The sequence below is a fragment of the Anoplopoma fimbria genome, chromosome 13, assembly GCF_027596085.1.
Source record: "Anoplopoma fimbria isolate UVic2021 breed Golden Eagle Sablefish chromosome 13, Afim_UVic_2022, whole genome shotgun sequence".
NCBI lineage: Eukaryota > Metazoa > Chordata > Actinopteri > Perciformes > Anoplopomatidae > Anoplopoma > Anoplopoma fimbria.
In genome coordinates this window covers 14,245,185-14,389,363 of record NC_072461.1, presented here as the reverse complement: position 1 = coordinate 14,389,363, position 144,179 = coordinate 14,245,185, and the positions used below count along the sequence as shown (strand labels likewise).

The window sequence follows — 144,179 nt, the reverse complement described above, 5'->3', positions numbered from 1 at the left end:
GCTGTTTTGTTTTTTGATTCTATTGAATTAGACACTTTTTGCACACACAACTGCTGCATTCTGTAGACCAATGATCCAGTGGAAACTGGAATCCCCTCTTCCTGAGGGGTCCTCCAAGTGAAAAGAGAGTGAATATGGAAATGTTCCACCACAGTGCTGTCCTTGTCTAAAGGATCTTCATGCTATGTCCCTCTCAACATAAGTTGGGGGGTTTCCTGGTTGGACCCATGATATCATTGTGCTTTTCTCAGACTCAGCATGTCGGGTGTGTTTTCTCTGTGGGTGGGGGGTAATTCTCCCACCCATTCCTCTTGGATCTTAACAACGCTGATGAGGTGTTTCATTACATCTCTTGTGAGCTTGTATGACTTCAGCTCGGAGAAACGTTGTCATGGTTTCACCCTGTCTGCTGCAGGTTTGGGGTAATGAAGCAGCAGCATCTGCTGTGAGCAGTGTTGGTGATGAGAGTGTTTAAACATGGCTGGAAGCAGCACAGGGCACACCGCTGTAGGCATGGCAGACTTCACTTTGGGCCAAGCAGTGAAGTAAAAAATTGGGCAGCATTATTTTGTAAGTGCTTTACATAACATACTACAAGGAATTTTCTTTTGTGTTGATTTTGGTGGAGCTGGTGGATAAAAGTTGTAGTGTTTCTGAGTCATTTCGCTGCAGTTGGAGTGATTCTGGTTCTCCCCATGTCTCCCTTCTCTCCAGTGGGCACAGCAATACGGCCTGGGCCTCCAGCAGAGGGATGTTGGTGTCCTGGCTCTCAACCCCCCACCGGAGCTCCGACTGCAGGTCAAAGGCACGATAGCAGCTGGATCTGCGTCTGGAGTCTTATTCAACAGAATTGCGTTGCTACAGCATATAGTAAGTTCACAGTACTTAGACCTGCTTTATAATAAAAAAGACTTGAAAATCTCACTTTTTAACTATAACTATACAGAAATATCTTCTCACTGATGCTCCTGTTTACTTATGTAAGTCATATAGAAGTGTCAGTATTACATTTGAGACAGTTCATGCAGTTAAAAGTCCCTCACAGTAAACTTTATGTACAATACACAACACATTATTATTAAGGTCATTATTGCCAGATTATATACAGCTAATTACATTTAGTAATATTACTCCTCAACTCTTCTCATTACACAATGTGTATGACGTTTAATAAGATGTATGTGGCAAGAAAAGTTTATTGAGCATACTAATTCCTCTGATAGACTTGAACTACTTGTTTGGTTTTCAGAATCAGCGTCTTACATGACATGACTGTGTGTTTTGGCTGTGTGACTTGGCTGGAGAGCTCTAAGCACTGTCCAGGAGGCATGTTGATAGAAGTTGTGGGCCTCTTGGTGTTACCTGCATACACTGAGGACAGAGTGAAGCTTTATCAGTGGAGAAAGACATCTCTCTTGGGAGGAGCACAAAAAGTATGTCCACACATTCTTACCAGTGTGTAGAGTGTGTGTGTGTGTTATAAAAACCCCTGATGTGCTCTGATCCCAGATGAATTTTACATTTAAAAAAACGTGTTACCATGACATGCCTTTCAAAGAGGAAGCAAGGCTTTTGCAATGAGGGGCTAGCTCTGAGAAAACCTTCTGCATAGTGCACTCTTGTTATTTCTTATCATATTCCTCAGTCTTCATTATTTTTTTATTGTGAGCTAAGTTCTGCTGGGAGAACAGGTGTCCTGATTCCTGACAATGAGCCAAGTGAGAGTTAGTAATCGCCACAGCAGAGGGATGTGTGGTTGTGTCTGAACTCCACTGGAATCCCACTAAACCACTGCTGTGGTCTCAAACATGACCATTTTATTTAAAAATCTGTAACGATTTGAAGAGAAATTAGTAAATTAGTTAGTAATTATTAAATCTGTGTGCTCTAAGCCGAAGCACACGGGTCACCACCAACCACTTCTAACCGGTTCTCCCTACTCAGCGACACACCCGCTGAGAAACCAACTCTGGTTATCGGCAGCTCCATTCTGAGAAACGTGAAGTTAGCGAAGACAGGGGCCATAGTTACTTGCATCCCCAGGGCCGGAGCGGGCGACATTGAATCCCATTTAAAACTGCTGGCTAACGTAAATACAGTAAGATTGTTATTCACGTCGGCGGTAATGACACCCGATTACGTCGCTCGGAGGTCACTAAATGTAATGTGGAATCGGTGTGTTCATACGCAAAGACAATGTCGGACTCCGTAGTTTTCTCTGGCCCTCTCCCTAACCTGATCAATGATGAGATGTATAGCCGCATGATGATGGGAGAAGCGCAGTAAGCATGGCGAGACAGTCTTAAAATATATAAGAAGGCCCTCCGTAATCACAGAGCAGCCTATTATTCAGCATTAATAGAGAAAAATAAGAACAACCCCAGGGTTCTCTTCAGCACTGTAGCCAGGCTGACAGTGAGTAACAGCTCTGCTGAGCCATGTATTCCTATGAACCTCAGTAGTTGTGACTTCATGAACTTCTTTAATGATAGGATTCTAAATATTAGAGTCAAAATTAATAATCTCCTGCCCTCAACCAGTACCGATCGATCCTCAAATACAGTAACCTTAGAAACAACTGTAGAACTTGATAAATATTGAGATGGATTTTCTCCCATCGACCTTCAACATTCTACCTGTCTCTTAAAAACCGATTCTGACTAGGCTGTTTAAGGAAGTTTTACCTTTAGTTAGCAATTCTTTATTAGAAATTATCAATCTGTCTTTACTAACGGGCCATGTACCACAGGCCTTCAAACTAGCTGTAATTAAACCTCTTCTTAAGAAACCCACTCTTGATCCAGAGATGTTGGCTAACTATAGACCTATATCTAACCTTCCCTTCCTCTCTAAGATCCTCGAGAAAGCAGTAGCAAATCAGCTGTGTGACTTTCTGCATAACAATAGTTTATTTGAGGATTTTCAGTCAGGATTTAGAGTGAATCATAACACAAAGACAGCACTGGTAAAAATGACCAATGACCTTCTTATTGCATCAGACAAAGGACTTGTCTCTGTACTTGTATTGTTAGACCTTAGTGCTGCGTTCGACACCATTGACCATCAAATCTTATTACAGAGACTGGAGCATCTTATAGGCATTAAAGGAACCGCACTTAGCTGGTTTAAGTCGTATTTATCAGACCGATCTCAGATTGTATATGTAAACGATGAAACCTCTATGAAAACCAAGGTCAGTCATGGAGTTCCACAAGGGTCTGTTCTTGGACCAATTTTATTCACCTTATATATGCTTCCTCCAAAAAACACTCAATAAACTTTCATTGTTATGCAGATGATACCCAGTTATATCTATAGATTAAGCCAGACGAAACTAACCAGTTCTCTAAACTTCAAGCATGTCTTAAGGACATAAAAACCTGGATGACCTGCAACTTCTTGATGTTATTCTACTAGGTCCAGATCACCTTCGAAATCAATTATCTAACGATATAGTTTCTCTAGACGGCATTGCTCTGGCATCCAGCACTACCGTCAAGAACCTCAGAGTTATCTTTGATCAGCATCTGTTTTTTAACTCTCATATAAAACAAATCTCAAGGACAGCCTTTTTTCATTTACGTACCATTTCGAAAATCAGGCAAATCCTGTCTCAAAGCGATGCAGAAAAACTACTTCATGCATTTTTTACCTGTAGACTAGATTACTGCAAGTCGTTATTATCAGGCTGCTCTAACAAGTCTCTTAAATCTCTACAGTTGATCCAGAATGCTGCAGCACGTGTTCTAACAAAAACTAAGAAAATAGATCATATTACTCCTGTATTAGCTTCTCTGCACTGGCTCCCTGTTAAATCAAGGATATCATTTAAAATTCTTGCACTCACCTACAAAGCTCTGACTGGCCAGGCACCGTCTTATCTTAAGGAACTTATAGTTCCATATTACCCAACTAGAGAGCTGCGCTCCATCAATGCAGGGTTACTTGTGGTTCCTAGAGTATATAAAAGTAGGATGGGAGCCAGAGCCTTCAGTTATCAGGCTCCTCTTCTGTGGAACCAGGTTCCAGTTTCAGTCCGGGAGGCAGACACACTCACCACTTTTAAGAGCAGGCTTAAGACCTTCCTTTTTGATAGCGCCTATAGTTAGGGCTGGTTCAGGTTCAGGTTTGCCTTAGTCCAGCCCCTAGATATGCTGCTATATGCCTAGACAGCCGCGGGACTACCTAGGATACACTGAGCTCCTCTCTCCTCTTCTCTCCCTCCATCTTTATGTATTAATCTCCTATTTATGCACATTACTGATTTTGCTTCTTCCCCATCCTTGTGCTTTCTCGCCTCGCAGGTTTCAATGAATCGGGATTATATCTGGACTGTGATCGTGCCTCCTGCTGTGGCCCTGCTGACACCCACTGCTACTACCACTATTATTATTAGTCACATTAGTATTATTATTCCCTGTACTATTACGCTTATTGGCTTTGCTACTACTCTGGAGTGTTTGTGCTTTCTCGCCTCGCAGGTTTCCATAAATCGTGGCTGTAGCTGAACTGTGGTCGTGCCTCCTGCTGTGGCCCTGCTGACACCCACTGCTACTACTATTATTATTATTATTATTAATCACATTAGTATTACCATTCCCTGTACCATTACACTTATTGGCTTTGCTTCTACTCTGAAACCCTTTTTGCTTTCTCGCCTCGCAGGTTTCCATGAATCGTTGTGGTACCTGGACCGTGGTCGTGCCTCCTGCTGTGACCCGGCTGACACCCACTGCCACTTCGATTATTATTATTATTATTAGTCACATTACTATTACTATTCCCTATATCATTATTTTATTTCTACTATAGTCATTGCTGCTTTTATTATAAGTAGTCTTAATTTTTTCCTTCGTTACTCTGCTTACTACTGCAATTATATGAATAATTTATGTCATATACGTTGAATGTGTTGTAACTCTGTTATGTTGTTCATTCTGTACACATGACATCTATTGCATTCTGTCCATCCTGGGAGAAGGATCCCTCCTCTGTCGCTCTCCCATAGGTTTCTTCCTTTTTTCTTCCTGTTAAAGGTTTCTTTAGGGGAGTTTTTCCTGTGCCAATGTGAGGGTTCCGGGACAGAGGATGTCACATGTGTACAGATTCTAAAGCCCTCTGAGGCAAATTTGTAATTTGTGATTTTGGGCTATACAAAATAAACTGAATTGAATTGAATAGTAATGTAGCCAGGATAACCTGTGGCTTTACATCCCTGTTAACAAAGAAGGGGCAGTTAACTGTTATACCATTCCATAAAATCACAGGTAGCATACATTAATAGTTCACTATATTATTAATCAGTATGACGTTTACTTTCGGAATATTTGATAGAATTCCTTCAAACCATAACGTTACCATTTGGATGATGATTTTATGCTAGATGATTTGCTTAACTGTGCTTTACACTGCTGGTATTGCAGTCAATATAACACTGATTAGGAAAATGATTAGTGTTTTGGTATTTATCACAGATAATATTCAATCAAAAAAATTAGTATCACTTTGATTTCTCCAAAAATGTAAATTATTTCCATGTATCCATCATGGGACAGTGTCCGACCTAAATGCAGTTCTTTAGTATAACGTTTAAATCTGCAGCATGAAGTGAAAAGTTTAAGAGCTGTTGAATGTGAAGCTGTCACATTAGAGATAAACGGTTTGCAATGAGTGTTAAAACAAACATGATAACGAACATAATTACATACAATATTATTAACACATTAGTTATTTTCTCAAAGCGTTGCACACAGACCCTGAGGAAGAAACCGTGGGTTTATAAAGACAGTTTATAATGACCGTCATGGTCACTGTTGACTTTGATGCAGCTTTATTTTTGTAGAGGCAGCTACTGGAAATAGCTGCATGTGGTGTAATGTAACCAATGAAAACGAACAAACACAACTAGTGTTTACAAACTTGGCCGACCCAGTGGCTGACAGCTGCCCCAACCAGCTAAACATGAAATGTCACATGACCTTTCACATTCACCAGAAACACAAGTTTAGTTGCTTAAATGAGGTAAGTCAGCTGATCAAATGACTTGGGGTAACTGTTTCACTGCATTTCCAGTGTAACAGTTACTCCAGAGTGTAACAGTTCCAAAGTCCAAACACTACAACACTCTCTAAACTTTAGGGTCTCAAGCACGTCTGAAGTTATCTGAGAAAAGCACAGCGTATGTGTGTGTAGTGTGTGTGTGTGTGTGTGTGTGTGTGTGTGTGTGTGTGTGTGTGTGTGTGTGTGTATGTTTGTATTGTTACTCTTGAAGCAGATAGAGCAATCAAGCATTGATTTCAACACCATGTCAAGAAAAGGTTCCATAGAACTTTGAAATACAAACAAAGTTGCCTTAATTCCCTGCAGTAAAAAATCATTCAGAAAACAATTGGAGAAGCATGGAGGTCATCCAGCAGCCATCCAACGAACATTGTCCAGCAGGATCCCTGGCGTATGTTTAAATTATACTTAACTTAACGCCTTCATATAATTAAAAATGGCAAGTTATAAAATAAATCACGTTATCAGTTGTCATGAACAGGGATATTGGATGTAGAGGCCAAAACAGTTTTTTTAACCAGGCTTTAAACATGTTTACAGCTACATTATTGATCAGAGCTGTTTTACTTTTTATACCCTGGGCCTCATGCAAGGAACACTTGAACGAACATATTCTTTCTAAAGTGAACCTTCCAAGTAGAACCATTTATACATTTTCTCGTATTTTGAAAATTTTGAGCACAATTTTTGATTGATCCAGACTTGTCTAGCCATGTACCATTAGTCTGCTGTTATCCAAGACTATATATGTTTTTCACTAATGGATTGTTTGTTTCATTACTTTGAAGTATATGCTTATAAATGACACATAAGTATGTTGACAATATCCTGTTTGACAGGTTAAAATAATACTAATAGAGCCAAACGATATCACCTTTAAGTTAAATTGGCTATTATTATTATATTCCTTTATTGATCCCCATGGGGGAAATTCAAGTGTTGCAGCAGCTCAACTACACAGACACAGACAATAAATACACATACTATACTATACAACTACACAGACAATAAATACACATACTATACAACTACACAGACAATAAATACACATACTATACAACTACACAGACAATAAATACACATACTATACAACTACACAGACACAGACAATAAATACACATACTATACAGCTACAGACTGTCAGACTGTGGTCTCTGCTGTTGTTATACAGTCTGATGGCAGTGGGCACAAATGAGCGTCTGAAGCGCTCTGTCCTGCTCTTTGGCAGAATGAGCTGCCCAGCTGCCACAGTTCCTCATGGAGAGGGTGAGAGGGATTGTCCAGGATGGCTCCGAGTTTGGCCTTCATCCTCCTCTCACCCACTGACTCCAGACTGTCCAGCTCCAGACCCACCACAGAGCTGGCTTTCCTCACCAGCTTGTTGAGTTTGTTGGCATCTCCAGTCCTGATGCCACCACCCCAGCACACCACAGCAAAGAAGAGGGTGCTGGCTACCACAGACTGGTAGAATGCCTTGAGCAGTTTATTGCACACATTGAAGGACCTCAGCCTCCTCAGGAAGAACAGCCTGCTCTGTCCTTTCCTGTAGAGGGCATCAGTGTTGTGTGTCCAGTCCAGTTTATTGTTTATCTGCACCCCAAGGTACTTGTAGGACTCAATCCTCTCCACTTCCCCTCCCTGAATGAAAACAGGGACAGGGGGGCTTCTGTTCCTCTGGTAGTCCACCACAAGCTCCTTGGTCTTGCTGATGTTGAGCTTCAGGTGGTTGTTGCTGCACCATGTGATGAAGCTCTCAATCAGTCCTCTGTACTCCTCCTCGTTGTCCCTGGTGATACATCCAACAATGGAGGAGTCATCGGAAAACTTTTGGAGGTGGCAGGAACCAGAGTTGAAGCGGAAGTCCGAGGTGTAGAGAGTGAAGAGGAACGGTGCCAGTACAGTTCCTTGGGGTGCGCCGGTGTTGCTGATCACAGACTCAGAGACACAGCCATCCACCCTGGCGTACTGTGGCCGGCCTGTGAGGTAGTCTGTGATCCAGGAAGTGGTGTCGGGGTGCAGGTTCATCTCCAGCAGCTTCTCTCTCAGTAGGGAGGGCTGGATGGTGTTGAAAGCACTGGAGAAGTCAAAGAACATGACTCTCACAGTGCTTCCCGGCTTCTCCAGGTGGGAGAGGGCCTTGTGTGTCAGGTAGATGATGGAGTCCTCCACCCCGATGTGTGGCAGATAGGCGAACTGTAGTGGGTCCAGGAAAGCTGTAAGCTGGGTCCTCAGGTGCCGCAGAACCAGTCTCTCCAGGGTCTTCATGACATGTGATGTCAGGGCCACAGGTCTGTAGTCGTTAAGACCGCTGGGACGACTCTTCTTCGGCACCGGGACAATGCAGGACGTCTTCCAGATTGTGGGCACCTTCTTCAACCTCAGGGAGAGATTGAAGAGGTGCCTGAGAGGAGCTGCCAGCTGTCCAGCACACACTTTTAGCAACCTAGGGCTGATGTCATCAGGTCCACTGGCTTTGCTTATCTGAAGCCTGGAGAGCTGATGCTGTACCTGGATGGTGGTGAAGGTGGGGCTGGGTGGTGAGGGGTTTGAAGGGAGCTGTGAGCTCCTGGCCGTGGGTGAACAGTTGTAGGGGGGGATGGGGGGAGTGATGGGCTGTCCTGGTCCACATCTGTGGAGATGTTGGTCTGAAGAGGGCTAGTGGGTGAGGGGGGGCATCCTCTGGTCCTAACAGTCTGCTGAGAGAGGGGGAGGTGGCAGAGGTGTAGATGGGAGGGGGAGCAGAGACCCCAGCAGAGGTGTGAATGGGGGAAGAGGTGTTAGGTGGAGACCTAGCCTCACTATCGGAGCACACCGGGGTGGGGGTAGTGTCGAACCTATTGAAGAATAGGTTGAGCTCCGATGCGAGTGCTAGGTCACCCTGTATTCCAGATGAAGGCAGACTGCAGCCTGTCATGATTTTCATCCCATTCCACACCTCTTTAGTGTTGTTCTGTCCCATCTTAGCCTCGATCTTCTCCCTGTAGCTGTTCTTAGCCTCTCTCAGCTTTCTCTTCAGCTCCTTCTGAACAGCCCGAAGTTCCCCTCTGTCCTTAGCCATGAAGGCCCTCTTCTTCCTGTTGAGAAGGCCCTTCAACTCTTTGCTGATCCACGGCTTGTTGTTGTGGTAGCAGCGGACCTTCTTTGTTGGCACAATGGTGTCCTCACAGAAGTGGATGTAGTCTGTGATGCAACGAGAGAGGCCCTCGATGTCCTCCCCGTAGTCCTCCTGGAACAGTTCCCAGTTTGTGACCTGAAAACACTCCTGGAGGGTCTCCTCAGCGTCCTCCGACCAAACCTTCACAGTCCTTGTGCTGGCCGCCTGTTGCATAGCCAGTGGCTTGTAGGTGGCCACAAGTTTTATTAGGTTATGGTCAGATTCACCAAGGGGGGGGAGGGCAGAGGAGCTGTAGGCCCCCTTTACATTCACGTAAAAGAGGTCCAGGATCTTGTTCTCTCTCGTTGCAACACTGACATACTGTTTAAAGTTGGTCAGGACAGGAGATAGGGAGACATGGTTGAAGTCCCCGCTGATCATTATGAGTGAGTTGGGATGTTTAGTCTGAAGCCCCGCTGTAACAGAGTGGATGACGTCACTCGCGCTCCTCGCTGCAGCTGATGGTGGGATGTAAACAATAACAACAATGGCGTGCGAGTACTCCCGCGGTAGATAGTAGGGTCTCAGACCCACCGCCAGGAGTTCAATGTCGGGAGTGCAGATACACTCCTTCACAGTGACATGGCCGGGATTACACCATTTAGAGTTGACAAAGACGGCAAGACCTCCTCCTCTCTTCTTACCGCTCTGTTTCCCTCTGTCCGCCCGAACCAGTGTGAAGCCGGCTAGTTTGAGCAGACTGTCCGGTATCTTCCCGTGCAGCCATGTCTCCGTGAAGCAGAGCAGACTACACTCCCTGTAGGCCCGCTGGTTGCTCACCAATGCTGACAGTTCATCCACTTTGTTAGCGAGGGACCTCACATTCCCCATAATGACCGTGGGGAGAAAAGGTTTAACTCTCCTGTCCCCCTCCATCCTCTCCCGGACCTTCACTCCGGCTCTTTTTCCTCGACGGGGTTGTCTCCATATCGCGTCGGGTATGCGGGCGGAGGGAACGCCGGCTCCGCTCCGGTAGCGCAGAAGCTGGTCGCGGGTGTAGGTCAGCATGATTAAAAGTTCCGGTTGTGTGCAGAGAAGGTGGAAAAAACGCTACAACTAAAACGCTGAAGCAGGAACATACAATTACCAAAAAAAAGAAAACAACAACGAATAAAAATAGCAGAAAAAATACAAAAGTAGCAAAGCTGGTAGAGAGCTGCTGCGACAGGCTGCCGACCTCTGGCGCCATTTTATAACTATTGATGCTTTTGTGCTACAATATCAATATGAACTTCTTAAATGATTTGACCCCCTCCTATTACAGTCATTCATCACCTTCCTGTAGTGAAATGTTTTTCATATGGAACCATTTCTTCTTTATTTCCGTGACATTTGACCTTCAGGTGACGCAGCATTAACAGCTGTTATTTTCACCATTCTTTGTCTTTAGCGGGTCCCTTAATTCTACGCATAGCCTTACACAGACAGATTCAGAAATGTATTTTGTGATTTAAATATAAATTACTCTCCACAGAAATACTGTTCAATACACACAAATAGTTATCATTATAATATAAAATATATAAAAAGTAAAAAGAGACAATTGGTTAAGGTTAGGCATCGTCCTTGTGTAGTAAGGGTCAGGATTTGCATATTAGTCAAGGCATAGGACCTGAATAAACCAGGTTACCAGTACCTCGGCGAGCATGGCCAATCATAGCGCTTGAATGCTTCTCAGGCCGAGTCTTGCCAAGAAAAGCAAGACGAGGCCTGCGCAAAGATCCCGAAAGATCTCGAAAATGGTAAAAGGACTGTACTTGTACAGTGTTTTTCTAGTCTTCTACCCACTCAAAGTGCTTTAACACTACATGTCATCATTCACCCATTCAAACCCATTCATACACTGATGACACGGGCTACCATGCAAGGTGCCACCTGCCCATCAGGACCAGCTAACCATTCAAACCCATTCATACACCAAAGGCAGGCCTTTGGGAGCAATTTGGGGTTAAGTGTATTGCTCAAGGAAACAGTGACATTGACTACTGGAGCTGGGGAGCGAACTCTCGATCCTTTGATTGGAGGTGGTCCCTGCTCTACCACTAAGCCATAGTCGCCCCCACAGTTGGAAAAAAATCCAAACAAAGGGATAGTACGGCTGTATCGACGGTTACTCCACCATGTTGAAGGAATAAACCAGCGCCCGCCATGTTGACGTCACTATTTGACTTTAACTAAGTTAAGTTGGCAAGTAGCTGACATACTTACTTAAAGTGGTCATAAGGAATTAATGCCTTGGCTTTCAGTGTCAATGTTAGAATAAAGTATTTTGTCAGAGAAGACATGACCAACCTGTATTAGTTAGATATGTTAGTAATAAGACAGCTAGCTAACGCTAGCTTAGCTATGTGTTTATTTGCCAGTGATATTTGTGACTTTGACATGAGTGCTTTAGTGCTGCTACCCTCAACTTTGACTGAAACCAAACTTAATATGTTATACACAGTATGCCAGAATTTCAGCTGAAAAACTAAAATGTTACCTGGCAAACAAACAGTTTGTTCACAGATGAAAACCAGTTTTACAGATGAAAACCAGTTTGTAAATGCATGTTCAGCAGTTTGTATATAAAAATAACAAAATCCAAATGGTTTAATGACATTTTAAAATAATTTTAAAAACATATATTTGTGGATTTCTTTTAAATGTATTTAAAACAAGAAATACTCTTGTGTGCATCAGAAATATATTTGTGAATCTTATTTTTCTATATATGGATTTTGTTTGAATTTATATATACCGTATTTTCCGCACTATAGGGCGCACTGGATTATAAGGCGCACTATCAATGAATGGTCTATTTTCGATCTTTTTTCATATATAAGGCGCACCGGACTATAAGGCGCATTAAGCGAAACAAAACAGTCAGTCAGTCAAACTTCCTCCACTTCCGTACCATTGCTTCATTAATGTTGAATTCTCTCGCAGCTGCTCTATTCCCATGTTCTACTGCGTGACTGATAGCCTTGAGTGTTCAGTCCGCGTCGTCAGCGTGTCTCTTGACAGGAGCCATGTGGGGTCCTTATACACACACACTGTAATATTATGGTGAAGCACAGTATGTATTACTCCGCGACGCTCCTGACTACGGTAGCCGTAATGCTGCAAGCGGTGCGGCTTTGTAGTTTACCAAAGTCGTACTAAAACATTTTGACATCTGAGCGCCGTGTACCACACAAAATCGCTTCGAGGTCAGTAAGCACAACCAGAATTAATCCATATATAAAGTGCTCCGGATTATAAGGCGCACTGTCGGTTTTTGAGAAAATTAAAGGCTTTTAAGTGCGCCTTATAGTGCGGAAAATACGGTAATCACTATTTTTGTGGGCATGGAAAAACATTTCTTCGGACAGAGTCATTTACATATAAATCACAAAATACATTTGTGAATCCCTCTGTGTATTAATTAATATTGCGAGTGACATGTTTACGCTGGTCATCTACACAGTTACCTGACGTAAGGAGCGTTTGCAGAATCTGACATGGCTCTACCATACAAGCCCACTGTGCGACAGAAAGGAAAACAAAGTGAAGTAAGGATACCCAAATGTTCATGCGTGAGGTCCAATATTCTTGAAAAAAATGCTATTTTTAAGTACTATTTTATTAGTATTATTAAGTTCCAAGGCAAATATATAAGACATATACTGTTTTACTGATGTCCATAGCAAATGAGACAGGATGTGCAAAAAGCTGCAAGGGGTCTAACCCTAACCACTAACCCTAACCCTAACCCAACCCCAACCAAAGACACACACCTAACCCTAACCAAAACCAAAAAACATTGCATTCTGCTCCTCGGATAGCCTTCTTTTGGATTACGTCACTTTCCATCTACACAACTACTTCTTTTCAGTAGTTGTTACCTATAATGGACAGTGAATCTGAACACACCAATAACAATGGATATTCCGGATGAACTTTTTGATGTGGGCATTGAAAACACAACAAATGTTCTCGATGCATTTGAAGAGTTCAGCAGTGTGAAAGACTTCATCCATGCTGATTTGTATGTGGGACTACACTCTACAACGGTGTCCTATCCCCATCATTTTCCGCGATACATGTTTGATGTGGATGGACTTGTCATAGAGTTTGACAAACTGCAAGGGCTGCTAGGCGGGCTGCACCACATCTTTCTCCCACGTTTCAAATCGACTTTACTGAAGCCACATTACCACATGCTGAAGAAACATGAGGACTTGACCAAATACAGTCCAGATGACATCTGTGCCCTCAAAAATGCTGTGGGACACACACTTGGATATGTAGATGGTGGGTACTACCTACTGTTGACCGTTGTCCCTTCTGACAGAACAGCACCATACACAAGGCTGTTCCGAAAAGACCTCTACAACATTGTGGCCACAGAGTTGCTTAATGAAGTGACTGGAATCTTCAAACAGTTACTCGCCAACCTGTCCCCAAAGGATATGAGCAGACCCACTATCCAAAAGCAGGTCTCTAATGACACGAGAAATTACCACGTGTTATTGCAGGATTCCCTCTTCATCCTGAACCTGCTTGACCAGGCAATTGAGAAGGCCAACAGCTGCTCCATGAAGGTGAAGGTCTTTCTTAATCAGTTTGGCCAAAAAGATCCCGACATCCTGGAACTTTCAGACCTGGCTGACCCATCATCTGTTAGGTCAGTGTCTGTCCACATGGCGTGCAAGGTTGTGGCCAAGGACCCTGACCTCCATGTCCATTTTTCTCAGTTTGGGTTGCAAGACATTGTGGGTCTCAGAGGCATCTTATTTTCCACATTGGGGATGCATGAGGCCGCAAACTTCCAAACAAATCTTGACCACACTGGGCTGGATGTCAGTGATGACCTGATGGGTGTCCTTGGAAAAGAAGGCATGGTCACATTTCTCCAGCTGTATGTGGACTCCCCACATGCGTACGTTCAGATGCCATTCAAGCATCCTGTGAGTGGTGCAATTGTTACATGTGGGTTGTCACACCCTCAATGTCAAACTTCCCTCCTTTCAAGGGCCACCAGCTACTTGAATCACATGAGGGACCTGCAGGGCAGACTTGTCTGTCAACTGGGATGCTGCATTGAGCAGGTTGTGAGGTTTGAAGATGAAATCCCAATGTGCATTGACCTTTCAGCCCACTTTGACCTCAAGTCACTACACTTTCTCATTGCGGAGCGTTCTATCCTTCTGCCATTCAAGGACACAGTTCATGGTGAGGGTCTGCTCCCAGTTCTCCGCAAGGTGATGGGGTACCTGACTGACAATCTCAGACAGGAGTACTACACCAGTGAAGGAGTGGCAAGATTTGATGCCATTTGGAAGGCATTCCAGTCTGAATTAGCACTGGAAGAGCTCTTCTATGGCCGGCCTCTTTGACCACTGGACTTTCAGCTCAGTGCGAGCCTGGGCACAAACACAGTGAGTGACAAAAGTTTGACCAATCACAGGGGGTTCCTGGGCCTAGCACCTCACTCAAATGCCACTTCTAAGGAAACAACTCCCCCACTCGATCATTGGACACGAAATGCGTTTCAGAAGATGCGCATAGAGCGCATTTTCCCTCTTGATGCAGCACCATCGGTGACTGGTGCAGCTCTCATCAGAGTGCTGCTAGGCGATCTTTACAAAAGAAACACAGAGCTACCCCTCTCAAATCTCTGTGGTGATTCACCACCAGGTAGACTCATCGGTGCATTGTCCCTGGAAGACTTTTGTAAAGATCTGGCTACCCATGACAGCTTTCCTGCGCCAAACACATTTGCAAGGGCTCGCATCCTGGTGGAGAGAGCTGGCAAAGATGTGGAGTCTTGTCTGCTGCAAGGCTTTGTGGAGGACAAGGTTTCTTTTTTCCCAGCTATAAAGTTCAGGGACATCAGGGGCACCAAGAAGGTGTGGTGGAATGGAAAGGACTTTGTCCAGGTCCACCTAGGAGACCAACAACCTTCTCCTCTTACCAAAGTGGCAGCCATGACCCTGCAGGCCTGCATGGAAATCGAAAGGTGTTCCCTTGCCTATTCCAGGACTGTAGAGAAATACAGGGACCATGGAAGGCCATGGATGGAGAAGGTCCTCTCTTGACTGCCAACAGCACTTCGTAGGGACATACTTTTGCAAGTGGTGACCTTTATCAGCTGTGTCGGCTTAATCATGAATGGTGATTTTGTGGACTACGACCACCTCAGGGATCTGCTAACACACATGAGCCATGTCATGTCGCAGGCACAGCTGCAGAAGCTCCAGATCCTTTCCAGGTTCAACCTGCCAAAAGTCTACAATGTCCTAATCTGGAAGATCCACGAGAGTATCCCGGTCCATGGCCTCCCACTTGGGCCAAAGTGGCACAAACCACCAGCACCTGACAAGCCAGAGGAAGAAACCGTCCAGCCTGAGAAGGATGTGCAGGCTGCTGAGGAACAAGATGGCATCAGGCCAATGGTGCAGTCTCCTGCCATGTGCCTGCCTGCAAACAGCTCCAAACGCTGGACAGTGTTGGAGGAATTGCTCATAAACCTGGACCGTCTGGTGAAGCTGGACGAGGCCTACAAGCTCTATGTTTGCAGCTGCAGGGAGCACACCATTCCAGCAAGGACACGTTACTCCTTCCAGCTAAGGAGATGAAGGATGTCAAAGAAGTAGACGGTATTGCTTTTCTTTTCTTTTTTTTTACACTTTCATTTGAACAGGTTTGAGTGTTCCCCAGCTAGAAGCGGGATGACTTTTATTAGAGCTGCATTTTGTTTTAGGTTCTGATTGATGTATCCCAGCCAGAAGCTGGAAGCTACACTGAATCAACTTTATTGTATTATCTTTAGATGTTTTAGTAGTAAGTTTAAGTTGTAAAACAATAAAACTAATAAAAGACAAAAAAATGGGAGGGCTTGCCTTGATTTTAACTAACCCCAACCACTTTGGAGATATGTCGTCACTCAGAACTAACACTTCCCAAGGTCCTAGACACTCGTGGATAGTCGGATTCGAACCGCAAACCACTGATTAGTGGGGTTAGAGACCACTTACAAGTCTCTAGCACCCAACATTAGTCTGCTGCACTTTCAATGACATTAAACAATTCCCAAACATCAAGAAACATAGTGGGGTTAGAGACAATTAGTGGGGTTAGAGACCACTTACAAGTCTCTAGCACCTTCAGAACAGAAGATACACACACGCAAGCACCTGATCACACATGTTAGCATACATGGATTACACATACGAACGCACACCCACTTCCGAAGGTCCTAGAGACTCTGGGATGGTCGGATTCGAACCGCAAACCACTGATTAGTGGGGTTAGAGACCACTTACAAGCCTCTAGCACCCAACATTAGTCTGCTGCACTTTCAATGACATTAAACAATTCCCAAACATCAAGAAACATAAATAAAACAGTACCAACATTGTGTTTATGATTTCTATTATATACCAAACAACACATCAGTTCATATGCAGCACTACCATTTTGCACCAGTGAACCACACAGTAGACCAAAACACGTAACTCTCAAGGGTCTGAAAGTCCCTGAAAACTTGATTTGAAGTAGTTCTCTATGACATTGAAGTAGTGACTAATGTTCAACAATCAAAGTTAAAATTTGAAAAAAGTGAGATATTATATACTATAGTATATTATAATAATGGATTGTAATCACTGGTGTATTAATGTGTACTTTACTTTAATGTTGCAGCTGGTAAATGTGGGGATCATTTTAATAACTGTATACACTGCTGGGTAGCTTAAATATACATCAAATGTAATCTGCAAAGTAACTTAGATGTAGTGCAGTAGAAAGTACTATATTTGCATCTGCAGTGTGGTGAAATTGAAGTATGAAGTAGCAGGAAAGGTTTAAGTCCAAGTACCTCAAACTTGTACTTGTAATTGTACTACAGTACTTGAGTAAAGTTACTGTCCAACACTGCGCTTTGGTTATTTTCAAAATATTTTCAGGAGAAACAAATGACACTTAACAAAACCACATAATTTATTGTGAACCTTCCTTCCTGTGGGATTTGAATGACTAACATAAGCTGACAGCAGGTTGAAGAATTGTATGTTCTCCTGTATGGCTTGTATAGGAAAAAGTCACAGATTTTTTCTTTAATTGAGTGTCTGTGCACGCTCATTTTTATGGTGTTCAGAACTCTGTCCACTGCAGAAACCTCAGTATACACTCCTGCTGCCATTTTCTCCACGAGGCAACTCAGACAATTCCCCAGAAAGAATGTCCTGGAATTATTCAGGCTCACTCTGTTTTCCTCTCTGTTTTACAAGTGAAATGAAGCATACTCTGCCAACATCTGGCAGTAAATCTACTTTCATATTTGACTCTTTATCATTCAGCGTGCTGGGATCCGCCACATGATTCTTGTCTCAAGGGACAGCAGCATACAGAAACCGGATTCCTCTCACTGATATGCTTGGCATGGCCAACGTAATGGGTGAAATCACTGCCGCACCGGAAGTCTCTGTTCCCGTCCCTTGTCTCTAGAAGTAGATTTACTGTTCACTTTTTATCCAAAGAACTGGAGCTCTGCATATGGGGAATATTTGCTGTGGTGTGTAAGTTGTGAGGACACTTTAAGGCCTCTATATGAAGATGACCCCAGGCTGCTTTCTTTTGTTCCAAATGCTTGTTCTCTTAGGTCAGTGCACAGGGCCACCTGTGGGCAAAGATATGATTCCCTTTTGTTTCTCATAACGATCCATATGTGTTTGCAGGGTGTCAAATACATTCCATACTTATTAGATTAACCACATCTTGAGCACAGATGATGATAGATGTAAACAGTGTTTCATTTTGAAACATTATGCAAGAGCAGCTATGCTCCTACCCTCAGACAGACATTCTTTTGTTTGCATAACGATCCATATGAGTTTGAGATATCAGCCACAATTAAACAAAGCACGAGTCATCATAAAGCTGTAATGTACCTCACCTAATGTTTCAAACCATGGTCACTTCCCTGAGCTGTCTTTTGTCAGCTTCACAGTTTGAGTGTTGGTAATTTGACATCTGTGAGAGGCAAAATTAGGTGTTGAATATTTGATACATCCCTATGGATGTGGAAGCATTAAAAATGCCAAACCTCATACAGTGGTGAAACTGATCTGACTGCTGGATGGATGTCAGTGTGAACCAGTCAGAGGGGATTACACAGGGTTTTCCCCCTCTGACATCAGGGTGAAATTGATTTAAGCAACAGTTGGCTTCAATGCATCACATTTGCAGTCAAGGGAGCTCTGAGCAGGGTCACTCTTCAAATGTGGGTCATTTCAAACACACAGTGGCTAGGTCCTTTACCTTGCTAAGCTACGCCAGCCAGCTGCCACATTATTTCAGTTTTCGTTGTTCCTTGACCATTGTGGTGCTTTCAAAGTAAGTCAAAGCAACAAATTGAAACAGGACGTATTACAAAAGTTCAGCTCAAAAACCACCAGTTAGGAAATTTCAATATAAAAAAAATGCAATCAAACAGTCGCTGAAGCTCCTATGGCATTCAGTTAGGATACTGAGACTTGCGGTCTCATTCTCAAGAGAGTCCTGATAAAACTTTGAGAGACCTGATAAAGCATTGTGGCCACACTGGGCCACCCACAGGATACATTTGGTGGCCACTGTGAGCCAGCCAAAAATGGTTATATTATTCCAATTCTCACTCTTTCACCTCATTAGTCTGCTACCTCCACAGGTTGCTGTGGTGTTACAGTTTTGTTGTATTGACTGCTTTTATGAGGCAACTGTGGCTCAGAAGTGGGTTGTTTGAACCCTGGTTCCGCATAAATTGTTCTAAATTTCCGAAAGCTGTCCCAATCATGCATACTGCTGTGTGTGCATGATTGTGTGTGTATGTGTCTGCATCTATGTGCCTGTCCATGGCTAATTTGGCATTCTACTGGACCCAAAGCCTTATCATTTTTTTGCTAATTCTTGACTGTATGCTGAAGGTCTTCTCGTAGTTAAACATATTTTTTTGACAACATATTTTTTTGACTGCTTGATGCTATAATTGACTGCTGACATCTCTTACAACATTATAGCCTCGGTCATTGCAGACACACAGTTCTTCACTCTGAGTGCACTTTTCTAGTTTTGAATATGTTTGGTTGTTTGAATGTTTGTAAGATTTGTAATGGACTGGCTCCTGGAACCCTGAACAAGCCTGTAAGGATGGCGTTTCAACACTTCACTAATGTGAATGTTGTTTTAAGAGATCACATTCACCCTAAAACGCATTAAAACCTTTTTTCAAAAACATGATATGTATCACTATATAAAGAACATTTTTACTGGAGAGCAAAGCAGCAGTCTGTTTTCCCACTATAAAGAATATGTAATGTAATGCTGAGGGGGGCAGTAGCTCAGTCTGTGGGGACTTGGCTTGAAACCAAGGGGTCCAAGCATGGACCAAAGTATGGAGGGTGGACTGTTTCCTGGAGAGGCAACAAGGCATGAACCCTCCAACTGCTCCCTGGCCGATGTATAGTTGCAGCCCACTGGTCAAGAAACTAGGATGGCTTAAATGCAGAGACTATATTTCACTGTGTGCTGTTTTATGTTTTATGTACCATGGTGAGACAATAAAAGTTAATAAAAAAGACAATAAATAAATAAAAAGAAAATAAAAGACATTAAAATAGGATGAAACTCTGATAATCTATCAGGGTGACATTGGCTCCATAATGATGAGATAGAATTCAAGTCGATTATCTGGTTAAACTACAACCTACTGCATCATTTCTTGGTTGGTTGAATCATGGCAAGCTTTGGACTTTGTGTTTTGATTCTGCTGGAATTGACTCAGAGAACACGGGACGACTGTCATGCTGCTCTCTCTCTGTGATGGCAGACAGGCTCATAACTTCCTTCTGCCCTAATGTTGAACTGTGGCACAGGATCACCAGTCCATACTCACACTAGAACAAAGCAGGTACAGGTCAAAAGACAAATTGACAGAACACCTAACTGATCATTTGCCCCAGTAAGAATGCTGGTGTAGACAGAACGCTCTCTAATCACTAAACACTTTGAAAGAAGACTCTTTTATCTTCCAAGATTTCTTGTCATCTTAATGATTAAAATGCTGCTCAGATCCCTTCCAGAAGTCCCCTCTGGTGTTGTGCGATGAATAAAGCCTGTGTGTGCATGTGTGAATGCAGGAGAAATATGTGTCACAGCCTTTAGTCTCCAAACAACAGCTGTCTGTGGTGCATGTAGTGACGGAGGAAGATCTGACTGTCACTACAATGGTCACATTCTTTATTAGCCCAGATTCAGGCTGTTGTCACCCAGCCAGCATTCCTCAAGGCCAGGGGAGAAACTGGCTTTGTGCTGAATGTCAAGTATGTCTGGGATTGCATGCAACCATCAACAGAAGCCTAGATCAAAGCCTTTGCAAAATGACATTCACTTTCTGCACAGTTAAAACTACAAAATTCAGAGGAAACAGTTTTCCTAAAGTAGTAGTAACATAACAGTCATAAAATAGTGAACGCATACAAAAGTAACTTCAGTAGTTGTAGCACTACTAGTAGCTTTAGGTTATATTTTAGGGATTTTTTTGTTTTGTTGCAAGCAGCAGTAGTTGTAGTGATAGAAGTAGCAGTAGTATAGTTGTAATTGTAGCTGTAGTGCTTACAGCTGTAACAACTACAAGGCTGCGACTGCAGCTTTTTTTTTTACTGTTGTTGCTCCACACCAGACTGAAACCAGGCCCTTTCCCCCCAGCAGTCATTCACCTCACTAAACTATGGTCATAAGTAGGAGTATATCAACAATCACTCTGAATTGAGTACAATTCAACAAAAATGAAAACAGTTCCCACAGGTTGCTGTGGGTTGTTTCACTCACCCTGTGGAAGCTCGAATGACGCAGAGCACCATCACAGCTGATGTGACTAGAGGTGTCCACCACCCCACTGGAGACAGGCTTCAGCTGATCGTGTTAGGACTGAGTTGTTTTTGTGGAACTGCTTGAACCTAAACCAGCTGTTAATGTTAAGTGATGTAAGGCTTCCCACAATAAGGCCAGCTATAACTGCTGTGCCCTGTTTCTGGGATACAACCCCCCTGTTGAGTCAGTTCTTTGACAGCTGGGAAGAATTTTCTGACATTTAGAACAAATTAATCCTGCTTCTGATGAGGCGACACCTCAACACTCCATCCCCCCCCCAACAGCTGCAAAGTGGTATTGATATTTGGCCTCCTTGGAGCTGGCGCCTGGTATTGGGTGGGGCAGTATGACGGATGGCAAAGTTGATTGAGGCTGTAGTCCCTCTGGTGCTAAAGTTCCAGCTAAGGGCAGCTGTTGGGATGGACTGTAGTGTGAATTGCATTAGGCCTACTGGTGGGAACTGTGTCTCTGACCCTGCAGTACATTGTTGATGGCCTTAAAGCAAGACTAGGACAGCCTTGCCCGCATCAACGATGGTTTCCCGTCCTGACACATGGCACTGCTCTCTCCCCTCTCATGCTGAGCCCAGAAAGATATATATTTATAGCTTTCAATATATTTGTTTCTTTTTTGTCTCAAAAAAATGGACAGGCAATGTTGCCAGTATGAATGTGATCTGGAAGTAATTTGTAGGCTTTTTTCAAGGGGATCTCTCTGGTGAACTCCATGGTTCTGTCTGGGCCTGCCTTGTAAAAGAGTCATCGCTGTTGCTTTAGTCCTGGAGGAGTCTGATGATGTGACTACTGTACAATAACGGAGACTGATATTTTTCAGTCGGATCAAAATGTGTGGGTGTGTAAGACAGTCACTAGTGATGGTGGGATGTGTACAATGAACTTGAGTCCTTGGTGTGTGGACAGCCATGTGTTGCTAGAGCACTACGGTGGTCTGTGTTCTGTTGTTGCTGCTGGTTGCTGGTTGGTACTGATGCTAACATATGAATGAAACAATACTAACATTAGAATTTCACTCATCAAACAAATTATATAAAGTATATAAAGCAGCACACATCGCTGTCTGCCATGCTTTTTCTCTTCAGACAATGGCAATTTGACCACCTTCTGCAGAGACTATCCTCTTGCCAAACCTACAGTAGTAGGATTGCAGTTTTGGTTTTAACGTGGTCATGCTCGGTTTTCCCATTAATTTATGCTTCTATTAATTTAATCTTTATAAGATAAAGCCCTATAACATATAAATCCAGCTGCAGTGGCTCTATGGGTCCTGTTTGATGACAGATTTATTTTACTGTCACCATAGTGAACACATGGAGCCCAACATTTAAAGTATATCTTGTATCTATTTTGGAAAGACATATCAGATTCCATTTGGTTGTGTGTTCAACACCTCATCAAGATGACTTATGGATGTATTTGGAAGAATAATTCACCTACATAGATACTATTTGTCGAGATTTGTTTATGCCCTTCCGTGTTTTGCCTCAATCACATGTGAAAATCTGTTTCTGTTTTGTGGCATCTTTGTATGCGCCTCTGATACAAAATGTTGATGTGAGGTCCTGACACAACCACTCCTCCCCCATAATTTCCAAAGGCCTCCATTGTATCTTATACAATGGCCTTCTTTGGTGTGCTCCTTGGTTGCTAGCCCAAACCTTAGGAAAGCCCCTCTGCAAAGAACATAGACAAGCTCAGAGAAAAGCACTTAATAATTGGATTGTTATTGAGTATTGGACCCCCAGGCTTTATTTAACACATGAGATTCCATGAAGATTAGGGGATTGACAGAAGGTTGACCAAGCATAAGTTTCCATGCAGCTTTGAAAAGGATGATGCCTCATGTTCGCTGTCCTTGCTCTGTTCTTACATCCTGTTGAGCCAACTCTTTCTCTTAAGGGACTGCTACAGGAAATAGCACAAAGGATCTTAATTAAAGTCACATTGAAGTTGTCTGGATTCCGTTCAGCACAATACTTGGGCTGTCATGAGTCCCATTTCCGTTTACACTTACTTCAATGTGAACAATAATGTGTTTGCAGTATATTATTGAGGCAAGCTCAAAATTGTAATCTTACAGGGTTAATTTCTATAAGAAATAAATCGTATCACACTGAAGTGCTTTACACATTTTCTTTAAGTTGAACGGGGTTTAAGTAGCACATGAAAGTTAACTGTAACATTTTTGTCATCTCTTTTTATGACATTTAGCCTTTATTGGATAGTTAAGGTCAGGAAAGAGGGAGAGAGAATTGTAAATGGACTGTACTTGTATAGTGCATTTTTAGTTTTCCAACCACTCAAAGCACTTTAACACTACATATCATCATTCACCCATTCACACTCATTCATACACTGATGGTAGGGGCTACGATGCAAGGTGCCACCTGACCATCAGGACTATCTTTGTCTTTTGAGTCCTCAAAAAGTCCCCAAATGTAATGCCATTGTAAATTATTTAAACAGTGCACCAGTCAGTAGATTTACAGAGATAATTAAGTTTTTTTTTTTTTAATTAGCATTCATTGCTTTAAAATATCCCTGTGAATAAGGTTTGAATTTAGGTTTGAATCCCCAAATGAGTCTACAAAAGTTGTGGTGCTTTTTTTACCTCACACATGATTTTTGAGCAGAACAGACACTAGCTGCAGAAGACAGCATTAAAAAAAAAAACATTGGTTTGTGGACTGCTGATTTGAAGCCTCGAGTTTGGGGATTTAGCCATCGCTATCTTGGATTATGGCCGTCGCCATGTGGTTTTTTCGCAACCAATGAGCAGAAGTTACCATATTTAGAAACCGGAGGGGTGACGTAGAGACGTTGTTTACTGCGTCCTTTCAATCACAGTAAGCCCACCCTAAAGCATACCCTGCTTTATGGTCTATTTGACCATAATTTAATAAATGAAAATCATGCTGTATTGAAGAAGACTTGAAACTAGAGATTAAGACCATAAACTCATGTTTACAATGTTTACTGAGGTAATAAATCAAGTCATTTTCTCATAGACCTCCATACAATCGGACTTCTCTTTGCATCTGGAGGAGTCGCTCCCTGCTTGTCAGTATAGAGAATGCAAGTTTTAAGACACTTCCGCATTGGCTTCATTCAGCAGAACCGGAAGTTGCAGCCTGCTTCTGGCAAGTGACTTTCACAATTAATATGATTAAACCACAGCTGATATAATCTACTGTTGGATAAATTTTGACATTTTAACTGTGGAAAGATACAAAGTAGTAGTCCACTTAGGTGTTTTATTGTCTGAATGTGATAATTAGCTGTATTACGTTAACCTGACCCACCTGATGGTTTATTACACAGAGCCTTCCCGTTATTTTGAACAAACAGTTGCCTCTCCTGTTCGGTCACACACACCTAAGCCACGCTCATAGCTGCCTGTAGCTCCTCACAGGACGCTGATTACTAGCATAAACTGCCTAAGATGCCATGCAATGTAAGACCTGTAGTGACAGACAGACCTTTTCTTTCCTCTTGTGCTTGTTGATTGGCTGCTGTCAGATTGATTGCATCTGATTCATATTATCTGTACCCAGTGGTTGAATTGCAATAAAATCACTTTTTGATTCACATTTTTGTGTTTTGCTTGGATATCAAGTCATTCCAAGTCAAAAAGCAGAAGTCAGAAGTCATTGTGAACAAGTCAAAGTCGAGCTGCAAGTCTTTTAGGATGTTGTCGAGTCTAAAGTCATTAGATTCATGTGTCATCTCACATGATTCCACAACTTTAGACTCTGGCTCATTGTTGGCTATATGTAGGCTTTTCATTATGTTTAGAATGAGACTTATACTCAGAGGTCCTAATGAATTGTTGCAGTGCTGGGTGTGTATCTGTAAATGTGGGTTGATCATGCAACAGAAGGTCCCTTTACAGGGAGAAAAGTCCTCAGTATATCAAAGGCCTCTCTGTATGTGTGTGTGTGTGTGTGTGTGTGTGTGTGTGTGTGTGGTGTGTGTGTGTGTGTGTGTGTGTGTGTGTGTGTGGGTGAGTGTGTCTGTGGGAGAGAGGGGGGGTCAAGGAGAGCCTTTTCTTACATCAACCCAATTACTTCTTGAACATGAATGATGCAGCTCAATAGTGCAGTTTCGGCTTCACGATGGCACAAACATGCTTACAAAGGCTTTACATCCAGGCCACTGTGAGTTTATGATGGTACATGATGAGTATGTGATGGGGATGAACAAGAGGCCCTGCTGATGTGAACAGGATCATGTTGAGTCCTGATTTAGCAACAGGAGAGCCTTTGTGTTTGCCATGAGGTGCAGGGACTGAAGAAGCATAGGTCATGTGAGTTGTCACTGTTCATCACCTCGGCTAGCTTGGACATCATTGTTCCATTACAACAACATGTCAACATTTCGTGACAGAGTTCATGATTGGACACACCATTAGTGCTGAGCTCAACAAACCTATGGCCTTGCCTTGCACTCATTAATGCACCTCATTATGTGGGTGCAAAAAAAGAACACAGTGCACTGAGATCTTAAATGAGGACCACATGCACGGAGCTACCACACCCACTACTCAGCTTTTGGTATATTTCAATGTCTCCCTCAACAACGGCATGACTTGGAGCTGAGGTTCAAGATTTTAAAATTCCCAGCCAAGAAATCAGGCAACCGTGCCCTTATTACCATGACCCAGTGCTGCTCCTTCAACTGTATTTTGGGATCGAGATCTAGCAGAGAATAGCGACCTTTACCCCAGAGTTTTGTAATCCAGAAGTCAGAAGATCTGAGTCATCATCCCTTCAACACGAAGTGGGCAAGGCAAGTCCTGCTATCCCATGGCATTTACTGGGTCACTGCGGATTGGCTTACTGTAAGGCTCACAACAGGCTTTATAATATAACTTTCTTCTCATAGCACAGACACACACACAGCTAATTTCAAGTGTTGTATTACATTTCATGACAATAATATTTATGCATAAAGACCTTTATTGGAATCAGCATGCCTTTTTACTTACAAAACACTCCTGATAGTTCAAAAACAAGCTCAATAATGTGGTTGTGAATCATTAATGCTGTACGACTCCAAAACAACACTACAAAGTGCTGGAAAAGTTAGCTCATGTGTTTTAAAGCTTACCATTCCAATTATGTGCCTCACCAACCCGTTTCACCACCAACTCGTCAAAAAAACTGCAGCTTGGTCAGTGGCCTTTTGCGTCAAACTAAGGCACTCTACCTGGACATAGGCTGCTTAGTTATCCAACAAACCTACTTATTTTAAACCAAACAACCCTCTTTTCATATGCCTAACTAGGTTGTTTTGTTGCCTAAAGCTAACCAAGGTTTGTATGTTTATTTGAGAAAATAGTGTATGAATGTGACAATCAGAAATTGACAAATGACGAGGTTGAGAGGGAGAACGTTTTGGCCTTACACAGTACTGTCAGTCATTGTCCAAAACAAAAACATTTAAGATTTATATCCATTATTGAAACTGCACAGCAGTGCAGTGCACCTTTTGTATTAACAACATGTTCAAATACTTACGACAAATGTAGTGGTAATGCTAATGATATTAACAATGGTGAAAACTGCATATTTTAATACAACATAGAAATTAAAGAATGCATTGAAATAAGAAAGAAAAGGTTGTATCATTTTGTCAAATGAATTCATGTAAATATATTTAAAAAAACAGACATTTGTGTTTATGTTTTGTTTTTTGAGTTCATGCTATATTTAAAACATTCCCTTAAAAACGTCAATGGTAAAGAGACAGAAATCATTATGAGGCCGGAATAACAATAGAAGCAGATTCACCATCAAAGTGCTTGGAGATAGGATGGAGTATATAGGAAAGTGAAACAACAGCTGATAGTTTAGCTTTAAAAACATTTCCCAGAAGGAGAACTACTGTGGAGGCAGAACATATCTCATTGGTTCAGTTAAATGTTTGCAGGTGGAGCCAAATAACACAAGCTGTGTAGAAATATTTTATGCCCACTTAAAAGGCAAAAAGAAAACACAGGGTATCGCACTTTAGGAATCCTGATGATGGTTGGTAAATCTAGCCGTGTTATATTAGCTAATAGGTTAGCTAGTTAATTGTGTTATCTTAACTGAGAACTCATTCTCAAACCAAGTGACAGCAAATGTGGCTGAAGATAATACTGAAGGTAAATGCACATTTATTATGCTGCACTTCCTCCAACTAGAGGATAGTTTAAAGAAAACTATTGAGAAGTAGAGCGCAGCACTAAGGTAGGGCACTGAAGTCACACTTGCATTAGCTGATCAGCATCAGCTTTTTTTATTAATGCTACTCCATCACTGGCTCATTCATCAGCTCCTTATCTACCAGCTGACTGGGAACGTCCAATCACATTCATGCAGATTATTATGGCTATGCCATTTTAATCTGACACTTTCCCTATTAGAGCCCAATTACACCTGAAAATGGCATCTCAAATATTGTAAATAAGTAATTAGTTAGTAGTTGTTACATTAGTTCTGACATGTTGATGTCTTTTTCATTACATCACTCAGGTGCCCAAATTAAGTTAAACAGTTATTGGATACAAAATCCACCATAATGTGTTAATATGATATGCCTATTTTAAACAATCCTTGTATAGCTATCTATACGTCTGCTAGTTAGCCAGCCAGCTGACAAGTCATAAATGAACATATAAAGAAGTCTCTATGATTTTCCAAGACCTGCCCAATGAGCCGTAACTCAACCTTTGAGATTATTTTCACTGTAGGTTGTCCATTCTATTGATATATTGTACAGCCACATCTCGAGGCATGATGTATGTTTGGTACACTGTGAGGTCAGCTGTTTGAATAGCGTGCATTGGTATTGGAAGGCTTGCGTAGGTTCATCCTTTCTCCTGAGTCCAATATGGCTGCATCTTTCTGTTTAGGTGCCACACTGGCAGGCCTACAGTGAGCTGCAGCACAAACTAGCTGAGCTCACTGGTCGACAAAGTTTACCCGATAAGTGAGCTGATGGCCATTGTCCCAGGCATACAAAACCTTCTCCTTGGGGTTGTAGTCAATCTGGGTCGTGTAGGAGTACTCGTTGGTGAAGGGCAGGCGTGGAATGGCTTCAGTGTTGGTGTGGGTGTCATAAGCAAAGTTCACCTCCCCTTCCTTTTGGTTGTATACATTAACAGCGTACAAGACACCACAGATGATGAAGCAGTTTCCGTAGGAGTTCCGCTTGAGACCCGTCCTCCAGGTTGTTTCCTTTTTCAACGACAGGTCTCCAGGATCCAGTTTACTGATGACAATCACCTCTTGTTGGCTGTAGTCGTAGTCCATGGAAGGGTAGATCACCCACAGGCCGCTTTCGTCCACTGCAAAGTCAATGTCCGAGTGGCCCCTCCATTTCCAGGGGGTGGTGTCCTCGTAAACCACGTCATGCAGCAGTGTCCAGGATGCCACATATCGCATCCTCAGATCATACTTGATGATGTTCTTGGTGAAGGCTCTGTTGTAGTAGAAAGCTCCATTATAAACCACATGGCCTGTGCCTATCCAGTTGTAAGGCAGTTTGAAGAGGTTGCTCCATCGGCCTATGATAAACAAGAATATAACATTAGCTTTACTTATCTATTATTATTTGCCAATGAACACATTCTGTTGCACAAAACAGACCACTGTTTCACCCCTGATGCAATTGCCCATGTGGAAGTATCTGTGATCACCAGTGGCTGCAACATTGTGGCTCCAAGAAATGTCACACTGTATTTACCTTATTTCGCCAACTTTTGGAGTGCAGCAGGAACAAGTTGACATTTTTGCACCTCCCCTAATATTCCTTCATAAACATATGGCAGACATCGCACCATGTCCATGCTATTCCACAGTCCATGACCAGATTACTCCACAGTTAAGAAGTCCTGCTGGTTTTGCTGATTGACACCTTGTATCAAAAATAACTTATTTAGCTAAGCTGTAGATTCAAAATTTGGACTGAGGACTCACTGTTTACCCATGATGTAACTTGCCTGAATTGCCGTAATTTATCCGTATTCACTTTGTTAGCATATTTATGGTTTGGAGGGGCAGTCATTTGTTTGATTTGCCCTAACTGATTAGTTGTGAGCAATATATTCATCCCACCAATACCATTTTTCAGTCAGCATGGAAGGTACACTAGCAGTTACTAGAAAGAGCTAACTAAACGCTTTCCATTTCTGTAAATCGACTCACAACAACCTGTACTGCTGCATCATGCTAATCCACACTTTTTAAATGTGGATATTTGAATATTCAATTATTAGACCCATGAATGGAAAGAGCATTGTTTTAGCTAACACTAAAACTATTAATGCAACTATGAAAGGAAAATGCTCAAATGCTATTCAAAAGTTCAGGTCTGCAAGACGTGCAGCTGATATGCAAATTGCTTGGGATTCCTTGAGCAATGACTTGGAAAAAACAACTCTTTCAGACAGTGCTGGGGCCGAATTGTGTAAATTAGGCTTGGAATAAAATAATTTAAAAACATTTAAAATTATAAATGTGTTTGGTCGACAGCCAGCCATGCAGTTAGCATGATCATATCTAGCATGCTGGTCATTGTTGCAAAATAAAGAAAGCCAACTTCAGGATGTTCAACACCCCTCTGCTGTCCTGTTGTGCATATATATATATACAATATCCATTACTTATTGTGAGTTGGAAACATTCAGCAGTGTGTGTACAAGCTGATATGATGCACTTCATAGCACCAATGACAATGTTTTTACAATACCAGACTGTGTACACTTGCTTCATGTGACAGTGACACAGTTTGTTCAGGGACGAACTCCTGAACAAACTGTACTATAGGTGTCATTTCCTAATCACATCCTATCTGCTATCATAACCTTCCAACCTCAGGAAGTCTGATTTAGATAATGATAATAAATGGAAAGCCCAGTGAAGGACAAAAACAACGTGCAGTAGAAGCCGACCTCCCATCCCCACCCATAAGGCCAGCCCACACTCTTAATCCCTCTCTGCTGTGCCTAGTTCAAAGGAAAGGCCAGAGCACATGTCAGGGAACAGCAGGCATCACCGCCACTCCAAATACCTAGTCATCCGCACACAGCTGTGAGCTCACCACACTGCAGGACCTTTCGTATGTAAGTGCATTTAGAAAGCCCATTGTCCAAACACATCTAGATCAACAAGCCAAGTCCTACGAGGGGTGATCATCTTAACTCTCTTAGAGAGCGTAATCCAATTCCTCAGTTGATTTGGATGTGGAAGAAGTTGATTTTCCCACCCACTGGAGCCATGAAACAACTAAGACCTACATTCCAGAGATCTCATCAGTCTCACAGAGCTCATTGGACAATCAACATGAATCAATGTCATCATGTTATTAAAGAAAACACAGCTATACATTCTAACCGGGTGATTCTCTAGTTAGATCAATGTATTGGGTCGATAATGGTGTTTGAGTTAGATGATGAAAAATATGTAAAAATCAAGCTTTGTGTCAGTCGGTAAACACTAAATTAAAACCTCTTAGGTAGTTGCTAACCCACCCAAAACCACAAAATATAATGTAAAAATGATGTTTAATCCAAATATATTGGTGTTCAACAATTTACAATGCTTCATCTATTATTACGGCATCCCTTAGCCCTACATCTTGGGCTAGCTAAACCAGAGTTTGCTTCCTGTAGTGTCACTTTATCTTTATTAACACAGGCTTTCAGTAAGTCTTCAGTTAAGGACAGATATGGTTATTTTTGATCAGAGAGCAAATGTTCTATTGCTTTGGTCTGCTGGTGTTGTTCTAAATGGATTAGATGGGGTAACAAATAGTGTTTAAGTTTGATCAGTATTATGAGTACAAATTTGTGAGCGAGCAAAAAGGAGTCAGTCAAAAGGGCTCCCACTAGGTCTCTGTAAATGTTCGAGCCATAGTTAAGGGTAGACGAGGATCATTTTGGCTCCTTAACTATAGCTATTCATTTGATTATTCTTGTCTTTTGACCATGGAAATGTATGTTTACTAAGTAGGTATATTGCATTTTCAAAAGGCTCTGATGAACATCAAATAGGAAGGGAATGCAGACAGCAAATGCACATGCAACCTGGCTCCTCGTGGCTTTTTGAATGGGGGGAAAAGTTAATGTGCGTTTCAGACTATAAAGGTTCATGATTTTAGGACTCAGAGTCAAAACCTAAATCTTATCTATGTCGTAAGTACTGTTAATCCCTGGGATCAAACACAAATATGGATTATGGTGGGTAAATGGGACATTGGAAAAAGACGTATTTGAAGCACACCTTGCTTGAAGTTATCCAGGTTGCGGAACTCCACCAAGTTGTTACCATAGTAATAGTTAGTGACATAGATTTTGGAATCTTTAGCCAGGGGATCCTTCATCCAGGCTCCCTCATTGCGCCCATAACTGTGCTGCTTCTCTGGCTGGTCAATGGATGCTAGAGTCCCTTCACAGTTTAGGATCTTCCCTGGAAGAAACAAGCAGAACATTCAACGTGTACACATGTAAGATAATTACTTGTATTACCATGGGCTTAAATTGATTTCACACTTGTACATTTCTTGGCAGAGTGAACCTACAGGCTGTTCTGCTGCTAAATTGGCCTATGTCACTGCAGTCACAGCCTGTGACACAATACTGAGCTTTGGCAAAATCCACACTACGTTTTTCGTTTTAATACACATATCTTTAGGTGTTAGTTTTCTAACTAACAGGGTAGTTTGAGAACTCCTGGGTTGCACAACCGCATTCTTTGCATGATTGGGTCTTAGCAGTCACAAAGTGTCCTTGCCTGATTCGTGAAGCTACCGGAAGAAAACAAACAACAACAGTGTTGGTCATTGATTGACTATTAGTGGTTAAATTCAATATGGATAACGGATTACAGGCGTTGCTGACCTTGTAGTCTATACAAGCAGCTGTTGTGCAATCAAATTCTCCATTTTCATTATGCTACTACTGCCTACATGCGAAGGAAACAAGCTATTATTGGATCGATTGACGAGCTGCATGTCCAGCGATGACGTTTGAAATCCCAGTATATGGCTATGAGGAGAGCGATGGACATAAAACAGAGGACTTTCCTTTTCCTTATCAATGTTTATTTTTGTTCTGCACAACTATTTTGAAGTTCACAATGAAACTGAAACTGTAACGGAAACAAAAAAACCCATAAATACTCTCCAGTACGGCAGGGATTTTGGCCACCCAGCAGAGCTACGAGTGTGAGGACAAACAGCAACAAAGCCAAGTAAACAAGTGAGAAACGTGTGTTGACCTAATTGCTTGACCCATAATCTAGTACAACTTTGATTTGTAAGTGTACATTTTTAAAGTAAATTGATGTGTGTGTGAGACAGAGGTAGAGTAAGACCTGCAGCCTTGTAACTAAGTATATGTAAGTGGATGTAGCCTTAATCACAGAGGGGCATTTAGCACATACCTGCTCTGTGGAGACTGGGCCGACTGTTGTTGTTGGAGTTGTCCAGTACCAGCACAATGGTCGGAGCTGGTCTTTCAGATGCTGGTGAATTTTGTGTGGTGGTAGTGGTGGGTGCAGTAGTGGTGCTAGTTGTAGTGGCAGTAGTCGTGGTGGTGGTAGTAGTAGTTGTAGTGGTGGGAAGAGCAATGGTGGCAGTGGGTTCAGCAACGGTGGCCTCCATGGTTTCTAGAACCATTTCAGCTCCTCCATCCTCTGACTGGTTTTCCGTGATATGATGGACTGTGAACGTTCTGACATTGTCTTGGGGGGGCGGAGCAGGGGATAGATAGAGAAGATATTAGAGATTATAAAACGTTTGAATTCATTCAAATCACAACAGATGGCTTTTCTCAGATTCCAAGATGGATCTTTTCCCATAACTAACCATGGAGTTTTGTTGATTAAGTAAACCTAAAATGTAAGGCTAAACTGGGGTACCCTATAGCATCAAGTTTGAAGCTAAGGGCCACTGACAAAAGCTTTGTGGAAATGTTGTGAGAATGATGGGATGTTTTGCCTGAGTCTGATTAGTGATAGAAGACAGTAATACTGGACAAGCCACTTCTTGTTCTTTGTAGCTGATGGTTACATTGGGGCAGTGTGATCCAGTAGTGTTCAGGGAAATTGTCTCCAACTTGTCTTTCAAATGTCTTTTAAAACAGGTTTTTAAACCTTTCATTCACTGTACAGTACATACAGTATATTTCGTCAACAGCAGGAGACATGGTGTGCTGTGTACAGGACATAGAAAACACTAACTTCCTTCCTCTTCCCTGAACGCCTTTCTCATCTTTCTTTCCTAACCCGGCCTGTTCTGCTATCTATTAGCTTAAACTGGTGTATTGATTGAGAATACTGAGGTCTTTCAACAGAAATGGGAGTTAGATGCTTTAGAATGTTATTACAGCTGCAACCTAAATTGATTGCATTATATCTAAGGCTTTCAAATGGAAAGTTACAGGTGTATAGACTAAGAGTTGTGAATGCCAAATCGCAATTGATGGACTTTCATCATTTCCTGATATAATATTTATTTCTGATACTTTTTACAGATGTCCACCTCTTATATGGCAGACCATCAGAAACCGGCTCCAGGGTGACTTTGACAAAATATTTGAGGAAGGAAAAGGAGATTTTGTTATCATTTGCACCGTCAACCAAAAATGTATTTTTTTATTTAATTGCAATTAAATTGAAAGAAAATTGTTCATGCTATGTATAAATTGTAGCTCAATAAATACTTGTAACCTGTGTCACATGGTTTTGTTTGTCCTGTAAGTGGAAACTGTTGATGTGTTAGAATGACTAACTTTGTAAATTACTACTACTTTTACAGTGAGCACTTTTATATTTAAATGGTGTTTAAAAAACATTTATGGTAAAAAGATGTTCAAAACTGGGTCAAACTTGAACATTTTTTCACCAACTATTTTAATACTTATTGAATGTTCTATTTAGACCATATTTATCTGGGATTTGCAATTCTGTCTTTGTACTGTGAAATTTGGATGTGGTTTCTAAGTTAGGGTCTAAAATTACGACTTGTTATTAAAATAATTTTGAACAAAGTTGAACGTTATATGAACATCTTGGAATAGTCTGTGAAAAGCTTTCCACTTTTGAACCAATTTTGAACCTTTTCAGCGGTGACCATAGACATCTTTTACACATCTTTAAACAGAAACATGCTCACTGGGGTTAATCCCAGTGAAGCCTTTAGTGTCCTGGATGGTGTTAACACTGTTGTAGATGCCTGGGATAAAACACTGAATACTGTCATCTTTAAGAAAAGTGGCATTCTTTTTAAATCAAAACCCATATTTGTCAAACACCACCTTCTTTGTTTTTTGTTTCAGCCTTCTATAGTCACGTGTGTTCTGCTGTAAAAAAGACAGCAGGCTCATTTAAATACAATCTTAGCAAAGGAAAAGTCTGCTCTCCTTATGGTCTTCAGACTCTGATGTCCTGTGCTGCCAGACAGATGTTAATAGATCACAGCAGTGCATCTGACCGAGAAGCGTACTGACTGAACACGTGGACCTGATCACGGAGTAGAAACGATAATCTTTTTTTTATAACAAGAGCCATTAAGTCTTTTAAGATAATCAAAGAGTTTTGAATTGTACCGGTAATTAAATGTAATTCTCATTGCCAGACCAAACTAAAGAAACACATCTGTTAAAACCGTGGTACTTCTGGTTGAGTGTAGCTAATGGCTCTATGTGGAGACTACGTGAAAGAGGACAGAGCAGATAATTGTAACGGCAGGTCATCCATCTGTAAAGCAGAGGGGACACACACTGTTCTACTTTTGTTACCAATATCAGACCGATCAAAGACCCCTTTAATCGGTCTAATATTGGCGAAGGAAATAATGGTAGGAAAAAATGGTATCGGAATAGCTCTGAATTACTACGCAGTGGTTGGGCAACGTTGTCAGACTTTGCAAGGACCTTTGCAAGATCCTCATTTGCTACAAATGCCTCCATCTTAATCTTACAGTTCTTGTTGAAAACAGTTAGTTGTCTAGATACATTTATTGTTACTGATAAAAGGTTTGTGATAGAAAACGAGTGTAGGCAGGTTAAGTGAGTGTTTAGAATTTCCTTCACTGAACTTCAACCCAGTTGCTCAGTGGCCATTAGTAGAGAACTAACGTTATACTGGGAAACTCCCAGTACGATGTGTGTCACTAGATTTGAAGAGAGGCATTACAGAAAAAAGCATTAAGGTGTATCAACATGGCCTGGATGATTAAAAGTTCCTGCATCCTGCTCTTTGCCAGATTATGGAAATGCAGCCGACTGGTTTCAGTGATTTGAAAAGGGCGGCTGGGCTGGCTGAGGTTCAGATAGGTGGCAGAACACACGGTCTGACAGCATTATGTGCGTGTGCCCTGTGCAAACGCAGCATACCTATTCACTCAACTAGACTAAAAGAGGATTGGAAGGAAATGTTTTTTCTGCCTTGGTGAGGGTCCCCACACATTGTTGTGAGGAGTGAAGCTGAGGCATGTCATGAACATGGCAGCGCTCCATTGAGACAGCATTCCATCAGCTCCATCTATTTTGTCAATAAAAGATTTGGATTTCCTGCCTGCTGAAAGCGCACCGGCAATCCATCCTGCGCTGACTACATCAGCTTTGCTTAAAACAACAGTGAAATAAATCTTGAGGGGATCTTGTTTGCCACGTAGCGATGGATTCCCTGTTTTGTTGCCTTTCAAGTAAGTGTCAAATCTGCAACACAATTAGAGCCTTATCTCACTGTAAAACAACATTCTTAGGAAAGCTTTATATTGTCCTCAATTGAAAACTAAATCCAGCTAATAAAGATCTACCCTCTGGCTCTATGACACCGCTGGCTGCTGGCTGATCCTGATCCAGCAAAATGTCATGTGGGGTTAGATTAGATTGCTGAAGAAACAAATTTGGATCATTTTCAAAGCCCACAGTGGATTTCTCACAGATGATCACACACAGATGGGAGCGCAGACTCAGCTAAAGTACGAATACAATGTTTGCTTTAGCTCAGAGTGCGTGACTCTCTATGAACACACCACTAGAGTATACAGTGTCCCGGCCCAGCTGTAAACGCTCACCTCCTCTGTGCTCATCCTCATCGGTCTTGGCAGCCTTGTAGTATGTGATGCCCCTCACCACGCCAGGCTGGTGGCCAACCACCTTGGCTCTGGCTGTAGGGTCAGGCTTGGCCGGCTTCCCAGGTTTGATGACCTCCTTCTTGGGCTTTACAACCTTTTCTTTGGGCGGTTTGGGTGAAAGTTTGGCTGCAGGGTTCTTTTTGTTGGGTGTTTTCACAGCCTCTTTTGTTTTATCACCATTAGTGCCCTGTAAACATGACACTCTGGTAAACATGACACTTGGTAATATTGGCATTACAAGTAGTGCTAATAATGGTGCCATTATTATTATTTCTAGTACTGCTACTTAGAATATTACTACTTGACCAAATGCATCACTGTTGCAGCCGTACTAACAGAACCCGTTCTCACTATCAACTCGTCAGATACTGATGCTTGGTCAGTGCCTCTCGGTGTTCCATACCAACGCAGTGAGCCACAACGTAGTGTCTGTACGAGACGAACCGGCCCATGTAAACCGGACCTCAACATTTTTTTCTAGGGACAACTGACATGCTTTAACGAGCCTTAAAGTCCACAAAGGATGTTATGTTACTAACATGCTTAATATAGATTATTAATACTTAATTTGCTTTTGCTGCCGAAACCTAACAAAGTCATATACCTAAACTTTCTAAACCTACATTTTCACACGTCCAAAAGTGGCACTAGAGGGGACAGCATTGGTATTTCAGTTTGGAGTGAGAACAGGTTGCAACCAACCAACAAAGTCCAAACTGTTGGGAGATTGAGCTGCGTTGCAACTGTGATCCCTCAGTGCGTTTTTTTGGATTAAGCTTTTCATTTGGTTTAACAGCTTAATTGTCTCTAAATGTTCCTTTATTTGCTAAAGTTGTGATAACAACTTTTAAAAAAAAGATATTATATATAATCATATTATTGTATATACAAGCTAAGACTTACAACTGTAATAGTTGAGGCCAGGGGCAAAAAGCAAGACAGGTGAATCAAGACACCCACTACACAGAGACATGTCTGCGATAATAGAAAACATCTGAGTACTACAGCAATGCCTGTAATGCACTGTGTATCTTAAAACTACTAATACTACACGTACTTCTAGTAGTGCTACTACTAAAAGTACTACAATGTCATAGTTGCTCTAATGCTACCATGTGTATACAAGAGTGCAGAAAGTGTTTTTTGGAACCTGTGCTTTGCTCTCAGAGGAGTCTTTCTGTAGCAGCTGTAGGCTGAGGCTGGAGATCTCCTTCTTGATGCTCATCATAACGTTGGAGTAGTTCTCATATCGCTTAAACTGGTTGGTGAGGCTCATCATGCTGTCTCGAACAAATTCATTCTCTCGCGTAAGGTTCGTCTTGATTGTCTGCAAGATAACGTCATTATTTACAGCAATCATGATATAATCATGAAAAAGGCTTGTACTCACACAAACAGCCTTAAAAAACCTGTCTCTGGGAAACCCTATGATTATAATTAAGGATGCACCAATTGACTTAAATAGCTGGATCGGGTATCGTTATCATTATATAATGGAATTGTATTTCCTGTTAATTTCTGCATTAAAAAGGAATTGTAATTCCTGTTACCTTTGAAGATTTTATACCATCCATCCATTATTTGTAAACTTAAGTAAGGGACACGGGGGGCTCGAGCCAATCTCAGCTGACATTGGGCGAAAGGCAGCCAACACCCTGATACAGAAAGCCGGAGAACCCAAAGGGAACCTACGCTCACAGAGAGAGAGAACATGCAAACTCCACACAGCTGATTGTATTTTTTTATGATATATAACAATTCGATATATTTATATAAATATATTCAATTTACTTTTGTTTCACAAAGTTAGTAAAGCAATGTTTAATTTCGGGTTGGTGCATCCAAAATTATAATGATATGAGGAAATGCATAAGTTTAGGTGCTTTCCTACCTCTTCCAGGGTGCTCATTTGAGACACCACCTTGTTGATGTAGGAGTGGACCTTCATTAGATCCATGCTGTAAAGTGTTCCCTCCAGGAGGTCCACCATAGATTGGAGCTGGTCATTCATGCCATAAAAGGAGAAGAACTAGCGTTACTCACCAACTCCTGAGCACAAACCTGACAGCTTTATGTGCCTCTATTCAACGGCAGTAATAGCTTAAAGTGCCCTCGCAAAACATTTCTCTGATTAACACTATTGACATCCACACTGAATGCTTTCAGTCTGGGGTTCATTCAGAGTCTGTCTTAATGATTTTAGACCTTTCCTTTTAAATGTAATCATTTCCTTCAGAGATGTATTGGCTTAGCTTAAAGTTTAAAGTGGAGTCAGACATCTGGAGCTGCCTTTTGTTTCATATGGTACATAGCGTGCTTCTCCTGCCTGTGAAAAATGAAAGTGTGCTCTAGGTATGTGCAGAGGTGTGCTGGCGTGCTCACAAAAGATGTCTGATGACATACAACTATGGCCAGGTCACACAGAGTTGAAGAATTACCTTCTAGACTGGAGGAACGTTTCCTTTCATTGCTTTTCTTTAAGTTCTATTTTACAAGCACACTGAGTGAAATGAAAGTGGACTTCTTTTATCCTTTGTGGGGCTGCAGCCATTCATTATTTTCATACTTGAATAATTACAATTTCTGATGTCTTCAAATTGCTTGTACTGTACAACCAACAAAATACAAGTGATCATAATGCGTTATAAACAGGGTTATAATGCATTATAGACAGGGACATCAGAGAGATTGCTACCAAAAATTCTGACAATGAGTACTTAAAAGCTGAAAGTAACTAACAGACTATGCAAATGAATATAATATATATATATATATATATATATATATAACATTTATAATATTGTGTAATATTGTCCAAACAAAAACTGATCCATCAGAATCCTTTGAAAGTTGCTATGATCACATCAATATTCATCTCCTCACCTTTAGTAGCTCTGGGGCCTGTTTCTTCAGCTTCTCCATCTTCCACTCATTCTCACAAGGGTTGAGGGAGGACGGAGGGGCCGTGCATGAGCACTTACAGTCGGACCCGGAGCTGACTGTCTCCACCGTGTAGAAGTCCTCCACGCGTACGCTGCCGCTCCGCAGACGCTGGCAAGCATCCTTGCTCAGAGGTCGCATGATGCACTTACAGCGGCAGTCTGAGCCCTCTGACGTCATTCTGACCGGCTCAGTCTCCCCAAAGATCTGGAAGACAGAATTGTGAATTTTCACACTTTCAAATCAAAAGAAAAAAGGTATTTTGAGACTTATTTGTGTTTTCGCCATTCTCTTCTTTTCATTTTTGCACATAATTAACTCTTAAATGTAGAGGAAAAGTGTCTTTATTGTCTTTTACTATTTAGGGCTGAGGAAGAATGTAAAACATCAGACTTGGATATCAAAGACCTGGATAGTACTGTATATTTATCCAAACCCATAAAATGTCATCTATTCCATTAGTCTAACCCCCGTTGGTCTTCCATGGGACATGAACCTGTTTTTTTTTACAGGCAAACAATAGAAAGGGAAGGAAAGTGATCTTGAAAAATAGCCACAAGCTTCCCCTACTTTGAACGTTAGCAGGTGTGACTCAGCTGAAAGCCTCAAAGACAAACATAAGTCATTGGGCTTTTGGCTGCCATGTATGATGACAGAGCTCTGACAGGCTTACTTAATAAACAGGAAGCAATGCATGGCAGCCTGAGCTGACATTCCACACTTACCCTACATGAAACAAATGCAAACTAGCAAACACTGGAGATAGCTTCCATACTTAAATGAACTGCACAGATTTACTGCACATTTGTTCATGTTAATAATGTCAGATGTTCAGGTGGTTATGGTGAGTTCAATCAGGAGAGACCATTCAAATGAGGAAAGATAATCGTTTATTATTAACAGATGATATGTGATGATAAAGTCTTGACAGAGTCTTTGGCGTTTGGACTCTACAGGGAGATTTGTTATCGAGGGTTGTCTGCCCTGAGCACCAGCAAGATAAACCCCCCTGTGCAGTCCAGATGGTGGTGGTGGTGGTGGTGGCTGATGAGGCTGGTAGAATGATGAGTTGATGAAGCTGATGAATCTGCAAAGATTGGGAGGAGACGGGGAGGTGGAGGGGTGCGTAGCAGCAGCATGAACATACTGAAGGTAAAGAGACAGTCATATTTAAAAGAGACAGCAGCAAGATGATAGGCTAACCATGTAATGATGTCGCTGTGCTATTGGATGGAGGAGACCAGCTGATCTAAACAGCTGATATCGTGATTGACACCCCTGAACAATGACAGCGAGGAAAACATGAGTGAGCATGTGTGAGGAGAGAATGGCAGATGTATGAGAAATAAACTACAAGACTAAGCATACGAGAGTATTGTCTTCCTGTCTGAACTTGCGCTAGAGCTTCATTTGGCAGAGTGAGGTCTGCTGGGAACTCTGTGAATTTCTCCACTTTGTCCATTACAAGATAAGATAAGATAAGATAAGATAAGATAAGATAAGATAAGATAAGATAAGATAATCCTTTATTAGTCCCGCAGCGGGGAAATTTGCAGGCTTACAGCAGCATAGAGTTAAAGTGCACACAAGAGACATAGTAAAGAAAGACAAGATAAAAATAAAAAATGAAAAATAAAAAATAAAAATAAAAAAACAAGTATTATAAATAAGCAATAAAAACAGTAGAAAAACACAATAACTGAAATATAATATTTACAGACAGAAAAAAAACTATTTTAACTATTATTGCACAGTGTTTTTATTGTCATGTGTCATGTGGTCTGCTGGGAGCAGAGTTGGTCAATCCATCTCCCCTAATTTCAGAGTGGAGGGTGGGCTAGTTCAGGAGACCGAACCCTTGTAGGTTACATGTGTAGCAACAGTTCCATATAATGCCAATGGCAAAGACACAATGGGACGCAAATTTGTCCTGGGCAGTGTGCATGGAAGAGAAGATGTAGATGTGGGTGATGAGAGGATGCAAAAGCATTTCAACTTCAACTAATCTATCAAGAAGCGACCTCTGGTTCTGAAAAGTGAAGTAAATGTAGAAGTGCCTTTAAGCAGAATTATTTCTACTGACCAATAGGGGTCGACTCCTCTGGTTAAAAAAGAAATCTGACTGTATGGAGGTCTATGAGAAAATTCTTCTTCTCTCTGACCCGTCTATCCTCAAGCACAGACTTTCTCAGGCTTTATGAGAAAGTCAGTTGCCCTGAACGTCTAATAATGGCATGTGTTTACATTTGAGTTATTTGAAAGCCCCATGTGTCTCATACAGACGCCAAAGAGGGCCTCTGCGTGGGTATCAGACGCCGAGGGACACTGACCAAGTCGGTAGTGATGAGTTGGGAGTGCACAGGTTGGTATGGGTCAAGTGCATATCAATGCAGCTTTTCGTAGTAGCATTGTTCTGTTCATTGCACTAGGTTGGTATCATTCATTCCGTTCAGTGTGTGTGCGCATTTGGAGTTGGACCATGTGGTGGAGGAGGTCTGGACCGTCATCTCTCATGGTGAGATTTAGGATGGGCGCACATGTGGTATCACTTTGATCAGAGATGGAGTTCTGCAAAACAGAGATTACTCATTAATGTGCTTTAATCCTGTCCTCATATGACTGAAGGCAGGAGGTAGTCCTCTCAAATATGAAGAATACATTTGTAGAAACCTTGAGTCAAAGATTTAAAGAGGTTTAACTGAAATAGAAAATCCTCCTGGTTGTGTCAGAACAGCGTATTTCAAACAAAAAAGCCCCAAAAGCTTTTGTTATAGTGTCTCATTGGTCATTGTCATTGTTAACTAGATATATGTGGGTATTGGGACTGTTTGTCATTTGAATACATCACTGACACTGATACGGAATAAACATTTGTCACTATCCTCTGACATTTTACAGACTTTTTGTGTTAGGAAAAGCATAATGGTTTGGTATAGAATATGTACATGAACTACATCAAATTCTTGTGTAAATGACATAACATACGAACGGGAAATCGGTCACAAACGTCTCTAAAGTAACATCAAGTCAGAAGACTTTTTGTTTCACACAGGGTTCGATCATCCCTCATTATTCTATGTCACTCTCTCTGAGCGTAGCATATCCATGGAGATGGGTTTTCAGTGCAGTCAGTACAGACTAACTGCTGTGATGACACCCCAAAGACAAGAATGGCATTGTGAAAGCAAGTGAAATGACTGGTGTGTTATTCATACGCCATTTAGTGAGACCAGGCTGAATGGTACAGCAGTTGATGTTGTGTACATTAATTGAGCAACATGTTGATTGAAAGACCCCTTCTACAATAAAGGCAATCCCCATTTTACAAATGTAGGTCTAATTACTAGTTATGTCGAGTACTACTCAGTCTTTGAAGCATATCATTTGTGGCTCAGGAGGAGCATTGTTAAGCCTGAAAAAAACCTATCATGATGACCTGTTGCATTATGGGAGATGTAGGATCCAGCATTTTTTGAGCTTGACACATACTCCGGGCTAAAAGTCAGGATACCTCGGCCACGACTGCATCCATTCTGACCATTATATTTAAAATCTGTCTCTCAGGAGTCATTCAAAACTCTAGACGTGAAATGTTCAATTCCTATTGTATCCCTTTAAAGATGATGGACAAAATAACAATAAACAATACATGACAGGGAATATTATGAACATGTGCAGCAACTCCCCGTCCATGGCTGTGAAAGAAACAAAGGGTGAAGTAGGCAGTAAGAATGTTTGCTTTGAGATTAGGTCCCGTTTTTTATTTAACAACATACCGTAGTTAGAACTTTAACAGTTTAGGAAGTCTTTTGAATGTAAAGTGGGGGAGTGGACGAGGTGGAGGTGGTGGGGGCTCATTAGTGATGGAATGCAGGCTAAGTGATGGGGGGGCTTTCCCCTCCATTACTGCAGACGTACTGGGAGGGGGTCTGGTATAGGGCAGGACTCCTGTGTGCAGAGCCGGGCCAATCTTGACCCATGTCAAGCGAAAAGGCAGCAGGTTGACAAATCCTCCAGCCACATGAAAACAGAGTGGATTAGCAGATTAAACGTCTTCAGCAGAGGCTCTTCCTACAGCCCTGCTGAGCTGCATTGTTCAAGCCCAGCCATAGCAACATCAGCTTAAGTTGCTTTAAGTTGGAGAAGTCAGAAAAATTCCAGCCAGATTTACTTTGGTGCTTCACGTTTTGTCTCGTCAAGAAGGACTAAATCATTATCTCGCAGGATTTACTGCATTTTATCAAAATACATCTAAATCATTTTGCCAATCGGAGCAGCTGCCTCCTCCTCCTGTCAAATCACATGTGCTGGTTTGACTAACTGACCGTCCGGCATCTCATGCCAAGCTGACCTACCAGCATGAGAACAGGCAACACAATTAAGAGTGCTAATAATTAAGAGTAAGAGTATTTAACGCATGCTTACAGCTTTGAGTCTTTGGCTTTGACCTCTCAAGTGCAGTCAAGTTTCAGGTCAAAAAGAACACAGCTCAAACATGAACTCATGTCTGCACAATGGGAAGAAAGGAGCTCTATTAGATCAGCCGCTGCAGCCTTTAACAGCTAACTCTCCCTGACAGTGATGAAGTGAAACCCCTATTGTGCTCAGGATTGCTAAATACACAAGATATGTTACACAATGGCTACTGCATTTGTTAGTTAAAGTCATTGGCCTTCAAGCATCAACATTTTGATATTCTTATCTTAACTCTCTCTTTCTTTTTTTGTACAGTGGGCTCATACTAGTGAGCCATGTCAGATTCAGTATGAGCAGTTTTTGCATGAGGGTCAGTGTTTCAGTAGCACTGTATCTGCAGCCTTGTTCATGAAAACAAGCATATCCTCCCCTTTTAGTGCTTAGCCAGCTGGGCTAATCACTGGGACAACTGTGTGGTGAGAAAGGCAAGCGGTGCATGTATCCTGATCCAACCTTCAAACACAACACACACACTCTTTGCTTTTTGATCTATTTTTCCACAAATGCACAAAAAAGCAGCTCTAATCAAACTTAAATCCATTCAGCTTGTGATTTTAAAGGATGGACTAGGATGAAAATCCACATCATCTCCTGTCAAGGGTACTCAGGACCAAAACCAGGGTCCACATTCCAGTCCAAAGAGTCTCTAATTAGCGACGCTCATGATAAAAAGTCTTACTTTGCCGCTGTAAAGATTAACTTGGTACAAAGGGGGGGATTCTATGACAGCCTTCAGTCTGGAGATGAACCATGAGGTCAGTGGCTCAGACTATAAACAACAACACAGGCATTAGCACAGGGATGTTAATAGGGTGAACACAAAGGGTATCAAGCACTTGCTGCTTTTGCGGGTACATATCTACATTCTTGCTGAGTCTGTTTATGTCCCGACACATGAGCCTTCCAGTCTTCACAGCACATCATCACCAAAAACGACCAAAAGGCTAATACATATTGACCTTTATGAAATTCCTATGATCAAATGAATAAATGGATTAGTTGTGTGAAAGTTCCTGTCTAGTCACAGTAAGATGACAGAACTTTGGAAAATGATTAAACAGTATTAACTGCCATTCGCTTTATTTCCCAACAATACAATCATCGGTCTGCTTTGAGGGTGAAAATCCTCTGAAAACAAATACAAATCAAGCTGCCAATACAACTCCTTAATGGAATCCACATGCTATAAGAATCCATTCACAAGCACAAAGAAACACTAATTGTTGGTGTGTCTGGTGACCTCAACGACGTGTGGAATGATAGATATTGCCAATGTGTTTTCTCCAGATGATTTTGTACAGCAGATGTTACCAAGCTGCAGAGGTTATCAATGATCAGTGAAAGATGCTCTGCTCCATTTATTAAGAAAACAACGACAAAAAAATAATTACATTATATAACATTAAATAACATTTCATTTCAAAGACTTCCAACGGTTGAAAAATATAATAGTTTAAATTTGTGTCTGAGTGAGGGGACTTTGGTCCAATATATTCATATTAAAAAATTTGCACATATTTTGTTTTCACTGCAGCTACAGTACATTATCTGATCTGCATCTATATCACAACTTTTAAGCCTGTTTGTAAGATAGTCCTCCACTTCTCTAAAGGACCTGTGTGGAGAAGTGGCTGGTCTGGGTGCTGCTATCAACAACCGAGAACATTCATCAACTGTTCTTAAAATAACATTTCTTCTTAAACCTGATTTATGCAATTTTCACGAAGATTCTAAGATTTCGGTTATTGCATTTTCTCCAATTCTCCTGTCATAATTTTTAAACTACAATAACTTAGAATTCTTATATTTTTAAATAATTATTTAAAATAATTATTTCACAAAACATCATTGTATTATAAACAATTATTTTAGCAAGGTGCAGTTTGAAGGCAACCAGCAGGCCTGATAAGAAAGACCTGATAATATGTTGTTTTCATTTCGAAACGTTAGAGCTGCTACTCTCTTACACTGCTTTTGGGGATTGAAGAGAACATTCTTTTTGCATGAGTTTATAGTTGCTCACTTGATGTGCACAAAGGGTATTTGAGGGTTTAATGTTGTCATTTTAATCGAATGACCTTATGTATGACATTCATTTTCTCATACATGTTTGTAAGTGGACTACAACAGAACTCAAGGGCCCAGGTCTGTGAAAGGTTAAGGTCCCCATGGAGATGGTGCCTTTGAGACTTTACAAAGACCATACAAGAATTAGGACACACACTGCAGATAAGAGACAAACTAAATTTGAAACATATCTGTGATCATAAATCCAGGATTAAGGGATCTGCATAGACAGAAAACGTCTGGAACTATGTGAACCCATATAAGCCAGAGAAAAAGATGTGCTAAGTAGAAATAGCTCATGAGCTAACTCTGGCACATTTGCATAGAGATGGACACTGAAATGTTGATTAAAGGGGACATATCATGCTCATATTCAGGTTCTCTCAGGTCCTCACGCTCCGTTAATTTTAATGTGCACTGTCCTTGGTAATTAACTAAATAAATAAATAAACAGTCTGTAATAAAAACAACGCTGTGTTGTAATGGCTTGAGATCAGATTTTTGGGAGAAAAGAACCCTTAATTACACGGATCAAAATAAATTGAATTTTTGCACAGCACACTCACTGTGATTTTGGTATCCAAGTGGATTAACTGCGTAACTTTAATTTAGTTCATGTAATGTTTTTGATCAAGACCAGTCAAAATCATGTGTGAGGGAGATCAAAGTCATCCCCACAATCTATTCAGGAGTACAGCCTAAAATACAACATCCTTATGTTCATCTTGTACCAAAGCCAAGCAAAGTCAGACCCGTGTAAGGCCCGGTCATAGGCAAGCCGTGCACCTGGGTCTTATGGTGAATGTTGACCTATTCACACTGACACCGAAAGCGGGTTTTTCACGGGTCATTGGCCAGTGTGAATGAGGTATAAGTCTCTCTCATGTCCAACAGCTTGCAGCTTTGTTTCAACCACAAACAGAGCGACTTGACTCTCAGCAGACTGATAATGTTGACTCTTCATCAAGATGAGACATCCCCGATGTTGGCATAACATGGCATGACAAAATGTTGGTTCATGAACACCGAGGCAATCATCTACGGCTACAAGCCACCTTCCAGCACCTGTAGGTGACCCTAATCATCGAGCCCTGTCTCTGCTGCTGTAGGCTCTTTCAGTCAGGCCAACTGAGCATCCCCAGGCTGCAGTTTCCTCCTGACCAGCCCCCAGTTGACCCTGCACCGATTGTCCTCGGGGTTGTTTACAACCAGAAACCGGAGCAGGTGAATGCACTGCTTCCCACGCCACCCTCTGGTGCCCTCCATGCCCTAATTAATGTCAGTGCCACTAGTTTGAGGACACAGACTTTGACTGGGCGTCTCCATTGGCCACAAGACTGGAGCTGTGCCACTGCTGCATGATGGTGTTGTGAGGAGAAATATGTAGTGATTTCAAACAAAAACAAACAAACAAAGGATTTACTATAAAACCTTAAGATGCCTTTAACTCTTCACCTGAACTGATGCTTATGTAACTTAATTATTGAATCAACCATTAATATGAATATTTTTTATTTTTGTTGCATAACAATTTTTTTTTTTTTATCTTAGGTCCGATCGGGCAGGTGCAGGCAGAGAATATAACATTAGCGGGAGTTAGTAAAATGTCAGCAATCTGACATCGGAACCTCTCTAGGTGACACGCAATAAAGGTGCCTGGATGGACTGTAACAGGGCACGCTGAGCTTTAGATTTCACATTATGTACCAGATGTTGAAACCCCTCTGCAGGAGTTTGCCCCCATTCAGACACATCATCAGTGAGATCCAACACTGATGTTTGGTGATCACGTCAGGCTCACAGTCCGTGTTCCAGTTCATCCCAAAGGTGTTGGAAAGGGGTTGAGTCAGGTTCTTAACTATTTCTTTGAGGAGCTGTGTTTTTTTGCTCAGTATCATCGTCATGTAGAAACCAAATAGGGGCAAACTTAAACTGTTGCCACACAGTTGGAAGAACAGGGTTGTCTAAATGATCATTGTAAGCATTAAGATGTCCTTCATTGCATCAACCAAACCAGACACATAGTATAAATACTTTTACTACTACTAACACTAACTACTATCACTGTTGTAATTAGTTGTACTGCTGCTACTCCTACTAAAAATACAACTATCCCTATCACAACTACTACTATGGGGCGTTTACTCTGCACTCACTCACTTATTTGGATTGTATCCAGAGCAGACAGTTGTTTAGTCACACACCATACTTGGCCATACATGTACAACAAAGCCTCTGGTCTTATAATATGTACTGTACATGCATGTTATCTTCTGGCAGTGTGTGTGTGAGTGTGTAGAGTGGGATTAGGTTGAGGGAGAGTGAGGGGTTACCGGAGTCCAGCAGCTGTACAAACAAGGGCAGCCACATATTACTGTTACCCCACTGGGTGCCATCCCTCCCACACTCTGCTGGTCACACACAGGAGGTATCATCACATAAACCCATTGTGACTGGTGTCACACAAAAGCCCTCATTGGGAGGATTACCTTGAATCGGAAAAAAAAATAATACATAGCCTGAACCATCAGTCTGCTTTAGACAGAAACTTGAAATGTCTGGCTTTTGGGAAATGTTGGTCAAGTCTCTTATTTGTCAGAGGCAGAGGCACCATGACACAAATGAGGGGACGTTGAGCACAATAAGAGTGGGATACTGTAATGATGGAATATACAGTGATGAACTATTCCCCAGTAGTGACTCTAAACAGCAATGCAATATGTAAATCTTGAAACACGAAATAAAACTTACACTTGTTGTGTCTCTTTGCTTACCTTGTTCTGTGAAGACGCATCCTTACACAAAACCAGCAGGCAGGCGAACAAGTTGGTGTATCTCCACATTTTCTCTCCTGAGTGTGTTTCTGGTCGTGAAGTTCAGAATCTGAAGCGACAGTCACTGCATCCAGTCCAGTAGTGAAGTAACGCACTTATTTCAACTCCATTTCCTTTTCACACAGGGAGGGTGATATAGTATGGTTCCGTCCGCCTGTCTGTATGACTGTATGGATGTTAGTGTGTGCTGAGGAGTGCGCACTCTCTGCACCGCGCGCTCCGTTTTCAGCAGAGACGCACAGCGCGCGCTCCATCTGTCATCATCTGTCCTCCACTGATGGGAGTGGTTTACACAGCAACACAGTAGTACCGTATTCTGTCCGTACGGGATAATAATAATAATGATAATAATAATAATAATAATAATAATAATAATAATAATAATAATAATAATAATAATAATATCGATCGGGATGATATATCATAATGTATATATGTTCATAACAATAACAAGTCTCTTGTACAATTCTATACATATTTAAATGATATTATTCATTTATTGGACAGGTTTAATTCAGTGCACATAATAAAGTACATCACGTTGAATAGCGTCACAATGTGTAAGTGTAAAAGTGGGAACGAAAGCACAGCACCCATCAGAAGTTTGAAGGGCTTTTGGCGCCATCAGCTGGCCAACTATCATTTTGAAACTCCAATGCCAAACTTTTGAGTACCTTTTGAGATGTCACGGTTGTCAGCGACTGAAATGCAGAACATGCAGCCACAGACCTACAGCAGACGAATTACTTGCATTGTTAATGGAAACGGAATGTCAAACATATCACAAAAACCTGCATGCTTAACCTATAAGGGAGGTCTCAGGGGACTATGTAGCTGCTGAGGCACTGTTTCTCCAAGTTGCTGTGCAATGTGTCGTTTCTCTATGCTGGAATACCGGCTCCAGGTTTGCTGTGTAGTCAGTGTAAACATAATAATTCAGGCAACATATATCCTCGCAACAAAACCGAACATTACCAAACCAATTAGATCTCGAAACAGGGGTGCTCTCCCAGACAGGGCCTCAAGGTCAGTTAATAACACACAACTAACCTTACAACAATGCATTTACTATGTAAATTAATATTTATGCTTTAGCAGTGAATATTACCAAACACATCTTTTATTTAATGAGCACAAACCAGTTGACACAGATGAGCCTGGGGCTTCTGGGGGCCCAGGAGTCGTTGGGGCCAGGGGCTCATCTGTGTCAATAGCAGTTACAGTTTATCCTCATTTTATTTCTCAACTTCTCTATAAATTATATGCAATTATATGTTTGAAGAGAAACCATAACAATCATTAGATTATTTTTCTCAATCTTCACAATTTAGATTACCAGGGTTTACATGTTGTTAGCAGCGCTGTGTTTAAAGAATATTACAATTATTACAAATTTGGTTATTTTTGTATATAGTTCTGAATTATACTACACAGCCAAGAGATCATCACTTTTCTTAAATTCCCAAGAAATGTTGGTTAAAGATGCCATGTGACATACAACAGCTTTAAAAGACCAATGTGTAGGATTTAGGGAGAGTCATTAGCAGAAATGGAATTTCATATTCATAACTTTGTTTTCATGAGTTTATAATCAACTGAAACTAAGAATTGTTGTCTTTTCGTTATATTAGAATGAGCTTGATCTGAAATCCTGACCTGCTCTTAAGAAGTCCTTTGATGGGTGTGCTCTGCTGTTACAGTACGGACCAAGAAGACCTCGACGAGAACCATTACTGGTCACAACAATAATGACAATAGTGATGCTTGTACTTTTTGAATGTTTCAAACTAAGTAGCATATAATAATAATAATAATAATAATAATAATAATAATAATAATAATAATAATAATAATAATAATAATAACAATAATAATAAGGATAAAATTGTGTGGGAATGTATGTAGAGGCAAAAAAAACACCAAAGTAGATTTTGACTTAACTTATGTGTGTTTGTGTGTTCATGACGAGTCCTCAGTGTTTCAGATTTGCTTTTTGACAGTTGATTGCAATCTGCAACCTCACCACAAGATCCCACTACATCCTTTCAACCCAACTACTCTTTGATCCATAATAATTGTACGCATATGCAAGTCAAGGTATCTACAAATCTTTCTTTTTTTGGATCACTAAATCTCTATTTATAATGACACCTTAATCGATTATTCACATGAAGGGCTTAATCATCTTGCCACTATCCATTGGAAATTAAACCCATGATAAGCCCATTGAAATTTGTGATATTTCATACAAAAGGCTTGAATAGCCGAATCAAGAGGAGAAGCGTCTGTACTTATCTCAAGACACTTAAAGGGGACATTCTTTTTTTACAAGAAACACATCTGACAGACGGCAAGCATAAAAAATTGAAACGAGAATGGATTGGTCAAGTTTTTGCCTCATCTTTTAATTCTAAAGCAAGAGGCACAGCAATATTAATAGGCAACAATGTCCCGTTCAATGTTACTAAAATTATATTTGACCCATCAGGTAGGTTTGTTTTGGTGCAAGGTCAAATGTACTCGGAAAATTGGACTTTAATTAATATTTATGCACCCAATTTTGATGACCACCCATTTATTCCAAATGTTTTTCTCCAGATCACTCAAGCATCCGGGTGGCTTTTGGTGGGAGGGGATTTTAATTTTGTTTGGATACAGTGCTTAATAGATCCTCCCACAAAACCACCCCTCTTACCAAGGATCCACAATCTCTGACATGAGGACCTAAATTTGATTGATGCTTGGAGACAGATGCACACACAAGACAGGGACTATTCGTTTTACTCGCACCCACATGACACGCATACCCGTATAGATCATTTTTTGATATCTGCTCAAATATTTCACAGAGTGTTGGATACCGAATATCTCCCAAGATTACCAAGTGATCATTCGCCTTTGGTGCTATCCATCTCCATCTCTGAAAGGGTAACTGGATCATACAGATGGAGACTTAAGCCCACTCTTTTAAAACAGCTCAAATTCTGTACATTTATTAGAGGGCAAATTAACTACTTCACCTTAACAAACAAAATCTCTGCTCCTAGCACATTTATTTTTTGGGATGCACTGAAGGCCTATCTGAGAGGACTAATTATCTCCTACACAAAAGGTTTGCAGAAAAAACACAGTGCCGAACTCGATATTCTTGAATATGGAATTTGCACGCTTGAGAAATCATATCAAAGAGCTCCGACTAAAGACTTGTATTGAGAATTGGTTCATCTAAAATTTAAATATAATATTATGAATGCATACCAAGCAGAGAGAGCAATTACCAGGTCAAAACTAAGACACTATGAACTTCCAAAGAAAGCACAGAAAGTATTGGCATGGCAACTTAAAGCTGAAGAAAGCAAGCAAACAATTAATGCCATTGAGACACCCTCTAATGAGATATCTATAATCCCATCGAAATTAATGATACCTTTTAAAAATACTATATGGACCTTTATACTTCCCAATCAAATGGGGATCTATCAAAAATAGACAAATTTCTTGCCTCAGTTAACTTACCATGCTTGTCAGATGAAGACAAAGACCGTCTGGAGTTGACAGAAGCTATCAAATCATTATCTACCAATAAGTCTCGGGTGGATGATGTCTTCTCTGGAACCAGGTTCCAGTTTCAGTCCGGGGGGCAGACACACTTACCACTTTTAAGAGTAGGCTTAAGACCTTCCTTTTTGATAGCACTTATAGTTAGGGCTGGTTCTGGTTCGCCTTGGTCCAGCCTCTAGATATGCTGCTATATGCCTAGACAGCCAGGCGACTACCTAGGATACACTGAGCTCCTCTCTCCTCTTCTCTCTCTCCATCTTTATGTATTACTCTCCTTTTTATACACATTACTGACTTTGCTTCTTCCCCGGAGTCCTTGTGCTTTCGCGCCTTGCAGGTTTCCATGAATCGGGGTTATATCTGGACTGTGATTGTGCCTCCTGCTGTGGCCCTGCTGACACCCACTGCTACTACCACTATTATTATTAGTCACATTACTATTATTATTCTCTGCACTATTACGCTTGTTGGCTTTGCTTCTACCCTGGAGTCTTCGTGCTTTCTCGCCTCGCAGGTTTCCATGAATCGTTGTGGTACCTGGACCGTGGCCGTGCCTCCTGCTGTGACCCGGCTGACACCTACTGCCACTTCGATTATTATTATTATTATTAGTCACATTACTATTACTATTCCCTATATCATTATTTTAATTCTACTATAGTCATTGCTGCTTTTATTATAAGTAGTCTTAATTTTTTCCTTCGTTACTCTGCTTACTACCGCGATTATATGAATCATTTATGTGATATACATTGAATGTGTTGTAACTCTGTTATGTTGTTCATTCTGTACACATGACATCTATTGCATTTCTGTCCATCCTGGGAGAAGGATCCCTCCTATGTCGCTCTCCCATAGGTTTCTTCCTTTTTTCTCCCTGTTAAAGGTTTTAGGGGAGTTTTTCCTGTGCCGATGTGAGGGATCTGGGACAGAGGATGTTGCATATGTACAGATTGTAAAGCCCTATGAGGCAAATTTGTAATTAGATGTTCTTGTATCACACTTCCAGACTCTTTTGCCCAAGCTATTATTACGACTATTTACATATTTATTATAAAGAGGGGAAAGACCCTCTAAAATGTGCTCTTATAGACCAATCTCTCTCCTTAACACAGATTATAAATTGGTTACTAAAATGATATCTAAAAGGTTATAGATACATCTACCTCTACTGGTCAATCCGGATCAAACAGGCTTTATAATCAATAGACTGTCATCTAATAATTTAAGGTGATTATTTAACATAATCCACTTTGCTCATAAAAATAAAGTGTGGCAGTGATACTTGGCGCTGAGAATGCCTTTGACATGGACAAATGGCCATATGTATTTCGTGTTTTGGATAAATTTGGTTTCGGCGCTGTGTTTACTGATCTGATAAAATCACTCTACAAGTCCCCCAAAGCAAGGATTATTACTAATGGGATTACCTCAAGATCTTTTCGTCTCTATAGGGGTAACAGGCAGGGATGTCCAGTTAGTCCCGCCCTTTTTGTTCTCTCCATGGAACCATTAAAGGGAGTTTTTCTTGTGCCGATGTGAGGGTTCCGGGACAGAGGATGTCGCATGTGTACAGATTGTAAAGCCCTCTGAGGCAAATTTTTAATTTGTGATTTTGGGCTAGACAAAATAAATTGAATTGAATTGAAATTGAATTAGAGGCAACAGAGGTTGGACCTGACACGCATAAGATATCACTTTTTGCTGATGACATCATCCTTTATCTAACTGACCTTGAAACCACTCTTTGCCATCTTCAGATTCTATTAAAATCCTATGGATCCTTTTCTGGATATAAGGTCAACCTTGATGAAAGTGAAATTCTGCCACTGTCTGTATTCAACTACAATATCGTCAAACATAAGTTCCTTTTCAAGTGGTCTCCTATGGGTTTCAAATATCTGGGTATTTTCGTGGAAAGTAATCTAAAAAACCTTTATAAACTTAATTTAACCAGCTAGTTGCAGAAGATTGGGGAGGATTTGAGAAAATGGATTGATATGCCACTCACATTATTGGGCAGAATCAATGTTATAAAAATAAATATCCTGCCTAGATTCTTATTTATGTTTCAGTCACTTCCGATTCAGATCCAATCAACATTCTTTTCCTCCCTTAACAAATTGGTTAGACAGTTTATTTGGCATGGTAAGGCCCAAGAGTTAGCTTTGACAAGTTAACTTTGAATTATGAAAAGGGAGGGTTGAAACTATGCTGCCCAATTTAGATTTCTTGCACAGTTGTTTGATAATTGTCCCCCTTTATGGCTTGACATTGAAATGATAGAGATGAAGGAAGAGACACCAACAGATTTTCTGTATGAATGGGATAAAAGGTAAATTAAAACTGCAACAGATAACCCAGTCAGTTCAAATTTGGTACAAACTGCATGAACGGTTTGGACAAAAGGGATTCCTCTCCCCTAAAACCTCTTTTTGGAACAATAGGCTGCTACCAAAGATCTTTCAGAGTAGTAACTTCAGATTATGGTGAGAGAAATGAATCAGTCACCTAGAAAACTGCTATCAGGATGGGGTCTTCATGTCTTTTGAACAGTTTAAATTTAAATATTGCTCGACAAATAAAGACTTCTTTAGTTATCTGCAATTACGTGACTTCATAAGAGTTAACCATGAAGGTTGGTGGAGTTTAGCCTATGACACTCGTGCAAAAATGTTGCCATGCCGACCAACCAATGTTAAAAACAATTTCTAGAGTGTATGAAGCTCTGATATCGACTTTATTAATACCTGTTCTGGATATATCCAGAATTAGATGGGAGAAAGACCTGGGAATAACTTTGGATGGGGAACTATGGGGTGAATTGTGCAGAAATTGTGCTACATCTATCTTAAATTCTAGATACACTGATAGAATTTAACTTTCATCATCAGCTCACTCCCATATTTTGCCCCTTTGTTTTAGATGCGGTCTAGAAGAGGGAACATTTTCACATTCCACTTGGCAGTGCCCTAAACTAAAGAGATTTTGGCAGGGAGTATTCAACACCCTATCCAGTTTTCATGGTGTTGAGATTCTATTCGACCCGGAGATTTGTTCATTCGGTAACTTTTCTAAATCCAACCTTAAAAATAGCCATGTGCTAAAACTCCCTAAATCTTGCTGGCCATTGCTAAAAAATGTATTGCCTTAAAATGGAATGTGGCTCCCTGAAATGAATAGTTGTATACCTTTAGAGAAAATAATCTATTGGTTAAGGAATATGAGTAAAACATTTTACAAGATATAGCAACCCTTTTTAGATTATATGGAACATGTCCCATCGCACCAATAATATAGCTTCTTTTATTAGTCTGTCAATGTTTGTTTAGTTACAGAATGAAATAGATGAGGTGCAAGGAAACTGTAGTGTATGTGAGGAGTCTTCTCAATATGTTTATTACAGTCAGACAGCTCAGTTGGGATACTCTGGCCTCAGACTGGGCTATTTAAGTAGCCGACTTAAATAGCTGATATATAAAAAGATATATAACAAAAATAAAATATAAAGTCTACATACAAGCCAAATATTTCTGCTAGTCGTAAACCATAGCCAACATTTAATGCAAAGACTCAAATTGACTATTTCTATCTGAAAACTCAAATATAAATATATATTTCCATACATAACTGAAAACTTTAATATGAATGTATCTTGCTGCTAATGCTGAACATGTAGGCTTCTCCCTCTGTTAGCCTACTTGCCAAACAAGAGCTCAAGTCATGATGGCCTTTCAGAAGCTAATGATAGTATTAGCATTGGCCTGCTAGCTTTTGGCTTGACTTGGTGAAAAGCCATCACGCTGTTCAGATTCAGAACTGGACTCCTCATCCCATAATGCCTGCAGCACCACGTCTATTCACGGACTTGTCACAGTAGTAGTGTAGTGAAAGCACAGGTGTAAATAATGAAACTAATGACGGCTGGGTTCCGTTTAGCTGACTCCAGATTCCTGATACCGTGCATGCTGGCTCACTGGCACACATCACATCACATCACTGGTATTATTAGTAACACCTGTGCATGTCCTCCAACTGTCTGCTGGGAGAAGGCCTAGCCCTGTTCTGTGTCTGTGCTGCCTTCAAGTCCTGTGGGAGTAATCCAACTTTATAAAGTTATACATAACACGTCAGAGGAGTAATGAACAGAAAATGAATTAATAGTTGCTTTTATGTAAATGTCAAAAGACTCAGTCTTTTTACATTGTTAATTTAAGTGTGTGTGGCAGGGGGGGGGGGGTAGATAATAGATTATTGTTTAGCTCAAGTAATGCCTTAGGAATAAACGTTTTATACAACTTGCCACTATCTTCTCCACCCTTTTCCCAGTTCCTGAACGCACCGCCCCTGGGGGTGTGGATCCAGTTATTCCCCGCTGACTGGAAGCAGTAGGTTAAATCATGGGACGGCGGTCCGAGCAGTGAGCCAGCCAGGCGGAGGACGGGGACAAAGCGGTGATTCACCTCAGACTAGATTATCGCCATCAGCGCAGCTGTCAGCTCACCATCATCAGTGTGCACGTCTGTTCGTGGCGGCGAGAGGCGACGTCGGGCTGACCCTGGATCAGCCCATGCAGGAGGATGGAGATAGAGAAGAGGACGAATGGGTTCGACTTCCCGGAGAGAAACAACGCCAAGTCCGTTAACGGTAGGCAAACGCTAACCGGAGCATGACCATGCATGCGTGTAACGCGCCGCCGCTGCATCCCGTGACTGGAGCGCACCTTCCCTCACCTCCACGCAGAACGGCATTTTGATTAGACCCCATCAGCGCATCCATCACCGCTGCATGAGCATTTAACAGCCACCGCAGCCAATTCTAGAGCCACTTCTCCAAACTCTAGCAAACCCTTTCCGCGCAGGGGACATGCACACACAGAGGGGGGGACACTGGAGCGTGAGCCCAGTGGGCTATTTGTCTTACTGTCTTATCTGCTGAAATGAAGTTAGGGCTGGAACCGACACATGCGTCTCAACAAGTGTGTGTGTGTGTGTGTGTGTGTGTGTGTGTGTGTGTGTGTGTGTGTGTGTGTGTGTGTGTGTGTGTGTGTGTGTGTGTGTGTGTGTGTGTGTGTGTGTGTGTGTGTGTGTGTGTGTGTGTGTGTGTGTGTGTGTGTGTGTGTGTGTGTGTGTGTCGCTCGGAACAGAGGTCGGAATGTTTTTATTTGGAGGTGGCCGGCCAGGCTCGGTGAGATCGTAAAAGGTGAACTTTTGAACTTGGAGAACGCCCTGGAGCCACCAGCTTCTTAGTCTCCTAAATCCGGTGTTGCATGCGCTTCACAGGATGGGAAAGATGGGAATGGAGGCGATGCGTGGGTAAGAAGTGTCCGGAGTGGATCATCTGGCTGCTTTTTAGATGACTGTGAGGAAGGTTCCATTCAGCCTTCATCTCGTTCAGTTCGCTTTAGTTGCCCTTCGTATGTTGCTCAGTTCCAGGCCCAAACTTAAGCCCCATAATGCCTTGCAGCAGTGTCTGTCCCAGGCGCCAGTCCCATATCGTGCCCCCCATGCGGGGGACTGAAGATTTATTGACATTTCCAAGATCAAAATTCCTTTTAAATCTGCTTGCACAGAGCTCACTACGATGGTGAGCCTAATTAGAGAGAGAGAGAGAGAGAGATTCAAAGCCTGCTCATAAATAGGATGGATTTGTAGTTTTTCTTGGCTCTGTAATCTTGGTATTTGTATAATAATTCTAACTATTACAAAAAAAGAGGGAAAAGGAGAAAAACGAATAAATAAGTTAAAATTGTTTCCAAAAACTTTATTTTAATAAATGATAAAAAAAAAAGAGTTCATGGCTCATTTTTAGGCACAGTCTCATCTATTACTGAAACAATTTTTTTTCAATATTTTCGGAATTTTAGAAACTATTTATTCGCTCAATTAAAATAAACAGAATAATCAGTGATTCAATTAATTGTTTTAAGAATTCATTCTCTATCTCTTTAATTCTCTCTGTCATCGCAGAATGTAACAAAAATAAACGAATGCTTAAATAACAACAATAAAAATAACCTAATGGAATTAACCAAAATAATCTGAATGTGTTTTTTAAATGTTATATCTGCACTTGACAAGGATTTGAATTTGACATTGTCAGTTTGAGTAATTTGCAGTTTCAGCATTTTTTTTTTTTTTTTTTTTTTATATGTCTAAACAACTGATCAAATAAGACTCACCAAATTAAGAGCTCTTTTTAATTCACACATCGTCCTTTAAAACAATTCTTGTAATAAAATAAAGACAAGTGGCACAGTTTTATTATTTTCTAAATGTGATTAAAAAACAGTATGATAAATCTCGGTGAGGAAGGCCTTTAACAAAATGTAATGTATAGCTGAAGTGAGGAGTCAGTTAAATAAAGTATATCAAAATAAACTTTTCTCATTGATTAATTATGTAAGTCATTTTTTTCAAGAAAAAGGCCAAACGTTCTAGTAGCATCACATGAAGTTTTGTCTTTTACTTATGTGTACTTAAACTGCACAATGCTGGGTTTTGGACTTTAAAAAAATAAGCCAACAAATTTTTTTTTGTTGATCTGTCCGATATTTTCTCGATTGGTCAGAATAATGTATCCCAGAGCCCAAATAGAAAACTCGTTTTCTATTTTCTATATGTTTTATACTCAAACATATTTAGATGAGTGTCACAGAGGAGTAAAGAAACTAGTAAACCTTCACATTTAAGAAGCTATAATCAGATAACCTTTTGGTGTTAAGAAAGTAGTGTAGAACATCTTAATTCATCTTGCAGCTCTATAATGACGTCACCATGATTTTTGACATTTACTCTTTACTCCTGACATTTTGTCGACCAAATCATGAGATCTGTGAAGTACTCGCGGAGAAAATAGACAAGGCAGCTTTATTGCACAATTCAAACACAGAGGAAACTCAAGTTCTTTGCTTAGGCAAAGAAAAGCACATACAGAAAAGGAAAAAGTCTTCGATTGATCGATAGAATATATTGGCGTGTAGGAAAGACTGATGTTACAGATGTGAAATCCAGCTGGTTAACCTCTCACTGACTCGTGAGAAGTGTGGACTGTTAAACCAGCTCACATTGTTGCAGAGAAAACAAAGCAGCCAAACCCTCCTACCAGCTCCTGCTCCAGCTCTCCACATTTGAAGAACTCAATTTCCATTGATCTTTGAATTGTTCAGGAACCCCCCCCCCAGCTCCCACTCCCTGCTCAGTGAAGTATGCTTGTTTTAATGTAATTGAACTCAGTGGAAGAAGAAGAAGGAGCAGAGAGAAGGATGGAGACAGGTTGGGTGGAGGAGTCCCGTATTTGTGTGGATCTATGTTTGGGCCTTGGGGGTTTGCAGGCTGGCCCGGCAGGCTGAAAGAAAGTGCTTTGTCAGCCCCTGCTCCAGCCGGGGGTCTGTCCTCTCCCTCGGGGCAGGGCGAAGGGGACGGCTGGCAGTGGGTGGGGCAGGGACAGGATGCGAAACCCCCGCCGTGACGCTTGAATGATGAGCCTGGAGGAGTACAGTAAAGGAGGAGGGGCTGCTGGTGGGTGGGTGGGGGAAGGGAGGGGGATGGGGTCCATGCAGGCAGATGTGATCCATCATGTCCTGTTTTCTTCTCTTTCTTAACTTGACTCCCTCCACTATCAGTAGATCTGTGTCAACACCAGCACAGAGACAAGAGAAGACACACACACACACACACACACACACACACACACACACACACACACACACACACACACACACACACACACACACACACACACACACAGTCAATGACTGTATTCTAAATAGCTGGAATGAAAATTATCTGGAATCATTCTTTTTGAAACCATAGAGGTGTTAGAGAAAAGAGCAGGGCTGTTGGTCTTCTCTTCGATTTGATTCTGATTTTACTCTTCAGCTAACACATTTAGCTGGTATTTTTGTTTTATTTTTAAAGTGAATGGAAGTTGTTGAAATAAGAAAAAGGATGATTTGAAAGTCTAAAGTATTCTGTCTGCCTCGTTGAACTTTCAAAGGAAATCCAACAGAGTCTCCTTTATGCTCTTTCTGACATGTTCTAGAATATCTCTACAGCTGATTTAGCTCAATGCTATCAATACTAAATGTTATTTTATTTTATTTTATTATTATTTTATTTTTTTTCAAAATAAAATCAATTAGAAAGTGTAGGAAATAATCAGGATTTTCACTAGTTTCAAAGAGTGAAACAAGGTTGTAAATGTAGGACTCCACCTATTCCAAGAAAATTTCACCAGATTGAAGAAAATTCCTCACCCAGGCTGATTAGCATTTCAAACAAAGTGATTTATCTCACAGCACGCTCCACAGCAGATGGTTTCACCATTTAAAGAGAAGGATTTGATGAATGACAGGATCTTAAAGTGTTGCCTATCCTGTATGTGCCGGAACAATGAGTCAGCAGTGAAGAACAAGGAAAATGTCACACTAATCATTTGGCCCTTGTATGGATTGGATTTACTTATTTAATTTGTATTGATTATCCAGGTTTCATTATAATGATGCATAAAAAGAAAAAGATTGACATGACACACACTATTGTTCTTCTTACTGTCTGCTGAACACATCCAGAGTTATAAGACAATAAAATATACTTAAAAAATGAAAAGAGAACAATTCCTAAGATTAGTCTTACAAATTATTTGAAAATATTGATGCATTGAAAGATATTTGATCTGACTGTTATTTGTATATGTTTAACCAGAAACAGTTGGTTAGTTTAGCTTTGTTTCCTCTGCTCTAAATGTCAGTTACCTTCTCAAACACAAACATGTCCAAATGAACAGGAAAGAAACCCTTTTTGTTTTCATAAATGACCTTTCTGAGTTCAGGACTAAACTGAAGCTGATCGGTTGGTTGAACTTTTCTTATCTCATTGGTTGTTGTAGTGATTGTTGATTGTGTTCAGACAATTCATTTATGAAAATGGGCCATATGAGTTAATTGAAGTTCATTTGTTTTACTAAAATATAAAAAAGGTAATTTCCGTGAGAGGACCTGATTTGTTAAGTTGCTTGTCCAAGTGAATCAGAACTTTTTGCACTCACCAATTTTCTCATGGTTTTAGGTTCGAACACAATTTCGAAGTGATCCAGACCTCTGCTGTTATCCAAGTTTTTCACTAATGGATTGTATATTTTATTACTTTGAAGTAATTTTGAGTTTAAAATCCTTTTAAATTACACTTCATGATTATGCTGACGTTATTCTGTTTGACGTGTAGGCTAACAGAAAACTAAATGTGTTCATAGAGCCTAACAATATCACCATTCATTTAAATTGGCTATTGATACTATTGTGCTACAATATCAATATGAACTTCTTAAATGATTTGACCCCTCCTATTACAGTCATCCATCACCTTGCTGTGGTGAAATGTTTTTCATATGGAACCATTTCTTCTTTATTTCCGTGACATTTGACCTTCAGGTGACGCAGCATTAACAGCTCTGTTATTTTCACCATTCTTTGTCTTTAGCGGGTCCCTTAATTCTGCTGCTGACACTGTTAAAGCATAAAGACTTCTTTATGGATCTCTGAAAACAGGACTTCTATATGGGGCAGGACTCTTGGCCTTATATGGTATTATTGGGACAATAACTGTCAATTTACAATATTCATGAATGTGCGCCCATTAACACACAGTTGGCATTCATCATGTTCACACTGGTCATTAACACAGAAGGTCCTCCTCTCTGAGAGGTCTGGAAGCAGAATGTCCATCATGTTGCTGCGGTTTCCAGGCAACAGGCGTGTGTGGTCGGAATGAAGAGGGTCAGATGGTGATGCAACCACAAACGGGTTCAGATCAGTTTCGGATCCTCCTCCTGTCTTATCTTATCAGGACAACATTCAAGCAAGCCCATCACACAGACATTCATAGAGACGGGACCGTTCTGTATGAAATGTGGACTCCTAAAGTCATGCTCTTTGAAAACTGCCATTACCAAGCTGATCCTGGTTCGACACGAATGCTCTGCACTGCTTTGTTCTGTCGTTTCAATATACTCACGCCCATTCTTTAGGAAATATATAAGCAATATTTTTTTTATAAATTAAACAAACCACACTTCAAATGTTAATTGTTTCTTAAAACACTAGAACTTTGCAAAAATTAAATGGCCTAAAATTGGCAGAATTTCGAATTTTACTAAAAAAGTATAGGTTCAATACCCAGCTATAGATCTGATTAATCATTTTATCTCATAAGCAACCATGGACACATTTGTCTAAGCGTCACCAGTATGTATGTATGGAATGAGTGATTTTGGACATGGCTAGGGTCATCGTTAATTCAGAAACTATTAATTTATTTTTGATGTGATGCATGTTAGCTGTTCTCTTTTCTTACAATTCATCAAATCAATACATGATTGATTGAAATCTTTAAGTTGATATTTGTTCTTAAAAAAATCCTTTTAAACGTGACGTCCATCCTCACCCTGAGCTCAGAGCTCTTCCCCCGAGGCTGTGCCTGTGATGTTGTTGTTGTATGGACTGTGATGGACACGTGGGGGAGGTGGCCGTGAGAGCTATGGGAACGGTGACCAGGGTCAGTGGGATGTTGCTCTTGAAGCATTAATGGCCCGCTCTCTGCTGACCTCTACGTAACCCAGCAAAGTATTTACAGCCTCCACTTGATCCATGAGCTACAGGCCGGGGTGGCAGTGAGGCTGCTCTCTGGCATGCTCGCTATCTGGACCCTGGGACTACCTGGAGATCTAACCGCTGCTAATGAGCTGCAGGGGAGGATGGGGGAGGACAGGGGAGGAGCAGCCATCAAGCATATCTTGAAGGGGGAATACGTTACAGTAAGAATGAGGGACAGTTGGTACAGTGACACTGGCGATTGTCAGGCCTCTGTGATATTCGACACATAGCGTAGCCAGAGGCCATAAACATCTTCAATTTGGGTTGAGGATGAGTTTAAAGGCAGCTGTAAACACTGAACTTGGTATGTAGAGTCGGGACAGCTTTCGTGTGAGGCCACAGCGCTGGAGGATGCAGTTTATTTCCATTTCAGAGCAGGAAACGGGGTCTCCTGTTAGTAGTCCTAACTGTTAGGTATCACTTATATTGGAATTATTGAAGCCACTCACTTCAGCTCACACAAGGGATTTGTCTGGATGCAAAGGTCCGCCCATGCTGAGAAGATTGGAATCTGTTGAAAGTGTAGCGCAGTCCTCCTCACTGATTTATGGACCAAGCCCATCAGCAGGCACCACAGTCATTTGGCAGTCAACAGAAAAGACACACAGAGCTGTGCACATTGGCAATTTTAACAGGAATCTGCTAAACGGTTACTGTTCCCATTGCCTTAACACACAAACACTCCCTGATTGCTCACTTGAGTTTATGTTTTTAAGGGCTGTGCTCCTCTGTAGTGAACGGCCTGAAGGGGTGGAGTGTGTACATCTAACTATTATGGTATGAACTAGAGTAAAGCAGGAAATTCCTCACACGGAGACGCTGCACTTGAATAACTTTTTGATTATCTTGGCGCTTGATAAATTGACTAATGGTTTCAGCAGGCTCCACAGGGAGGGCAGCCAGGTGGCCATTGGCAACTACTTTGAGAAATTGGTTTGGTTGTTTTTTTTTTTTTTTACATACACAAAATGGGGACATCCACTACTTCAATGCTGAAGGTTAAATTGATCTGTGGTGTGACTCAGCACAAAGGTGCAGAGAACCAGGATTTGAATGGGAGAGAATGGATGAACAAGCGGAGAGTGAGACTGCTGGATTCATTTTTGGGGGTTCTGTGAAGAACATGACGGCTGCTCTACTCCTGTGGACACGTTAACTGATCAAAATAAAGATCAGATAAAACGCTTTCTGTAACAAAGCTTTTATTCCTTTAATGCTTTATGTTCATTATTAAGCCGATTTTTAAACTGCATAGTTTTTTAATTTTCTCAAAATATAAGGTGACTAAAAATGGCATCCATATTTTGGCCAAACAAACTTTGCTGCCTAGTTGTAAGTGTTGAGCCCTATTCAGTTAGAATGTACACGTTTAGTGTAGTGTTGAGGAAATGAGATCAAAGTCTATTTGAATAGAACTCTCAGACCAGTTGCATTGAGGATGCTGTTGACACTTAAGTGGAGAGCGGCTCACAGATGCTTTAGGGAAGAGTCTGTAGTTGAAAGTTTATCAGCACATGCTTGATATTATTCCATTAGTACATGGCACAGGTCATGATTGTTTTTTTTTTTTAAATAGTAAGTGTTTTGTATAGACTTGGTACAGTTTCATGTACAAGAAAGCTAACTGCTTACAAACCGAAGAAGGAAGTACTACCATGGGATTGTAAGACGATTCATGTAGAGTGTGACCATGGAAGTAAATACATGGAACCTTGAACCATATAATAAACTGTTGCCATTTATTGTGATAGTTTCCAAGCTGGTGAATAACATGAAAATGACACTTATAGTTGGCATCAAATTAAAAGTTGATTAGAAGTTACAAATATAGATTGAATTTAAAATATACCCATAGTTCAAACCTGGACTCAAGACTAATTTTGTTGTTCACAGAAAAACACCCAAACTTTTCAAGAAAACCGATTCGCTTTTGGACCGATCTCCCCGGATCTGACTTCAGTGTGTCTCTCTGACCCGGCCGTGTAAGAGGACCCTCTGAGATTAACGAGAAGTGAGATGCAGCTAAATGTTCTCAGCATGGTGACCCCTGGTTTGTTTTTTTGTTTTGGGTTGGTTTTGTAAGATGATTATTATCAGATGGCTGCTTTACGCCTCAGTTTGCACAGTGCAGTGCGCTGGCTGGCTCTGTGAGGTAGTAAAACTCTGACCCCTGGTATGATGAAAGGGAAGTTGCTCCTTTGAGCGTGTCAAGTGGCGGTGACGGAGCCCCCGCCCCTCTGACCACAGCGTGACCCTCAGCCCGACCGGCCGCCCGGATTAGCACAGATAAAGACATACATTCATTAGCTAACACAACATACACTGATGACTGCACTATGAGAAAGTGTGAGCCTATAAAAAGTGACCTTCAGCCCATTGTTTGATCCTGAAGGCAGCATTATGGCCATCAATGTAGCATTAAATAAAAAGATGGCTGAACTATAACCCTCAGATATCCATCAATGATTAATCACATTTTCAGTAAAAGAGACATTTATGATTAAAAATAAGAATTAAAAAAAAACAGCGTCTCCTTACTTCCTTTGGATGATTGTAATTTGGCCCATGGTGGCTTATTTGTCATAGTTTTCCAAGTACACTACACAAGTAAAATATAATTTTTTTTATATCAGTTACTTGCTTTTTGGATTTCTTCCTCTTTTTCTGTCTTTAAAATGCAGTTTGACTTATCTTGTTATCGTTGGAAACTGTTATGGAATACTTAAACATTTTGGGAAATACACTTTATTGGCCTTCTTTTCGAGAGTGAGATGAGAAGAATGATCAATAATGAATCTCATGTCTGTGTGTCCAGCTCCATCTGAAGTGAAAAAATCCTCCTGCTACCACGTTTCTCGTTAAATCTGTTCACTGAAAGAAATGTCAAAAGAACAATTGGTGGATTCAGGCGCAGTTCATCCATCTACAGAGCGTTTCTTCTCTGCGTCTCCAGTGTGGGTTGCCAGATAACTGTTTTGGTCTCTTTAGAGGCACAGTGCTGGCAACCTCGCCGATAACAAGACGACGCCCGGTGGTTGTTCATTTACAAATAGTGGCACAACACAGTCAACAAAAATAGTTAAATGTCTGTGTAAGGATGCAATGACGTGTTCTTCGTTGAGGTCTAGAGGTGCAGAGTCGGAGCGCTCTACGTCAGCCATACACATGAGACTGATATCAACCCTCTCATCTCAATCACAAGAAAGCAGATGAGCATATATCCCAAAATGTTGAAGTATTCTTTTCCTATAGACATATTCTGTTTATTAGTCCATATACTGTATATCATGCAGAGTTCAATCAGGCTGAAAAGCTGGTTAAGTCGGTTCTGCATATAATAAATGTGTAAACTTTTTGGTGATTCATTTTAGTTACATCCCTCCAAAAAGACTGAAAAAGACAGACATTCCTGTAAAATATCTGAATTGATATAATAATTCTTAACATAGATATTATAAATGTGAGTATGTCTACAGGTCTTAACAAGTGCTGATATTTTCCAATGCGAATAGCGAGTTTAAAACCCGCCGTACTCACACAGGGCACAGTGTCCCATCACTCCCAGCCGACCACACAGTGTAAAGCTGCTGGTCAAACTGGGAGCCTGTGAACTTGAGCGGCGCTGCGAGGCAGCACCGCGGCCTGCACGCTCTGTCAGCCTGGAGCAGCGGGGAGGACAGAGCAGACATTGTGCCGCGCTGTGTTACACACAGAGGTCAAGGGTCAGGTGTAGAGGTCAGAGGGATGACCGCGGAGCAGCCTGTGAAGCCGATACTCGAGTTCCTTCACAAGCTGTCATAGGAAATATCCACCATTAGGGCTGGGCCATACAGGTCATGCGCATCTGGATAACATCACGACTCATGTTCAATAAATGCATATTCTATATGAAATAATCACATAGCCTGTTTTTCTTTCTATTCTCAACAGCTTAAAATGATCAGCAAAACGGCTAATAAATGTATTTTACTGAACAGGTAGTAGACGTTAAGGTCCACAGACATTTCTATATAATTTCTGAATCAAGGTGTGTGTGTATAGCCTCCAGAACCTCACTGGTTATTATTCTCTCACCTGTTCTAATAACTGAGGTTATCTGTCGAGTAGTTTTGAGATGCTGTTTCTTCATAATCAGTGTGTGTGTGTGTGTGTGTGTGTGTGTGTGTGTGTGTGTGTGTGTGTGTGTGTGTGTGTGTGTGTGTGTGTGTGTGTGTGTGTGTGTGTGTGTGTGTGTGTGTGTGTGTGTGTGTGTGTGTGTGTGTGTGTGTGTGTGTGTGTGTGTGTGTGTGTGTGTGTGTGTGTGTGTGTGTGTGTGTGTGTGTGTGTGTGTGTGTGTGTGTGTGTGTGTGTGTGTGTGTGTGTGTCTTTTCTTGTTTTGGTGGCGCTAAGTCTGAGAATGTTTCCGCATGTTTTGCCCTCTCACAGCAAAAGCGGTTTGCTCCGGCTGCACTCCCACATGCAAGGGTCAGAACGCGAAGAGGCGTCCAGCTGACGTGAATATCGCTGTAACGCATTCCGACCGCTGGCTTTATGACCTCACGATCGAAAGAATGAGAGAGAACGTAAACAATGGGCATCTTTACATCGTCATGTAGCCCTGTCCACCCCGGGGAGCTGAGAGGCTCTGAGCCAAAGACAGACCGCCATCAGGACCCAGACTTTGTTATGGTGACGAGGGGGCTCATAGGAGTTGTGGTAAGGAGGCTGCAGTGTTTGATTTAGGGTTACCTGTAGAACCAGTGTGAGGTAGCACCCCTCTCACGTTCAGCAGGCCATTCACACGGACTGGAGGCAGCATTGAGCCCATAGAGGAACAACCAGGCTTCCAGAACAGCCAGCTAGATGGAGTGATCCAGCAGCTAGGACCCCCTAAAGCCAGGTGGTCCAAGAGCAGCAACAACCTCTCCCCTCTCCACCTGGTTATATCCCCATCTGCTCCTTCAAGGCTGTCTGAGGCAAACTGAAACTCCTTACTGTCATGCTTGGGTGTCTCTGCTGGAGGGGGGGATGGCTCAAGTAGTGCCCCAAAGGGTAACACAGCCCTCTCTGCTCTGACCCCTCAGAGAGTCACAGAGGGGGAACAATGATCTATCTGTGGCTGCTGCTTCCTCTCATCCATCTTATAGCTGGGAGTGTTGATTGATTGATTGATTGATTGATTGATTGAAAAGCTGACGTCGCATTAACACACAACTGTAATGTTACAAAACATTTCCTATCTGTGCTGTCCTCCCTGCCTCAGCCAGTCTATCTGCTGACAGAGACAGGAAGTGTAGTGAGAGCAGACTGGCACATGTCAAACCCTGGATCGTCCTCTTCACTTTCTCATTGTTTCTGCTAGTAACCTACACAGAGCGCCTGTAAGACCAACATTTGAGCTTCAGTGTTGGTCATGTGGTGCAACCTGGGTCAGGTCTGTTAAACAAAGTAACACAATCCATTACATTGGATCCACTGTTCTTTGGGAAGTGACGTATTCAGTGATGGAGGACCATTACACTTCAGATGAGTACCCCAGAACTACATCATGTTGAAAATAGCTGGATTATATTTGTTAAATACGATGAATTAAAGCAGTCCTGAATTATTTGATTTAAATGCAGCTCAACCATGTCATGTGATATGTTACACAGGTGCACCGAGTGACGGCGATGTAGAGGTCTGGAACCAGGCTACTGGTAAATGCTAAATGGACTTAAGTATTTCGATCACTCAGGTTTTTGAGACATTTGTCTCTGAAATTTCTGCTAAAGAAACACAATCAAACAAAACTTCCAAAACACTGTCACTTTAAACACAATCATAATTCCATTCACCTACATTGGGTATGAGGCAGAAAAATTATGTCAAACACAGATATGTCAAAACCTGGATTATTAAAATAACCTGGACAATCTAGATTATTAAAACAAAACTGGACAAACTAGATTATTATAAAAACAGGGGAAAATGGATCATCAAAAAACTGGACAAAAAACTAGGTAAAAATCAGGAGGTTGATGGTTATGTTGCGGCTCTGCGCTTAAGTGCCTTGTATGTAATTCAAAGAGTTGTTAAGCCTGTTCAGAAGGCCGCTACAGCAGTGATGTGAGCATGTTATGTTTTTATTTAAAAGTATGGCTGCCAATTTTTGAACAAAGTGAAGAATTGAATTTAGAAATGATTTCTTAACACATAAAAAAACTCATTTGGATGTAAAAACACACAGACTCATATGGGAGAGTTTTTTCTGGTCTCTATTAGCTCCTACAGCTCAGTCAAAGTGAGACACAATATCCCATTAATGGGTTTATTCACGGAGACGGGGAGACTCAGTGGGGGTATCAGAGGTTCAAAGAACCAGTTTGACCTCACAACGGCTTCAGTGGCCTCACGGCCAATAGCCATGTTACTCACCGACTCCTCTGCCTACGTCTCCGTCATCATTTCCCTTCTGTGTCCCGTCCTCTGTTTGGAGCCCGGCCCGCAGTGAGACATGTGATAGATGGTGGCCGTGTGGTTTGTAGTGCTGAGATAAGAGCAGGGCCAGGCTGGCAGGTAGAGGCCAACCTACTCAGATAACAGGCTGGCGTTGCCCTCCGCTGACCATGCGGAACCACAGCCATCTGGGACAGGAGAGCGGGACAGTGATGGACTGATATAGGGCTGAATGAATGTCGGACAGATTCCTGGGCAGTGCTAATGGCTTCAGGTCGAGGGTTTCAGAGGTTGGGGGACTTCAGTATCCGTTGCATGTACATAACCGACGAAGCCGCTACAATACATTGTGCATAACGAACAACAAGTCCAGCCATATGGCCCTCTCTAGTAAGGAATGTGGCTACCAGCGCTGTGTAAAGACTCCACCACAACTGTGTCAGTGCAAATTTACTATAGATAATTATTATAGACTTAGGAGAAATTTCAAGTCTATGTAATTTTAAGGACGTATACATTTGTTGTTCTTTGTTTCACAGTAGAAAAGCAGCTTTTGCTGCCTTTAATGTCCGGTGTCACTTTCTTAAATTATGTTTCAAATCTTATATTTTGTCTACTCTTCTCGGTTAATTATTTTGTCTTAAATATGTCAGGAAAAAAATTAAAAATGCCCAACTCAATTTTCCAATTAATTTACTTCTACTACTACTTTAATTCACTAAAAACACTCTAAAACATACCATTTTCACTTTGCCAGAATAAAATATAAATACTATATGTAATGTACCACAATGTATGTGGTACATACTGTGTGTGTGTGTGTATATACAGTATGTACCACATACATTGTTGCAGATTAGATCTAGCCACCATTTATAGTTTTTTTTAATTTAATTAAATTCTTTCCTGAGAAATTGTTTGGATTTTTTTCTGGGCATTTAAGAATGCGCTGTATGCTGTCAATTCTGAAAAGGCCTCTGGAACAAAATTGTGACTTTGCACTAAATCAATAATTAAACATAATCATTGGATACATTGAGAATAAAACAAATCAATACTTACAGACACTTTACTTGACTTGTTTGTCTTCTCACTGGAGCCACAAACTTCAAATTTCGGCAAGTGGAGCAAGGCTGGGCAAAGTCTCCTGTGCTGTCCTGAGACAACTGTCAATCAGCAAACATGTCCCAAATAGGTCCAAGGAAACGTTTGTTCTTTTCAACCAAGAGTTTAAAGATATTCACTTTACTATCGTGTATGACAGAGAAAAGCATCAAATCCTCACCTTTCCGAAGCTGGAAGCAGAAAGTTATTGGAATTTGCTTTAAAACTGAATGAAATGATGAAATGAATATCGAAATAGTTGAGTAATATTTTTTTCTGTCCAAATGTATCATGATACCTGGTTTAAAATTCAATATATTGCGATATTTTTTTGAAACAAATTTGAGGAAAACTGTCACAGTATGAAGAACATACTAGCATATGCATAAAATCTGAGCAAAACAAAGTAAGAGTTTTTTTATGCAATCAGAACAGTGTGATTGCTCTTGCATTTATCACTGTAACATCAAACATCATAGAACTACTTTTTGTGCAATCTGAGTCTCTGTCTGCCACCAATCTTTGCCAACAGTGCAAACTATAAATTAAAAATCAATAGTGTTTTTGAGAATCAATACAGTATCACCAAACGTATCGATCCTTAATCGTGTCAATATGTTCTTGCCCCCTTATTGACGAACTGTTTCAGCTCTAGACCCCAAACCTACTTTTAATGTGACTGATATCTGAGACAGTACTGTAGGTAGCAGCTACTGGAGGAACAGATGCAGTACTGAGCCACTGGTGCTAAATGCCATATTGGGCATACTTAGCATGTTTCCATCCACCATGAGGGAGTCAGAGGGGACAAGAGTCGCTATGTTTTTTTTGATGGGGAGCGGACTGTGTCGGAGGTTGCAGGGGTTTTAGAGGTGAAAGGTTAAAGATGCAGCCTTTCTTTGTCAACACACAATGGGCCACAGCGGAGCAGGCTCCGGCTGTATTGGCTGCTGCTGGAAGCCTTCCCAGCCTCGGGCTATAATGGTCAATAAACTCTCATGAGGATTAGCAACAGAGACCACACACTGGAGAGCTCCATTCTTCTCTAGTGCTGGTCCATTATCAGCTAGCATTGTAGCCTCTGAGTATGGACTAAAACAAGGCCTTATCCTGATCCCACAAATGCCACTATTAAGAGCTGACCAGAGAGCAGCTGAGAGAAAATTGGCAAATGATATTTGGGAGGACTGACTGACCAGTAACCTCAGTGTGTCCTTGTACAGACATCGGCTTTCTATTGCAAGATCATTTAAATGGAATGCTGACCATTTCATGCTGTGGTGTTTTCCACATTTCCAATCATTTCCTATCACTATGAGCATTGTCTTGTGGAGAGTTGTGTGTGTGTGTGTGTGTGTGTGTGTGTGTGTGTGTGTGTGTGTGCAACACTGTATCATAACTTACATTTTGTACCTGTAATAGTAATGTTTAGACTTGTATATTAAGTCTGAGCATTCAGCTCTCTGCCTATACAGTTTGGGATGTATAAGTGTGTGCATTTATTGTCATGCCTGCATGCTTAACCTTACAAGCCATAGGACAAAAACCCATGCGCAGTAACAGACTTTAGACAGTTTACTACATGGATAGGGTTTGTACACAGAACTCTGTAAGTAAACGGAGGACTCACAGGAGAGGGAGACATTTAACTTCTGACTCATCACTTTCTGTAGAGCTGCTACTACAGTGAGTCTGCTTGCTGGCAGCTAGCTAGAAGAGCTAGAGACTCACTAATGGCTTTTAGGGTTAAAACACCCCATCAAAAATAACACTACAACCTGGAATCTATAAATGTGTACCCTGAGCACACATGAGATTAAAAGTGCACCAAAGGTGGAGTATTGCAAACTAAATGCATAAACGCGCAAAACGGACTTGGAAACCTAAATGTTCCAAGTGTAAGCCACAAGCACAGACCTAATACTACACAACAAACTTTAAACACAAAGCTTGCAGATACCAAACCTTATTTTAAGGCAGGTCTTTTTTAATCATGGAAGGTTCTGTGTTCTCACAGAGTAGCTAGTGTCGCGACAGAGCGGCATGGTCCTCTTCTCTGCTCGTTTTCCACTGCAGACAGTACCTCCACAGTGCGGGTGAATTCACAGCTGATCGCTGTAGCAACGCTTTGTGAAACTGCAGTGACATCATCTTCAGGGGTGACATCTTCAGATCATCATCATCTTTATCTCTCTGAATTCTTTCATCTGTAGCAAACAGAGGAATGTCTGCACAGTCATTTGTAAAGCAGCATGTACAGTTGCCATTTTTAAAAAGCTGTCTCTACTGACTGTAGTATGGCTATTTAAAAACAGCAGGATGGTGCAGTGACTCTTCTCTCTGACCTATCAGTCTGCAGTGTTTTAGCTCCACCCTACAGTATCTGTTTAGCTTGCTAAGAACCTCAGCTGAGGTGGCACAAAAGAAGAACGAGGCGAGTTGAGTAGAGCAGTGCCTTGCAGTGGCAATTCTGCATTATTCTTGTTCAATTGGTAAAGGCAACTTCAATCCATTGTTGAAGAGACGGATATTCTAAACTGTGATCAAATGAATGCCAATCTGTTTTTTTGTAATTTAGGTGAGCTGACCTTTGAAAGAAACTCAGACATTCATCCTTGTCTGCATGCGTGCTTTTGTGTTACACGTCAATGTAAGTGTGTGTCTGTTCAGGGGAGGGCCACTGAGGCACGTGTGTGTTGGAACAGAGCTTGTGTGTGTCGGTGTATGCTCCAGGGAGAACATATGCTGGTGTTGACTGTGGGGCACGGGTGGAGGTAGCAGGGGGTGGGGGCAGCTGGCGTGTGTCGGGTCAGGGGTCTCCAGCTGTTGATAGCAGGGTGGTACACTGATCTGACGCACCGACAGCCCACACTCTGCACCCGCCTGGATGTGAGTGATGGAGCAGGCTGGGCGCTGTGTAAGTGAGAAGTAGAGGCTGTGTCTCCAGACGCCGGCCGCACAGATGGCCAGGCTGCTGATGGAGGCGAGACGGGGAAAAAGAGGGTTTAAAACACAGCAAGAGAGTAACCAATATGAAGCAAACAGATTGTTCTGGGGTTATGCTCAGGCCCGTAGGTAGTCAGATGATATCCGGCCTTTTATTTAAAATCAAATTTGGGTCTGTCAGTGTGGTCCACTGATGCACTTCGATTCAGGTTTTACTTTACAGTTGATAAATATTCCACAGATTGCCCACAGGAAGCCTAATGGCAGAGTTTGAAAGTTACTGAGAGATGTCAGTGTTTCCACTGAACCAGCCTGAACGTGAAGAACGTCTCAAACCATTGATGAGAGTCTAAGGAGTTCGGATAGCTGTCGGACCCTGGTGGCCGAAGCTACGTTATTATTGGGCAGTCTGTGTTCCAGGGGCGCCAGCCACTTTCTAGATACTATGGGTACACATTTATTATAAGTGTGGGACAGAACGAGCCCATGTTCTGCTCAAACAAGCAGGAGAGGAAGCAAAATGTGCTGTGTGAGGTACAAAACTCAAGTTTGGAAAGTTTCAGATTAGCGGCTTAATTTGTATTCTGGATTCTAAAATCCTTTTTCCATGATTGTTCTGTAAAAAAAAAAAACCAACATGTATTGAAGCCCTGGTTCAGTATGTCTCAGAACTCTATGTCTCCGTTTTTCTCATTCATTAAACCCACTGGAACATCAGAGAAACGCAACATTAAATACATAGAACTCACAAACTCCTTCATGGGTCTAGTGTGTCTAATCTTCACGACTCTTCAGATGTGGGGAAACGCAAACAGGAATTCACAAAGAGGACTTCCTTTTAGTTCCTGGAACTTCCTGGGTTGAAAAGGGCTTTTATATATATTGCGCTTGCCCAATATAATCATACAGCTGCATTGCTTCATGATATGGTCCTGATCCAAGTTGTTACTAAGACAAATGTATGTGTTGTTTAAATAAAAAGCAAACCCCTTTCTTTTATGGTTGCACTGCTCCTCTGGGTCCACATCATGTGCATCTTAGACCTCTAAGATATGGTGTCTACAGTGTGTGTCTCTGTGAAAACATCCAACAGCTGACCTGTGTCCCTTGTTTCCAGGCTTCTACAGTGACCTTCCGCTGGAGTCTGAACAGAACGACAGCATGGGTGAGTTCACAAACACACATTCTCAGACAGGAAGTAAAGATACAGCTTAGCTGTGTTTTTAGCACAGTACACTCCAATTGACTTCACTTCTTCTTCAGAAGCAGCACTGACTGACTTTTCACTTCATTACAGTCAGACATGTGTCTCTGTTCATACTACAGTCTGGGTCAGTTTAACTTTCTGCTATTACATTAAATCATGATAGTAGCTCCATCTAGTGGTAAAGTGGAGGACTGTAATTGTATTGAGTTTATAATTCCCTGTCAGATCCACAAGAGGGGAGTATTAACTCAAAATTGATGGAGAAGCTACTTCCACAAGCATGAATCTGCTGGCTCTTAAGTGTGTGTGTGTGTGTGTGTGTGTGTGTGTGTGTGTGTGTGTGTGTGTGTGTGTGTGTGTGTGTGTGTGTGTGTGTGTGTGTGTGTGTGTGTGTGTGTGTGTGTGTGTGTGTGTGTGTGTGTGTGTGTGTGTGTGTGTGTGTGTGTGTGTGTGTGTGTGTGTGTGTGTGTGTGTGTGTGTGTGTGTGTGTGTGAAATGTTTACAAGTAGTAACATTGTTTATGTGATTATTGTTTTTCAGTTTTTTTTTTATATCTGTTCCATTGTATGAATAGCCTCAGTCTGTGTAGATGTGTGCGTGGTCAGAGATCACAACCTCCAAGTGAAGGGCTACAACATCCATGGCTCTGTCAGAAGTGCCTCTGCATCATGGTTTAAATGCAAACCTAAACTGGAGATATGACAAATATTAGACATGTGTGACTCTTGGCCCAGAGGAAACTGGGACCAAAGGGCCAGGGGTGAGCCAATGGTCCAATGTTAAGTTCCAGGTTCAGGCGAAGTTCACTTAGGACTCCCCTGGCTGCCATTGCAACGCCAGGTGGCACCGTGGGGGGGTCAGAGGTCGGACACAGTTCAGAAGATGCTGACCTCGCCGTGACTCTGTGCTGACCTGATTGTGTGCATCTCTCCTCCGGCCTGGGCTTTCTCATCGCTCCCGCTATAAACCTGCAAAAGGAGAAAGGAGGGGGGTGGCGGTGGCTGTTCGCCAAGAAGTGGAAGGAAGCCGGAGAGGAACTATTAAACCTGCACACACAGTGAATGGCTGGCATTGTTGCATGCTGCAGGAGGAGGCGTGGATTTATGAGGCTCAGCCTGATTGGGTTGTAAACTTGACGAGGTGGGCTCGCGGTTGCGGCCACTCGTTCTCTCTGCTGGCCCTATTCTGCTCCCAGGATGCCCCGGTGCATGCACTGGGCAAGGGTGATACTGGGGTCAAGGGGGGCTGAGGCAGGGCTGAGGCTTGTAAATGGCCTGACAGGGGTGGGAATTCAGAGACCCCCATTCAGTGACCAAAAAACCCAGGTCAGGGGCCAAATAGCTGAGTTAGCAACAGCTGTTTTCAACACAAGCCATGCACATGAAGTCCCAACAACAACTTAGATATCCTAAATGATAGTTTTTATTTTTTTAATTTTTTTTCCTCCTCTCTTCAACTGAATCCTTCTCTCCAAACTCAGGGCGTCCATCTCCATCTTCATGGACCTGCAGATGGTCATTTATTGGGGATGATTTGTGATTTAAAGGTTCTAAACGTATGAGAGTGCAGTGTCCATGGCAACAATGTTACTCTGTCGGATGGTGGTAAAATGCAGGAGTCCATAAAAGTCGTAGCTGATCCCTTATTCACACATCTATTTGGATCAATCATTTAATGTTCCTATTTCTCATACCTAATGTAAAGCATTGTTTGGGCCTGCAGTTTAGCTTTTTCTCTGAAGAGCTCAATCTTGAATCAATAAGTTCTATCTTTCATATTAAACCTGTCTTGTGACCTGTATGAGGACATGTTTTGGCCAGCTCATACTACTCCACCCCCCCATTAAGTCCAGCATCAATACTGACCAATGGCTGCCGAGCAGGTCGCCCCTGGGGCAAGAAGGGTTCTGTGGAGACTACCTCTGTTCCCTGGTTAATCATTACCAGCAGGGGACGGAACTTTCTCTCCTCAGCTTTGCCTCAGAGTGGTTTTACTGACTAGATCTACATGCAATTATCAGTATATGTACACAGTAGGCATGGAAATATAGGTTAAATACAAAATGTCAACCTCTGATTTCTGGTCTATTTGCATTGCATGTCTAACTGATTCGCGGATGTTGAACATGGTATCGACTTAAAAGAGGCATTAAATACACCGGGAAAGAATTTAGATAAAATAATATGTTGGGTCATTTATTGGTCATTCATCATGACACCCCCCCCCATAAATCAGCACAAGCAGCCCTTCCTCCTGCAACAGTGCACGTTCCAGGCCATAAGGGGGCAGTAGATCCATGCCGGACATACATGTTACGTATGCTCCCACGTGCCACCTGGACTCAGTGAACTCAACACCCATATGGAACTACTTGGCCGGAGCCCAGCACATGCTTTCCTTTGTCCTCACATAACCGGGCTAACTTCATATGCCTGTGTCCAAAAGTCATTTCAGATCACCAGGTTTTCATTTTCCAACATGCTACACAGCAGAGCAGTCAAACACTTGACGCCACTTCAGATCCCTCTTTGTTCCTTTGTGGTGTTTTTTTTTTTTTTTTTTTTTTTTTTTTCTCCTTTAAAGTGTGTTTCACTCAAATGAATGTATAGATAAGCAGATGAAGAGTGAAAGGCCACTAGTAGCTGTTTTCTTTCACGTGACTTTCCCCTTTCCTCTCCCATGGGTGCCTCAGCCGTTTGCTCTGGGAACATGGCGTGCTGCAGTGTTCAGGAGCCGCTGACCTCCATGCTTCTTATCATTTTAGCCTTTTAATATTTCATGATAAGCCTAGATTTGATTCACTTTTTTTTTTTTTTTTTTTTTTTTCTTTTTCTTTCTCTAACTTGATGCAACTGGCATTGGCGTTAGACTCAGGGTCAGCCTGCGGAGTGTTTCCAGGTCAGGGAGAACTGGGTCACGCTGTTCCCAGTGTCACTGCCTATAAGTTCACAGTGTGTGATGACAAAGCCCAACTCCACAGGGATAAACAAGCAGACTTCAGTGTGGCCCTAATATATGTAGCAAACATATCCATCTGCCCCGAAAGGCCTCTGTACTGCTCTACTCAAAGCTGCAGCCCCGCTAACATTTTATGAAGTCATTCACTTATTTATTTCTAGATTAATCACTTATTTAAAGTTGGTAATGTATCATAAATGCACTGTAACTAAAAGACACCTTAGGATTTCTCTCTTCATGAGCAGCACTGTCTGTGTTTGCGACGTGGAGAAAAAGAAGCAACCGGCTGCCTCTCATGGCCGCTCCGACACTTTTCCACTGTAAAACCATGCGTCTTGGGTCTGCTCTGGCTGGAAAACGTCAATGTGTTTTGAAATTTCCCAGCGTGTTCACATAACCTAACAGGGCAATTACTTCAAATGATTTCCATCTGCTGATACCTCCTCCGATACATTCTGAAATAGGGTTACGAGGATGGTAACAATCCAAGAATCGTGGGCACAGAATATTTAGGTTGATTTTGATCTGAAGTAGAATTTAGTTTGTTTCTCGGCCCCCTCTCTTTGTTCACCTTAGTAACATTTGGGTGACTGTCATGGAATTCCAATAGTCCCTGGCAGAGTTTGTTTGTTTTAGTTAAGAAAGGTCTATGCATGTAACGGAATACTATTTTGAGGTTATGGAAGCGGTCACACAATGGAAATAAGAGAAAAGTCATGGAGATGAACATCTGGGTCATGGTGAAGAGCCTGTTTTAGGCAACATGCTGAACATACCTGTGTGCTTCGACTGTCACCTGATTTTTGCCACATTCCACAGAATATTTGGTGAGAACTCCACATTTTATTGACTTAATGCTTATTATAATCAATACTTTTGTTGGATTGATACAGATAGTTAGCTTCTGACTTAACAAGATAAAACATGAAGAAGCTCTTAATAGCTGAACATGTGTCTAAGCAATGTATTTCCAATAAGAACGATGCATTCCCTGAGGCAGCTGTAGTCCCATATTGAACATACATTACATTTAGGGCTTGGTACCATCTAGGAGGTGCGTGTAGGACCGAATATCAAAAAGATCAAGAAATGACGATTGGCATTGTATGTATAGTCAGATTTGTCTTCTCCTTTGATCAGATATTTCCTGATTAAAAGGTCCTAAAATTCCATATTTAGAGCATTGTTAAATCAGAAAACTGCTATTGTCTATGTAAAGATATAGAGGAGTAATGTGTACCTGAGCAGAGGATGAAGTCTCTGTGCATGTAGTTATCAGAGCTTCTCCTTGCTATGTTCACATGGCCGACTGACCGCATGCTAACTAGTGCATAATAGTGCATGTGAGCGTGCCCAGCTGGTTAGCTCATGGCCGCCGCTCTGCCCTGCTCTCATACAGTGGTCACAGCTGACAACGCGTTCTGTCAGCACTGTTACCATTGTGCTGTAAGCGCTGTTAGGTTTATTGGCTGTGTGGGGCCGTTGAAAGGCAAAAGACATGCTCCATATAAAGCCTCTTTTTAAAAAAAAATGTATAGTATTTGCAATTGTATTCAGGCAAAGTTCATCTACAGCTGCTTGTGGTTAGACATTTAACTTTTTAGAACTATTTTTTTAGCCAAAAGGGTTTTGTAAGTCTTGACCACATTTCAGGCAGCCATTGATTTCTATTCAAACTCATGCTGTTTTGAAAATCCACCTGAATTGAGAATAGCTGGTCCACCTTAACTGAGGCCGAGCCATAGTTTTCGCTAACTTCATGGCAAACCCCTTTCACTTAAATCATCTGATGGCAAGCAAGACACAGGAACTTGGATTTTGGAGTTGTAGTATTTATTCATCAACAAAGAATCTGTACACACACTGAACTGCTGCATTCACAGCTGTAACCTTACTGTTTCAAACTGATCCTCACACACACGCTCCCTGTCTCTCCACCGGACACTCGCTAACATTACCAGCACACCCATCCTAGTGATTCCTTAAAAGAGCAGTTTGTATAAAATGTTTGTTGTAAAAACACCTTTAAAAAAAAATCATAAATCAGATACTCAGGCCCGGCGGGCGGACTTCATTCCTTATGCAGCCTGGCTATGAATCGTTTTTAAACTCGATAAACACGGAAAGTATTTGACAGCAGTTTCTGCCATTTGTCTGAAGCATTGAAATCTTCCAGGAAACATGGAGAGTCTGGACAGAAAACCCTGGTTGTGATGTGACAAAATGATTTACCAAAATTACAGTATAATCACCTATCACTAGAGGTATCTAGTCCTGCAGATAGTTCTGGTTTAATTCATCTAGATTTGGAGTTGTCAGACTTCTGCCTCCACCCTAATAAATGGAGGTGAATGGTACTCGTTTGTGATCCTCTCGGCATCGAAGAATGTCATTTAAATAACAATATTTCTTCCAGAGACAAGTGTCCTTTTTACTCTGGATAATCTCCAGCCCCTACTGTCTACCGCTGTCTGCTGAAGAAATGACATCTATAAAAAATGTTCTTTGGATCGTCAGGGAGACAGTATAAAGTATCAAGTTCTTTAATGGTGTCAGCGCCACAAATGAAATCACTTTCAATATACTGGAACGCTCCGAACCAAATGTCTCAAAACCTTGAAGAATAAAACCACAAGCACATTTCTACATAGCACTCGTGATGAGTGAGAAAATGTGTTTTTATGTCATTTGGGTGAAGTGACCCTTAATAATGAAAGTAAAACTGTAAATCTTTAAATGTTGTAATCTGAACTTCAATACTAAGAAATCCTGTATGGTGACGTCAGTACCCTGCACACAATATGCTCACCGGCCTCGGTCAGAGTCCATGAACAACTCTACTTTAATTAGTCCCATTGCTGTTGGCATGTTGTGTCAGGCCATCTGGTTACTGAGGTGTTTGAACCGCAGTCTGCATTCATTGATCAGTGAGTTATTTTCATGTAAACCCACCGACAGCAATGAATGTTTATTGCAGCCTTAAGAGTGACACCTCCTGCGTCACAGCTGATCTGGTCCTGATGAAATGTGTCCTGGAGATTCTAGCAAACTGCAGGTTGAAGTCTTGAGCCGTAGTCCACCCACGGACTGTGGTCCTCACTTTGCTCTGCATGAGGGCAGAACTGTAATACCTCACCATGTATGCTTTCCAGACGATCGTGTGTGTGGTGGTGGCCCTCAGGGTACAGTCAACGGTCGATGGTTTTGTTTAGAGCTCAAACTCACCGACAGCGTTGAATGTTCACCGTGGGCACCAGGAAGGACCGCGGGTCCACTGTCGGTTCGTTTGATTGATGGCAGCCATTTAACTTGTCACAGAAAATCAACATGTGTAACATATGAATGACAAAAATCAAGCGACCCAATTTATTCTTCACTTGTCCCTGCTGCTGCAGTTGTACTCAGACAAGTGGAAAATCCCAGTCGCCTGTCCCTCGCTGGCTGGTTCCCCTCCAAACCACGCCATTTCAAAATGTCTGCAATTCAAATAGAAACATGTAATTAGTTTTTTGTAAGCCTACTATGATGTCAGACCTCAGCTCTCAACAAATGGTTAAAACAATGGAAAATATACATTTTGTAATGCTAACTGTCACCAAGTAAGACAAGCTAGATATAGCTGAATGCTGTGAGTATCACAATCGTGTGGCTGTGGGTGTGTGTGGGTGTGTGGGTGCTTCCTTGTTTCTCTTGGCCTGTGCTGAGCGACACCATGCCAAGGCGTGTTACCACCCGTGTCGGCGTTGAGGTTCAAATAACGTTGAGTGAGGAGAGGCGGTGATGCAAAGGTTTGGGTTTCCTTAAATAGCCCGGCAGACGCGATGAACTCCAGCGTCGTCGTCACATCGTCGTCACAACCTGTGCTTCTTCACCTTCAGCCTGCAGCGAGAAGCAAAGCAAAGGGGGGGGGGGGAGGAATCAGAAATGGCAGAAGACGAGGTCAGTGGAGGGAGGCGACGTGTGATCAGAGAACGCTGCTGTGCCTCCAGTTTAAACTAGTGCACTGCAGTGGTGCGCTAGTTAGAGATTACTGTTCCCTTCACCCTGCGCTGAACCTCAGCTTCTGCTCTGGGAGTGTGCCTTCCTGTGTTCGCCTCTTTGAGGTTGGAAAATCATGCAGTCATGTTTTATTAATGCTCTCTGTCTGTCGGTGCTCTCTCTCCCCCGTTTTTGCCTGCTTCCCTCGGCACAGAAGAAAATTTGGAACACTGTATTTTGTTTGTTCTGCATCCTCTTTTCACATCGCATTGTGGCATTTCATGCTAGTTGGGCATCTGATTTGAAGAGAAACTGAAATCTGTTAGGGAGGTAGTGAGTATATGATGGAACTCATTGTGGAGAGATTTGTTGCTGTTCTGCAGAAATGGTTTTCTGGTTAGATCAGCCTGGTGGAAAATGATAGAACTGGATGTACAGATGTTCCGTGTGTTTCACAGCGCAGGCTTTATAAAAAGCAGCAGCTCTCTCCTGCTCTCTGCATAATGAATGATCACTTTGGGAAGAGAGAGGCCCAATTCTCTTTCTGCAGCTTTGACACAGTTCACTGACCTTGGAGGAGACGTCATTATTACCACAATGTGATACTTAACATTTTTATCAATTTCTGTGTTCCATGAATTACTTTCATTGTTCCCATCCAGCACTTGCACCAAAACAGAAACCCAAAAGCTTTGGGATTAATTTTGCCTTGAAAATTATTGTTGCCTTGAATCATAACCGACAAAATGTTGTACAAAAGCTTTTTGAACAAATAGATAAATAATAGGTAAAATATATTATTCGGGCAATAGCTTCTGTGTAACACAAGTTCTAGCAAGATATGAGTCCTTTATCCCCAATATGTCTCCACAGTTTCCTAACTTCTCTCTATGTTTCCACTCACAGACAAGGTGGGAATCAATTGTTTTTCAGTCCCTCTGGCTCGGGCTTCAATGGCTTCCCTCTTTGGCACTTGTACACTCTGGCTCCATGCCGGGACACACAGAGCCTTTTTCATTCTTAAATAATTCTCCCTCTGCTTTCCCCCCTTTTTTTTTTTTTTTTTTTTTTTTTTTTCATCTGACTTGACTTCCGCTCTCTCTGCTCTTGGGAGAACTTATCCATCGGTTCGAGGCGTGGCTGTGCTTTTGTATCGGGGTTCTTGATAGTACTGCTGCTGTTGTGGTCCCCAGAAGCTTTGCAGAACTGACAAACTTGCAAAAGTATTTAAAATTAGCTGGGCATGCATGAGACAGGGCCAGAGTGAAGAGTGCAACAGTGTGACTGAACCAGTATGAACCCTGCATCGTCAGCACATTCCAGGGGTTGGACAATGAGAAGCACACAGTGTACTCTCTGTCGTGTTGCTTGCATAGCTGGCTGGTCTGCAGCCAGGACTCCGCCGCCTGAAACAAGGCCAATAACGCACACATGCAAAGTTCAGCAAAATGAGCTCAAATTCTTCAAGTCAGTGTATCATACATGTCAGTTATGTTAGGACTGCATGGATTTGCCACAGCGTTTAACCTGTGTCTTGTGTTAAAGATGAATTTAAGGTCCGGGATAAGATTAGACGTGTCTAAAAAGTACATCGTCATATGCAGAGTTGTCAATGTAGACGTGCTCCATGTGGGAATCTATTCTCAGACTAGAACCCCGGCGGAGTTCTAGTCTGGAGGGAAGGGAGGCACGGGAGAACCAGGACCAGGACTGTCTGACCCTGCTGCACTAAAATGAGAGGTGTTCTAAAGGAGTCACTTCCACTATCGTCTACCGGGACCGCCAACATCGACACCAAATCAAAGTTCCTCCTAGTAGCTTTAAGCTTCTTTGTAAAATCTGAAAAATCTTCAGGGACTGAAAATGCTTAGTCAAGAACTGATCCTATACTCCCTGGATTGGAAGATGAATATATCGGGATATCCAAAGCCCCTCAGCCTCCACAACCTGACCATCCACCTGTTACAGAATAACACCACCTACTGGTTTCTTCCATGGGCCATCCACTTCCATAGGAACATTTCTCTCTTCGCAGAATCTCCCAGGCTATGGTGAGATGGGCACAAATCACATTCAGATGAGGTAATAAATTGCATCCCACCATTAGAAAACAGTCTAATCCTCTGAGGCATTTATCTGTAGTCACTGTTAACCCAACAGTCTCAGCTGGGCTCAGATGACTGTTCAAAAATACTCTGAGAGCATTTGCTGGCAGCCTCTCAGCCAAACACTTTCCCATCCCATCATGCCTCTTGACAATTCTTATTCTACAATCCACTGGCACTGCGAGACATCTCCTAATGGAAGTGCACGAGGAGAGTAAATGGCTGAAATTACTCCCGCCATGAGTGAAATATGCCTTCATAGAGGTGTCAGTCATAAAGGCTTTAAGTCAGATTGACATTTTAATATCTGCTGGTTTGAAGAAGTCCATAATGAGATTTAGCAGTGCACTGGTTGGTGTCACATATCTGTATGTCAATGAGGGGGGGTTAAGCGGTTAAGCGATGTGTGACCATTGATAAGCCCTACTGGCTGAACCTGGGACAGGCAGCAGTGTCCAGGCCGGCTCCATCAGGCAGAGCGCCAAGCCTTTCCAGAAACCCCCCCGCCTCCACGTGCCACGGATCATCCTGCCAAGGCTCCAGGGGTTTTCATTCACAACCTTAACTGTTGTGGAGCCAGCTCGTATCTCTGCTGCCAGCTACTTTCCCAGCATTAACCCGTGACTCTGTTTTCTCTTACACACCGCCCTCACTGCTGCTGACCCCCGCCTGCTCCTCCTCAGTTCCTCCTTGCAGCAGCTAGTACCGTCACCCTTCCAGCGCTGATTGAAGTGCCTGTCTGTCTGTGTCTGCCTGCCTGCCTGCCTGCCTGCCTGCCCTGTCTTTCTCTGCGTCTCTGTCTTTGCTCTCTCTGCGGTACACCTTTTTTTGAACCCGGCGTTGATGCACTTGATCACCTCAGTCTTGGCTCTAGCTGACTTATCCACTCCCGCAGCATGCCTGAGAGAACCGCACTGTATGTCGCACTCCTCTTCTCCAAAGCTTTGTCGGCTCATTTCAGTCATGAGCGAGGAGGCTGATGAATATGTATCCCGGGCTTTTTTCGCGGCAGTTTTGAGGAATCTCTAACAAAGCGGGATCAGAGAGCCCTTTGTGGTTGTCTTCTGGATTTAACCATGACATTTCTCTGGAGCCTGCTGGCACTTTTTTATCTTCCACAGACTTATCCCCAGGTCAGACTCGCGGCTCCCTTTTTGAAATCTGCCACTGTCAAAGCCCGCACCTAACCATCATATTTTGTTGTTCAGGAACATATAGTCCGTTTGAATCTGTGGGCCTTAATTGAGTCGTTAAAGCACATCAGAAATATGATGCCATACCCAAACAAAAGGTTATACAAAGCTCACTTACGGCACATAATCCATTTTTTAATCCGTCGTGTCGACGCAGTGCAGTGGAGGGTTCGTCGGCAAGCGAGGCGATCAGTGTTTTCCTCGTCTGCCCGCCGCTCGAACTCACTGCACCCCGCAATGCAGAAATAAACAGCAGGGAGCAGAGAACCGGGCCATCGCCGTGATCATTGTCATCTTAAAACACCCTCCCCATCCACAAAGCAGGGAAGCCTCACAGTGCCAGATTTAGAAATGGCACAGAGCTGTGTATCAGAGGAGTGAAAATCACAGGCGGCAATACTGATTCCACATTTCAGTTATCAGTGGGAGCCAGCAGGGTGAGCCCGCATGGGAATGACCTGGATACTGATCGGCCTTAATTGTGCCTAGATGCTGCCTGAGCCACCCTATGGCCAGACAGACCTCCATCTAAAGCGAGTTAGCCGAAAGAAAAGCAATACCAGTAAAAACATTTCGGGTGCACCCTGAAAAAATATCATTCAACAGCCACCAATGCAGTGACATACAAATGTAAGACGATCACAGATGCGCAAAGTGTAATGTAAATGACATACTGCCTTGATTTTAACCATTGCACATCCTTCTGCAAGCCGCGGTTCAAATCGGAGCCCCTATTACTGCCACTTTTAGCGCCTTACTATGCCTTCTAGACACCTCATGGTCATCATCATGTCTGTTTTTTATACGCCGCCATATAATTTCCATCCAGCCATATTACTAGTTTTTTGTTGTGTTTGTGACAAACGATACAAAGCGTTGCATCCCAGTAGGGGGAGCGTGTCGCCGCGTTGCACCAGCAGGGACACTGTGTCCTTAATGCGCTGTGCAGCGCTCTGTGCTCTGCTGACCTAATCAGCTCCGCCTAAGCCAAAGTTAAGCTCATCTTTTTGTCCTACTGTGAAAAACAGGCAACCGTTCCCTCTACTGTGGATCAAACACACGGTTTTCATGTATGATATTTTTAGAGATGCATAAATGCACGACTGCCTGTGGTGGATGAACACTGCGGAATAAGTCGTGGACGCCTGAGTCGAACACTGCGGCGGTTGGAACTGGCTGATCCTCTGCATAGTTTGAGGACTGTGAAGCAGAGTTGTTGAGGCCAGTGCTTTGGAGAGTTGCTCAGAGACTTAACCCTCCTCCCCGGCACCTTCCTCCTCGCTAGCAGAGGAAAATCTCTGCTGAATTCATGTCTCCTTTCAGATTTCCAAGAGGCGTTAAACCTTTCTGGATTAAAGAAGGTAATCTGACAGGCAGAAGATTGTATTAGCCGGAGTGTTGGCAGAGCTTTTAATTTCTCCTCTCTTTTCATTTCCCCCTCTCAGCCTGCCTCTCCTGCTGACCTGCTAGATGGTATTATTGTGTTCCTTTTGAATTACAGCAAAAACATCCACATCTTCACTACTATTCACTCTCTTTCTCTCCTCTCACATGCTCTCTATCCATATCTCTCCTCACCCGCTCTCTCCTACCTCTCTCTCCGGCTCTTCCAGCAGTGACAGCATACTTGTGTGAACCCATGATTTATCATTTGCTAATCCGTGATGATTATGGAGCTTTCCACACGGCCCTTATCTGTTGCTGAGCCCGCTTTTCACTCCGTAGCTGCCAATTATCTCTCAGGCAGCCGGCAAACAGACCTGTCTCTGTCAGCCAGCTGCAGAAGCGCCACGAGGCCTCTTACTTTTTCTATGCCTGGGAATGCATCCACAGACGCACCAATGACGGGCTGCCTGGGTACATGTATTTTGGGTCTAAGTGCTTGTTGAAATGTCAGATCAAATCAAATGGGAGATCAAATTTATTCTTGCGTTTTGTAAGTTCCGCACTCGGCATCACCTGCAGAGTGTCGGAACACGTGTGGTGGTGTAAGAAGAATCTGATTGACAAACTGCAGCTGGTCACGTCGTTACTTCACTCAGAGGGACAAAAATGACAAGTAACGTATATGAAAACACTGTGTGAGTCATTGTTGGGACGAATGCTTCTGACAAATGTTGAAGCTGTTGATGTGAATACCTGTCCTGACCTTAATGAGGAGGCTGTTATCATGCTGCTTTTGGTTAAAATAAATCTCCCAAGTAGCTGTCATGTTCATACTATTTGACTTGACATCCTGAAGCTTAGATTATAAGTATATTAGCATCAAGGTCAACATTCTGCTAGCATGCCAAATCTACACACACACACACACACACCCCCCCCCCCACACCACACACACACACACACACAGTTCGGATGGAGAGCCGTGACGGCGATGCCTCGTTGTGACTCATCCATTGCTTCCTGTAGCCGAGCGCTGGGACGGCCAAGGATGGAGTATGACAGCACGAGGTTACGGCGAGCAAGACCTCGCCCGCGGGGAGGGTGCGCGGATCACGGCGCGATCAGCTGATGTGCCGTCCAATTGTCAGTGTAATGGGAAGTGACGTGTACATCACAGCAATGTGGGTCAGAGCGCCAGATGACCAGCCCGCGGCCCGTATCTGCTCCGCCTGTCTAATCTGCTGTAGCTCGACCAGACGAGACTCTCTAATCGACCCTGATATTCACTGAACACACATTACCATCTCTCCTCACGCTCAGGAACGCAAACACACACGCAGCACAAAAGGAGTTCTCTGAGACATTTAAGAGGTTTAAATGGAGTGGGTGTCGGTACGAAGACTTAGAATCAGTATTTGATTGTGAAGAAAGTATGAAACACGAAGAGTAGCACATTGGCTCCCTTCCTCTTGCTGCTTGATTCAAATGTATATGAAAGCCCCAGCAGATATCATGCTGTGAAAGTTCTTTTTTTTCTTCTACTTTTCTTCTGCAAATCACACTTCATTGAAAGCGTAAGAAACACAGATTTTTCTGTTTATCTCCCCATCTCTGCTCCTCTACCTTTGATGTAATGCCCAGCATATTTACAATGTTTTCTACGCCCTCGTGGTTTTTGAAATATTCATACAGAAGGCTAAATCTAAATGGCTAGGTCTGTGGTTTCCCTGCAGTGTGATATTGATTGAGCTGAGGCAAGGGGTCGGATGGATGCATAGCTTAATAGGATCCCCATGACATGGTCAGGGGCTGAGGAAGCAGGCTGGAGAGGCGGGGGGGGGAATTGCAAAGTTTTGCGAGTGTTTGCTTAGCACCTGCGTATGGACTTAACAACTCCATCGTAGCCAGAGGGAAGTGACACATGGGGGCCTTGAAGTGTTTTGACATTTTGTGCTCAAACAGGTTTTTTACGGCCGGGGGAAGAGGCCCGGAGGAGTTCAGCCTGTGCGAATCTGCCTCTGCCTCATCAAAGGCAGTAATTTCCTGTTCATTTCAGGCCCCATCCCCCAACCCAGAGCTCTTGTCTGCTAATCCCACCCCTGCAAACTGCCCCACTCCCCCAACCCCCACTCTGGGCCCCCCTGCTGGTGTCCCGCCCGCCTGCGCTTCAGCTAGCTGCACTCCAGGCCCGGGACTGGAAGGCTATACGCTTTGTGTCAGCAGGCTTGTGGCTGAGCACTAACAAATCCTCATTGTCCCGCGCGGGAGTGGTGACAGAGGAGGAGGAGGAGGAGGAGGGGGGTTGGGGGGGGGGGGCATCGCTGTCTGGTTTCTATTCAAATCCAGGTACACACAGGCCTGGGAGGGAGCAAGGGGTGCAGAGGGGCTTATAGAGCTCCAAGCCTGGGATCAAAGTCCATCCAGACCTCGGCTCAGTACGGGCCGAGCTACGGGGTCACAGGAGCCACTTACACAACTGCTGCCTCCTCTGAACCCAGACCATACTAGCTGATCAACAAGTGACACTGGACCTCGCAAAACCGTCAAGGTTTCCAACATGCTGCGTAAACATTATAGGGGACGGGGGGAAAAAAATGTAAGCGGTCAAGTTCACCTCCACAGAGTCCAAGTGTTATCATTTAATCAACAAAGGACTGTGGCTACCTGTAGTCCTTAAGCAATCGGTTAAGACCTGTGCTGTCACTCATTTTGTAATAACAAAAATTTTTTCTCATCTGGAGACGTAACACTTGTATTAAAGGCTGAATGCCGGCTGGATACATAATGTTTCAGCGATGGCTTCAAACAAAGGCTCTGTGATTGGGGTTATGGAGTGTATGACTTCAGTTGCCAGCCATGGCCGGTGATGAGGGCTGAGATGTGTATCTGGTTAACAAGACTCTACATGTACAGGCATCTCATAGAATGAGTTGTACTCTGCTTTCAGTCGGAGAGCCTCAGAGGCTTTTTAAATGAATGTTTTCCCGACCGCCTCCAGGACTGTTTCTGATTGGTTTTAATCTGAATGTGTTACCTTAAGTGGCGTCACTTGTTTTCAGTTCCTCTTTCAGTTGCATGTTACTTTGTCATCACTCAATTATCAATCCAGACTTGTGTGTGTGTGTGTGTGTGTGTGTGTTTGTCCCGATGTTAAGCCTTTGTGTTGTCTGTGAATGTGTTTTCCTGACACCAGCAGCAGCCATGGTGTACATCTGTGATGTTTTTCTTGGTTGTTGCTATTCCTTCACGCACTCAGCTTTTGCGGTGGATTAAGAGCTTTGGACAAAGGCAGACCGGGACAAAAAAATATAGGGGCGGCGAGTATTTCCTGTCACTAAATGCATTCCAAACCCAGCGACCCCCACGCAAGCCGGCGGGGGAAAACCAACGAAAAAGGGAACAGAAAAAAACAACCCCTGTGAAAATTACAGTCTCTCCTATTCTTCCTCTTTAAGCGCTGTCTATATTTAACCACCTCCTACATCTCCACTTCCTTTGCTGCATTTCCCTCCCTTCACCTTAGTATTTTTTGTTGTTGACTCTTGCGAGTCATTGACCGCAGCTTTATGGATTTGGATTTGTAACCGTTGCTGCTTTAAGAAAAAGTCACCGGACGAATTTTGAAGCAAACCGGGGCTGAAAGATTTTCACAATGATGAAAGTATAATTTTACTCAGCACATTCAACGGATTCCTCAAGTTGGGATTTTGCCCTGCGAAGCACGGCGGGCTTTCTCAAAGTGGGGAAGGGTGAGGTGCAAGGTGAGCCCTTTGAGAGGCTGTGGGGAAGTGAAGCATGGTCACCCCTAACCCCAACCGCAACCCTTACCCTCACGCTAAAGGCGGGGTCTCCCCTCCCCTCGTGGAGCGGAGCAGCAGCTGGCTGACCTGTCCCTCCGTTGCAGCCCCTAATGGCTGACCTGCCCTGTCTGGACGGCCCTACTTGCTTTTGTCTACTGTCTGGCTCAGTTCCTCCCAGTCAAACATCGCTACTGGCTACCGCAGTCCTCATTCCGCATTCCCACAGAGCAAGCTTTAGAAAAAAAAGAGACACACAGACAGTCACATGAACACACACACACACACACACACACACACACACACACACACACAACACACACACACTTGGCACACTTTGTCCGGCGCACACACTTTTCCACACTTGGCACACTTTGTCCGGCGCACACAATCTCTCTCTCTCTCTCTCTCTCTCTCTCTCTCTCCTCGCTCATACATCCTTTTCAAAACTCTCCCACACACAGAGCCCCTGTCTGGTTTGACACACACACACACACACACACACACACACACACACACACACACACACACACACACACACACACACACACACACACACACACACACACCGTTTCAGACAAACTGTACCAAACACTGTCACACACATCAGGGACAAACACAAATGTCTGCTATAAGTGAAAATCCCAAAACTTTTTTTACATTAGCTTTGTAGAAAAAGTGAAGTGTTTTCATAGAAATTCTTGAATGTGGTTACAGATTTTCAAAATGAGTCATGCATTAGTATGAAACAAAATCAGAACTAGTGGAAAAGTGGCAAAGGCAAGTGTTTAATCAGTGAAGCTGGATATGAAGAGGCTCAGGAAAGGACGTGCAGTTCAAATACTTACCTAATAGTTCAGCAGCGTGACTCTGTGGTGACTGGATGGTAGAAAAAAAAAAATCAAACACGAGAGCAAAAGCCTCCATATTCTGTTGAAAGATCATGTAGACGGGCTGGAAAGTTTCTGCTGAAGCGGTTTCTCTGTCTCTCTGTCTCGCTCTCTCTCTCTGTCCCTCTTTGTCTCTCGCTCTCTCGCTCTCTCTCTCTCTCGCTCTCTCTCTCTCTGCTGACACACAGTCTGTCTGATCTCCCTGCTTCAAGTGGGAACTCAGCCAGGAGTTTGCAAATACAAGTGCCTTACAAATCTTTCTCTCTCGCCCTCCCTCCCTCCCTCTCTCTCCTTCCGTGCTTCTCCATAGGTAAACAAGCACACGCATTCCGACATGCATGCCCCCCCCCCCCCCCCCCCCACACACACACACACACACACACACAAAAGAGCCTGGCTAAGCGCAAGTTATTGAACTGCTCCACATTTCCATGCATGCACTATATATGAGGCAGTTGATGGACAGGAGCGCATAGAGTCATGTGTGGAGGGGGGGCTGCTGTGATTGGCTGAAGGCCTGGGAGCCGAGGGGGGGCAGGGGCGCTGTGATTGGTCTGAGCTCAGACCATTGAGAGTAGAAGGCTTCTCCATTGAATGGCTGCCGTTCTGGGTGGAGTTTGGGTGACACTGCTCCGAAAAAACCCATCATCCTGAGACTTTTGTGCCTTTATTGAGTTTCAGCTGCTGTGGTTGGACAGTATGGAGACAGTATGGTGTATATACGTATCTCGTTTGATATGCTGAAACCAGTGAATTAGAGCTTAATTTTTAAGAAAATAAATAATAAATGCATTTCTGAAATCGTATCATGTCTATAATTCTAAAAGGTTTGGGTGATAATCAAAAGATAATTAGATAAGATATAATTGATAGATCAATTGACAGGAAATCTGAACTAATGTGATATTTGATTATTTGTTTAAATCAAGCAAAAATGCCGAACTCTCATTGGTTCCACCCTCTCAAATTTGTTTAATGGCGTCATATTATCAGAAAATGAGTAGGTGAACTGATCAATGATGAAATAAATCGTTAGTTACATCTCTGATGTATCTTATCATTAATACTGAGGTAAAAGAATGCTCCGTTTAAGAAATTACTCGATACTAATCAGTCCTGATCTAAACATCCTTTGTGAGCAGATTCAAACGCGTGTTGTTGTCAGTTTGACTCTAGAAGGCTGTTTTCACACACAGCTGGTGAAGGTTTAAGTTTCCCTATGTTCACCTCAAAACTCCATATGAATCCAAAAATATTTGCATATTCATAGATACTTGATTAATCAATGACCTAGAAGGAAAGTAGATAATTCAAATAATTTTTACTATGTAATTCAATTTTCATATAGAACATGTAAGAATGCAGAATGAGGTTTCAGGCTTTCAGTACATTAGTAGACTTGTTTTAAGAGCTATACTAATTTGATGATTTAAAAAAAAAAAAAAAAATATTCCTATAAATTCTTCACAATAAAAGTGTTATATTATTTTTGCTGCTTACCCTTCCTCCCTGCGATATTAGTAGACTTGTTTTTATTGAAAGTCAGCCGCTAACAAAGCTCTGCTAATTCAGCGATATACTCTTTTAATCATCTATAAATTCTTCCCACTAAAAGTCCCCAGTTATTTTGTTAATTAAAAGCATTTATTTTGAAGCAGCTAAATCCTGGAGGGTTGTGTTTAATCAGCAGTATCAGGTCTCAGACAGCAGGGCTCTTTTCCTCCTCTCCTCCCTTTGCTCTCCTCAGTAGAGGAACTCCTCTGTGGGGGGAAGATGATGGAAATCTACGTTTGATGAACTGGATTGTGATCTGGATTGGGTCCACTTGCCGTCCACACCTCATTGAGATCTGAATTCAGTGTGAGACCACCTCAGCATGTGGTCTGGCTGATCGGATCCCAATGAGAGCGAGATCCTATCTTGCGGCGTACAGAATTGACGGTTAATGTGTCCTGGCATGATGGAGGACAAAAGTGGCATTGAAAAGTGGAACCGCAGCCTTAGTGTTAGCATAGCACCTGTGCTAGAGATCTCTTAAGGGTCAGTCAAAAGCATGGTGTGTTGTTTCAGTGTTATGGATTTCATTTTTTTGATGAAGTATCCTCACAACTCTACTGAAACAAATGTGTGTGTGTGTGTATATATGTTTGTGTTTCCTTCCTCCTGAGTGATGACGGCATAGCGAGGCCTGGAGCGCTGCCAAGTGCTTTCATTCACACCTGATTAGATCACTCTGACCTGGATAACACGCAGCGCTCTACGCTCGGCAACATGCTGCCACACAAGCCTTTTGTTTGGCTGCTCCCAGGAACACTGAGGCCATATTAAAGCAGATCCCTTGGCGGGTGTCAGGACGGCGGTCGCGCCACCTAATCACTTCCCTCTCCATCGGAGCAACTTGAATGTGGTTTGCTCCCCTGAATCCCGTCATCCCTCACTACATGTAGAGCCATACCGATGTGTTCTCTACAGTGTTGGCAAAGTTAGAGACTCGATCTTGTGTCCGACTTATTTTAGACCAGCCAATCACAAAATGCAGAGTTGTCGACGCGAGCATATCTTTCTTTTTCTGCTGTCAGACTCGATGCTGGAGACGTTGGGGTTTTAGGAAGCATGGAGGCAGTGTACTATTTGCACACAACCGTGATGAAAAAATGGTGCAGAATTGTTCAAGTCAGACTCCAGCCGGATTTATACCTATTTTGGGCTTATCGTTGTTTCCGACATTGGGTTTTTATTACAAAAAGTTTAACTGAATGCTTATTTTTAAATGGCTATCTTGATGACATAAGGGGCTATGTATTAGTTTATCCCTTTTAATGTGTAGTAGAGCTCAATGCTTTCATATTTGTACAAAAGCTTTTACTGTTTGAGCATTATGCATGTTATGCTTTGCTAAATATCTTTCACATACTGTATAAGAGTCTGTTCAGTACAGCGATAGGTCGACATCACGCAGGTGAGAACTTCTTAAAGTAAAACAATACTCCATAAAATACAACAAATACACTTTCAACAACTCCATAGCCATCTGTTTTTTATGTATTTTGCAAGTTAGCGAGCTAATTAGCACTTCCTGCATAAGTCAGCTGGGTTTTGTTGTGGTATAAGAGGCATAGCAATACAAGTTGGATGAAATGCACATGGATGAGCCTACACACAATTCAACCTGGAGAACATGCATATTCTGTAACAGTTGAGTAAAGTACGTGTGGATGTTTCAAGTTTTTGTTTTTGATCCGATACGGTTTGGTAATGTTTCACAAATTGTTAATAATTTATTTGGAATATGAATTGCTATGACTTCTAAATCTAAAAAAAGACTTGAAGATAATGCTTTAATTCAAATGGAATGATAATCGAGCTTGATTTTCTCTTCATACACATACACCCTTCATTCAGTCTGTGGCTTTCAGGTAGCTTTGCAGCTGTTGGAGGCTAGGTGTATTTTTACAGTTCACCCCAGCATCCAGTCTTGGTACTAAGCTAGGCTAAGCAAAAGACATCCTGGACCTATTTATATGCTGGACACTCCGATCTCCTCACCTGCTTCTGCTTTACAGAGCTTAAATGTTCCTTTAATGTTGGATTGCTCCTATAAGCAATGAAACTTTTAAAGTTATGAGTTAGTTGATGAAAGCCACAATTTCACAGTGATTTTCTTTTTTTCTTTATGGCCATGGCTCAAATTGCATCTCCTCCCTCAACACTCAACACTATATCTTCACATTAGCAAGTAGTTGTGTATCGAACACGGCATCTCGGTAAGGGATCAGCCAATTCTCCTGGCGGGCCTCTCTCTGAAACACCTCTTTGTTGTGCTAATGTGCTCTCTGTGATAGCATCTCCATCCATAACCTTCTCCATGTGTACAGATAACCTGGAGGGGGTGGAGCGGTGTATGTAGGGCGCTGTGAGTCGGGCGGGGGGTTGGAGGGGGTGTTGTCGCAGCATGTCCTGCAGCTGTGCCTGCGATGACAAGCCTGTCCTCAACCCGCCCTCCGCCAGACTCAACACAACACACAGCTCTACCTGCAGGGCTTCCTGCCTGCCTTCCTTCCTTTTTGCACTTCCTCTTGTCTTGTGACTTTGTCAAGGATGCCGAGCGGTTTTGGGATCTCTGCGGTACGTCCTCGCATTGCGAGCTGCAGTTAGCGCGGCGACGGCTCTCTGTTGCAGAGTGATTGGTAGGTTGGCTGCTCACCGATGTGGACTGGCCTAACTGAATGCACTGAACCAGGTTTATGTGCCCAAAGCAGTTCTGAGGGAGTCATGCTTGATCTTTCTGGGCTACATTGAAACTAGGTCACTGTGCTGTGCTGTCAGTCCTGTCTCTCTCTTTTGTGTGTGTGTGTGTGTGTGTGTGTGTGTAGAATAAAAGTGTAAAATAGGGCTTTTACATAAGGATGGGTTGGCTTCCACAGATATGCAGTATTGCTGTTGTGAAGATTCTCTAAAACTGCTCCCCCCCCCACCTCCTCGCGATGCCACACTGGGAGAGAGCCAGATAGAAACGGAGAGAGAGAGATGAAATTCGGTTCAGATCCCGAAGAACGCTTGGGAAGGCAGGATCTTATTATCACAGCAAATTTGCAATGTGCAGAGTGGAGGAGATTAGATGCGTCTTGCCTTTGAAGTGTATTTTCCAACCATTGTGTGATGGCAAATTCCATCAAGTGTTGGAGGGAGCCGTGATAAGAAGCACGGGTTATGAATGCTGCGGCATTAAAAGCCGTCATTTGAGCAATAAGATGAAACACTCTCAAAGTCCTGCTAAATGAAAAATATTTCCCCTCATTTCAGCACTGTCATTCACAAACGGGTTGTGAAAAAGCCACAGATACAAAAATAACAAGGTGCATTGGATGGCTTAGATAAATATGTCAAAATATGCAGAATATGGATTATACTTGATTCAAATGATGGGGTATTGACCTTTTTGAATAGACGATTCACTGCCATTTTCTCGCCTTTTCATATTTGTTCCCCAATTAACATTATATAATTCAGCTCTGAATCAAATGGTTTCCATTGTTTTAGTCCTTTCTCTTTCTTCCCACCTATAGAAAGGAATAACAACTTTGTTTTGCATTGGAAGACACAGGACTTTTTTTCAGAGAATTGAGTTGAAAACATCAGCAGGGATCACGTTTCCCCGAGCAGACACGAAGGTGCTGCAGCTCTTTGATCAGGCCGTCTTGGTGAGTCCTCCTCAGCTCTTTGACCTTCACTTTGAGTGCTGTGGCTTCTCGGGTTGGGTGTCAGGACGGGGCCAATGGGATAATGCGAGGGTGAGCAGGAACGTCACTGAGGTGACCCCACCACTCCCAGCCCCCTCCGCTCAGGGCTCCTCTGGGGCTGAAGAGCTGCATGGTGGGAGGACATCCCAGGGGACCCGTCTGAGGAGTGACATCCTCGGCCTGGGCCTCAGATCCTGTTGCAGCTTCAGACCAAACACAAACAGTGCAGAGCTGCTGGAGGTGTCTCGACATGCCTCGACACATACTGCTTCTGCAGTTGGTCCACTTTGTCTTATTCTTCTTTGACATCAAAGATCATCGCTGTCTAGGCCAAAAAAGGCAAGAATGCCGGATTAATCATTCTTTGAATGATAATCATACAGACTTCCATTTGTTTTCCTAAATTTTTGTTTTGCCTTTAAAGGAAGTAGCTTTAATTTGTGGGTTAGCTCATCAGTTTGCAGTGCATGTGCTAAGCAGAAAAAAAACTAAAACACTTTTATTTTGTATATCCGCGTAAAACAAAACTGCTTTCTGTTAGTAAAGCATATGCAACACAGCTAGATTTCTGCTCATGTCCTGGCCAGGTGAACCTTTAACTTCCTTTGAGGCTTGTATAGGTGCAAGTGAATGAAGTTGTGTTTTGACAGTCGTGTAGATGGACTGCTTCTTTGTATTCCAAATAGTTAAATCCTAGAAACTGCTTTGTTGTGTGCATCTAAAAGGGAATGTGTTAATATCATATTAGCAAGTTTTTTTCAGTTAATCACAAGCTGTCTTTGTTGTGCTGCACTAATCTCATCAATTTCCATTCCCGTACTGGTAAGACGCATCCTGCCATTGGAAAAACAACAACAGTGTAGTGTATGTCAGTATATTATGCATATCGCATGCCATTTACTATTTACAGCCCATATAATAGAAGACATCAGTGAAGTTTTCCCTCTCTTAAGACTAAAAGCAGGATTAGTCTTCCTCCATACAGCAGACTAGGAGGCCACTGCTTGACTAAGGGATTTGGCATTCGCTGAATAAATAAAGCCCATATAAGTTGGTACTTGTTGGACAGAGACACACCAGGTGCTGCTAGAATAAGGCTGGTGGAATCCTTAAGCATTCCAACCACCCAGATAACGTCCTTTTCTTCCGTGTTGGAGAAGAACATACCGGATACACCAGACCAGCACTGAGAGGCTCTGAAGAGCTTCTACTCTCAGGTGACTACATCCTTAATGAGCTCACTGCCTAAGATTGTAATCATCTACCACTTGATTCGACACTTTTTGATGACAAAGTTTGCTTCAACCTTAAAAACTGAATGGAGAAAAATTTGAATGGAAATGGAATGGAAGATTAAAGTTCTCATAGGGTCCTACATGTGCTGTCAATAAAGGGCCAGATTGAAAAAAATCACTTTAGAAAATATAGGTTCCATTAGCTATGGTCACTGTTGACCAATGATTCCAATACTTTTGTAGCTCAGTGAGGATTGTCGTCAGTTTTACAGTTGAATACTAGTTGAAGAGCCATGGCCCTCGGTGCCTGGTGGATTCACAAATTCCACTTGTAAGCAAAATAATAGTGGAACCCAATAGAAGTCTGATCTGCGTGAACCTGAACTATAACAGCAAGACAACGTGTTCTTGCTGTCCGTGAAACTGCATGTTTTAGAATTAGCGGGTGAAATCCTGTAACCTTTGTGTCTAGAGAATTTGTCAAAATTGTTTTAGCAAATAAGAAATTCAACTAACAATTTGGGAATGTTAACTCTCCAGCAGACTTACTGAGCATTACATAGTTCCTTTCCTTACCTTGTAGCAGCTGTGAACACATGTTGATGGAATTTCTGAAGAACTGTGTTGCTATGAATACAACTACAGTACAATGACCCACAAAGTGGAACGCTGTCTCTCAGACCTCAAACCAACAGAAGAGTGAGCAGGGCCAAACAGTCTTTGCTTTCAGATAACATATTCCCTTGGTTACCTGGTAACTTGAACACTCCATTGTATTTGTTTTGAGTGGCATTGAGCAGTGGCCTTCAACATAATAATTGGATTTTAGGAGGGGACTTTGTATGCTGGTCTGCCTTGTGTAGCAGGAGGCTGTCAGTGACTCGCTCATAGGTTCTTTGGTCGGATACTCCCCACATGCTGCTGGTGAAATATTGAGTTGGTTTTTGGGGAAGCCTTCCCACCGAGCTTGGTTGGGGTATTTTTACACTACGGTCTCAAAGTGGATGTCTCAGAAACAACACTTATGGTGGGGGGACACTCCCTTTTCACTTCTGATCCTCCACCCTTTCCCTTTTCCCCATTTCTCTCCTTCTTGTGCTTCATCTGTCGCAGGGTTTATCTCGTTTATCTCAGAGGATAAATGTAAGAATGATGTTTGTGTTTCCACAGTCATGTGGCCTAAATACCGTGTCTGCATCATTAAAGGTTTCATGAACTGTTTTATATATGACGGCTTAATGCCTTCATGCTGACAGCGAACGAATCCTTCCCAGGTGTTTCTATCTCGGCTTCAATGTGTGTGCATATGGAAGCATTGCTCCATCCTTCTGTTTTCTTGTTGAAGTGGAACTATAGCAGCGCCGTATGCACATTCACAAGGGCCCCCACAGAATAATTCATTTGATGCTTTGATAAGCGATAATGGACCCAGTAAGGTATAATTCATATGCCCCAGATCTCTGTAGAGAGTCTATGGCTTTTGCAAAGTGTCCCACTACCTCCCAGAGTAACCCCCCTCTTTAAGTCTCTCGTCTGGTTGAAGAGGGCCTATTTATTATTTAAATCCTTCTATAATTCATCCATTCCCCACCAATACACCCTCAGTCCTCATCTAGTGCAAATTAGCATGAGCTCTGTGTCTGTATGTCTGAAAACAGAACAGAGAAAGTAAGCAAGCAGACAGAGATAGCAGCAGCTCAGTCCAATGGAGACGGCTCGGTGCCTTTTTCTACAGCGGTCCGTGTGATGTGATGCTGGGTGACATATTGAGTCTAATTTGTAGCCTAAAGAACCAAACAGCTGTGGCCTATTTTGTTTAGCTGTTGTTCGGGTGATGTCACCATTTCTGCCTCGTAAGGCTGCCTCGCTCTCGGCACTCGGTGTGAGGATGTCAGGAGCATTTGGCTAAGCTGCTGATGAGGAGGGCAGGGGTTGAGTAGCCTTTAGAATAATCAGAGAAGTCAACCGAGGCTGTTATGTGCAGTTTTCAAGACATCTATTAACCAGTGTTAAATATTCACACATGCCCTGTTGTTATATTTGACATGACTTCTTTTGCATAATGAATAATGTTTTAATGAGCATCGTATGATACGATCATCGTATGATGATCTTTTGGGGGTGGGGTAGTACTACATTGTCTCAATTGTAAAATAATTACTATTGTCCCTTACTGTGCGTCACCCTGTCTATTATAACCTATTATAAAATGTTAGCCCACCCAAATACAAAGACACATTTTCTCACTTACCTCAGCAGTATCTAGCAATGTAGGTTTTATTTGCCTGGTTAATGAGATGTGTTCGCACCAATAAATGTGAAAGCTGTTGACAGTCTGTAGACCTTTTTTTTTTTGTAAAATTATGTTTCACATCCAAGTTATTGGTTACGCAAAACTATGGTATGCCAAACATGATTGTCAAAACAACAAAAAAGGAAAGCAGAACACAATGAACAAAATGTTATTTTTCGTAGCAAAGGCCGTCACTGAAGAAGACTGAAATGCTTTTGAAAGCAGCAGAGAGACATGTCTCATCCATCCACACACATCTATTCACAGATATTCAGCTTAACTGAATCTTGTTAGTTGTGAATTTGTACATGCTCTTTTTCTAGAAAAGACTTCATAACTACAAACAAAACGCCTTTTTTATTTGTAAAAATATTTCAGATGGTTGTGAATGAACTCTTAACTCTGTTATAGTAGAATCACATGCCTGACACAGATTTCATCGCACCACTACTTGTTCCTTCTTGCAGGACAAGCCTCAGCAAGTCAGGCCGAATGCCTCGACATACTACACAGACACAACATTACCAGTGAAGATATGTCCCGACATTCCATCTCTATTGATCATGTGTATTGATAAGACTTCTGTTTTCTGTTTTCACTGATGCAATCAATAAAAGTAATCTAGGTAAGTTGAAAGCTGGAATTTTGATAAAGTGCTGTTTTTATGAAGTTATCTTTCAAGATAACAACTAAATAGTCAAAATATTGAAATGCTGTGGTGTGATGATTTTTTACTACTACATCCAGCATTAAGCTCTGTTGATACTCCCGCTTGGAGCCGTAGCGCGAGCCTCCGCGGACGCCGTGAGAGCTTCGAGCATGAACGGATGCGTTGCGATCTCTGCACTGGGAGCTGCTTAATTCTCTGAAACGCCAGAGGGCGTACAAACAAAATGTACTGTGAAGAATCATAAAGACAAGTGTAACCCATAGATATGCACATAGACTGTATAACCGGCAAAAGCCATAAACCAACCTCCACAATGACGAGGAGGGATATGAATTATCTTTTTTACTTTTAACTGCTCCTACTAGTGGCTACTAGTCTAGTAGCTGTCCATGTACCAAGTGCATCACTTTCAGTCTGTTTCCGTCTTTTAAATAACCTAATAGGTCTTATTTTCCATTCTATTTATAAAACATACATAATTATGAACCTTGCAGATATGCCGAATAAGCTTTATCCGAAAATGTGTCGTACACTCTGTTCCACCCTTTGGTATTGTGACCTGCTCAGTGACACATTATCCAGCTTCTTGTCCTCCGTTAGCTTAGTTGGTCATCGTGACACTATGCGTCATCAGCCTGGTTCAGACTGCTGACACACCCACTTCTGTGGAGCTTTCAATGCTTGTTGGCTAGCTTATTTACCATTTACCGGTGATGCAGGATATTCATTAACGTACTCGATGCAGAGATCTATCTTGACTTCTGTCATTGTCTTACTTACTGAAGACTTGTAAGTAAGTAAGTCGCAGGGGCAACTGTGGCTCTTTGGTAGAGCAGGGTGGTCTTTAAATCAGAGGATCCACGGTTCCATCCCCGGCACCGCTAGTCCGTGTCGACGTTCTGTTTCTACCTAAACACCTGTGGAGCTAACATTATCGGAGTATGTTAGCACATCATTAACTAGCGTTAATGCTATGCTAGTTTTTTTTTTTTTTTAATCATTCTGTTGCTTCCTAATGGTGTTCCTTGGAGAAGCAGACAGGAGCACTAGCATGGAAGTTGGAACAACCCCTGAAGTTGGATTTCCAACTCGGACAAACCTCACCAACCCTAACCTGAAAATCATAGATGCCTCCGCTTGGCTTCAACAATAAAAACAGCTATAGTAATAAACTGTTTATTTGCACTTTCTTCTTATTGTGTCTCGTTGTACACACAGTACTGTCCAACTTCTATATGTGGACATGTTGCAACATTGTTTGTGTGTGCAAAATACAGGCGTAACGGATTATCAACTGGTATTGTTAACAATGGCTAAACTGACTGGAGCAAACCCCATTAACTTTTCTGACTAGTGGAACTACTGGAACACGGTCAAAACGAATGTGACGTCATTGCGGGGTAAATGGAACATTACATCACACAGTATACGATGTGGAGCAGGCAGGACCTTTCAAAGCAGCAGGTACAGCATGTATTATTTAAATCTTAAGAGGGAGCATTGTAAGAAGAAGCATCACACACGATAGCAGTGAATCCAGAAGGACACTTTCAATCATATTGCCAAGTGAGTAGCAATATACCAGTCGCAAAAAGAAAATGCAAAGTGGTGGTTTGTTGAACTTAATTTCTCTGTGGCTGGTTATAAAAGTGTGTGTGGGTGTGGGTGTGTGTGTGGCAATGAGGTTTAAATCCTTAGAATTGATTTTCTGAGCCTGCAGGCTCCCCTAAAGGTGAGCTAAGACAGAGCTAGCTAGTTACCTCTTTGTTTCCACTCTGAAACCAGAGTCCTGGTGTCCCTGCCTCCCTGATTAGAGGTCTCCTCAGGGCGTAATGACAGAATTGTGTTCCTGTCAGTTCCTGCTGCTCCGAGTGGGCTAATAGTCATGTTAGCCCGCGCAGCATGTCATTAGCTCTCCAGCCGAAGCCCAATGAGGGGCAGGTCTGTCATTTCAAAGCTAAATCACAGGGCAGGCAGGCCGGAGATCAGTCACACCGGTGCTCTGAAGCTCCAGTGTTTCCGCCCACCCTTCCTCACCGCACTTAATATGCACAGACTTACACATACTATATTAACACGGAGGAATTTTACTGCGACACGGGCTAGAGGAGGCAAATGGAAGCCAAAGAGAGCACTTTGATGGGTCGCAGATACAGAGATCATTCCATCAAAACTGTAATTTGAAACACACTGCTCATTTCGGACTGCGATTGGATGATTCATGGTTATCACTCGGATGATTAGTAGGCTTGCGTAGCATCTATCAAAGCTCGGGCTAATCTGCTTTGATTATTAGCCTCTAAGCCTTCCTTACATGCTGGGCTTGTCGAGTACAGAGAGATGAGAAATTACCCTCTTCATATTTGTATTAATCTGTATGTGCTTACTTGTCAAGCTGATAACTTCGTCGCTCATACAAGTCACCCCCTCAAGAACATATTTGCAGTGTTTTTCAAGCCTCACAGACACAAACATTCATTCACACTGGTGGGTAATATTACACTGCAATAATCAATTATTGGAGTGTAAATAATATAATAATGTAAATAAGCTCACACCTCTGACATTTGTTAGGACCTTTTATAAGGGTCTGTAGTCCCACGTCAAAGATAGCATGTTACAATCAATTCATGTAAGAAGTAAGATTCTAATCTAACATTTTGAATTGATAATAAACTTTTAAAAAATTGCCACATGTTTTCTACAAATTAACATAGATATTGCTACTGACAGTAATTCTACACACCAAGTCAAAGTTGTGTCAAGCATTAATGTGATGTTGATAAATATCAGTATACAGTGTTTTTTAGCAGAATTTGATTGAAGCAGAAAGTTTTAGAAATAAAAAGGCAACTAGCCTACCAATTTTATTTATCTAACAGACAGCATTTTTATTTATGTATAACTCGAACTACTGGGAACTCAAAAAATACTAAAAACTTTTCACTAAAAAGAGGTAATTTTTGCCTTTTACAGCATGAATGAATGTTACCTTTTGCCTTACTCTGCTTAATGCCATAATTTGTCAATGTGCCTTTACTATCGAGAGTTGATTTTTGGAGCAGGAAGTGTTTTGAATGGAGAATCAATATTGAATGGAATCATGTTCCCAAAAACCTAAATCAAATTTGAATGAAGAAATATCGAAAGATTCACACCCCTACAAGCTAACCTTCAAATTAAATCAAAGTAACTATTCATGCTACCCATTTTCAACCCCCTAAAACTATTAGATGCAATGTAGAGATAATCAGTCTGGACACAGTGACAACAGCTACAAGGAGAAATCTCCTCTCCGACTGGGTTCGATTAGTTTCACGATGCTAGCATGGCCTGGCTCCTTCTGGCTCTTCTACTTTGTGGTGCTCTACCCATGAAATCTGAATATATATATATATATATATATATATATATATATTTCAGATAGTATATATATTTCAGATAGTATATATACTCCATAGTGAGATCCTTTCAAAGTGGATTACAGCTACTACTGGTCAGGCTTTGGCATGAAATTCAGCAGCCTGTATGAAGCATCTGTTACATGTATGCATGCCATATCGGAATCATTTTACCCTGTTTCTCCGCACAATAAAAACTTCTGCACATTTTACAGCTTATTGGTCACAGTGGGCTTTTAATACCAACCACAACTTGCCCTGCAGCTGAAACTTCATGGGAAATAAGCTGAGCACGATATATTTAACACATTTTCAGGCCTGTGGCTCCATAAGAAGATAAGAAGTGGATCCGTTTTTGATCCACGTGAGCCAGATCTTAGCAAAGCTGTGGGTCGATCCTTGAGTCGGGGGGACGAGCGGATAATTATGAGCGAGCGTGACCATGTTATACAATACACACGCATCTTTACTCAGTGCCATGACCTTCTCCGCTGAGATTTGCGTCTGCCTTACTTTGCCCTTTAGTGGGGCATGTTGTGTAACTGAAGGGGCACAACGTGAATAACATTAGTATTTGCGCAACAGCCTGTGCTGAGTTGAGAGCTAACTGGAGCAGGAGAATGGCGCATTTCGGCGAGGTTCACGGCTGTTATTCCTACAGGCCATGAGCGTGAAAGGAGCTAATGCCATCTGACAGTTCTGGAGCAAGAAGAGGAGGGCTGGACAGAAAAAGGAGGAGAGAGAGAAGAGAGCGGGGGGTGTTAAGAGATAGAGGGGGTGGGAATATATGGGGGGGGGGGCTGGATGAGAGAGAAATAGCGGATGAGCTAGATATGGACAAAGCAGGATGAGGGATGTGGGAGGGGAAGGGCTAACGAGGCGATACTGTAGGGACCTCTATTGTTACCCGCTGTAGAAAATGGCCTCTTAGAGCCATCGCTTTTATCAGTGAGACATATTAAAAGTCCAAATATTCCAACGTTTTCTTAAAATACGCAGATGAAGTCTGCACCTCCGAAGTAGGAGCTGAAGGCCGGCAGTCTTTTAGTACTAGATATTCTATCAAATCTTCTCAGATTGCAGCACATCCAGACTCCCCTGCGTGTTTACACAGTGGGACAGTTTCACTCACCCGCCATTTTGAAAATATGCCTTAAGGGAATTCCACAAATTCTCTCAAAGCATCACACACACATTTTTGTCCAATGCCTCTCTGAGATTGATGGAAGCTCGGGCAGGGCCGGACATGTTAATATGAGAACATTTCCATTTTGTGCGTCTCATAGTCCTGAAATGAGTTGGGCTGCTTTAACACTAACAGACGGACAAAGATAGCAAAAGGAGGAGTGGCAGTGAAGAGATAGACGGCAGATAGATGGAGAGAAGAGGGAGTGGGAAGTATGGTGGGATCCCACTGTAATTTGACAGGCTCCAGTCCTCCTCAGGCTTCAGCAGCAGTCTTCTTGAAGGAGGCGTAGCAGACACACTGCCTGCCTAACCTGTCATTAGCGACATGGCAGAAACACACAGACTCTGCGTCTTCTTGTCTCGTCCTCTTTTACAATGAACATTCAGAGACTCAAGATTTATGTCTGATGGTGGCTTCATGGTATGTGGAGGGAAAATTGTCCTCAGATCTGTTTACTTTTACACATTGACACAAAGTATGAAAATGTGTAAGCATGAGCAAGTTTATGCCTAACACAAAAACTACTTTAGCAATCGCATCTGACACCATGTTTTGCTTTAGATATTCTATCAAACTTTTCATGTCATGTTCAACATTTATTGCCTAACTGTTACTTGTAATTGAAGTGGTTCAATGCTGAAATGTTTCACCCTTAAATGTACAGTGTGTAGGATTTGGTGCCATCTAAAGGTGTTGTTGAAGATTACAACCAACTGAATACCCCACCGCTCTCTCCTTCCTTTCCAAGACTGCAGTAACGTGAGCCGCTGAGTGCTAACCTGTGGCAAGGCTGTTGCTCGGTCAGAGGTCATCCATACCATAATAACACTAATTTAGGAGCAACAGAAGTCAAACGGTGGCTGCTTACATTACCGCAGTTTCACAAGCGTGTCGGAGAACTAAGGTGGCCTTCAGGTAACATAAAACTGTGAAAGTCTCTCTCCAGAGCCAGTGTTTGGTTTGTCCGTTCTGGGCTACTGTAGAAACATGGCGGTGCATCACGGTGCTCATGTTAATATAAGGGCTAATTCTAAGCTAACGAAAGCGCAACCATTCTTCGCTTCTGGTGATTATACACTAATGACAGCATGTATAAGAATAATGTATTCCATTTCTGCTAATAAAACCCCAAAATGCTACACACTGGTGCTTTTTTAAGTAGTGCACAAATATAGATGATGCTCAATAGTGTGACATTTACCAGCCGTAGACAAAAGTTTAGCAACCGTGTGGGATATTTCTTGCATTTAACAATAGATTCTTTATCACGACCAGGCTCATCCAGAAACAGAATTTTAGGCTCCAGCATTGTAACTTTCACTAGTTGATTACTTTCACTTATAATAACTGTAAACTTTCATTTGACATGAAACAGAGAGGGGAACTAAAAAACCTCCACCAGATGTTGTGTGGAGGCTTTATGTCAGTGAGGTTTGGGGTGGGGTCTTAAACCTGATCGTAGTGGTTTTTGTTCGGGTTTGCCAGCATTCGTTTGATCCCTCTGAGGAGTTTTTGAATAATTGTACAGCTAATATTTGGCACAAAGCTAGACTTCTCTTACAAAAAAAGTCACAAGAGCCTTGTCCATCATTTCCTGTTTTCAAAACGGATGTAGAACGTTTTGTAACAAGAGCCATACAGCTTTTGAAAGCTGGAGCAGAATCCGCAGTTTGATCCGGAATAGTCAGCCACCACTGAAACCACTTCTGTCACCAGAAACCCAACAACATCAAAGGTGGTGTTGGTTGTTTGGCAGCAGATAAGACAATTAGGACCCATAGATAAAGCTGCTGGCCCACATCTATAGATTCTAGCTGCTGCTCCGCTGCCTCTCACTTCTCACATGGCTCCCCTTTCTCTCACCTCTCACATGGCTCCCCTTTGATCGGCCTGCTGTAATCGTGAGTGACCAAGTGGGCTCATGCTGCTGCCTTATCTGTCTCTTTGTCTGCTGACAGAAGGCTCACAGGGGCTCCATGTCTGTATGATACCGCCCTCTGGTGGGAAAGAGTGGGTCCGTCTCTTTAACCCTCACAACCTTTCGATCATGTGATGGTTCTGCATTCATGAAGCCTTGTCACAAGTGAATCGATGAATGGTGGCTTTAAATTCCGACTCATTTTAAAGCCTTGAAGACTCAACGATAGTCTTCTATAAAAAAAATTGTTTTTAGTAATTCAGAAAGCTGAGAATATATTTTATGTCTACTTTCTTTCACGCAGTACTTGAATTCAACTTGGCAAACATAGTTTTCTGCACTGAAGACTTTGAATTTCAATTATTTCCTTTCCTCTTAAATTTCTAAATTTGCAATATTATTCTCTCAATAAAAGATGCACTATACGTTGATAAACTATACGCTGCATTTTCACATTGTGCCAGCCGTTGTTACATGTGCCGTGATTAACAGTTGGCATCTCCCCCTTGGCTCCAGAGCCTTAGGGGGCCCTCAGGGTTCCAGGTTGAGTGTGTGACATAGAAAATGAAATAATAGGGGTATCAAGGAGACGCCTCAACTATTACCTGATCTAAAAGAGTCTAGTTTTAAGGCCACTATTATTTAGGTTGGTATTGTGCTTATGTGGTGCAGATTCCTAGATACATTTGGTAACCGTGGTGATTACTCTGGCCCTGCTGTTAGGCAACATACTTTGTATTGTCATTGATATTTCTATTTGATGTATTTTCTTATGTACAAACCACCAGTTGGGTTAGCATAATTGTAATACATGCAAAAGTAATAAAGCCTCATTAAGATTTCAGCATGTAACAGATGACACTTCAATTCAGTTTTTCAGAGCTTGATTGCATTTTGTGCTTCAGGGAACTTTTTTGTCCAACAGCATGTTGCTGCTGTAGTTGTGAAACGGTGCTGTCGGTGTATAGAAATGCTGGAATCCCATTGTTAAAAAAAATAAAAAAGAAGTCCCTCCTCTTTTCTTCAGCCTTGTGACAAAGGCGTGGTTCAACCTTTGACCCCACCGCCTTGTTTGGCTCACTGTTCTCACTGCCTCACAATCACTCAGGTTTGATCGATTCCAGGAATATTAATTTCATAATTTCTATGATTAGTTTTAATGCAAAACAAATCATACAAATGCACAAACATTAGTTGTCAAAGTCTCAAAAGTCAGTTTTTCAATCTGGAGTGTTTGTTTCATCTAACTCATGTGTTGTTGTTGGATTGCATATACATGTTCACTTCCTTGAGAAACAGCAGGTAGATGAGGCAGGTTGAGAGAGAGTGGATATTAAAACCAGTAACTTAGAGCTGTTCATCCCAAAATTACTGGAGTGCAGGGAACATAGAAGTCTTGGGAGATGTGAGCGTGTAAGAGAAGCATTTAAGTGTCAGAGAAGAGAAACGGAAGTGAGAAAAGCAAGCAAACGAGTAAAGCGTTCACACACAATCAGCTCTTCTCATATATCAAATCCCATTTTCACACAGTCATGGCCATCTGGAATGAAGCTAAGTGGTGCACTACTGCTAGTATGGACAGTCCTCTTAAGCCAGCGCAAAACATACGTCTTAAGTCTTTGCACTGTGTTCAAGTTAACCGGTCGGCCTTCATCGCTGCTAGTCACAGCAGGACTGTGATAGTGTGACAGATAGCTAACAGGCACAACACAACAACCCTGAAACTAAGGTCACTACATGGAATTCAGCAATCATTCTTCTTCTTTTATTTATTTATTATCATTATTACTAACACCTGTGCTCTTCCTACAGTGACATGTCAACATGTGTTAAAGTCACAGAAGATCTTTGTGATGTTACCGACGCCAACCATTTGTTAACTTTAGCCCTTTCAAACACAAACTTCATCATGTAAACATGCAGGCAACCTCACCCTCAGGTCTGAATAATCTCACAAGAAACTTTTCCGTAAAGGTCACGGCACGTCACAGATGAATGCGGTCACATTATGGGATGGCTACTGCAGCGCAACATTACCGCTGTTCCAACTGTTTACCTTGCGATCTTTGTGATGGCACTCCAGATACCCAGATGTATGTGCACTGAAAATATAGTCCCCTTTAACCCTTGCCAAGGAAAGGAATTAGCATATTTCTCAAAAGGTCAAACTATTCCCTTCATGAGGACTAGGAGGTGACAGGACTCATACATGATGCACAGAAGGCAGCAGTAGTCAACAGCAGAGTTTCCCCCTCACATACAGTATGTTAGCAAACAGGAAAGAAACCAGAGTTACAACCTAATGTCTTGTCATGGTTAACTCTGCTCTACTGTATACTATGCAACAGTATTGTATATTATTCTACTACATGGTGAAATTGACTGTTTCATTTAAAGCATCCACCAGTGAGAAGAGGTGAGTCAGCAATTAAGGTTTTAATAGTTACATAAGTTTCATCATTGATTAGCTTGTGTGAGAAGAAGATAGTGGACCTTCTCCGACATCAACACCAATGCCTAAGAGTAGAATATATTGATAATTCCTCCTTAAGGACAATTAAAAGCATGATGAATGGCTCTTGAAGATGGCTCAGATGCTGTTTTAGTGCTTATTAACTCGGAGATGGTGGCCAGGTCACGTCGGTTTTATATGCCCTTTGGAAGTTCAGGCAGGGAACAGCTGCATTGATCTGCTGTTCATCAGGGCTCCAAAAAGCAAATGCATTCTGGGAATGTGAGATGGATCATTGTAAATCTAATCTGCAGGAGTGGACAAGACCGAAACGCTGAGGTCAGCTCCCACACAGCCACAATCACCTCAGACAAACAGAAAATAACAAATCTAATGATTTCACAAAGGGAAAAGGAAAAATTAGCAGCATAGAAACTTGATATTTGAACATAAAATGGAAGATATACTGCACTCTCTCACTTTGTTATAGTGTGATGCTCTATATAAAAACTTTACTTACTAACAAATACATTTATGTCCGAGGAGTTTTTAATGAATACATCCACTAGACCAGCCTGCCCTCAACAATAAAACAGCCATATAGGTCGCCTTTACAAGCAGCTTATTAAGACCCATATTGCTGATTGAAGTCTGTATGGATGAGGTCGGGATGGATGTTTGGGTCAAACAAGCAGGACTTTCCCCCAGGAGAACGCTGTGACTTATTTTAACTTAAGTAAGTTAACTTGGGTAACATATTAGTTGTACGTCTAACCCAAGTTACATAACAAATGTATATATTTTTACCTAAAAGAGGATTTTTTCTTAAACCTAACCACATGTTTTTTTTCCATTCACATTGTCAATCGTGTTTAAAACTGTGACCGTTCACAATGTTTGCCAGTCTCTGGTTCTCCAATGGTCATTTATGTTGTTTTAGGAGTCATTAGAAAATTACCTTTTCTGTTGTATTGAAAGGAGGACGTAAGGCCAAAACACCGTCATTTCGTCGACCATGTTTGTGGGTACAACAAAAAAATAAAGTGAGACACGCATAATTAATAATCTGTCTCAGAAAGCCATGAACTTCACGTGGTCTTATTTATCAGTCGCGCTATTCCAAATGTGTTGGCACGAAAATGAATTTGTGAGTTTCTCGTTACCTCCTGTCTTAATTTGATTAAAAAGGTCAGTTGGCATTGAGAAGTTTTCCTGGCTCTGTAATCTACAGTGTAGACAGGCAGCAGCACAGAGAAGGTGAAGGTCTGGAAGTGTTTTGCAAACGCTTCGGATCCTTCTTTTATTAACTAGCTCTGGTTGTTCTATATTTATACTCAAGGGAATGGATTGATTCTGCAACTTGCTTTGTTTAAAAAAAAAAAAAAAAAAAATATTGGAGGAGAACAAGCCGTGTGGCCTATTCCTGTTTTTCTTGAAGCTCTTTGTTTGAAGAGGGGAGAGGTTTGGCCTGTGTGACAGTGTGTGCAGGGGGAGGGGAGCTCAAACAAAAGAAATGCCCTTTGTTACTCTAATGTTTAGGGAAATGCAGAAAACAAGCCACAAGAGATGGCTCATCTAAACTGACATAGTATCAAATTAGCATTTTAGCTTACAACTTGGTGTGGTTTTAAAGGGCTTGGCTACATATTTGTCAGGAGCAGGAAAGCCCAGGACACAAGGACACACATGGTGAATCAGGAATGCTAAGGCTGCCTGAGGCTCATTTAAGATGACAATTTCCCTTTACATGCACTTTTCCTGTCTGAGAGATACAACAACATGCTTTTATTCTTTTAATGTCAGTGTCAATTGGACTATTGTTATTCATAAGGCCAAAGCAGCGTAGACTGTTCAACTTTACTATTTGGTCTTTTAACAGCAACAGAAGCAGCTTTTTAAAGTTCTAAAGTTAATTTTGTGCGTGCGTGTGTGTGTTCTTCCAAATGTATGATTTATATAACTCGGTGTAGATGGGGAAATCTGAGCTACATCAATTTTAGTGTCAACAGATACAATTAAAATAGCATGCAATTCAATTCACTCAATTGGTTCATGCTATACATTACATGCTATATATATATATATATATGTATATGTATAAACATGTCCTTTTCAAGAGCCAGAGTGGGTGTAGCAGCACTGTATCCTACACGTCCTGACGATTGGCCCCCAGCCTCGGGGCCCGGTCTCAGCCGAGCGCCTCTCGCCATACAACTGAGCATAACCAGCGAGGCTTAGCACTGTACCGACTCCAATTGACTTCAAGGTTAAAGGCAACATGGCTGATTATGGCGTTCATCTTAGCCGCATGGGAGGAAAGGTGCTAAGGTCAAGGGTGACATATGGCAGCCCCCCCACCCCAGGTTTATCTTCCTATTCCTATCGACAAGCAAGGTTGTGCCATTCAGACTGAAAATATGTCAACAAGACCTGAAATATATTCTTTGCATTAAAAAAGTGTCAATAATTTGTATTTCCCTCTGTGTTCTGGGTTTTAATATCTTGCAATGAACTTTGAAAAATATCTTTGTTAACCAGGAAAGTACTTGTTACGATATATGTCAACTTGAAATCTATATGTATATTGTGGGTTTAGCTGGGCTTACTCTCCTGCATTCCCTAGCCGTTAACTCTTGGTGAACTGTAAGGAACATTATTGCTCAAATCTGCGTGTAAACACATATTCAATTACAACACCTTGGCCAGGTCCGTCCTTTAAGCCCTGCCTTTGATACAGTGACATATGGTAGGAGACTCTTATGGTATTATTGTAAAGTAACCCAGGAGACGGCGAGACTGCCTTTGATCACACCAACAGGTTCCTCGTGTCCTCATATTTCTACCTGCTTACCAACCTGCCTTGGGTGATAGCTCATCTGCTCTTTCTGTGAATCCTCCCTCAGCCTGTATGCATTCACATGGGCTATCTTTCTCTCTATGTTGCGTTTAAATATGAAAAGCTTCTTATACGTGACTTAATGCAGCCGGGTCATTAGCATTCTCATGGGGGGTGGGGTCCCGGGCTGCATGGGGTGGGGTGCTGTGAGAGTGAAGAAGTGGTAATAGTAGGGTGGAGCTGTGGGGAGGGGGGGGCTGGGAGACTGGCTGGATGATCAAGACTGGCTTGTCCACTGTAGTGTGAGGATCAGGTAGAGAAGAGGCTGCTGGGTAGACACAGCATCAGGCCGGGCAGTAGAGTTTAGGGTGAGGCCCATCGGTGAAACACTGGATGCTTCTCACTATGGCCCCCTGACCAGGCCACTGGAGGGGATGAAGGAAGAGAACCCACTGGATGGTAAGACACCTCTGTAGCTCTCACAGGTTTAAGCTGGTTTCCACGGCACCAACATATGGGCAGAATCATGTCAAATTCAGCTTTCCTACAAGGGGACACTGGAGAAAGGTTCTAGAACCTTGTGTGTGTTGGGTTTTGTTTGTATTCTTTTTTTCCCCCAAAATATTCCAATTATTGGCAATATGATGGCTTGTTATCTTACTTAGGGCAATATAGGTAAACAAAATGAAAAAAGAAAATATCGAAGGAAGCTGCTACGTATGGATCCAGTCTAAAGTTTGCAACATCTTGATTGACTGAATTGTGATTGATCAAAGAATAAATGGACTAAATTATGATTCTTGCTGCACATTTAATGTTAGCATTCAGTACTTGACAGTCTTTGGTATTTTGTGCCATAGACTCGTCAAAAAAGTAATAGTAAGTTCATTACCCAGCCCTGTTTTTTTTTACTATTAATACTATTCAATCATTGTTTATATCCATGATAAGAATGATATGGTGTTGGCAGATAAGTATTTATTTTATTTGCTAAACTAAAACACTTGACACTTGAGAACTCATTTCCAAAAAGTATCCTTGACAGTGACAATGTCATATAGAAAACAAAAACTGCTTCTTTTATTTGTTTTATTTACAAGACTTTTTAGACTTAAATTAGTTATTTATAATAGCCAAACATGGGGATGCAATGAACATCCCAGCCAGAATGGAACCAGGGACAATGCAGTTGTGTAGTTTGCCATTTTGACCACTTGGCATAGGATTCCTAATTAATTAAAATAATCACTAAATAACTTTAATCAAATTTACTTTTGGTACTATTATGAATTATGAGTTTTCTACATGTTTACCGTGCACTACATCATTTATAGTTCTGTGTATGTATGTATGTATGTTATGTGTATATATATATATATATATATAAAAGTATTTCAGTACTTTATGTTGGGGGAGTGAAAACATTGTGAGCCTCCATGTTGGACCACTATGGCACAGGCAGGATTAGCTGGGAATATCTGACATGCACTTTTGAATGCAGTGTTGGTCCCTGATGAGGACTGTATTGGATCAGAGGAGGATGAGGATCTCTCTTGGTCTCCATCTCATTGGTGCTCAGCTCAATTTGCTTTTTACACTGCTTGGTTTTAACCCGTCGAACTGTGAAACTTCAGCTTTACCATTCGCCCTTGTTGCACTAAGTGCTTCAATTTGCTAATGTCTGTGTGTTTTGTCAGCTTGAACCTGTGTTTATGCTTGGACATGCACTTTGGTCCTCCTCAGAAGTGCCAGAGGCATGTTTAAGGGGAGGGGAGGCTAATTTGGGTGAGGGCTGGGAGGGGAGTAGTATTGTTGAACGACAGCAAAAATAGGACTATCAGTTCCACTCAGATAACCCCTAGCTGTCATTGGACCTCAAGCCAAGCCGTGACCCCAGGGCTTGAACTCTGTGGTCATGTGACCAGGCAGTAAAGTGACCAGTGGCGTTGCTGGGCTCTGGCTGTGGTCAGAGAGGGACAGGCTGTCGAGGAAAGAGGTTGCTGGGAGAGAGAACAGAGAGAGAGGCAGAGAAAGAAAAGACGGTCATGAGGCAACCGGGCCCACTGGCTTTTTTTTAGCCAAGTCTGTGCTTGAATGGGGTCCAGGCAGACTGGGAGAAGCATGAAATGGATACATGGGAAGGTAAGGGAGGCCATCCTTAATTCCTCACAATCAGGCTATGTTTTAATGAATGAAGAGAGCGGTTTGTGAATATTCAGAGAACATATTCTGGTAACCTCATATTTATCTTCTATACCTTTTTGATTAGATTGAGGAGGCTTTTTTTCCTGTTTATATATATATATATTTTAGATTACAGTGCTAATAGTCAAACGCAGATTCCTATTCATCCAATTTCTGAAGTATGATTTTTGAGAATGATGTTTTCTAGGAATTACTTTTAATAATTACAATGAAGTTATTTTAAAAAAAAAAAAGCACATTTGGTTCTCGTATATGCTGCTCTGTAAATCTTCTGTGTAGTTTTGTCAATCAAATGTGACATTGCTTTTAGATCTGTGCTCTATTAGGTTTAGTCCTTTATGCTGAGAGGAGTTAATGATTCTCAGGCCAGGATAATGAGCTGAGAGATGTTCTAGCTTGTCACAGCAACGCTGCCTTCAAGTGCTTTGTTTATGTGTGTGCTATGACGTACCTCAGCGCGGTGGTGATTTGCATAGTATGCCTCCATATGTATTGATGTTTGGTATGTGCCTGTGCGTTTGTACGGTGTTGATATGTAGGAGATCACTAGCCTAAATCTCAGAGTACCTTCACATTTGGCTGGCTTTGCCCCTTTCTTTGCTTCTTTCTTGAATATGTAGTTTCACACAAAGATCCCCTTTTCAGCGGTGTGACTGCTAAGTGGGCGATCTTTCCTTGAACTTTGTTGATGCTGCTTTTCCCAAATCACTTTCAGCTCATCGTTCTTTTGTTACTTCATTCTGCTGTTGACAGAATTATCTGGAGAGCTAGAATAGAATAACCTTCCTTCTAGTTTTCACACTACATCCAAGCCCCCCCCCCCCCCCCTTCCTCTCCTTGTATTGCAGGAATTTGGAATGTGATCCTTTCTCACTCTTAAGATATAGTCCACAAGGCAAAGCAAAGTGTCCTGGGCTGCTCATCACTCCTGCATGGCCTTTTAATACATGCTTATCTCTTGGCTCTGATTATACAGTTCACTTAAATCATTTTGACCCAAAATCCCTGTTCACTGAGTTTAAAGATAGATTAAATAATTTCTGGTAGCACGTCCTTCATTTGATATTTTCCGTCAAGGACTTCAGTGTAGCATGTGGAGGAACCATGTTACTGTATGGTCCCCTCCCCCTCATGTTAATCCCTCAGCTAGCAGCCATGTTGGTTGTGCTCCAGCTGAAGGAGGGTAAACCCCACACTTGTACTGCTATACACTACATCCTCTTCATTCTGCAGAAGGCCTCTGTTTTGAAAATAGTTCTGCGTTTTGGAAAAGGGCTTAGTAATACAGAGAAATGAGTTTATTTCTTTATAGTGGATGTTTTGTGCAGGGTAAGCTGTGTGAAGATCAATAGTAACAGTGGGGGAGGTCAGGGACTCCTGTGACTCTGTAATGCTGGCCTATAGATAGCCAATGACACAGGCTGCTCATTCCAGCCACGCACGCTCTGTTTTCCTAATTTCACTGAAACATATCCATCTCCCCAGCCAAAGGCTTGTCAAACAAAACACCACACAGAAGTCCATCATGTTACAGATCTTTGTCTTTTATGGGTGTGTTAGCCCTTCACCCTCCCCCCTTAGGACACAAACAAAACACACACACACACACACACACACACACACACACACACACACACACACACACACACACACACACACACACACACACACACACACACAGGATTGAACGTATGTTTTTCTCTTCTTGCTTATTTATTTCAAGAAAGGACAGGTCTGTCTGATGGTCTGCTCTGAGGCACAACAAGCTCTACGTTTCTAATGGTGGACATGTTTCAGTACTTTGGTCGATCGTGTGTGGGGAATATTAGTGGGAGTTTATCCTTCCGGCCCTGCGGTCTCTGGGTAGTCCTCCCTACCATTAATGAAGGGGACACTCAACATTCATTAACAGCACTTTTATATGAGTGTGTATCACGAAGTCTGGGCTGAATAACTCCACATGGTTCATATCGGCGTGTGTTGACCCAACTTTAAAAATGAGCTCACGGCCAAAAGCAGTTTCTGCTTTCTTTTGAAGGTTTCATGTTCTGCAAATTACAGGAGAGAAGGAACAAGGCACAGGCTTAGAACAATGTCTGACATGCATTATTACAGCAGTGATATCTCCTTCACTTACTGAGGTGAACGATCTTTGTTTTATTCTGGTATTGGCAATCCTTTTGTCTAGGGAGAACAACAAAGCATGTCAAAAGATGTTGCTATTCTTTTCTTTTGGTCAAAACCTATTGTGATTCACTTAAGAAAAAATATTGGTCTGCTTAACAGACTTATGATTGAGCCTAAAGCCGACTGATGAAGCCCTGGCATTGGCAACATAACTGAGTGGGTGTCTGTAACGAGCTTATTGCCATAGGTGTCTGCAAAGATTTCAACTTAAAGCTTCTTTTGTTAAATAAAAAAGTGAGCTATAAAAAACGTTACTAGTATTGGTCAGGTATACTGATTATTGTATTAACATTAGTTAGAGATACTCAGCCCTATTAATAATATCTTCGATATTAAAGATGTAACTTTATCTTTCCAGATTAAAAACAAAGCTGAAACAGCGAGCCAGACTCTTACAGTTGAGGTCTGTTCCCACATTATTCAACAAAGAAGCATTGCATGTGGCTCATATTAACATAACATTAACATGTAGCCTATCTTTGGTGTGGTATTACTCAATGCTAATGATTTAGCCTCTAAGCCTGGGTGTATATTATCAAGACAGCAGTGTCAACAGGTCGCCATTGTCTCGTGGATGAGCCCAATCTGCAACTCCATGCGCGTAACTTAAAAGATTAGCATCACAGTGTGGCCTGCCAGGAATGCTGGCTCTGAGTCATGGAGGGTCTTACGATGCCTGTAACCTCTGAATGTGTTAGATGTGTGGTGTACATACCAGTCATACTCCGGGAGGAGGGGGTGCTCCACTCCTCCACCCCCAGGTTGGAGAGATAAGTTAGATATGACGAGAAGAAGAGATACAAGGAGGGGAAAAGTAGAAGAAGAAAGGCTGAAAGAGAAGGAGGAAGGGAGGAAGGCTACCGGCAGCGGAAAAGTACAGCAGATTCCTCCCACCCCCGCTCCCTGCCTCAGCTGGGCATGATTGTGATGGAAAGCCTGAGACAAAACCAGAAGAGAGAAGCCCTTCAGCAGCAGGCCTTGTTGCTCTGTCAGCCACTCAAAAGGCTGCTTTACACTATACATCAGCCTTTGTGTGTGCAGGGTGTGGACAATAGGGAGATTTTGCCACAACACATCTCTGTTCTCAGCATGGTGCAGCTCGCAGAGAGTCAATGGGATGGTGGACCCTGGGCCCCGTTTCCCACAGGACAGCATGACAAAGTCTTGGGAGAGCACAAGACTGATTTCAGCCTAAAATCATGTTGCTCCTGAACATTCAACCCCTTTTCTCCTGTGTGAAATGCAAAGACCATTCCTTACAGTTCTACCTGACATGTGATGAACATCTCAGTTTTATCAGCTGGATTCCAGTGAACAGTTGTTGGGACACCAGAGCGCCGTTTGTCTTTGTCATTGTCCGGGGCTTTAAATGCTCCACTTGCATTTCCTGGTTTGCGTTAGTTAGGAATGAAACCCAGGCTGACCCCTGGGAAACAATGCAGCCTTTAATGGGCCTTAGGGTGTGTGGGTGTGGGTGTGTGGGTGGTGACAGAAAGCATCGGGGGTTTCTCCACCCAAGCTAAGAGAGAGCAACAGAGGGTGGAGTTCAAGATGAAGCACTGCTTTTATAACTTTATCTTCTTACAGACTCTCTGTTAATGAGACAGATATTCCATCCAAAGGTCCAAAGCTTAATTTCCCCTCCCTGCGTGGTAATCGCCCACGTCTTTCAAACTCCACGTACCCAGTTTGTAATGCAGTAATTGTGTTGAAAATGTGTAGTCTCCAAGCAGAAGCTGGAATCCTGATGATGATGATGATGTCAGGCAAGACCTTATACATTTCTCAGACTTAGCAAAGCCCCTCCAGGGCCACGGAGGACATCAGAGACTGATTTCACAGGCTGACTAGTACTCCCCATGACCAGTGAACTGACCTTCATGTGTTGAATTTGAGGAATTCCCTATTAAAGCCTATGCTATTTTCATATTTCAGTTAAAGTAATGCTTGTTCAAATATAGGTGTCTGGTGAGGACCCTGGTTATTATCAGCTGACTTCTGACCAGAGGTTCATACTCTCTTCAATAAAACTTGATGTGACCTCTTGAATACATCTGATGAGTTTTACTAATAGTAGTTCCGATATGCTCTGCCTGTTTTTAAAGGGACGGCTCACCCAGATTCCTCAAAGTTGTATCAAGCTATACAGGTTATTTAGATTTCTGTCTCTAAGATTTCTACGCCCAGTACAGCTAAACTGAATGTAATTTATGGTGCCCTAAAGTTAAAAACAGCTATGTCAAAAAACAATGCCCACAGATAGTCAGATGATCCACAGACCCTGTAGTTCTGGCGACTTAGTAACTGGTACATTGTTTCTGGGAAAATATGTTGCTTTTTGTATTCCTTGAGCACCACACGTTCAATTCTACCCTCTTCCATTGCACTGCTGTGAAGGCAGACATCTCATGAGTGAATAGCTCCAAAGCTGCCACAAGGCAAAATTATATAATTGATATTAATAGTTTGATTGACTGATGGGGGTAAGTAAGAAGCCTTGGCGATTTCGATGAACTGACCTTGTTAGAAAACGACATGTTATTATGATATCTATGTTACATTTCGGCTCCTAAATACCTTTATCGCATACTTTATTTTTGGATGACATTTTCTGTATTCATGTTTTGTATTTCTGTCCCTGCATTGAATTCTGACTGCTCTGTCTAAAGAGTTTGGTTACATGTTGCTGTTACCAGACTGCCACAGACTCTGGACCAAACCACTGCAGACCAGAAGCATGAATATTTAATGGTCATCTACAGGCAGGAGGAGGAGGAGTCATAGGATGTGACAATCTGAGATCAAGTGTGTGAAGGTGTGAATCAGCCTGTTTTATATGGTGGCCATGCACTTGAAAGACAGGGTGATAGATTTGGCAAATAAGCCTGAGTGAAGGCAACTAATGTCCATTGTGTTTTTCCTCAATGAAGGAAGTCAGGCGTTTCACATAGTGTGGCCAGTGGAATATATGGTTTTAATGTGTTCCCTGAATGAGCACATGGGCTGACAAATGGCTGGCTGAGGAGGTGACTGTCATTTATTTGATCTTCCTCATGTTTTATGGGCCAGGGTCCTTCATGTGACCTCATGCTAAGCTCTGCTTACAATAACATGTGCAGAGGTGATCACTCTTCAGTAAGGGCTGGGTTTTTAGCTGACATAGCTCTTCTGTTGGGTGAGGATGCTGAGAAACTGGTTGGACCTTCTTCTCGGGCTTCATGGAGGTGTAGCTCTGAAGCCTAGCAGCTGAAAACGTACTTTATTAAGACTTAATCTGAATCTGTGCTGAACTGCCCCTAAACACACACTAATGCTCTGTGTAACCAAGCCTGAAGTTCATTCAGGGCTAACGCATGGAAGACTCCTGAAAATAAATACATGGGACTCAACAATCCTCTATAGTAATATATTTCTTACTGCTCGATGCTTTATGGTAAATGTGCTATTGCTTAGAAACACATAAAATCAGACATGCCTTCACCTGCAAGGAACATCTGAAATGGTTCAATGTGCAATCTATTTGTTGGCCGCTGCTAACAATTCACTAACTCAAAAATATCCTCTGATCTAGTGTTTCAACGAGTGCTACACACACACACACACACACACACACACACACACACACACACACACACACACACACACACACACACACACACACACACACACACACACAGAGACACACACACAGCGTAGCAGAGGACGGACACGTGAACTATGGATAAGGTTGTCGGTACCGTTTTCAAACAGATGCAGTAGTGACCGACAAAAAAAAGTTTAAATACTGCATTGTCTTTCAGCCACCAGCTTTTAAAGTAGCTTATTTTTCTATTTAAAGGCAGGGTTGGTAATCTTCTTCAAAACCTTTTTAATTTTTAACACAGATGATGAGTCTGTTCTGGTAATTACATCCTGACTGCAATAATGAATCAAATGCTCCGGAGAAAAAAAGAGGAGAAAAAAAGAGGAAAAAAGTCTGGTGTGTGTTGCTGTCATGACTGTAATAAGCCGTCCAATCGTTTCATTCTGCCCGAGTTAAATGATTGGACGAGCTGCCTGACTGTCTACCTGCTCCTACTCTGCCTGTGCTCTCATTGGTCCTCACCAGAGTCTTCACAAGCGTCTACCTTAACTACCAACAGTAGTCATGTTGGTTGTTAAAGTCTTCTAACACTGATAAAAATACAACTATACTAAAATCACATCAGTACTTTAATTTAAGGTATCATATTGGAACCTGTATCAATAATTTCCAAACGATACCCAGCCTCAGACAGCACTGTGTCCAACTATCGCCACAATATACGGCAGTTACTCCGGTATCAACAGATTATGCTCTCATCTTCTTGGTCATTTTCAAAAAGAAAGCTCTGCTTTAAAAATAATCCAGGTGCGCTGCAGCGTCCACAGCTGAAACCTTAACGGTACAGTTTGTGCCCACCTACAAGGCCGTACAAATAATGTCAAATGGCCAAATTAATGATAAAAAATAGTCTATTTATATCATTATGTGGAGGACAACCCTCTTTTAATAATGGAAAATAAAATTATAATATCTGACTTTTCAAGAAAAGCAACCTTTTTGAGTTGATGCATGTTTGATACGATCCAGGTTATTAAGGTTTCCATAAACATTATTATGTAAGGAAAAAAAATATCACTTCAAGAATTTATTTAAAAAACATTAAAATGTGTTAATTGAACAAGGTTTTAGAAAATGATGTTGGCCATCTCTCACCATTTCTGACGTTATTTACACCCAACACAAAATAGTCTGCACTTGGTAATGATACAAAGCATGTGTTGTAGCTCTAATTATATCCTATATTGTAACGTTAGAACTAGGTTACTTATCTCTGCAAAGCGTTTAGTTAAGGTCACACTTTGTACTCAAAATAAAAAGAGTATCAGGAGCAAAGATATGTTTCTGACTGATGGGGCTTCCTCTCAGAGTCGCAGTAACCTCTGTGATGTATAGAGTTAATCACCAAAATAGTTAAAGTCTAATCCCAGGATGGGCTCACTGTGTGACGCCCCATTGTCTCCGTACACTATGGCTGCCCTGCAGTCTTCTGCAGGCAGCAAATTTAAACCTCACACTATTTAAATGGTAATCTGTCTTTGGGCTTTAGAAGTCTTCAATTCACCATTGATGATCTGGGAGAGGCTTTATGCCATGAACACCCCCACCTCCTTCTAATTACCTTTAGTACATGAAACCCACAGCCCACTATGAAACTGGCCCTTTAAATCATATACACACAAAAACCCCAATCCTGCTCATTTCAATATTAAAGATGATGTAACTTTGGCCTGTTTATTGTCAAAACATTGTGTCCTTTAATCAGTGAGGGGTGACCGGGCCAACCATTGACCACAGGCAGGATATCAGGTTCCTTCTAGTCATGTCCTGTGAGCTGAACGGCATCATCTCATCTGATTTATCTTCACGCTTCAGTGTGTTCAGGTTCAACAGTCACACTCTGTCACACAATCATACTTTTTTGTTGTTGTTGAGGGCATAGATGGTACAAAACATGGATGTAGCATCTGGGACATCGGCCGTAGTTTTCCAAGGGTGAGTCGACTGCATGCTGCCTTTGTTGACGTGATCTACTGATAATATATTCAACAAATGAATATAGATCATCAAAGCAGCACAACAATCTAACAAACACACAATGCCTTCATTGAAGTTTAACTTCTTTTATTGACTGTTTGATTCCTTTGCCGCCATCTGATCGATTTATTTACACTTTAAAAAAAATTAACAAAACATTATTACTCTAACATGAGGTAAAAGACTGAACCGATGTCCAGTTCTAAAACAAAAACACCCGTGACTCAGTCCCACCCCTTCCTCTTATCACAACTGATCATCATCAGATTAATAATAGTTCCAAAAAGGGAATTATTCAGTATACAAATTTAACATCAACTCAATGATGCAGGCAACCTGCTTGTCTGCCTCCACTATTGACTTCCCAACCACAGAAACCCGTAGCAGGGCAAAGGTCCTTCCTGTGTGTGGGGCAGTTTGTTGCAATTCACAAGAGTCTTACATTAAGCAGATGTCCAGGTTAATCTCCAGGCTCAGCAGGCAGCATTAACTCGCTGGACAGCAGCCTCAGACCTCTCGTGTCTACGACTTGGTTTATGTTGAAATTTAAAAGGGACCGTTGAAGAGGATGAGGAGTCCACTCTTAATGAAGCTGTCGTAGGGAGAATTGAGCCATTTAGGGCCTTTCTCACACAGACCATTGGTGGCTTCTGACCCCTCAGGCATGTCGCCTTGAGCCCCCCTTGTCATCGCATATGCTTACTTGTAACCAGTTCAACCAAAAGTGTTCTCCTTGTTTAATTTGACATGGTTTTAAAGGGCCTATGAAGCAAAGTGATCCAGTAATCAAAATATTTTTCCTTTTTCCAATCTCTTTAATAATCTCATAACCTTTCAGATTTATCTTGCAATGCCTTTTGGGAGTCCTGAATGCCGTAGAATCCTTCAGAAAGTATGTTTTAAAAAAACAAAACATTGTTAAACTCAATTTGAAAATAAGATCAAAATTGATCTTTTTGATTTTTTTGATTTCCTTTCACTGCTTTCTTTATCTTTGTTAAAACCTAAATGGCTCCTACATGACCCACAATGCAACTATACCGCTGACAGTTGGGCCAGTGATCTGGGCGTGAAATGCTACCTATAAAGTAAGCTTAACTTATATAATAAAAGTTCATATAACATTTTTTTATATAAAAAAATTCAATGATCCATGCACCACAAATCCCCCCACACATCTGGTGACACAGCTATGGCATCACAGCACCCGATGGAGCTCTCCATCGAACAGCCGAAATGAAAAAGACCTCCTACTTGCTGATATTATCAATAGAAAAACGCTCCACTTTACTTAGATGGCTGATTCAAACAGATATTTCTGTAAAGCTGCAATTAGCACTAATTTTAAGCTATTCCTACTTTTTAAATTCCTATGTCAGGCAGCCAACATTCTAAATCCTCAGTCTCTCCTCAGGTCTTTCATCGGTATTGAAGAACCTGTACAAGAAGCATGTCTCTGTCTTAACAGAGGTATCAACATATTTCATCAGTCTAACTGCTTATCTGGTCCTGTGAGGTTTGATCCCTGTCAGGCCTGGACATAGATCAGCAGCAGGCCACATTCCTGCTGCAGCCAGGCTTTGCACAGCAAGGCACTTCTCCGTAACCATGGAGTCCAACCCATCTGCTCTCTGCTGCTGTGAGCGGGGGGGGGTGTGTGTGTGTGTGTGTGTGCGCGCGCTCTTGCCTGCTATCGAGCTGAAGACTGAGCAGAGAATATGTGCTCCGACTTAATTCTCGGCTTCCTCGCTGAGTTTGATTATGTGCATTATGTAGCCTGGAGGTAGATGGGGGATTAAGAGAAGATTTTCAACAGCTTTCTCAGTTTGCTGTCTTAACAGTTTGAGAACACCTTCATGATTAGTAAAGAAGCTTGAAGAAGGTCCTCAGTGGGCCCGTCTCTCTTTGATCCTCTCTCCACTCTGTCACATGCGTCTGTTCTCCCAAACATCCAAGCGTCAGTTTCTAAGACTTCAGCCCTGTTCTTTTGCTGCTGTCTTAAGGACTCATTATTTCATGGTCAGCAGAATGAACTTTGATATACTTTTGCATACTACTTTAGTGTTTAGGACCTCAAGTTCCACACGGTGCCCCCTTGGCGTAAGCCCCCACTCCCTCAAGTCTCTAAATATCCCCACACATGTGTTCCAAATTACTGCCCTCATTTATTCCTGTCCTACCAAGATCTCTCTGTTTGGGGTGATCAACAGAAAGTGTGTACTCTTTTAGGAAACAGAAGGTGAAGGCTAATGATTGAGAGAGCGCCTCGTGGAACAGAGAGGCTGCCGTCCACTGGGTCTGGTGGGTTATAGGGCGCTCCATCAGAAAATTAGCCACCATCGTTGAGAACAAGTTACAAGATGACACATTTTTAAAGGATATTATAGCTGCTTGATAGATCAATATTTAAACACCCTGAATTGTATGTCACAAATTGGTTGTCTCAACATGTTCCACTTTGTCAAAATATGCTCTATCAGAGTAAAAGGTCTCAGAGGTGTTCCCAGGAGGAGGCCTCTTCATGTGATACTGCTGTTGTTAGAAGAAGAGAAAGGGGAGACTGTGGTTTTAGCTTGCTGCTGAATAAAACATACACAAGACGTCTCCGCTCCCTGTCCTGCCTGTTACACCTCCACTTTCACAAAATGAGAGTGAGGGTTTAGGAATCCTTTTGGATTAGCCAGCGCATGGCTAGTGCTTAAGCCCCAACCGCCCCCATGATCTCAATTAAAATTTGTGCCGCCAGCGAGGTTTTTGCACCCACTTTTTTTATTATGATGTGGATGAATTAGTGTAAAGAAGTGAGTGGAAATAGTTCTAAATGTCTCCCTTTTCTTATTTTTTCCTGTCCCTTTTCAGATGATCCGGCTGACCAGCGTACTTGCCTTATCTGTGGAGATCGCGCCACAGGCCTGCACTATGGCATCATCTCCTGTGAGGGCTGCAAAGGCTTCTTCAAGCGCAGCATCTGCAACAAGCGCGTGTACCGCTGCAGCCGCGACAAGAACTGCGAGATGTCACGCAAGCAGCGCAACCGCTGCCAGTACTGCCGCCTGCTCAAGTGTCTGCAGATGGGGATGAACCGCAAAGGTGAAGTGTGGACACATCACGGGGACATTTTCTCTGTTTTCATTTTAACCCTGTTATGGCTGCACCCTGAAAAATACAACCTTTTTTTATTATGAGATGACCATTTAAAGTACAAGTACATTTTAAGCCATCTGCATGACATGTTCTCCCTCAAGAGTAGACAAAAGGTGAATAATAAATAATAGATTTACTAATAGACGTCACCATGAGCTTTTCCAGTTAGGTTCTTACATTATGTCATCATTTTTTGTATTAGAGGTTTTCTGAAATGTTGTTTATATTTGCAAATAAGCCATTATCTAATGTTAGCTTTTGGTGAATTACAGAAATCTACAGATGCAAAAAGAAGTGAAGTAAAACCTAAATGTGCATTTTGGATGTTTTCTTTCCATTACTCATAAAAAAGGACATGTATAATAGACCAAAATCTCTTAATTGACCAGTTGAGTGTTTTTTATTAACAAGAGCAATGTGTCCAACTAAAAATCCATATAATATACAAATTAACGGGTTTTTTTAAACTGAAAGCTAAATTGAGGAAATGGTCAAAGAAAACAGCACCAAAAAAATTATATAATATACAGTCCAGTCTTTGTAGAACCAGAGCAGACTCATCATCTGTGTGCTGGGCTAGAAGCTCAACTGGGTTTTGGGGTGATGGTTCCTGTTTTTTGTAGTTTCCTTTAAAACAATGGCTGGCTTGACTTCATGTACACTCCACTCGTTGGGTCAGGCCCCAGTGATCAGAGTGAGCTCTCAATGTTCAGAAGCTGTGAGCAAATGTGTCTTTGTTGGATCATTTTCACCCTGTATTTATCCACTAATGAGCCTACCTTTACCCCTTTACTTTAAAAACATATTTTAAAAGCCTTAAAAACTTCAAGCATAAAATGTAATGTTTGGAGTAAGAACACTTTGTATTCCATAGCAGAGTATCTAGTTTTTGTGCGAAAACAATAGAAACTAAACAAATTAATTGTTAGCTTTACCACCTTTGCAATAAATGGTCATTTTACCAGATGGTAGCTTTTGAAATACTATAACTAACCCGTCAGACATAATTTACATAATTCTGTTTAGTCAACAGTAAAAAGTGTTTTAACTGCTGCCAGGGAAGCCACCATGGGCTTTTCTTTGGCCTAACTTCCCTCAGTGAGGACTAGAGGTTAGTGAAGTACAACGCTGCCCCCCAGTGGATGGTAAATGGAAATGACCCCTCAGTGCTCCTCCAGCTTGATGGGCTCATTTTATATAATTTAATCTCCAAACACTGTGATTACAGCCAGCTCATCCTTACATGTGAGGTAGGTTAAATTAACTTTGAGCTGTAAACAAATCACTCCCAGGAAAGAGAAAATAAATCTCCAACAGAACAGAAACAGGAAAAATGATGTCCAAACCGGACAGAAAAATCCTCACATGGAAATCTGGTGTGTTCAGCCACTAGGTAGAGCTCTGATACTAATCCTGAATCATGTTGTGTTTATCGAGCACATGTAGATTTAGAATCCTGTTCTTTCTTTTGCCGTGTAGCAATCAGGGAGGATGGCATGCCAGGAGGGAGGAACAAAAGCATCGGGCCTGTTCAGGTAAACACTGACTACATGTTCAATACCAGAATACCAGAAATGTTGTTTTCATGACATTCACTGACCCTCTGCCAGCTTAGAGTCACTCTATACATATCATTGTGGCTCAGTTCCAGAGTTAGCTCACTGACCGTGAATGCATTCAGAAAACGCCCGCTTCCATTAAAAGACTGCTTTATTTCTAAACCCTAATGAAAGGGGCACCTCTCTGTCATTAATAGGGAATGAAATGCTGCTTCAGTATGTGTGATGAATTGATGGGAATGAAAGTGAATTGACCCCAGCCACAGATACAAGGCACCACATTTTCTGGCATGCTAATGCCTTTCAAAATGACTTATTTCTGTGTTTTCTCACTTCACGGACCAGCAAGGATTCTGTTATTTTATGTGTGTGCATATCAGCCACACACACACACACACACACACACACACACACGCACGCATAACTGTTTGCCTCCCGTCTTTCTTTCTTTCTTTCTTTCTCCATCACTGTGTGATTTTGTCCTTGCTCCTCAGCGTTTTAGTGGAAAGCAGTGGGGTGCTAATCAATTGAACTGAGACACACGGTGTTCAGGGTCACATGAGGATTTGCTGAAGGCTCCAAAAAAATGCCCACATCCTGTTTTATGTGTGTGTGTTTAGATCACAGAGGAGGAGATAGGGCGGATCATGTCGGGGCAGGAGTTCAAGGAGGATGCCCCGGAGCACACCTGGGGAAACAACGGCGACAGCGACCACAGCTCTCCGAGCAACGGAGCCTCGGAGGGCAACCAGCCGTCACCCGCCTCCACTCTGTCATCCAAGTGAGTTGTTCATCTCATCCACTCAGCCGCTTAGCGCCTGCACTCGCCCCATCATTGAGATAATGAGCCGGCCCTGACAGTCTAACACCTCGTACCCATCTCACCCAGACTTTAGTTAAGGTATTCATTAGCAGAAGAATGGCTGAATATGCCGCTCCTCAGGCTCGGTGATGATGGCGAACACATAGAACGCGCTGCACTATCTGCTGTTCTTTCTATAGAGACAAGCGCATTGTCTATCTGCACTCATCAAGGACAAATATTGTCTAGCTACTCGCATGCCTGTATTTATTTTAGTCTCATTATCACCACAGCCACACAGCCTGATAGCTATTCAGAGGAATGCTTGTTTTATCAAATCAAATCTGAGCAATAACAGGATGCCTGAGCATTGTGGGACAAAAAAATAGCAAACATTGTTAATGGTAAAGAGAGTAGAACTACACCAAAAGGTTAAAGGTTAGGAATTATAATTGACTAGTCTGTAGGCAATGTCCACCACAGAGTTTAGTATGTCTGGGTGGTGTTTAACCTAGTTTAGCACAAACACTGGAAGCACGGGGGAAATACTTGCCTTGCTCTGCACCGAACACACATATATGAAAGGTATTAATCTTCTTATCTGACCCTGGGTAAAATGGTAAACACATTTATTTCCCAAGATGTCGGATTATTCCTTTCATATATAAAGTATAGAAAAATGTCCTCTATATGGCCTTCTTTGTGTAACCGTTGACCTTTGTGTTCTTGCAGTCGCTCTGTGGAAATGAACGGCTACACGGCGGCCCTCAGGGACCAGTACATCAACACCTCCATGTCCACACACTACCAGCTCCTGCCTCACCTGTTCAGCTACGCCGCCCAGTCGGGCCTGCTGGCCCCCCAGCCCCGCAGCCTCTACCCACAGTCCCACCCACTGGTGCTGCAGCTGGTGGCTGCTGAAGACCTGGCCCCCCTGGCAACCCCTATGCTGATAGAAGACGGGTGAGTCAATACACACACTTGATACTGCTTACCCTAACCCATTTTGTATAACGGTGCACCTCCCCAGTAAATACAGTGTATGCTGATAGGAAGCTTTGGGTTGTCCTTTCATTGTGTTTAGAGTAAATTTTTTGTCATTGTACCACACAGGTTAGATAATAAAATGCATTTGTATTCCCATTTTGCTTCATAAGAAAAAAGAAAAGGGAAAAAAAGGGCAACACTTTCTTATGGTGGAAGATGAATTAATTCACTACAGCTGATACTGCTGTATCTCTTTCCAGACAGCAGCAGGGTGAACAGAATGTGTCTGGGTGGGTTTTAGCTTTTAATGTCCTTTGGGCTCTTCGCAGACACCTCTTGTCACCAATATCACTGATGCTCAGTGGATGGGTTCCAATCCACTGGGTGGTTATAATCACCCTCTGTAGAGTCCTCCTGTCCTGAGCAGTACAAATCACATTTTTTATTTTTCTAGTCAATATGCTCCTCTGTAAAAGGCATAAAGCTTATAGATCTTATGGATGATGTCACAGTTTATGTTTTACACTTATTTGGCTGATTGGCAGGTAATATTTTAAGCTTTAAGTATTATTGTGGTGGACTGACAATGTGGGCATGGTGACTTCAATTTTGAATATGTATTCAATAAATTGCATCATGTTAGAGTTGATCTAGAGTGAACTTACCAGATGTGGTTTACGCATCATGCCAATATTCTGCTCATCACTTCTTACCTTAACTCTCTGTGTGCCCCAGGTACAAAGTGACACAGGTGGAGCTGTTTGCCCTGCTGTGTCGTCTGGCAGATGAGCTGCTCTTCCGCCAGATCTCCTGGATCAAGAAGCTGCCATTCTTCTGCGAACTCTCCATAGAGGACTACACCTGCCTGCTGAGCTCCACCTGGCAGGAGCTCATCCTGCTCTCCTGCCTCACCATCTACAGTTCCCAGATTTTTGGAGACCTGGCTGACGTCACCGCCAAGTACACGCCGTCTGACGACGAGCTGCAGGGGTGAGTGGCAGGACTTATTTTTTTAGTAGAGCTTCCTTTGGTTGTTTTATTGCCCAAATTCATTGCGAGACCTAACCCTCTACAGTTAGTTTGTTACCATCAAACAAAGAACACTGGTAAAGTACGACTTTACTGGAGGTGCCTTTTAAATCCTTAAAGTTGAACTGAGAAATATTTTATATAAACAAGATGTGAGAGGAGTCACAGCGTTTTAGCATCATTAGCTCAGAAAAGATGAAGAGAAACAGGGTGATAGTCAGAGCTTAATGTAATACATATATAAAACAAAACAAACAAGCCTGGTCACAATAAATAGAATAAAAAACTTAAAGTTATGGTGTTTGAATAAGTGTAATAACCAAATGTGTCAGGGGAAATCTGGAAGCTAAAATAGAGCCATAACCCAAACAAATGCTAATGTTGCTCTTTTTCTTTTCAACTCATTGAGTTTTTCCAGGACTCTCCTGTAAAAATACAAGGCGACTAGACAGGAGAAACGCTACTGGCTCATCAAGAAAGCAGCACACTCTCATTGAAAACAATTATCCTTCTGATCAGAAAATAAAAGTTAATAAAGCTTTAGATGTTTGTGAGCGGCCTAACATAATCCACAAACCATTAACACAACAATGTGGCAGCTATCCACATAGTAATGTTTGCGTTTTGGAAGAATGACTTAAGAAATGACTCTCATTCATGTGTTGGTAATATCTCACCTACAGTGACTCATATTGCCTCCTACCCCTCTTTTGACGAAGCTATCACACCATTAACATCCACCAGACATTACACCCTAGATTTGCCTCGCCAACTCTATATTATAAGAAAAAAGGGGGATATCAGGATCTAAATGTTCCTCACTGCAACAACAATCCTCTAGAGAGACGAGACGTTCCACTCTGTGAGTTTGATAGCTTTCCTCACAACAGCAGAGAAAGTATTGTTGTTGGATGAGGGCCAGTGAAGTGGTCCGTGAACAGGAGGACTCCTCAGGACAGAGCTGTGGCTAGCACCGTCTGCGTGTGAAATACATGCGTGTCCCACGCTTGGTAGAAAAGGATGTGTGGGGGTTTGGATCTGTGTAAATCAGACGGGAATTATCTGACCTCATGACAAACATTCTCCTAATATACGGTGCTGTTCTGCTGCTTCGGTCAATTTGCCTGTAGTTTAAGAGAGAATATCTGATTTACAGTGGCAGCACTGAAGTTTGCGAGCGAGATTGGAACTGTGAGAACCAGAGAGACAGGGAATTGAGCTTTGATAAGTGGAATTAAACTGTGAATCTTTCTAAATCCTTCAGAAAGCTGTGGGATTAGCAAGACGTTTGATGAGCACTTTTTACATGTGACGTATTCCCTCCCTAATTTTCGCCTTGTTCATTGAAGCATAGAAGCTTAAGATAATGAGGCTGGAGGGTTTTTTATTTGACGGTGGATTTTAATGTGAACATGTGGACAGTAAACCTACTAAAACTCTGCTTTGTTTGGACAAGAGCTTCAAATGGTATAAGCCCTAACCCTCTGAGGACATTATTATGTTATTGTATATGGTTTCCACGGCTACATCTTTCCAGTATTATTGACAGGTCTGTGTCTGATTCCACAGCTTCAGCGAGGATGGTATGGAGGTGATGGAGAGGTTGATATATCTGTTTCGCAAGTTCCACCAGTTGAAGATCAGTAACGAGGAGTATGCCTGCATGAAAGCCATCAACTTCCTCAACCAAGGTAACATCAGCAGCTCTGCTATTACTGAGCTGAAGCCTTCCTCAACCCTGTCGTATTCCCCTCACAACTTTCCACTTTCATTTGTTTCTCCTAAGATATCAGAGGACTGTCCAACATCTCCCAGCTGGAGCAGCTCAACAAGCGCTACTGGTATGTGTGTCAGGACTACACTGAGTATAAGTACCCGCACCAGCCCAAACGCTTCCCTGAGATCATGATGTGTCTCCCGGAGATCCGCTGCATCGCAGGTAAGGCCTCAAAGCTCAGTATACTACAATGGTCCTTAGTGCAAGGTGTAATGATGCTGCTAATTTAAGAGCTGTATTCTTGTTGCAAATTCTAAGAATGCTATGGTTCTAAGGCTGGGTTAGAACCAACAAGGATTCATCTAATCTAGATTAGTCCTTAATAGAGTTTAGCAAAACTAGGTTTAGAATTTCTAAATTAAGTGGAGCTCTGTTACACAGTTAAAACCTCACCTTCGATTGGTAAACCCGTATTTAAATCAAAATGAAATAGCGATATCGAGCTCCCGATATGCATTCTTGCTTAAAAATAGAAAATAAAAAACTGACAACAGCACAGCGAGGCAACAACCTTTTTCAAAGTCAGGAAAAAAAGAGTCTTCCTGTTTTCAAGAGAGAAACTCTGCAGCAGCGTCATAAAACTCTGCTGGGTTTTCATCCAGCTTTTTTTATCTCAAAAAGGCAGCCATTTTAAAAGTTCATCCTCCTTCTGTGTCGGTTTAAAGGAAATACTTGGGCACATTTTAAATGAGAATTTTAAGTTTTGGTGCAACAGAATCAAATTGAATCTAAGTTTAGAGTAAAAACTAAACTAAAGTTTAGAGAGAGATTTGAAGTCAATCTTTCCTAATATAAAATCTTTAAATTTTAAAGATTGGTTCAACTTGACTTAAAGTTAAACCACGATATAATCTGTTTAAAAAAAAATCCTTGTTGGTGCAACGCATCCTTGATGTTATTAGAATTGTCATATGCTGTACCACCCTAAATCAAAATTCATCTGTGATCTTTCCTACTGCAGCTTGTATTCATAGTTTGTGTCCATTAATTAATGCATTCATTGTCAAATAGTGGCCATATCTACCTCATTTGCCCAGAGAGCAAGGCTTTTAGTTTAGATTAGAGATGCAATTTATTTCCAGCATTTATTTTAGAAGTTTATTTTAGCAAGAATGTTTTACAGTTATCAGGATCAATTCAGTATAAAGAAAACTGGATGCAATCTTCCTCATCATGGAACCATAGAACCAGCACTTTAGTGTTTCCTTTAACTCTGCCTCCCAGCCTCGGTCAACATCGTTCTCATTTACATGAGCAGAGGAAGGAAAATAACTCTAAATTCAGCTATTATTGCTATACATTTTTTTTATTGCACAACTTTAAGGACCAAATTATTTAAATAAGGGCTATTCTTGGGTTTATACTGGGAATTTAATTTATTTAAAAATGATCTGCAAATTTACAGAAATCTCCTTCCCAATGTAGGACTATGGAGAAAAGAATTTTTTGGCCCCATGGCATCATTTGATGAACTCGGAAGATGTAATTCCAGCGTTTGGCCACTATGTAAAATTAGCTTCACAGCCTGGTGCTCTTCCTGGGGGCTTGATTTGAGCTCACCACTCTGAGTTTACTACTTTAAAGGATACACTCCATTCATTTCGATTCCTTGGATGTCTTTTTTGTTTGGTTTGTTGTTAGGTTACTGTCTATAAAACTCAACACTTCTGCACTGATGTTTCACACTGAAAACCTTCCAACAGTTCAAAGTCATGATCCCTCCCTGTTCGGTTTGGCTTTTAATTTGAAAGATCTGCAGGATTGTTGAGTTTCAACATTTTCACATCAAGCACAAAACATGAAACAAAAAAACAAATCAGGGAGTGAAAAACAGTATTCTATTAAAAAGAGAGTATGATATGACTCATTGCATTAATTCTAAGGGAGTAAATGTGAAAATGTCCTTTTAAGAGGCTAAGCTAAGCCAAGTTAAGCTAACCCTATCTTGTTTGCAGGGAAGCTGGTGAATGTCCCTCTGGAGCAGCTCCCCCTCTTGTTCAAAGCAGTCTTGCACTCCTGCAAATCCAGCCTGACCAGCTACAGGACCGGCCCGTCACCCTGCGTGACCACCTCCGCCGGAAACTAGACCCGACCCCCGAGTCGAGGGACTGGTCTCCCCTCTTGTGAATGTGACAAGCAGCTAGTTTGTTTTTTGTAACTTTTTCTTTATATATTTATTACACGACAGAGCTGAATGTATGCTGATTTACACTGTGCACATGCTTCTGTACAAAACAAATGCTCGTAGATGCATTGGTCTTTGGAGTTTACAAGTGTGTATCCGGTTTGCTCAATGTGTCAGTGTTGCTATTGTTAGAGCTAGACTTTAAAAGAGTTTATTTTATTCAGACGGGGGCGGATAGACACATGTGACGAGTGTTTTGAGACTACCTCAGGAAAATGTTGTTGCTATTTTCAGGTACCTTTTCTTTCTGTTAAAGAGAGAGTTGCCCAGTTTAAAACCAAATCCCTGTGGATGCTTTGGCACCTCAATCACAGACTGAATGTTCAAAGGAGCTGCATAAATCAAAAAATTTAAAACAGTGTTTTGTTGCACTGAAAATGCAAACGTGATAAGCAAAATGCAGCTACTTTATCTGCATGGACTCTCAGACATCCTGCTAATGGGAGGCGGTCTTGTCAAGTTAACATTCCATGGGTTAAGGTGACAGTTGTTGGATTTGTGGGATCGTCATTGAAAAGAGTTTACGGGTATTTTTTACAATCATAGACTGGGGATGTGAGGCTTTATTGCAGGGGAAGGATAGTTAGGTTTGGTGTTTTAGTTTAATTGTTTTTCTTTTTTGACCAAAGTGTTATGCAATGCTTTTTTCAAACACCCATTGATGGGTAGGGGGCCGATGGCTCCCCCAAAAAAAGTTTCTTATCGATGAAGGATCAGGATGAGAAATGAATCAATCTGTGTCCGTGGGGAGAACCCTCTGCTGGACAGACAAGTACGTTGCCAGATGTCATTGTAAATGCTGCTAAACATGCACACAGCCTTGTGCACACTATATGCATAGAGCAGATGTGATGATTGATTTTCCCTCTGCTTCTTGTCAGATGGCTTGTTTGTTTGGGCTCTGCCGCCTTCAGGCCCAGAACCTTGATGCAGTGTTAGCCTGCTCTTAACACACCATCACCTAAATTTAAGGTCCATGTTTAATCTAAGATGAGACATAAAATCTGGCGTTTATTTAGAACAAACTAGAACCTGAAAGAACCACCTGGTGTTTTGAGCAGCGAGAGATTTTCATGGGTCAAAATGATATGTGACTGACCTACTAGAACCAACTGACAACTGTATTCAATTCTGAACAGAATCCCTGAATAGAAACCGAATAAACCTGAGTCGACAAAAAGTGGTCAACACTCGGTGTTTGCTGCCTCCTGTTCATTGGAAGCTGCGAGGCTAGTTCTGTTAGCTTATCCTGCTCCAAAGCGGTTGGGGAAACCCCACATTATAACCAATTTGCCCTTTCAAACGTTTCATTGGTTGTGTCATGCCAGTTTTAGAGGAACTTGCACTGTTTTCAGGTCTTGTCAGGTCCAATCATAATTTTGCACAGACCCAAGACCAGTAACAGTTTGAGTCGGACCTGTCCCACATCGTGAGGGGTTTAGAAAGTGTGCACCTGAACTTGGTTCAGGTCTGGTCCTCATGCTTTACTGACCAAACCATTATTTCTTTTCTGAACTGGCTAATAGAAAGTTTGTGGATTATCACTTTAGGGATGAATTCAGTGTGATTGATCCGGACCATGTCTCCATGAATCCAGGCTAGGTTTAGAGAATTTAGGTGACTTACCTCTGGTTTGTGTACCCTCTGTGACAGATATGCACATTGTTTAAAAGAAGCCATAGAAAATGGTCTTTATTTTTGAAGTATGAGATGATCATTTCAAACCGCTTGAAGTGTCTTCTTGGATTCCTCAAGTGTTTGGCCGTTTCATGATGTACGAACAATTTGAAATGCAGACAAAATGCAGTCCTCGCAATGACTCTTTTTTTTGCACACAACGGTGAGGCTCGGAAACCTTGACCTTTGACCTCGGCCACTGCCCACCCAGTGTGTTCCTCTCTCTCAGGTCCCTGCCGACCTGAAACTAAACAGGGTAAAGTGAGTGTTATGTATTGAATTCAGGAGTTCCTCAGTGACCATACTGATGTACTTGTAGTATTAGTAGACATAGGTTCCAGGACATTGTAGGTCCGCTGTAGAAGTGTTTTTCTTTTCCACTTTATTTCCCTCAAGGTCTCTCCCCCCCCTCCCCCCATTCAGTGAAAGTGGATGTAATTTGAAGATGAGACATGCAGTGTGGATTTTTCTCTTGGCATTTGATGACGGGCGGAGAGAGAAGCGGTGGCATCTTCAGAATGTCGTGGCTCTCTGTCCTGTTCCCATCAAACTGCCTGTGTATAGCCTTAACACCAACAGTCCAATGCAGTGTTCCTTTTTCAAATGTTTGATTTAGCCTCTTTTCATCTTTTGATTTTTATACATTTTCATGTACCTTTGTAGTTATGAAGTGAATGTTTTGGGTTTTTGTTGTTTTTCATGTGTTCATTGTCTATTTTTTTGGGAGTGGGGGGTGAAGTGAGTGAAGACAACCCCTATCATTTTTCTAAGGCTTAAATGAATTCTTGACTTTTTTTGGATTTTTATTAACTCATTCCCTTGTCTACTGTATTTTATGGAAAAAGTATTATTCAGGTGGTGTCAGCCCCATTTTATATGAACAATACTGACAATTCAGAGCCTTTTATGTATTATTTGAATCATTTTACAATGCAACTGTGATGCTTTGGAGCCCTTTCTAGTTCCAAAGCTGAATGAAATTACTCATTTTCTACCACCAGGATTCTGAGAGCAGCTAAGATGCCTGTGCTGAGAATATTCTCTCCATTTCGTAAAATATGCATCACTCATCACAAAGGCTTCTGAGGTTAAAGCGAAATTTCAGCTACATTACAAAGAACATACAATAGTTTCTCACTTACCAAGCAGTTAAGATTTTAGTTTTATTTGTCCAGGTTTTAAAATTCCTGACACCTCCGCAAAACAAGAGGAAGGTGAATGGAATTTAGTTTGTTTTGGGTGGACCTCAAAATCTAAGAATGTAAAACCACAACTGTCGAACAGCCAGATAAAACTAAAGGTGAGTGAGAAAATGTGTGTTTTTGACATATTGGTGAACTCAACCTTAGAACCAAATAATCTCAGGGATATGTACTTTTATGCAACAAAAGTCTGAGTTATGTATCATTAAAGGAAAAAAACGTAATCCTTTACCACTGCTGAGTAACCGCTACAATCGAGTTTCATAGAAGATTTTTCTAAAATGATTATCAGAGCAAGGGCTTTTTTCTAGAGCTGCCATTTGCACCAATGTTTAACAATCCACCTATTTGCACAGAAACAGTCTGCTGATACTTTGAACTGTTGCAGAAAGGTTCAGGGTGGCCAACAACAGTCACTTCATCTCAAAGTTACTCCAGGAATGCACTGAACATCACAGACTGCTGAGATCTGACAGTGGAAGAGGATCTGAAGGGAGATTTCTTTTAATGTAGCAGCAAATTATATCAATACGGGCCTCTGCTCATCAACATAAAATACATCTCACCACTTCTACCTTACTGCCACTCTGACTTCCTGTCATATTTTGATACAGGTGCTGAAGAAAGTGTTTTTTATTTTCTGTATTTGTATTTTTTTGCAGACAAGAGATATGTTATACATTTGCAATTTCTGTACTGAAACTACCTTTTTATTTGTCATCATGTTGCTTTCTTTCAATAGAAGATATTTTTGTCTTATTTATTGGTTTCATTGCACCAATGTTCTGTTATTTTGTGTCTCTTTTTTCACTCAGTGACCTCTCAGATTTATATACACTCTGTTTTCTTCCTCTTTTTTTAATTAGTAGTAAACATGTTGCCTCATAATCCTCTCTACCTCAGACTCACCTAGTATTTTCTCTGAGAACAGTAAGAACACTCTTACTCTCTCCTTTCAGGGATCCTCTGGCTCCTTTTTTTTTTTTTTTTTTTTTTTTTTTTTTTTTTTTTTTTTTTTTTTTTTTTTTTTGGGCTTTGTTTCATGTTAAACTAGCGTCATCTTTATTTTACTTATGCCCTGTTATCATGAATCCAATACCAATGATGAAAGAATGTCAATGACAGAGTCAGCGTACTGATTAAGCATTCACATGATGCATTCTTGCTGCAGTTAACCAGTGCTTTATTTTCCTGTGTTGACCTTTTTGGAATACGTTTTGTTATCTTGTGAATGGCTGTTTGCCGTGTACACTAAATTCACCACATCATCATATGACGCTGTTTTTCCATTGTGCTCCCTGATAGTTGTTTATCGGTTGAAGGTAACAGTGGAACTATATCATATCGGTGTCCGTCAATGCATCTCCTGATCGATTATCAACCAGAGACTGTAATTGTGGTCAAAGTGACATCTCCTTGTGTTTACATGCTTTTTGACGCTGTGGCGCGCGACTTTACACCGACTTCTGCAGTGTTATCACTGGGGTTGGACTCATATGGCTTTAGAATAGAAGCTGCCAGCCTTACTTACTGATATGGAATGGCATGACACCCAACAATAGGGGAATCTTAGACACAGCTCTGCCTTTGAACTAAATTCCTGGGTCTTATTTGCATACATGCAAAAATAAGATCCAAGTTGTAAAAAAAAAAAAGCATGATTTTAGAGGTTAAGCAGACCAAGTGCAGCTGCATTCTGGGAGGAACCATCGTCCATCTTTCCTATAAAAGGCCAGTACAGGCAAACCAACATGAGTCCAGCCCTAGCACTGTAACACTGTTAGAGCCCTGAAAAAAAGATAAGAACTGGAGCACAAAGTTATGGAAGAGCTTGTAATACAGTGCAGCAACTAACACTGAGTTGTTTCTGCTAGTAAAAGACTAGAAAAATCTTTACATATCTCAGGGAAGAAATAGATTTACACACTGTCTTCAGCTGTGAACAGACACTTGAAATGTGTTTCTCTTCAGAAATCTCTTGTCTGCTCCTGTTACTTTAACTACCTGTGAAGAATGTGATCCATTACGTGTTAAAAGCATGTTTAGAATGTGTTAGGACTTGAAACCAAATAAATGTGAACGTTATGCAAGTGTACACAGACCCATCCTCCATTTTCTTTACACTCCGAGATTGGGGGTACGTAGAAACTGATGTGATAATGACGTCTATATAGCCAGTGATGCTGAGCTCATTGGTGGATAACCAGGCAGAGGGTGTCAAGTTTTCAAGCTGAGTGGACGTGTTTGTCCCTGACCTGTAGCTAAGTGCACTCCAGTGGGTTTTTCATTTTAAGATAAATTCAGAATCATAAAAATACACACAAAAAGTGTGTTTCCGCCTGTTGGCTACTGATCTGTTTTAAACCTGCCAAATTAACAAATTCACTCTGTGATGGCGACAAGATTAACAAGTTGCTGTTATTTCATCAAATGCACACATTTAATACAGAAAAGCAATAAGCATCTCACTTGCAAAAGAAGTCTGTAGCTGTTTTCTTTAAATAATCTGCAGTTTTCCCTGATATGAAAACCTTGTATATTCAACCATAACATATCTGAATTTAATCTAAACTTACTTTATTTATATCCTTTGAAATTACTATTTCATTGGCCGTCTTGTGGCAAAAAATATTCACATTATTAAAATACATGCTATGCTGTATTTACATGCTATGTCTATATGATTTATATATATATATTTATATATATATTTATAATATATATATATATATATATATATATAAATAAATAAAACAGTTTCAAGTCTCTGCTATTTCCAACAGACTTGCAATGGTCAATGTGTTTCTTATAGTCAACAAATACCATTAAAAGACCAAAACTAACAGTGACTTTATACTGACAAGTATTGTATGTTTCAAAGCCTGATGAGTCTTCTTCCTCTGTGCCATTGAGCTCCATTGTTGTCCAAAAACTGTTGAACACGCATCAATGAACTACACTGTTTCACTGGGTGCAACAGAACACCTAAAAGATGTGAAAGATATTATCACCCAACGTCACACAACTGTAACGTCTACCAATAGTAAAAATAGGCAGTATTAAACTGGATTGAAAGTAAAGAGGCAGTGCATTGGATGGTTTTCATTCACAGTCCAGGATCAAGGCTAGGATTTATTAAAGCTACCTTTACAGACTCTTAGTTGATAAATGGGATTCAATTAATATCTCTGTCTTTGCTTTCAGATTAGATTATTTACTCAAAGTGACTAATGATAAAAATCAATAGACATCTATTGACCAATAACACCGTTACTGCACACAGCATTCTGGATGGATTGGTGACTCTTGAAACATACAGCACATAAATAAATGAAACGGTTTTGGAGTTGGTGAGATTAACCTCATACTGGGGGCCCCTTATGAAATAGTTTGCTTTCCGGGTAAACACTCTTATTTGCATGGTTAGATGAGAAGATTGTTACTTTAATATTTTCAAGTAACTGTGCATGTCCTTTACCCTCAGTTTAACCACAGCATGTCATTTTTACACTGTGGTCTCTGTTCGTATGAAACAAGATCTAATGTGTTAATTCAATTCAAACCAGGGGAGTTATAAACCTCACGAAAATGTGAAATACTCTCCTGCGAATAATATGCATTAAAAGTGAATTCATTTGCAACACTTTTTTCAATAAAAGGTTAAATGAACAATCCAATGGATTTGTGCGGGTAGAGGACCAACTAGCAGGTTCCTATTGATACAGAGCAGCATCTGACAGTCTGTCGGAGGTAAAGTGTTGCTGAGCCTGAGATACTGTTTGTTTTTAGTCAATGTGAGGAGTGGATCTGGTCTGCACTGCCTTTGTTAAGATTGAAAGGAGTAATACAGTTTGCCGTCTTGGTTTGTACTATGAGAACTCTCTGTGGTTGTTGACTTTGATGTCTTATTGAATATGTCCGTGATTGGTTGATACCTTTATTTACACTGCGAAAGCTCCCAAAAAACGCCCTTAATGCTAAATTAACTACCCAGCAGCTGGCTGTAGCTTGATATTTATTGAGAAGATATAAAGGTGGTTGACCTTCTTCTCTAACTCTCGGAAGGAAAGTGAATAAAGACATTTCCAAAAATGACAAATTATTCCTTTAAACCACTGTTGTGTGATGTGTTCAGTTTTTACTAAGTGAGATAATGTCCGACCCGAACTTTGCTGTCAGCTATCATTTGATTAGACACAGGAGTCTGGAAATATTTAAACACAAAACTGAAATTGCAAAAGTATTAATACTCAATTTTGTAGTAATTGCCATTCTGAATAGAGGCTGCATCTATTTTCTTTTTTTCTATAAATTTTATGACGTACAAGCGATCAACTCTATGTCTTGGTTGAAAGGTGTATTACTTCTATTTAAATGGAGCAAGACCAACTTTTTCCTCCTGCTTTCACTCTTTGTGCTATGAAAGCCTACAAGCCTACAGTGTTAAATTCCGCTCTGTAAATACATAGTCTTTCAAAATAAATTTCTGTCTTCACATTAACCTCAGGAAACAAAACTACTTAGTAAGGTTTAGGCAGCAAACTACTTTGTTAGGGTTAACATTACTACGGAAGTGCCGTTACTGAAGTATGCAAGTTACGTGAAAAAGTTGACTCCTTGTTTCACACTGGGAATGGACAGCGGTCTCCTGGCTGAAAGGTGGCAGATTGTTTGACCCATTCACCTCCCCTCATGGCCATCATCTGTGTGCTTTTGTGGTCTTCATACTTTCATTGTTCATGATTAGTGTATAACTTACTAAATATTGTCATGGGACAAATTTCGGTGGATTATTTTTTGTAGGTATAACAACAAATGATTAATGAGAGCAGCCCGACCCGGGCTGGGTGTGCATGGGAGAGTGCTCACATGGCGGCTAAAGGTGACAACGCCACTGCCATAGAAGCGTAACTCCAACCTCCAGTCTTTCCCAGGTTAACACTGTCAGCGCTGTTGCCATTTTTAGCACTGTTAGCGCAGCTAGCTCAGCTAGCCACTGCCATTTCAACTCAGCAACCTCCATGTTTTTATTGTTGTTGATGTCAGGAGTGAGAGTAGTGTACAGGCAATCCAGACCCAGATTCTGAATGTCAATCAAACTTTGGTGAGAGCCGTGTGGAGTGAATTTTGCTTATAGCTCCTTTAACCAATTGATTCCCAGAGATATTGTGACAATGTGCAGCAATCATAAATTTTTTTATTAACTATTGAAATATTATAAATATCTCAGGAAAAGAATATGGGCTTGAGGAGCAAACAGATTGCCAACAAACAGAACTCAAACCGTGAAGTCCTATATTTCTCCTTGCCTTTTAGTTCACAACCATCAAAAGTATCAATTAGGCTTTATTGAACAATCCATGTAGCACTAACACAACTTGAGCCACACAACATAAAATTACAACAAGTAAGCATGCTGACCGATCTGAGAGCACCCCTGTCAAAATAGCCTACTAAAATACAATATGTCCACACAGATATTATTACAATGTCCACATCATTTTGGAAGAGAGGGGGGCTGCACCTGTAACACTGTGACGGACCCACGGACAGGCTGCTGAATTGGCTGCACTGCTGCTATGCAGTGATGCAAATAATATCATTCTTCTCCCCAGACTTTGACAACAAAAACGCTAATTCCTAAAATGTTGGACAGTTCTCTTAATGCCAATATCCTCCCTGTGCATTGCTAAAATCAAACATCAGACTAATCCTAAACACCCAGTCACGCTCCATACACACCCTCACACACTGGTATACACAGATTATCAGTCAGTGACTGATGGTTGACAGCGGGCTGCTGATTGCATCATGAGTGCGGAGCAGGCCAAAGGTCCAGGAGGCATCACTTCATCTCCTCAAGGCTGACAGAGGGGATTTTGACAGGCTGTCCTAACCCTTCCACCTCCTAACGAGCCACGAATCAGATCAGAGCCAGTCAAGGCTGCGGATCCCCCTGGGCACAACAACACCACTGACGGGCTTGGCTTGCGGGTGGGGGCTCGGAGGATGGATTACGTACACGATTATATAAAAGGGCAGGACCTGCAATGAGTATCAGTATGAAGGGTGTTTATTTGCCTGATGTGTTGGTGTTTCTGATCTCACCTTGGCACAAAGCATCAGACGCTGCCCTTCACAAATGCCAACCACTGTGATTGTGTTATCTGTACCTAAAGCCAAACATCCTCTTACTCTTTGATAAAACACATAGATGTCCCACACAGTGATAAGACTAGAGGTGGACCTCAAACTCACACCAGGACCCAGGACTGCCAGATGCACTTCTGTCACTCTATATTCAACTGACCCTACCAGCAGCACACAGACGCCAACATTCCATAGACATAATGAAAATTGCAACACTAGTGTGCTAGCAGAATCAAGAACTTTTCAGGCATTTCACTGATCCATACAAATAACCTGCTGCCTCTTCTCCTTTGGAGCAACAGCAGTAATGTTAGCAGTGCTAAGTTCTGCGGGGCTAGCAGCGGTGTTAGACTGTAGGGTGCGCCGTCATCCTTGCTAACAATCCCGTAGTCAGTTTTAAAAAAAAACGAATCCCTATAACAAAGGAGTACTTTAACCCTTCAAATCTCCTCTTTTTCAATTCAGATAATTGAAATAATTTCGCTCTTAGATACGCTGCAGTATTTCCGTATTCTCACATTGCATTAGTTTTGGTTGTTCTTGAAGACATTTGAACTTGGTGTCAGTAGGCCAGGCTAAGCTCATAGGAGCTGGGGGCGAGAAGAAGGACGGGGGGGACAGGTGGAGCATGACTGACACATTCATCAGCAAATCGTGCTTACAAAACTAGCGAGTCTCTCCATGCTCGTGAAATAGTTGATTAGATGTTGCATGTTAGAAAAAAGGCCTTATGGTATTTACTGACCATCAACAATTAAAAAGCCCCATTGACTGCTAGCATTCTAGCAGTGACCTGATCTCATGGAAAGGCTAATAAATAGCACAACACTTCTATGTATCAGAAATGCTCCTTCATCTCTGCCAGCTGGAGGGGCGTGTCAGTGTCTGTTTGATTAACAGCAGCTAGCAGGCTCCCAGACTGCTGAGGTTACAACGAAGGAAACAAACTGCTGTAGCCTACGTACGTAAGGACCACATCAGCAGCTACCTAAACCAAAGCTTCATTTGAATATACGTTCACATGCTGTTTATTGTGCTCTGATTTGATTAGCTGTGTGGAAATAGGGGATCCCAATACATGACCTAACTTTCTCCTGTAGAATTAATGCAAAACTAGTAGAACCAGAAAATTGAAAATAAATAAAATTCCTCCTTTTTGGTTGCTGTGTGATAGGTGATAGGGGGCAAATTGGCTCAGTGGTAGAGCAGGGTCATCCTCCACTCAGAGGATCAGCAGTTTGATCCCCGGCTTCAGCAGTCCATGTTAATGTGTCACTTAACCACAAATTGCTCCTGCAGGCTTTTCCTGTGGTGTATCAATGTAAATAGATCCTGGGTAGGTGACAACATAATATTCTGGAGATTTCAACCGTATCACATTAGCCATGTTTTTAGACAACTGTCCAGCGAATTTCAGCAAACTTTGTATAATGCAAATTCGGTGAGAAGAAGAGTTTGTTAGCCCGAAACAAAAGTCCCCTGGGCCATCTAACTCAACTCTGAGAGAAAAATGGAGAGAGATCTTAAGGATTCATGCTGTCTGGAGATGAAGACAATATTAATATCTAGATTTGGTAAGATGCCAACAGCAGAAATAGCTGATCAATCATGTAAATTAAAATTTCTCTATGTCAGAATATATTCTGCAAAGGCGTTTCCATAATCCATTTAGCACAT

The 144,179-nt window shown here is 41.8% G+C and overlaps 2 protein-coding genes across 2 annotated transcripts; one reads left to right on the top strand and one right to left on the bottom strand.

Annotated features, from left to right (window-relative positions):
* Positions 1-26,063: 26,063 nt before the first annotated feature.
* Positions 26,064-48,733, bottom strand: olfml2a (olfactomedin-like 2A). Its single transcript, XM_054611061.1, has 8 exons — positions 48,492-48,733; positions 39,118-39,381; positions 38,126-38,233; positions 37,385-37,561; positions 36,175-36,421; positions 32,535-32,834; positions 31,374-31,559; positions 26,064-28,657 (listed from the first exon to the last, which is right to left on the bottom strand). Exons 1-8 carry the CDS (start codon positions 48,558-48,560, stop codon positions 28,053-28,055), a joined length of 1,956 nt encoding a protein of 651 aa, XP_054467036.1. The 5' UTR covers positions 48,561-48,733; the 3' UTR covers positions 26,064-28,052.
* Positions 48,734-56,127: 7,394 nt separating this feature from the next.
* Positions 56,128-137,320, top strand: nr6a1a (nuclear receptor subfamily 6, group A, member 1a). Its single transcript, XM_054611481.1, has 11 exons — positions 56,128-56,209; positions 56,442-56,759; positions 74,348-74,395; positions 124,850-125,080; positions 126,614-126,669; positions 127,314-127,474; positions 128,228-128,458; positions 129,218-129,472; positions 131,081-131,202; positions 131,298-131,450; positions 133,244-137,320. The coding sequence occupies exons 2-11, from the start codon at positions 56,693-56,695 to the stop codon at positions 133,372-133,374; spliced, it is 1,455 nt and encodes a 484-aa protein (XP_054467456.1). The 5' UTR covers positions 56,128-56,209; positions 56,442-56,692; the 3' UTR covers positions 133,375-137,320.
* The last annotated feature ends 6,859 nt before the right edge of the window (positions 137,321-144,179 follow it).

What these genes read in the sequence shown, in the direction of transcription:
- olfml2a (XM_054611061.1), bottom strand. Translation starts at nt 48,560, where the DNA reads ATGTGGAGATACACCAACTTGTTCGCCTGCCTGCTGGTTTTGTGTAAG. An exon ending in ATGCGTCTTCACAGAACAAG is followed by an intron (nt 39,382 to 48,491) that starts GTAAGCAAAGAG and finishes TCTGTCTTCCAG; the next exon opens with ATCTTTGGGGAGACTGAGCC. An exon ending in CCTGGATAACTTCAAGCAAG is followed by an intron (nt 28,658 to 31,373) that starts GTGTGCTTCAAA and finishes TGTTTATCATAG; the next exon opens with GCCGATGGAGCAACCTCTTC.
- nr6a1a (XM_054611481.1), top strand. Translation starts at nt 56,693, where the DNA reads ATGGAGATAGAGAAGAGGACGAATGGGTTCGACTTCCCGGAGAGAAAC. An exon ending in GATGGGGATGAACCGCAAAG is followed by an intron (nt 125,081 to 126,613) that starts GTGAAGTGTGGA and finishes TTTGCCGTGTAG; the next exon opens with CAATCAGGGAGGATGGCATG. An exon ending in CCTATGCTGATAGAAGACGG is followed by an intron (nt 128,459 to 129,217) that starts GTGAGTCAATAC and finishes TGTGTGCCCCAG; the next exon opens with GTACAAAGTGACACAGGTGG.